At 38.9% G+C, this 144,179-nt stretch overlaps 6 protein-coding genes across 6 annotated transcripts in view; 3 read left to right on the top strand and 3 right to left on the bottom strand.

The window, feature by feature from the left end:
* The window catches only part of LOC139719498 (IQ motif and ankyrin repeat domain-containing protein 1-like), an 11,947-nt gene extending 4,723 nt beyond the window's left edge, over window positions 1-7,224 (top strand). Inside the window, exons 6-10 of the mRNA XM_071630916.1 lie at window positions 198-342; window positions 1,150-1,268; window positions 2,538-2,759; window positions 5,258-5,386; window positions 7,062-7,224. Of these exons, the coding sequence (XP_071487017.1) occupies window positions 198-342; window positions 1,150-1,268; window positions 2,538-2,759; window positions 5,258-5,386; window positions 7,062-7,224 (778 nt within the window). The remainder of the gene's footprint in view (window positions 1-197; window positions 343-1,149; window positions 1,269-2,537; window positions 2,760-5,257; window positions 5,387-7,061) is intronic.
* A 5,080-nt stretch (window positions 7,225-12,304) lies between these two features.
* LOC139719497 (IQ motif and ankyrin repeat domain-containing protein 1-like) lies at window positions 12,305-17,807 on the top strand. The gene is made up of 4 exons (XM_071630915.1): window positions 12,305-12,449; window positions 13,039-13,300; window positions 16,846-16,968; window positions 17,651-17,807. The coding sequence occupies exons 1-4, from the start codon at window positions 12,305-12,307 to the stop codon at window positions 17,805-17,807; spliced, it is 687 nt and encodes a 228-aa protein (XP_071487016.1).
* Window positions 17,808-31,513: 13,706 nt separating this feature from the next.
* LOC139719496 (E3 ubiquitin-protein ligase TRIM56-like) lies at window positions 31,514-32,641 on the bottom strand. Its single transcript, XM_071630914.1, has one exon. The coding sequence runs from the start codon at window positions 32,639-32,641 to the stop codon at window positions 31,514-31,516; it is 1,128 nt and encodes a 375-aa protein (XP_071487015.1).
* A 37,405-nt stretch (window positions 32,642-70,046) lies between these two features.
* Window positions 70,047-95,361, bottom strand: LOC139719495 (uncharacterized). The gene is made up of 13 exons (XM_071630912.1): window positions 95,281-95,361; window positions 91,687-92,319; window positions 90,383-90,482; window positions 88,806-89,138; window positions 88,394-88,484; window positions 86,675-86,776; window positions 81,360-81,440; window positions 79,872-79,945; window positions 78,051-78,204; window positions 76,560-77,084; window positions 74,862-75,233; window positions 74,200-74,516; window positions 70,047-73,040 (listed from the first exon to the last, which is right to left on the bottom strand). Exons 1-13 carry the CDS (start codon window positions 95,301-95,303, stop codon window positions 72,714-72,716), a joined length of 3,132 nt encoding a protein of 1,043 aa, XP_071487013.1. The 5' UTR covers window positions 95,304-95,361; the 3' UTR covers window positions 70,047-72,713.
* Window positions 95,362-109,593: 14,232 nt separating this feature from the next.
* On the bottom strand, window positions 109,594-122,294 carry LOC139719494 (uncharacterized). The gene is made up of 6 exons (XM_071630911.1): window positions 122,105-122,294; window positions 118,113-118,296; window positions 117,184-117,374; window positions 116,044-116,253; window positions 114,537-114,818; window positions 109,594-112,509 (listed from the first exon to the last, which is right to left on the bottom strand). Exons 1-6 carry the CDS (start codon window positions 122,292-122,294, stop codon window positions 109,706-109,708), a joined length of 3,861 nt encoding a protein of 1,286 aa, XP_071487012.1. The 3' UTR covers window positions 109,594-109,705.
* A 635-nt stretch (window positions 122,295-122,929) lies between these two features.
* Window positions 122,930-143,765, top strand: LOC139719493 (protein FAM91A1-like; the record flags this gene model as incomplete). The annotated part of the gene is made up of 9 exons (XM_071630910.1): window positions 122,930-123,088; window positions 124,733-124,817; window positions 125,962-126,171; window positions 126,420-126,487; window positions 127,533-127,562; window positions 135,815-135,931; window positions 137,806-137,896; window positions 143,137-143,199; window positions 143,659-143,765. Coding segments are annotated over exons 1-9 (849 nt in total), but the record flags the coding sequence as incomplete, so codon positions are not given.
* Between the last annotated feature and the right edge of the window lie 414 nt (window positions 143,766-144,179).

The following is a 144,179-nucleotide window of genomic DNA, read 5'->3' as shown; positions in this document are numbered from 1 at the left end:
TTACTCTAAGAGCTGTTATTTTAGCGTACAGATATTTTCGCATACAGTATGAGGAGGTCACAGACATTTTTACAAGATGTTGCTTTTGTGATTTGACACCCTGATTTGACAATTGCTGCTGCTAACGCATCTGCTTCTTGTATTAAAGACTTGTGTTTCATATTCCCCACCTCCCCCCCCCCCCCCCCCCCCACTAGACTCGAAAACCAGCTGGCTGAAGTTCAGAAGATGTATGACGCAACACAGAAACAGCTCAACAAGGCATATTGCGAACTGAACAAGAGAATAGAGGAGCACGACAAGTGCATGCTGACAGGATTCAAGACTGACATCACTCTGCAGGTAAGAAGTATTGATAGGTAGACAAAAGAAGGGAGTGTTTCACTTAGAATTTAATTGATCTTAAAAGTTAAGAACTTAGAATTATGGTATCCCACTTGTTTCCTTGTTCAGTTTTGATTAATGTTTTCAGGATCAACTGCGATTTGTTTTGAAAATTTAAAAACAAATTCCTTTGTCACTTGTTTTAGCTATCTTAGTGGCTATGTGAAAAAGTCCTCAAACTTACCATTTTCATTAGGAAGTTACCATTGACGACACGCACAGCATACCATAATTTTTATTTGATTGTAACTTTTAAGATCAACTTGAATTCATTGTGAATCACCCCACGGAATAATTTACATAATATGGAAGAGATCATAATCATTTAGTCGTGCTGCAAGACTTCAAAGTAAAGTCAAAACACACCCACACTCGTACATGGGAAGGATGTGTAAATGTGTTGACAGCAGACACTAAGGCCCGAATTCATGAAGGTGGTACAATTAAAACCATGGTTCGAACCATGGACAATTTGTATGGAGCGCCAAGTGTCACATGGCCTACTTGTATTTTGTTACGAAATCAGTCATTTCGTTACGAAATGATCATAGCAACACAATGATTTTGCCGAACAAACATTGTATGCACACTGAGATATTGAACCCCTTGAGGGAATAAAGAGAAAAAGGAAATTATTTATAAATGCCTGCTGATTTCTGTGATGATATAAAATGCCAATCTGAGGGGTAATTAGTATCAGTATTTTTCTAATTTCTGTAAAACTTCATTTTTGTTTAAATCTTATACTGTACTGCACCTCTCTAGTGTGTGCATGATGCAGAGAAGGACCTTGAAGTGGCCAAGATCAATGCAGAAGAAGCTCGGCAGAAAGTCACAAAGCTGAAGCTGCAGATGAGGGAACAAGAGAGGGCAGCAACAGGTATGTGGGTTTTCTTTCTCTACACTATGCATGTTTTACTTTTTTACCTCCACCAAGGAAGGAGGTTATGTTTTCATTGGCGTAGGTTTGTTGGTTTGTTTGTATGTTTATTTGTTTGTTTGTTTGTTTGTTTGTCTGTGTGCAAAATAACTCAAAATGCAACGAGGGCGCTGGGGGAGGGGGGCATGTACAACAGCACATTCAGCAATATCATTGTGGAAAGCGTACTTAAAAGGACAAGTTCACCTTCATAAACATAAGGATTGAGAGAATGCAGCAATATTAGTAGAATACATTAGTGAAAGTTTGAGGAAAATTGGACAATCGATGCAAAAGTTATGAATTTTTAAAATTTTTGTGTTGGAACACTGGATGAGGAGACTACTAAGGCTCGTGATGTCATATGAGTACTGGGTACAACAGTATAAAGAAAATATAAAGAAAATTCAACATATTTTCACTTTTTTCGCATAATAAAAGAGAACTTGACTTGCCTCTTTCTAAAGGCAATGGGAATAATATTACCCATAACATATGTCAGTAATGAGTCAAGGGAATGTGTACTTTTTTCAAAAGATGAAATTTTGTGAAATTCTCTTTATATTTTCCTTATATTGTTGAACGCATGTGACATCATACACTGCAGTAGTCTTCTCATCTAGCGGTGACTGCACAAAAACTTCAACAATTCATAACTTTTGAACAGATTGTCCGATTTTCCTCAAACTTTCAATGATGTGTTCTACAAATATAGCTACATTTTTTTCAATCCTTATGTTAATGAAGGTGAACTTGTCCTTTGAAAAACATCAAGTCAAATGGACAGTACACTTTTCTTACCAATTTAGACCAGGAATTACAGTGTATTCTTTGATTATATACCCTGATAGAAATTTAACCATAAAGTAACATATATGTTCCCACGTCAATCTGTATATCTTTATCAATGTTATCAATATTATAATTATCATTATCGTTGTAAAAATAGTAATAACACGATTATTATAGCAACACATTCAACGATAAGATTATATGAAGTGTACCTACGTATGAAAATCAAATTGACACACGTTTTCCCCACAAATTTAGACAAATTATAGTTTATTCTTCGAATATATATCTTGATTATTCATTGTGTAACCCTAAAGTAACTGATATAGTCTCCTGTCAATTTTATATCACAATTATTATCATCATAATAGTATTATTATTATTTTCACCATCATTATCATCATCATTAACTTCGCCTTTTCTGTCCCCTTGCAGGAGATAGTGCTGACATTGGTGTCAAGGTGAACTTCAAGGAGCTTAGTGACGTGCTGCTTAGAGACGTGGGTGGGAAGATTAAGGCTGATGGGCGATGGCCTCTCCTCTTTGACGAGTCGGGGCGGGCGTCGACCTTCCTCCGCTACCAGGATACCAACTTCATCAACGCTCTCAATCCAAACCACATGCAACCGGAGGTCATCCGGAAGGCGATCCTAGGGGCCATAAGGTTAGACTGTGAACATTTCTTGTCTCCCTATTTCTCTCTCTAGCTTTTCTAGGAAAGGTATATGATCAGGGTCCCGTTTCATAAAACTTGTTGTCAGTGACAACTGCCACATTTCTATAACAAATTTGGTCTTAGCCAATCAGATGCAAGGATTTCAGTAGCTTATAACAATGATAGCAACTTGTCACTGATAACAAATTTTATGAAAAGGGGCCCTAGTTCCATGATATGTACTCCTACGACAATTATTCCCATGAAATATCTGCACACTAATCCAAATATAAATTTTACCCACAAACAGAACCCTTACCCTAATCCTAATCCTCACATCAAACTAAGCCTACAACCCTATCACAACCCTAACCCTAAGTGTAAGTCCTTAAAGAAAAGACGACCGGGGCAATTGTGACGGGAGCAAATGTTGTGTCACCATGATGATGGCAGAGACACACAGTAAGTTGACCTGGGGCCCGTTTCATAAAACTTGTCATTAGTGACAAGTTGTCATAGATGTCACAAGCTACTGAAATCCTTGCATCTGATTGGCTGAGAGCAAATTTGTCATAGAAATGTGTCAGTTGTCACTGATGACAAGTTTTATGAAACGGGCCCCCGATGTTGACAAAATCCCTCTTGTAGTTATTGTTTCAGAATAGCCAGTCTTCGAAGGTAAAATTACCTCATTTCAAACAATTAGCATGCTTAAGGTTAGGACTTGTAGATATCTTCAAAGGAGAAAAAAGAAATATAGTGAGAGATGGACAAACGGACATGGGGAAATGCTATTTTTATGCCTCCGCAACGAAGTGGCCGGAGGCATTATGTTTTCGGGTCGTCCGTCCGTCCGTCCGTCCGTCCGTACGTCCGTCTGTCCATGCTAACGAGAGTATGCTTGTGTGGCTAGGAGAACAATAGTGCACAATAGATGGCCTTTATTCCGTCAGGCTTGTGTGGCTAAAATTTTTGCTTGTGTGTCTATTTTAACAAAAGGGAGAACAAAGGGGTAGACACACAAGTATATCACTGTAAGGTCGTGCGTCCGTACGTCCGTACGTCCGTCCGTACGTCCGTCCGTCCCGTTTTGTTTTTGTTGATATCTCAAGAAGCGTGTGGTGGTTTTACATCAAACTTGGTATGAGGGTATATCCTTGGGGGATAATACTTTGTGTGGATTTTAGGGTCACAGGGTCAAAGGTCAAAGGTCATGGGTTATTTTGTGAATTTTTTTTTTAAATTTCATGTTTTTCTCCATATCTCGCAAATGGTTCAAGATATCTTCATGGAACTTATGCTTGTACCGATGGGCAGTGATTATCTAGGGAAGTTGGGGGTCATGGGTCAAAGGTCAGGGGGTCAAAGGTCAAGGTCAACTCCTCAAAATATCACTACTTTCCTTAAAATGCAATATGCCTGAAGGTTTTTTTTTAGAACTTGATGTATGGCATGTATTACCCAATATATATTTTTAGGGAAGTTTCTTGCCAAAAGGTCAAAGGTCAAAAGGTAAAAGGTCAAGTGAAAGCGCTAAATTGCACTTTTTCCTCCATATCTCGAAAGTAACTCAAGGTATCATCATGAAACTTACATATTTATGCATGTTCAACCTAACAGTGATTCTCTTTGGAACTGTGAGGTCAAAGGTCAAAGGCCACGTTTAGATAATGCTATTTTCCCATTTGATACTGAAATTATACTTTTTCTCAATACCTTTAAAATTACTCAATGCATAAACTTATAAAAGGGTCAAAAGTCAAGTAAAAATCATCAGTTCCCCAAATACCTGCACTCTGACATTTTAATCATTCATCCAATTGAACCTAGTTCTAGGAAAGTGAACATTCAGCACATTTGTGTCAAACCTGTCATTTTAATATTTTGCCAATTGTGTGAAACTGTCATCACACATTGTCAAGACATTGTACTATAGACCTATTAGGAGAACCATGCATTATGGCGGAGGCATATCAGTAGCCGTAGCGATATATCTAGTTTGTTTAGATTTCAACGTGTGACTGCAATACGTAGATCATTTATTACCTCTGTCAAGGAAGAAGGAAGTTATGTGATCATCGGCGTTGGTTTGTCTGTTTGCAAAATAACTCAAAAAGTTGAGAACAGATTTGAATGAAACTTGCAGGAAAAGTTGATAATGCCACAAGGAACAGATAGATAAATTTTGGTAATGATCCGGGAATATGTATGGATCTTTAAAGTATTTTTTATCTATTGGCATATAAGGCCAATGAACTCTGAAGTTTACCGGTAATCACTTTTGTCATTGAAATCCGTTTTAAACACCTCCTACAATTGCAGACTTTGTCATACTCCTTTGTCTTTGATTTCTAGCATTAGTTAACGTATGGAAAGCTCTCTGTAAGATATTTGTCTCAAACTTCTGTAAATTTTAGTGATTCTTTATACATGTATGTTTGTATTTCCTAAATTTCAATGGCTTTCTTATGTGATTGTCCTGTCCTTGTCTCTTTCCATTGTGTTAGGTATGGAAAGCCATTTGTGCTTGACTTTCTGGAGGTTGACATGTTTGAGACGTGTGTCTCAATATTTGATGAAGTTCACCAAGGCCTTCTGGAGGATATTCTCAACAAAAGCATTTTGGAAAAGGAAAAGTAAGTATTGTTGTACATAGTGCCTGACCTGTGATAATATTCATTCAGTAAAATGTAGAAATGGGATGTATGAAAGAGCAAAATAAAAAACAAAATGTGACCATGCATCACAAAACAAACAAAAAGGTGCACCCCTTGATTTTACATGAGGACTCATAAAAGTTGAAAGGGGTCAACTGAGTCAATATTGAGTTTTTCATATTTTCTGAAAGAGCTATCCTTCTACATTATTCTTTATTCAGATCATAACATTGATGAAAAAGTGTATTTTCAGCAATTTTTCTACAACCCTTTTATGGGGGAGAATAGAAAGATCCGGTTTGTCTTAGAGTCCCCTTTTCATTTCTTGAAATGCTTTATACACTGTTCACTTTCAAGTCTAATAACTTTTGAAAGGATAACTGTACTGCTTTGAAAGTTGGCATTAATCATGGACAGCATGTGTTGATAGAACAAGCTTAGTTTCAGCTTAAGCTGATAATCCCTTCATTGTTGTTGTTGGGGTGGTTTACATCCTGTGTTTTGTCCCTTTCATTGCACAGCTAGCACGGCTTGGTAAAGATTAAGTGCTTGAATAGACCCTGAACTTCAGAGCCTCTTTTCTCAGTTCACACTTCTCCAGAGTGTGTGCTTTCTTTCCAATATTTAGATAGGTTAGGGGAGTCCATTTGAATTGAGTTATACATCATTTTAAAGTTTAGAGTCTGCTCTTTAAGAATCTGCCCTTCACTAAAAATCCATGGCTGGCGATTTTATGTTGGTTTTGTGATGCATGGTCACAAATATAAACCATGAATGAATGAGTGGAAGAATGAATAAATGATGGGAGGGGACGAAGACACTATTTAATAATGAATAAGCAAATACATGATATATGGAATTATAACTAACAGAGTGAGTAATCTCTGAATTAATGATGCATAATAGGTGTTTGAAGAACTGCTGAATAAATGAATATATGACTGACTTGTTTTGATAGATCAGTGATTTGTGGCTGTCATGATTAGTATTGAAAATTAGAAACCTTCTTGCTTCTGGTAATTGGTATTAAAGGAATATGCACAAATAGTGGACAGCAGAAAAAAAGAGAAAAGAAATTCATGTTTCCTTTCCACACATGTTTGATATCAGGAACGCATTGGCAGGTGTAATCAAGAACATGAAATTGTTGGTACTTGTAATAGATTGCAATTTTTAAGCAGTGTAAAAGGGGAAAAAAATTGTGAATAAACTTACAAGCAGAAAAGAGCTCCAACCTGTGATGCTAGCTGTATTGCATGTATCAACATTTGTGTTGATATTAGATGCTCAAACTGTTTCATATGTTCTCTTTTCAGTGTATTTCATTTGTAGAAAACCTAAATATTGGAATACAGTGGAGCCTTGTTATGTAGAGGTCAGATGATTAAACATAACCCTCGTATAACAGGGTGTTTTTGCTGGTCCAAACTGTTTCCATGACACATATTTTGTTTTCTTTGTTTGTGTACTCTAATACACCAAGAAGCGTGATACAACAAGGTATAAACTGTCATCGTATATAGGCCTTTGTTATGACGAGGTTCCGCTGTAAATCGCCATGCTTAGTCTGTCACTGAATAGATGAATGTTGCCAAATCATGTCTTCCTTGTCAAAAATGAATTTTCTCACTGTATTTTAATTTTTTCCCCTCAGATACATGTATCTTGTGAAGGACAGTGATGGTGAAGACTACAACAGAAATAAATTCATGCAGCATCGGGTGCAGAACTTTGTCATGTACCTCGTAACCAAAATCGAACTTGACGAGAATATCATGGAGAAGTTCTATGTCCTGCAGGTGGTTCTCAGCCAGTAGTCTCTAGGGCGCCATCTATGGTTACTTACGAAATAATGGATAGAGCACTCATGAACACTGATCTCCGTGCATGTGATTGCTGCAGAGACTCCAACTCTTCCGTTTTCGACGGGAGATCTCCCGCCGAAAGCCCATTTTTGCAAATCTCCCGTCCTCCCGCTTGAGAGTTAATTTCCCCCGCCCTGGCTCCGTGTCTCCCGCTGGAAAGGATTTCTTACTTATTGCCGTAGTATGTTGAAAAATAAGACCTAGATAGCACGAGAGAGCATCTAGAAACCTAGAGCTGGACCCCAGCCGCAAGGAACTTCGCGCTCGCGCACATCAACTTGGAATCTCCCGGTTTCTAGGGGTTTCAGGCGGGAGAATCTCCAGATCAGAAGGTGCTTGGGGTTGGAGTCTCTGTTGCTGTGTACATGAAAGATTTCCCAGAGAGGGGGATGAACTTAATTAAATGCTCTGCAAATCAAGCTCTCATTGGCTTGAATAAAGGGAGCAAAGTCAAATATATTTGACTATTGAATGTTTCATGAAATTGGGGCAAGATTGTAAAGGATAATAATGAGATTCAAAAGTTTTACATGTTTTCACTGTAGATTGATGCTAATTGGTTGAGGTGATGATGTCATTATGAGACAGGTTTCCCAATTACTTGAACATTTTAGTCTTTACTAAATTTCCTCTTGAAATGAAACATTGAGAAAGAAAAAATTGTAACCTTAGCACAAAATGTTGTGATTGTTTTTAATGATTATTAAGCACCCACTACAAACTCCCCTATAAAAAATGTTAACTGAGTGGTCACCTTTGCCAGGTTTGAGGGTGTCACACCTGTACATGAATCTGTTTATTATAGGAAGGAAACGGGGACAATAATACACCTTTGACTGACCTCAATTTGACTCTTGGGCACACATTTTCTGAAAGCAGGGAACAAAAGCGTGACTCCATGGCCAGTAGCAAGCAGTGATGAAGTGATTTGACCATCAAAGCTCTCTAATAAACAGATATCTTCATCTGCAATTGCACTTTAAGATGTATTACAAGCTAATTAAGATACTCGTACATGTTCATGTACATGCATTTTGGTTGTAGCCAAGTGTACTGTTATCCTTAAAGCTGTTTGGTCATCATGCTTTTGTGTTGAAATGAGCCGACCCAGCACATAAACTAAAGAGGCAACATGACGCAAATCTCTCGTTTGAAGAGGCTACACCCCCATAAATAATGCCAATGTATATCTTGGCAATCAATGACTTAAAAACCAAAGATATAAAACACCTGTTTCTTGACCCTAGCCTAATCTAAGCATCAGACAGCGCCACAGGGGGGGGGGGGGGGGGGGGGGGGGGGGGGGGCACCGCGAGAGGAGGAGATTGTTTTGGTTTTGGCATGGGCTATGTAGCTCCATGGTGCGTGTGTGTGTACATGTGTGTACGTTTGCATTACACATTGTCAGCACCGGCAAACTGGCAATGCTCTCCTTCTTATTCCTGTATTTTCGTTATTTACGGGTCAATTTTTTTCGTTCGAAATGTAAAATGGATGACCATAGAATTTCTCAATAGAATATAAAATTGAAAACTTTAGAAAGGATAGAGAAAATTGAGTTCACTTTGAATGGTCTGCCACAGGCAGATATCCTTATCATGCTCTTACGTAATACGACTGCTGCTGGAGTCATTAAACCCTGGCTTGGCCTCCAGGTTCGTCACGCCTGAGCAGAAAGTTAATTTGCAATGGACAAATACTTCGACTCCCAACTCCCAAACGAAAAATCTTTAGCGAGGTATAGCACCCCATCAGCTTCGTGGAAGTGGGGTCTCGCCTCAAACGAGGGATTGACGGCATGAGTTGTCTCTGAAAGAGAGTTGTTTGTAAGTGAAATCACGGGTACGAAAAAATTGTAAGCCCCAGATTACTGTGAAGGAAATAGTTTGCCTATGCAGGGTATCAGACTTTGAATGTCTCTGAATCATTTGGTGTCGCATACAGTGGAACTTCATTGTAAGGAGGTCAGACACAGTGTACTCCTGTTATAACGAACATGATTATAACAGAAATCTTATTCTGATTTTATTTATTTTTTGATGAATTCTAAGCGAAGAAAAAATCAGCAACGAAAGAAAAGCAGACGAAAATTAGATTGAATTGCATGGGAACCAAGACACAAGCAAGACAACAGGAAGCGACAATGGCACCGAGGAATCCCACAGTGCATCTGTGACAGGGCTTTATTCACGTGCACGGAAGTTTTGGGCGCATTGGTGATACCGAGAATATTGTCAAGGGTTTTAGGTCCGTATCAAAGCAAGTTTACTCCATACGAGAAATTCTTCAGCTGATTTGTATTAATAAGCATGATCAATTACTTGCGTTGCAGACCTATGTGGATTTACAAAGAAAGAAAGAAAGATTTGGTACGTTTTAACTCTTTTGAATGACCTGCCTTCCGCTTTCCTCTGTTTTTCTCTTTAATGACACATCTGTTGAATCAATTCTACTTTTATGCGGTAGTCTATGACCATAACTTTTTCTAACAATTTTCCGTCCATTTGACCAAAAAGTACTTTCCGTCCATTCGAACAAAATATACTTTCCACGTATTCTGGTATTGAATTACAATTTATGTACATTATTTTGACGCTGAATCATTCTGTACATTACGATTTCTATGGAATTGTATAAATGAATTTCTTTTCTATTTTACAACAGCTTATTCGATGTGAGATGGGTCTTGTTATAACGACTACTAGTATTTGTGATTGAGGTGCATAGACATACATACTCATGAAAGTGTGTGATCATACCATGATGAATGAATGTATCCGTTGATATACATTGTATGCGTTGTGTGCATATGTGTGTGTGTGTGTGTGATTGTACATTAGACCTTCTTTAGTTAGGCAATTCCTGTTATTGCACTTTTAACCCTATCTTAACTTGGTGTGGGGGAGGGGGGTGGCATCAATTGCCCCCCCCCCCCACACACACACACGCACACACACACACATTTAGCGCCATGATTCTGCAACACATAAAGATGGGGCCGCATCATTTCATGACTTTTTTTAGTGAAGTCTCCCGCCCACATATTTTGAGACCAAATTTGCGACATCCGGGTGCACCGTTCTAAAGTTACGTAATGATTTGCATATGCATGTCAACCCAAAAAAGCTCAAATTCACAATATCGTGTGCAAATCCAATGAAAATTGTGTGTTGTTATTTTGTTAAATTGATATAAATTAGATTATTTCCAGTTTTAATCATTGAAATTATTCGATTCTAATGTAGATAAGCTTGAAAAAGTGCCTGCAACAAAATTTGGTCAGAAAAAAATAGAAAACAAAAGGTCGAAAAACAGTAAAATACATGAGAAATAACAAAACGAATAAACAAATAAAACAATAAAACAAATAAAAACTGATTTTCATTGTGCTATTATTTACAAGAAATTGTTTGATGTGTTTTAAGGAATTCTGACACAAAAGTCTAGCAACCTTTCAGTCTTTTTAATGGAGTTACAGGTAAAAATACAAACTTCATGCATGAATTTACATAATTAATTTACTAAGAATAGAAAATCAATACTTTTCTATTGTATGACCATGTAATCTTGTAGTTGACATCCAGCTCTATGTTCAGGTAAAATTTTGCGGCGATCGCGCCATCGGCGGCCGAGATCTGAAGGGGTGTCAAATTGATCCCCCCCCCCCTCGTAAAAACATAATGGTCTGAAATAGCCCAGTTAGAATAGGGTTAGATTGTGTTAGTGTGCTATTCATAATCCTGTCATAATTTTTCGACTAAATATTTTTATATGTTTATTCATGTTTCGCAGAAAGTGCTCTTATCGGTAGCATTTAGAACAGTGCAGGTAGAATTCGTGTGTGTTTAATGTGTGTTTGTGCAAACATGTTTACACCCTCATAGTGTACGAGAGAGAGGGAGAGAGAGAGAGAAATGAAGAGAGAGAGAGAGAGAGAGAGAGAAAGAGAGAGAGAGAGAGAGAGAGAGAGAGAAAGAGGGAGAGAGAGAGAGAGAGAGAGAGAGGGAGAGAGGGAGAGAGAGGCGGCCGGGAGGAGAGATGAAGAGTGGACCTAACAAAACTTGGTTGAGCGAAATATGACAACATACAACGTATACCTATTCAGAGACTCCAACTCTCCCGTTTTCGACGGGAGATCTCCCGCCGAAAACCCATTTTTTCAAAATCTCCCGTTCTCCCGCTTGAGATTTAATTTCTCCCGCCCGTAGTGGCTCTTTGTCTCCCGTTGGAAAGGATTTCTTACTTATTTCTATCGTATGTTGAAAAAATAAGCCTTAGATAGCACCAGAGAGCATCTAGAACCCTAGGAACTTCGTGCTTCGCACACATCAACTTTGAGTCTCCCGTTTGCTAGGGGTTTCAGGCAGGAGAATCTCCAGATCAGAAGGTGCTTTGGGTTGGAGTCTCTGCCTATTGGAGACTGATATTTGCATTCTAGTAGCTGTTTAAGATATACGATGTAAAGCATAATGTATCATTTACACACACAAAAGAAAAAAAAATGATAAAGAACGGGAGAGTGAGGGAAAAAAGTCATAAGACAATATCAAAATCAACGAAAGATGAGAAAACTCACAAAAATATGTACATTGACGTCAAGAAAAGAAAAATCATGACTTTCATGCTGTCTATCCGACTGCCTGAACATAACTCACATGTGAATTAAGGCTTGTTCTCCTCTCACAAGAAATGTTATTGATTTGACACTAGAAAACAAACACCCCAGAACGAGGGACGTATAACACAATGCCAGCGCACCTGTGTAACAATGCTTTTTAGTGTTACGTAACAATGGGCTTTTGTGTACCGAGCAAGCAGTGCAGCTTGAGGCCGTAGAACTGGTAGTCCAAATGAGCGTCAGTCGTAGCTATTGACAACTCGCGTCTCGCTTCGCCATAATGCACAGTTAGATTGTGTAACGTTTCTCTCAAAATTAATTTGATACGCCTATTTTCGGTGCAACCGATAGTAGAGTTGCCGTTCACATAAATCAGCTCTTCTTATTTAGTGTCCCCCTCCCCCTTTTCCCACTATGCCTCCGAAAGCCGCAGGAGCAAAGAAACCAGCGGTAGCAGCAAAAACTACGAAGACAGCTCCCGCGAAGGCGAAGGCAGCGGCTGGTAAAGCATCGGCAAGCAAAGCTGCTCCAGGGGCCGCCAAGAAGACAGATGCGAAAGGTGAGAAGCATTATGATTATATCAGATCAGGGAGGTGGAAGGACACATATTTTTGTCTGTCAGTGTGTGTGTGCGGGGGGGGGGGGTGAGGGGCTGCGGCCTACCTATCCTCTTGATAGGCAGCCAATTACATTGTATGAGATTATGATATACATGACAATTATAGATTTATAGATATTATATACACGTGTACAATATATAAAAATGCACTCAGCATGGGGATCGTGATGAAGACCTAAGCTCGGAATTAGAGGTTGTTATCAGAAAGACTACACTGCCGGATCCAAAGGGGGCGCACCGGGCGCGTACCCCCTCTGTATTTTATTTATTTTTATTAAAACAAAAGAAATAAAAAGAAAAAATGGGGGGGGGGGGCGCACTTGCACCTCTCTTTTTAATTTTGTCATGTTTGTAAAGGCTCTTCCCCTTTACGGAATTCCTGGATCCGCCCTTGGACTATGAGTCCCGGTGGCATAAATAATATTATTTTTTATTACGCCTTGGGGCTACACATGTTATCATAAGATTAAAAGGCTAATTTACTTTCAAGCCTGACTGCGAAAGTTATACTCTTGTCTTGTCCTTACAGACGTGACTTCGAAGCTCGCGAACCTGTCCACGGAAGACTCTCCAAAACCCGCCGTCGTTGAAATCGAGCTGAAAGACCTGGCCACCGTCCTGAAGGACGACGACGGGACTATGAAATCTTCGAAGAAGTGGCCGCTGGTGGTCGACCCGTCGGGGAGGGCGTCGGTCTTCTTACGCTACCAGGGAGGGAACTACGTCGACACTCACAGCCCAGATAGCATGCAGCCTTCATCTCTGCGTCGGGTACTCCTGGGAGCGCTCAGGTCTGATCTCCTAATGCTATGGTTATTTTACATTTCTATGCTCTCCAAACTCTCTGTTAGTCCCAAGCCGATCATCGTGCGAGTTTTGATCAATTAGACCTATACGTCTTCAATGAAATCTTCAGTTTTGGAAACGTCTCTTATTATTGTGATATATTGTGTAGACTTTTTTACTTTTAGATATAATATATGCAGGGTTTCATGACATAATACTCTTGCGACAGTTGCTCCCATGAGATATCTGCACTCTATAGAGCCAGACATAAATTCTACCGACAAATTACCCGTACCCTAGTCCTAGTCAATGGCCGGCAGAACAGCCCCCCCCCCCCCCCCCACACACACACACACTTTTTTGTTCCCATACATAGGAATACATAGGGTGTCACCACTTTGGGCCCCTCACTTTTTTACCCAGGAAGTGAAGTATCGGTAGAAAAAAATGGAATGAAACCGTAAGCTTTGAGCCCGCTGAAGACTTTTTTTTTTTTTTTTTTTTTTTTGCTTGTTAGCTCATGAAACCCGGAAGTGCCCCCCCCCCCTTTTGAAAACGTGGCGCCGGCGGTGTAGTCCACACATCAAACTAAACCTAAAAACCCTATCACAACCCTAACCCTAACCCAAAGTCCTTGCTGGAAAAAGTCGGACTGGGGCAATTGTCGCAGGAGCAAGTAATATTGTCGTGACACTCATGTACATACCTGGCCCTCGAAATCAGCGCTGTTGATATTAAGAGCCCCTATCTTATGTTTATGATCAACAGTAATACAGATACACGTGTGTAAATTCAGTATTTGGCAGTAACTCTTGACAGTGGAAGGTAATTTAACTCTCTGTGTGCCACGTTAATTTCTTGTTCTTAAGCACGAGTGTGAAATTTGTGCATATTGATTGACCCATTGGCGCCAGAAGGGTTAAAGGCGAATAGATACTCACTTTTGACTGTTGACCGTCTTTCCGATTAGACCTTGACAACCATCGACGATCATGCATGCAGATTTTCAAGATAATGTTATGTATTTGAAGCATAATTAGTATAGCGATGTCATCACTCTCATCATCATCTTCACTATCATAATCATTATCAATCATTACTATCATTATTATCGCAACGATTATATCATAACATCAGTAGTACATGTATTATCAAAACTATATCATCATATCCCATTCTCGACATCATCGTCATCACGTGTTCATCACCATCACGACGGTCACCATTGCAAATTTAAACATCATAAACTTCACTTATGTACTTAGTACGCCGTGTCAAACGTTCATGTGAATTCAAGGTCAAGCAACATTTTCAGTGTCGGTTTGTTTATTCCTCCACTGCCCTTGTCCAAATGGAATAATGTACTGTATAAATGAAACATTCCCATGAAATGAAGACTAGTATAATGTACGTAATACGCATAGGGCCTATAAAGTTATCATTTCATCGTATCTTAAGGTATACAGGTGGAGGAGACCTTCATCGATAAGCAATTTGCTTGATTGGGATAACGGCCTCCAGACGATGTGTTTTTATGCCTCCGCCACGAAGTGGTGCCGGAGGCATTATGTTTTCGGGTTGTCCGTCCGTCCGTCCTTCCGTCCGTCCGTCCGTCCGTCCTTCCGTCCGTCCGTCCGTCCGTCCGTCCGTCCGTCCGTCCGTCCGTCCTTCCGTCCGTCCGTAATGAATTTTGTGGACAAGGTAACTATCAAAACCTTTTGAGGTATCCTAATGAAACTTGGCATGTATGTGTATTAGGGGGTGAAGTTGTGCCTATCAACTTTTGGGTGCACATGCTCAAGGTCAAAGGTCAAAAGTTCAAGGTCAAATACATAAAATTTCACTATTTCCATCATATCTATGCAATGCCTGAAGATATTTTCTTGAAACTTGGTGTATACATGTATTACCCAATTAAGATGCTCTGGTGAAAGTTTGGGTCATGAGGTCAAAGGTCAAAGGTCAAACGGTCAAGTAAAAATATCAAAACTTTACCTTTTTTCTCTGTACCTTGGAAATTGTTCAAGGTCTCTTCATGGAACATAGTATATATGTATATATACATGTACTGACTGGCAGTGATTATCTAGAGAATTTAGGGTTCATGGGGTCAAAGGTCAGGGGTCAAAGGTGAAGGGCAACACTTCAAAATTTTACTATTTCCCTCATGTTTATGCAATGCCAGCAGGATTATTATTTTTATTTTACACTAGGTGCATGCATGTTTAACCTAATAGAGATTCTCTGGAAAGTTTTTTTTTTCTTTTGTTTTTGCCTCAAAGGTCAAAAGGTCAAAGATCAAGTGAAAGTGTCGAACTAAGTTTTTCCTCCATATCTCGGAAGTGGCTCAAGTTATCTTGAAACGTACTACATATTTATGCATCTTCTGCCTGACAGTGATTATCTTATGAATCTTAGGGTCAAAGGCCAAATGAAAATGGTAACAATTTACTATTTAATACAAAAATTGCACTTTTTCTCCATACCTTGAAAATTACTCAATGCATAAACGTATGAATGGGTCTAAGTCAAGTTAAAGTCCATAAATCCCAAATACATGCTCTCCTATTCATCCAATTTAACCTAGGTCAAGGAAGGTGAGCATTCAACACATTTTGACAAACTTGTCATTTTAACATTTTGCCAATTTTGTGAAATTGTAATCACACATTGTCCACATGTACTATTTAGACCTATTAGGAGAATCATGCATTATGGCGGAGGCATACCAGTCGCCATAGCGACATTTCTAGTTTGTCTTGTTTCTTTTCTTGTTTCTTTTCTTTTTTTAACAATTTTCCCTTATTTCTAACTAAAAGAACAAAACGCATACACACATGATAAACAACTTGACTTTCCGAGTATTTTTAATATCATTCCGCCGATTAGAGTAATACAATGAGAATATAACGAGACAGGAAAAGAATGTAATTGATAAAGAAGGGGATCAGATGCACTCACCACAGTGAAAATATGGATTTACATTTTTATTCGATACAAATAAGCAAAACCTTTGCTGTTTATTTACATGCCTACAGATAACGCGTTTACATGGTATTGCTTTATTTCAGTAATTTTTTTTTTCAAACAGGAATGTCAGTGTGAACGTTATAATGTCACACGTTAATGGAAAAATCTAGACATTGTAGGTATAATAATGATCAGGTAACCGGATGATATAAATTTGTTCTATAATCAGATCTAATTTGCAAGGAGAATATGGACATTGATAAAACTCGAAATTTTAACTAATACACATATTTTACGCATTCGTCAAATCAAATGTACCTATCACAAAATGCGAAGAGTGAGACCTATGAGCGAGTATTAAATTTACATAATGTAAGAAGCACTGTTTTGAAGATTATAGCCATTATATTGTTTACTATCATAATGAATATTTCATAATCACTTGTTATCTCATTGCTGAGAAACCCTATATCAACTCAGTTGTCTAAAGACACGAACACATAACGCAAAGCAATTCATAATCATGATAATGAACATCGACATGTTTTCGTCTTTCGTTCTTGTGTATCATCGGCTGTAGATACGGAACACAATGCATTCTCGACTTTGGAGATACGGACATGCTGAACATAATAAAGGACAGGCTGGAGGAAATCCACAAAGGCCTCGCCGCTGCTATTCTGGACAAATCAATCATCGAAAAGTAAGCTCACGCTCCACGGCAGAACGACTGGGCAAGATTTGCTTGTAAATTGATGTTACATTCATCAGCACGACTGCGTCCGTTGGTGATTATTGAAGTATTATCGATGAGAGAACTTATCTCCTTTCCACAAGACTTGCTTCACTTAGGCCTATAGATGCTTGCGGTCATTTTACTTTGGAAATACTACAGTTACCATGGCAGCGGTTGAGTAACAACCAATCAACTACAAACATTTTGCACGTCGTGACCATTCGCTGATACATAATTGCAATTAAAATGATTTCAAAATGAATACCTCATACTAATACATTCAGGTCCTGATCCTTGGATATGCCGCTTCGTCATAATATCATTTCTACTATACCTATATTTTCAAAAATCGATGAGCCAGTATAATAACATCCTCAAATTATGTAATTTATTCATTATCATATAATATGCATGAATATGACTCATTCCGCATGATAAAATAACACGATAAAGTACAGACATTTGAGATATACAAACAACTCTTTTATCGTGAAATAGTATCGTAATTAGTTTCATCACAGGAGAAGAGATGAAGTCGAACATCACTGAACATTGAGCCAACGACGCTTCTATTGTACGTCATCTGATTACGTCACTAACCTTGCCTTCCTCTTTGTCCCTATGTATTTTCCCCACCACCCAATCTTAGATTTGCCTATCTGATCCACGAGACCGACGGGCCGGACTACGAGGAGTCGAAGTTTGGACCTCTTATCACAGCCGCCTTCGAATTCATCATCCTCTCCAAACTCGAGGCCAGCCCTGAACAACTCCAACAGTTTTACGTCATAAAAATCAAGGAATAGAACAACCAACTTATAGAATGACTATTGAATGGACGATTAGGAGGGGGGGGGGGCGCAGGAAAATGTGGAGGGGACAACAGTTCCTTCCAATTTCGAATGAACCTACATGTTGTATACATGCACATTGCTGGCATTGCTTTGTATAAGATACATTTAGAGATCGAAGTCGGAATCATATCAACGTCTGTGCTGCTAGGTGTCTATTTGGGAGGCGCTCCTGATTGACTTATCATGTCGTACACAAATAGAGTGTCATGGACATCTAAAAGACACCATGAACGCCGAGATGACGAAACAAATAAGCTTGCAGCTACTCGTACGGTGTACCTGTACACAGTCAAACTATTAAAACAATTCTGTCATCAAATAACAGCAGAAAGGGACGGAAATGACACTAAAGCAAAGTATAATATTTATATCCCTGTCACTAAATTTCAGCCGAAGAATATTCGTTTAAAAGACCAGGTTTTTTCTGATTTGGACAGGTTCACCACATCCCGTATGTCTGTCTTTCTCTGCCTTTTAAATCCCTCAGAAGATTTTCTTGTTGTGTTCTAGTGATAATAATGTCTTATAGTAATAGTCTTGTGCTCGCATTATGTTTCGTCAGATTGACATCGAGGTAAATAGAGGATCGTTTTGTATTGATATCAAATTATATCTTAGATATAATCTTATTGACCATTTCGCTACTCCTGTAATTTTCTGTTTGTGTGTGTGTGTGTGTGTGTGTGAGTGATATCAAACCTCAGTTAGCTGATGGCATAGTATAGTTTTGTTGACATGAGGATTCAGATTCTACCTGTTTGCGAGATAATGAGAAACCACTTGTATGAAATATTAGAGCACATACAATTCTAAGAGGAAATAGAGATTTATTTGATGGAAATTAGCTTTGAGATGGCTGAGATATCCGCAAGCAAAGTGGTGAATGAATAATTGTGTTACCCATCTTTTATTAGGACCACTTTGTTTTACGTTGCTTCTTGATATCTCAGAAATGTCAAAATCGATTTTCACGAAATAAACTTGTAATTCCTCTTATAGAATTGTATGCTCAGTAATATTTCATATAAGTGACTTCTGATTATCACACAAAAAGTTAAAACCTGAGCCCCATCTTAACCACATCTATAAAATCCCTAATTTTTATTCTTTTATTCTATTCTTTATTCTTCCTTTTTTTTTTACTTTTGCAGCTCATCTTTTTTCAATGTTCAGTAAGCTAATTCAGTCAGTCAGTGAATGAAATAAAAAACTCTTCAAGACAACTTAATTGCTGATAAATACTATGCCCATATAAATTGCGATTGCCAATAATGTGGACGATAAACGAGATGGGTTCTTAATCGCTTGCATCAATATGGTCTCAAAATCTTAATGCTTTTTCAAAAAACAAAACAAAACAAAACAGATAAAAAAGTTTACTCCTCGGCTGAAATAATCGTTGGCCAGGGCACACTTTATAGAATCATCGAATACTTGACAAAGTGAAAAGAAATTTACTGATGACCTCTTATACGTTAATATGATTTGAATAAGGTCGACTGGAGAAGGGAAAAGATAAAACAAACAATTCCCCGGTGAGCATACTAGAATATATTATAAGATTATATCATTATTATGTAACATTGCATCACAGAACCAACAAAAAGTCGCCATATATATATATGGAATTTTCGTTAAGGGCTGATTCGGAAAGAACAGACTTTAAGTTTTAAAACGACACATAGCTCGATTCAAATGGAATAAGCTAACTTATCTATATTGGAAAGAAAGCCCACACTCTGGAATATGTGTACTGAGAAAAACGACTCCGAAGTACAGGATCTATTCAAGCGCTATCTTAGAAGCCGCGCTCTGTGCACTGAATGAGACAAAAAGCAGGGTGTAAAACTTCATTAGCAACAACAATGAAGGGATCATCAGATTGAGCTTAAATAGAGCATGCTCTATTAAAACATTCTATCCATGACTAATACCAACTTTCAAAGCAGTAGCATCATCCTTTCAAATGCTATTAGACTTGAAAGTGAAGAGAGTGTAAATGATTTTTAACAAATGAGAATGACATTCCAAGGCACACCTAATCATACTACACGTATTCCACAAAATGTGTTCTAGAAAAACTGCAAAGACACAATTTGTTGGATTTATGATCCCAAACTTTAGGATAGTGTGGAAAAAGAATATTGTTCTTTCAGAATGCATGAAAAAGTCCAGTTGACTATAAAGTACGTTGACCCGTTTCACATATCTTGAGTCCTCACACAAAATCAGTGCGTGCGACTTTTTGTTGGTTTTGTGATGTATGCACTCCCTCTCTCTCTCTCTCTCTCTCTCTCTCTCACACACACACACACACACACACACACACACACACAAATATATAATACTTCTGTCCCTAAGCCATACACAACTCATGAAAATTATAGCAGTATGATGCACTTACAAATAATCAATCGTTTATGAGACTCATGAGCAATTCCGTTGTAATCTGGCCTCCGGCAATACTCTAAGTACATGTACTCTTAATTGGCTCTATAACACGTGCCTAACCCCCTCCCCCTTCTTTTTAAATCACCACACACAGATATAAGTGACGTCTTTTGCTCATTTTTCAAGACAAATTGGTAAGTCTACTTCTAGACTGTAAATCGTGTGACCAAAGTGACCAGGTTATTCTAATCATACCTGCTTGTAGACTATTTTTCCTCACCGAATACGTATAGCCTGTCTGTGGTACAAAGGGCCAGTTCACCCGTACAGAACTCGCGCAGATAATGTTTCTTGAAACGCGGTTTGGACTCCTTGATCTTGAAATCCTCGAGCAAAGTGTACATGTACTCCAGTTCGCTCGTGTAACGTTCGATGGTAAGCAGGTTTTTACTGTCATAACTCGGGACGACCCAGGCTATAGCAATAGATCCATCTTTGCATTCAGCTGGGTAAGGACGTGCATTCCTCCTTGTCACGTGATTAATCTCTACGGAGGTCTCCTTGTCAAGAAGCAAAATGCTATTCAAAGCCTTAACTATCACTGCGCCTTGAGATCTCAGGGCGACAATCTGGCTAGGATTGTGCTCACCACAGTCAATCGTATGGTCTTGAGCCCCATCCTCTAGACTGTGTACGTCAATCACTCCGAATTTCCTGTAACAAATGTAGATGAGATCATCACCATCAATGCTAACACCACCAGATCGAACGTTCTCAATTTCTTCGGTATCGACAAATGTATCACTTCCCTCATCCAGCTCAAACGTCTGTGTGTACACAGAAACGTCGTTATCCCTATCACGTACGACACAACGTCCGTCCGAAAGAAAGTCCAATCCTCTGACCTCCTCATCTTCCAGCTTTGTCTGCAACCGCTTGGCATCACGCGTGAAGAAGTCAATGCCACCTTCCCGATACCCAACGGCCATTGTGCCATCAGCTCTTGCCGCCATGCAGTTCATGACGTCATACAGTTTCTTCTTTGCCTTTAGGACCCATTCGGAGTGCCTATCTTGCAGCACACCAAAACTTGGCTTGTTCCGCTGCACTCCAACCTCAAAGAACTTAATCCCTCGCGCTCGGTGCATAGTATCCTCCAACGCGGTGTCGTCTGGGACGTCCCGCTGTAGGATGTCCTCCAGGATCTCGCGGAGGGTTTCGTGTGCTGAGACGGCGTCTCGCTCAAGGGGAGCCTTGATGGCCTTCCCAACGAATTGGTCTACATTCTCCATGTCCCGAAGAGCATGCTGATTTTTTTTTCGCAACATCTCGTAGGTCTTTCTCAAATTCTTCAAAGAGTCTACTAACACGATCCTTTACGATCGTCTTATGTGCTTCGAGTCGTTGGACGTGGGAACTGTAGGCCTTGTCAACATCAGCCTTTACCTTTCCTTCAGCTTCCTTCAATACCACGTGTTGCTTCTCGATTGATTTTATGTTATTGAGCAGAACTTCTTTCCTCTTTTCTTTTTCATTTTGTAACTCATCAATGCTCTTCTTCAAACTCTTCTCATGTTCATTCGCAGGTACAATTCGGCGCCCTTTGTGCGCATGATCCGTTGCACATTTGAAACAGATGTAAATTCGGCACACGCGGCAGAAATAATCTGCTGTCTCCGTGTGATGCTTTCCACACAGATGTCTCCCTTTCAGGGAAATATCTCCTTGATCTAACCCGTCCACTTTCAGTACGGTGTGTTTGGAAAAGAGTTTCCACTTTGCGTGGATGTTTTCACACGGCACGCACATAAGTGTGCTGCAATCCTGACAATATACTGCAGCTGAGGATTCCTCAGAAGGGGCACAGTTCGTACACTTTGAGACTTTCGCGGCCTTTACAAGAGATTCCAAATGCATGTTTGTTTGCAATTTGGTCACACCTCCACGAGGGACCCGAGTCTTCTTTCTGCACACAGGACATGACAAGGCGTCTGGCAGATTTTTTGCCACATGTAGTTGTTCGAGACATTCGAAGCAAAATATGTGGGTACATGACAGGGACCTTGGGTCGCTGAACATCTCCAGACAAATACAGCAGCGGAGATCCTGGGTCACAATCCGATTAAAAGACGCCATTCTTTTACCTGTTTTGTTTAGTGTGTGCTTTTTTTTTTTGTTTTACACACAAGAGAAAGAAAAAATTGGGTGCGCAAGATTAACAAGGGTGCAATTGACAAACTAGAATTAATGCTAATCAAAATCGTCGCACACGTGTACAGGTATACATGCACACACAATCCGAACAATGATATAAATTATATGTATATGTATATAATATATATATATATATATATATATATATATATATATATATATCTGTATATGCTAACAAGAGACCCGCAGGTCTAGCGTTCACCTGAGTATCGCAAGTTCACCTTTCACGCAGTCATTAATCAATTAATTACACACAGCTCTACCAAAATTTGACTAGGCATTCTCAAGTACAAGACGAACATGTACAATTAGGGCCCAAATTCGGACCCCACCCCCACTCATAGTATCAATGTATTGTATAGCTCTGTCACTTCTGGTTCTAGAGAATAACACTTTTTAAAGATTCCTTAATTTGGTGGCATGGGGGGGGGGGGTAGGAGCATGGTGCCCATTTCAACAAATTGAGATCCTAACCCCCTGTAGGGATGCTACCTGCCAAGTGTGTTGAACATCCATCATGAGGTTTTCAAGAAGATGATGAAAATGAACAATTTAGGACCCATTTGGACCTCCCCAACCAACCCCCACCCCGCCCCAAGGGGGGCACCCCTGGATCTGTCACGAACAAACTTGGAACTACACTCATTAATGTACTAACTCATAGTATTAACTTAGCTCTATCACTTCTGGTTCTAGAGAAGAAGATTTTTTAAAGATTCCTTATCTTTTTTTTGGGGGGGGGGGGGGGTGGCGCCCCTGCCCCCTGGGTGGGGCATGGTGCCTTTTCTAACAAATTGAGATATTAACCCCCTAGGAATGCTACCCGCCAAGTTTGGTGAAAATCCATCATGAGGTTTTCAAGAAGACGATGAAAATGTACAATTTAGGACCCATTTGGACCTCCCCAGCCCACCCCCCGCCCCACCCCGCCCCAAGGGGGGCACTCCTGGATTTGCCATGAACAAACTTGGAACTACAGTTATTAATGTAAATAATGTAATAAAACTCATAGTGTTAACTTAGCTCTATCAATTCTGGTTCTAGAGAAGAAAATTTTTAAAGATTCCTCATTTTTTTCAATTCAATTCAATTCAAAGTTTATTTCATTTTTCGACAAAACATATAAGTTACACTTCTTTTGACAACAGAGAATAAGGTAAACAGAACATTATGTATCGAAAAGAATGTGAAACAATTGAGGAGGACCTTATAGTAATTATACATTGTAGTAAAAAAAAAACAGAAGTGATCGAAATAAAGTACATATATAACTTTGCTTAAAGTGCGAAAAATGGAGAGACCCACTAAAAAGACAGATCTTGTAGGATGTGGGCCCCTCTGGAATAATAACATCAATAGAAAGATTAATTGAAGCATCATAAATACAAAAGGAGAGAGAAAAAAAGAGGAAGAAGTCTGGAAGCCCACTGAGAATTAGATTCATTCTTTTTTTTTTTTGGGGGGGGGGGGTTGCCCCCTGCCCCCTGGGTGGGGCATGGTGCCTTTTCTAACAAATTGAGATATTAACCCCCTAGCGATGCTACCTGCCAAGTTTGGTGAAAATCGGTCTTGGGGTTTTCAAGAAGAAGATGAAAATGTAAAAAGTTTACGCACGACGCACGACGCACGACGCAAGACGAACGACGGACGCCGGACGAAGAGCGATCGCAATAGCTCACTTGAGCCTTCGGCTCAGGTGAACTAAAAAAAACCTAAAATGGCATTAAAAGGTTTTTATCACAAATAATATATATCATTGTGTGGGTGTTTAATAATATGTATGATATATATATATATATATATATATATATATATATATATAAATATACGGATGTATTATATGTATGAAATATGATTATATACATATCACTCGGCCGTCTACTGTTAGATGCTTCTGTGGGACTTGTCTGGTCTCTTTTCCTGCCTATTCTTATGGTCGGACATCCGGGTATTTAGCGGAGTGAAAACAAGCCCACGAACAGTGCACGATGTGCGTGTTTTAAAGACGAAAATATCTACTTTGCTTCCATAATTGAATTTGAAATTTCATGAAACTGTCAGATATAGTCCACATTAATTTTTTAAGAAGTGTTAACAATGAATTACGTAAAATAAAAGATTAAAGATTTTGAACGCCGACACAAAATGTAACGGTTACAAGACCATTATTGATGATATAGTTTAATTACTTAACCGATGATAATCGCATGTTCACGCAAGCACATTGTTACGTATTTGTTGCTTGTTCTGGTATACATAGCTTTGATATGTTTATCAAAAATCGAAGTGTTTCATTTGATTGCTGTGTAATTCAACAGACGCAAATAATCAGTCGTGAGATTTGTTTCTCTCTGGTGCTATAATAATTCATCGAATCTTTCAATGTGCTACTATCGTAAAATCATAACGATTGTTGGTTTATCAGATAGGCCTATCACAATCAGGTGACTTACACGCAAGAAGAAACAGCTAGATGTTTCATTTTTCATTTGACGCAAGTTTCTTCATCAGTTATAATGTATTGTCGTAATTCTAATACAGATATGGTCACAGCATTCTGAGCACTCCCCATATCGTCAAAAGTTTGATCATATCCCTAACCCCACGCATCATCTGTGTTATCATACACTGCAAAAAGTCCGGTGTTAAATAGTGAACACCGATCTGGTGTTAAATTTTTGGTGCTCATTTATGGTGTTAAATTAACACCTACGGGTGTCATTTCCAAATTTTAAACTGTTTTTCTGAAGAGTTTCTTAGTAACTGCACTTCTTGTTGATTTTTAATTTAAACAAGACGATCAAGAATTTTACATTAGAATACTAGATTTTTGAAAAAATGTGAAAATAAATTTACACCAAAGTAACACCAGCTGGTGTGGTCCCTTATTGAAGCTGGACGGGTGTTAAACCATTGATATTAACACCAGCAAATATCAAATCAACACCATGTGGTGTCATTTTTGAATTAACACCAGTACAGTGTCAAAATAACACCAGGTACAGTGTCAAATTAACACCACGAAGTGTCAGGTGAACACTTTTCAACACCATCACAGTGCATTTTTAACACCTGTGGGTGTGGTCCTTTATTGAAGTTTGATCGGTGTTAGATTTAACACCCGTGGTGTTAAATCTAACACCGATGTTTTTACAGTGTAGCAGTATTTTCAGCTGGTCCCTTTTAAAGATTATGAAGAGCACAGCTCTGATTTATATTGAATCTTACGTCATATACGCCTACTATTCAAGCATTGCATCCTTTCATAACCTTTGACCTCATTTTAATATTGTATGGCAATTGCGTGTCATGCCGGTAACATGTGGCTTCCCCTATTAAAAATGTATAGATAGCCAAGTTGTGACCAAGCTTAAACTCACCTGAATCAGTGCTCAAGGAAGTTCGTACCAATGCTCGAAGTGTAGGCCTATTCAATTACAATTCCTGAATCTGTCAGTGGTTGCCGTACCAGAAAAAAAAAATAGAATTTTCAAGCTAGAATGAAGTTAGAAAACACAGTAGACAAACGAGAGTCAGCTTATCGAGAAAAGAGGATCGGCCTCCGCGGATCTGGAGTGCTTGATGTGAAGACAAGGTTTGATTGTGAAAGCAGGGGAATTCCATGTTTTATACGTTATGATGTACACAGCGGCTGTATGTTATACAGGTACCACGATTTCAGACAGGATATTGCAACATTTTAAAGTTCGCCAGTTGTGTTCTTGCGCAATGTGGTGGTGTTTTTGTTTCTTTTTCATATCAAGTAAGGCTAATCTAGTCGACACAGGAAGAACATTATCAGTGAAAGCTAGCAGGATTATTCAAGTATTCTGTCGCCGTGTCTCTCGGAGGACATCGTCGCGTGTTTATGATGCTTACGCAACTCGTGCAACCCAATTATGAATCTACCCATTGCGCTTATTTTTCTCCTTTGTCCTTCCCGTAATCATGGTAATTTGAGTTCTGTGCAAGATTTTGTTTCTTTTCATCAACCATCACCTCCCTGACTACAGCGATCCGTTTCAAACTCAACACATGACTCCTTCCTACCCCCCTCCCCATCCCTTACTGCGAGGGGACGATCTTGTATAGGGCTTTGTTAGGGTTTCGGATATTTGTTGTCACTGTCACTGTAGGCCTAAATACGTTTCTCTGTAGCCGACATTTTTATCTGTCAGTCTATATATCTTATTAACAATTGCTTTGAGGGAAATGTATATTAAAAAATCTGCTTTCAGCTTCCCCTCCATGTTCAACATTATTTACTAAACATCTGAATCTTTGTTTCACACCTTGTCGTATATTGTGTGATTGTATACTGCATTTTGACATATATTGAATATTTATTTTTGAGCATAAGTTTTGTTCATATTCATATTTTGTTGAAAGTGAAAATGAATAAATGAAATCAAACGAAATGATGCTTCGATTGTTCTTTGTATATATATATATATATATATATTCATATATATATGTGTGTGTAAATATATATAACATATATAAATATTATATATATATATATATATATATATATATATATACATATATGCTTTTCTATGATGCTCTTCTTCTCGCACTGAATAAACAATGAAGGACCTAACTAACACTGGTGCTGTACACGGTCGGGACCCCTTCTAGCACACACTCTCTCTCTATCTATATATATCTATATATCTATATATATTTATATATATATATATATATATATATATATATATATATATATAAATAAGTGTGTGTGTTTATCAGCATAATTTGTGTGTATGTGCATGAGCTTTCAAATGTTTAGCTAATAATCGTACGTCCATGTATACGTAAATTTTGCTTCTTCAGCATTCCTCCCCATCTCCTACATTTTCTTAACTTCAGAATGTTTCTTGTGCTTTTTCTTTTTCACCTTATCATTTGTATATCCATAAATTCCATTTATCATATTTTGTTATGACGACATATAATTGTATCTATATTTTATGTGGAAGGAAAAAATGTATTTACAAGTTCTTTTGGAGATGGAAAAATAATTGAAATGAAAAAAAAAAAAATTTCTTGCACACAGACACACTGTATTTCTTGTTTTCCTATCCTTCTATCATACCTATACCTTTTCCCCCACAGCTCACACTGAAATCTGCCGCATAGAATGAATGCTGAATAATGAGAGGTTGTTTTCAGTTGAGAAAATGGACAGCTAGAAGGACACTAATTAAGAATGCAGGTCAAAGTCAACAGCTCTCTGACCAAAACTAAACAAGCACACGACGACAAAGTAGCAAGTTACCAATAACGATGCATTTGAAGACCTGAATAAAAGAACGACCCAAGTCCAATTTTTGGCCAAATTGAGTTTGACATGGGAAAGTGTAGTTTATGCATGGACTCATCTTGTGTGTAAATGATAAATCCTAATTACCTCCGGAAGTGCCTGAAATGAATGAGTTAAATTTTATATGTATGTAAATATGAAGGACTTGGGTCATTCTTACATTCATATTATAGCGCCCTCTCTCATCCTTCTCTCATTTCTATAGCAGAATATCATGTATGTGATTCAAAGAACGACCCAAGTCCATCGCACAAAATGACTTTTCCACAATTAGTGTAAATGTTAATTGTCATAATAATAATAGAACATATAATTAGAACATATATTATATGTTCTAATTTGTACATACAATGTTGCCTTTGGACAAATAAAAAAAGATATGAAGTTCTTTTAAGTTTACTCGAAATGGTCTTCCATGGACTTGGGTCGTTCTTATATTCAGATACTCATTTACTATAGGCTTAAAAGGCACAAAGTAAACAAAAAATGAAATAGCAGTCACAAGTATTTGACCTAAAAAGAAATTATGATGATGATATGACAAATACAAAGTGCATTAAAGTATAACTCCTTCAAAATTGAGTTACAAGGGCGTTTCTATAGCAGTAAGTAACCTAGTAACCAGCTGGTAACTATGACTGAATAACAGCAAAAACTTCTTAGCAAAACATTGTCATATCTGTCATGACACTACATCAATTCATTACAGCATTCCTAGGTCTACGCATACAGCATGAAGGTATATGATAAATCATAATGTGCATTTAATTGCTCACAATAATCGCATATTTGAAAGTATGTTTGTTTGTTTTTTTTTGGTTTTTTTGCGTAGTTGATCATTGCCGAATCAGTCAATAGTGTTTTATAACCATGTATCCCTACGTAGGCCTACTATACATACCATATAAATGTATCATATTTCATTTAAACAATTAGCTCAATCTCAGCCAGATTTGAAAAAAAAAACAATCTTTTTAAGAGGTGCTATATAGTTCTTACTAGGAAAATGAATCTTTGTGTTGCTTAACAACAATAAATCAACAACATCCTCTCTGCATCAACCAATACTGTATGTCCCCCTAAAAAAAAATAATAAAAAAAAAATCATCGGGACCCTCCGCAATGGTAACTTTAGAAATAGTGAATCAATCCAAATAAAATTTCAGGGTCTGAAACTAGAACTTATTAAGCACATTTTACTGAAAACCCCATCCGATTTGCTTCAGTGGTCAAAGAGAAACGAGGAGTTTTGTAGAGCATGTCAGGAATCCGTTCCCTCCAAGTTCTGTCCATCGTGTTCACACATTATGCACTACCAAGAGCATCCATGAGTGCTAATTTGGAAGAATCAGACCCATGACATGCTTTGCAAAGATCAACTTTTCTCTGTGACAACTTAAGCAAATTGAATGGGGTTTTCTGCAAAATATAACTCAGATGTTATAGTTTAAGACCCTGAAGTAGCATTTAGACAGTCTAATCATACTGGAAGCTCTTAATGCAAAAATCCGATTGTATTTTTTTTTTTTTTTTGGGGGGGGGGACCTACTGTATGTGATCATATTGTTCGCAATAAATACCCGGATGATAGTCTCATTCGAAATCGTCTGCTATTGATATGGAACTCTTGCGAGGAGAAACTCGAAGAAATTCAGGTCTCATACATAATATTCTGTACATTTCAGTCATCGACAAGTAAGTTCATTCTCACACTAGAACAAAGAATAAGATTAGATCATAAACTGATTGCATTCATCAGCTTGTCTGTGTGCGGTGACGATTACAAGAACGTATTTTAAATTCAACTGACCTGTTCGTACCTATATACACGTTTGTACTTTACAGTGATGCAGTTTCTATGGCAGCGGCAGAGTAATATAATGGCCAATCAGTTAAGTAATGTATACATTATTGATGTGGATATACATGTTTTATGATTGCTGGGTACAATAATTACAAACAAAATTATGTGTGAACATTAATGAAGCGGACCCTGTTATCCTCTGTGTTTTAGTCATATCCAGCCGAACCTTATTGTAGGTATAGTTTTCTTAGAAATAAAGACAAAACGCTCTGTTAAATGGAATAAAGTGTGCTTAAAAGACTTCTTTCTCTTTCAGCTTGCGCTCTTTTATACTGAGTGATCATTATTGTACACGTTTCTAAAAATTGATATAAAGAGTTTCATTGCAAAATTTTCTAAGCACCATTTTTTAACATTTTAAAGTATGCCCAACGTCAGATAGAGCAAAATAGAACCTTTCTGGTGATACCTCAGTTGTAACATAACAAGGAATATTCTAGAAGTTACGATTAAAGATATCCCGTAGCAGCTTTAATCTCAAATATCTCAAATTAACAAAAATGGAGTTAGCTCGTTTTGCGCTAAAACTCCTCATATTTAAATAGCATATTATGTAATTTGCTTAAATGACAACTCTCTCTCTCTCTCAAAAAAAAAAAAAAAGCAGCGCAGATGTGAGGAGTACGTTATGCCTGTCGCTTTGTAGTCAAATTGAATATTGGAATTCCGTCATCAGTAGTATCTAAATCATTATCATCAGAATCAGTAGTCTAAGCATCTTTGTTGCTTGAAAGTTTATGAAGTACCAAAGACTTAAGACTAAACAGTGACTAATGCCATAAAGCTGAGTGTCATAGCAAGAGATATGAGGGTTCAGGTCCTCCAATCCTTCTACATGTTTACATTAGATTTGGCTTTTTGTAATGTATGAAGAGTTTGTTTCCAAAAACCGATAAGTCCATATTTGCCAAATGGAGATATTTGCGATTAAAAGTCAAGAAAAATAAAGAGAATAATAAGAAAATTTTTGGTTCTTTTCACCATAACTTCAAAAATGTACGTTTATATGTAGTGACCAATATATAATTTAAAAGGTATTATTTTGTACTTTATGACAGAGACCGTGCTTCATAATCTTCAAAAATGGACTTATTGGTTTTTGCAAACAAACTCTTCGTATTATGGTATCCATTACATTGCATGTGGTTATTTCTGTGAGATAAGAATCTACTGCTGATCGCACTATCGAGACAGCAACTTAAGAAAGCACAGTCCAGAATTACGGAACAGAACTACAAAAATAAAATCTATATCAAAGGAATCAAATTTTGTTCAAACTCCCACCTCCAAACTTTTGACCTTCACGTCATCTCATATAGGCCTACTGTCTGCAGCAATGTACTAGCGACTACATTAGTACAGAAACAGATTCCGCCGTCGTGACCATACTAAGGCAGCAGCCATCGCCCAATCACATGCTGTTCTTTTGTTTGTTTGTTTGTTTAGGTTGGATTCTGTTTTTCGGTTGATTCACATTTGCCCTTCCGTTATTGTTTATATCAATACAATTTCTTCAAGTTGTACAAGAAATATATATTCAAGCTGAAATTACGAATTCCCTAAAGAGTGTGGCTGGTATGCGGTAATTCAGCAGTTGGCTACAGATGGTTTTGACCGCCATTGCAGGAATGGTGTGTGTGTGTGTGTGTGTGTGTGTGTGTGTGTGTGATATTGAGCGTTTTGAAATCCATGTTGCTTGTCAATTGCCATGTCTTATCTTCTTAATCCACTCTAGGTTAACCGGTGAGTCATTGATTCAGACACATAAACAAATATTACATTATCCGCCTGACAAGTCTGACGGCTGACCGTTTTCTTGATAATGTAAAAACATACTGCATGTGAACATACCACTTAAGATTGTAATCACGGTAACACTACGTCATTTGAAGATTTCAACCTCTGAATCCATTTGTGGCGCCAATCTCGAAGCACTCCAAAATTGGGCTTATTCTTTTCGCCACCCTCGTGGAACTTGATCCGGCTTGCTCGCTCCATCACACTCGTCAGCTTGGAGTCGTCAGGAGCGCTCCGCTGTAGGATGCTTTCTAAGATCTCCCGGAGAGTATTGTGGGCGGAGAGGGCGTCCTCCTCAAGCGGTGCATCAGTGGCCTTCCCAATGAACTGTTGTACAGTATCCATGGCAACCAGTGCCTTTCGGTTCTCTTCTGCCACTCCTCGCAAGTCTTTGTCAAGTTCTGCAAAGAGTTGACCGATGTGATCCATCAGCGTCTTCTTACGGTCCTCCAGAAGTTGTGAGTAATCTGCATAGGCCTTCTCGACATCTGCAATAACCTTCCTCGCAGCTTCCTGTAAAATTACGCTATTTGTCTCGATTGCTTTATTGTTCCTAAGAAGGGCTGTTTTCCTCTCCTCCTTCTTGCTTTCCAGCTCCTTAATGCTCTTCGTCAAGCTCTCCTCGTGTTTAATAGCAGCTATGATATTATTTCCTTTGTGCCCATGCTCCAATACTCCACATCTGAAACAGATGTACTTCCGGCACACTGGGCAGAAATGATCTTCTACTTCCGTGTGATGTTTACTACACGAACATCTCCCTTTAAGAGGGACATTTCCTCTCTGTATGTCGGTCACATCAACAACCGTGTGCTTGGAAAATGCTTTCCAGGCAGCGTGGCTCATCTCACACTGCACGCACATGAGTGCACTGCAATCCTGACAATATACGGCGGCTGCGGATTCTTCGGCGGGCGCGCAGTTCGTGCACGTCGGCATCGAGATTTTCACGTCGTCTACGACAGCCTTCAAGTGCATGCTCGTCTGCAGCTGGGACAATCCTTCACTGGGAACCCGAGTCTGCTTTCTGCACACAGGACATGACATTGTTTTTTGCTGGTCTTGTACCTTGTGTAGTTGTTCGAGACAATCGAGGCAGAATGTGTGGGCACAAGACAGGGACTTCGGTTCCTTGTGCATCGTCAGACAAATGGGGCAGCGGAGATCATTGGTCATGATTTGATGAAAAGACGCCATTTTCCGCCTGTTTTCCATAAGAAAATGACAATGTTTGACGTGGAAGAATTAGTAGGATAATCCTACTTGCAGACCTACTGCAAATCATAGGCCTATGATTACATAATATGGGGCCTACCCTGAACGCAACAGAATATACACGTGCTCATGAACTGTATTCATATCAGAGTATCTATAACAATATAATTATATGTATTGCTACTCAAACTAAGAGTGAGAGAGAGAGAGAGAGAGACAGACAGACAGACAGACAGACAGAGCATAAATGGTTATTAGAGGATTGGTATATTATCGGTGGAGATGAGGATTGGGCGTTTAACTTTTTGCGAGATACCAAGAAATCACTTATGAAATAGGACAGAGCATACCATTCTAAGATGAATGCAAACTTTATTTGATGAAAATTAGTTTTAGAATGGCTGAGACATCCAAAGACAAAGTAAAACAAAGTGATCGTTATAAAAGGTGGGTCCAACCTTTTATTGGGATCGCTCTGTTTTTCGATGATTCAGCCATCTCAAGACCAATTTTCATCAAATAAACATTGAATTCCTCTACAGGAATTACATTCTCTTTCATATTTCATAAGAGGTTTCTCATTAGCTCATCCAAAAATGTCAGAAACCTGAAGTTACATCTCAACCAAAACTATGCAATCCCTTTAAACTCTCCTTCTATTGATTCTCCATGCCCAAATAGGATCACGTGTAAGCCATCACAAGATATTAACAAATTTGGAAAGGATATCCGATGACAGACAAACAGATAGATGGCTAGAGGTTAGAAAACAAACAAACAAACAAAAAAAAACAAACATGATATATAGTTTATGTACCAATTATCATTGCGACGTGTACGGCCTTCGCAAATAGTGACATTTTTATAATGACGATTTGAGACCACAATCATGCTTATTTTTTTAAACGAGTTTGAAAGTTCCAGATCAAAGTTTTACTTTTCTGTTCTTCAAGGTGATTTGAACCTGCCTAACCTCATTTCATGTCATAACATAAGACATCATATCAGCGGCGGATCCAGAGGAGGGCGCACCGGGCACGCGCCCCCTCTGGGTTAAAACAATAGAAATATAAAGAAAAAATGGGGGGGGGGGTTGCGTTCGCCCTCCCTTTAATTTCGCAAAGGCGCCTCCCCTTTACGGAATTCCTGGATCCGCCCCTGTATATCATCGGCTGGCCGAGATTGAGGAGGACAGTAAATGGAAGGAGAATGAAACCTATGTGGATTGTGTTAATGCAGACAATGTCAGTAGAGCACATTATTGAAAGTTTGTGAAAAATCTGAAACTCCGTTGAAAAGTTATGGATTTTTAAAGAACAAGTCCACCTTCATTATACATGTGGACTGAGTGAATGCAGAAATACTGGTAGAACACATCAGTGAAAGTTTGGGGGAAATCGGACAATCCGATCAAAAGTAATGTGCACTTTAATGGCCCGTCACTGTACAAGCATGCTCACCTGGAAACATTAAACTGCACATTACTTGAATACGAGACCATTATGAAGCAAATAATTTTCATACAACAATAGATATATAATGTACTCTTAAATGAATCCCACAAGGATTGGAACAATCATCCCCCAGCATTCCTACTGATTCCCACTGATCAATTACTAGCCATCCCCTTTAAAATATGCTGCAACGAAGGGCTGTTACGTATATGTTTTACCTTGTCTTGTGAGTATTCCGATGTTGACTTGAAAACACTTGGCCCACCGTCAAGGTGGTCCGTTACGATACCAGTCAAGCACTCCTGTTGTTGCAGGACTTCCAAACACAAGTGTAGCACTTTATGAGGAAGTATTGCGTGTATACCGTATTAAAGAGAAATGAAGCTCTGCGGGTCACATGACGTGGACAAAGAAGTGCAAATGAGCTCGTTGAGGATGAGTCTAGAGTATACTCTTGCAAGTGTCTATGGGAAATGCGTGTTGTAGCAAAATTAGCCCGTCCTTAAAACGGAGAACAACGCAACACAGTATAGGCCTGCGTAACGTCTCGAACAGGGCATCGTATTTTACATCCTTAAGTATATTCCGGGTAGTTTTGTGCGACTTTGACTGTTTTTGTTTTGTATTGTCTTTTTAAAAGATTTGTGTGTGTGTGTGTGCGTATGTGTGTGTGTGCGTATGTGTGTGTGTGTGTGTGTGTGTGTGTGTGTGTGTGTGCATAATCTAAAATCACCAAAATGTCCGGAAGAGAAGGACTGTGGGATTTTTACCGGATGTGCACATCAAAAACATTCCTGCAGCCGGATACTGTCTTGGAGAGTATTCAAAATTCCCTACATAAAAACACAGACACAAACACACACAAAAACCACAAACAAACAAACAAACAAACAAAGAAAAAGACAAAAACAGTCCTTGGCTTAGGCGCAATGCAGAAACACAATCAGGGAGAAAAGCCGTACGCCCGTCATCCTACTTTACTAGTAAATATTTGACAGAGTTGACCAAAATAATGTTACTGATTGCAAAGATCACATGCATCTTCCCTGATACTCCCCTCCCCACCTCCTGCTTCTTTGCATCGTCGACTTTTTTCATGACTAACAGAAATGTTGCGTGCGTTTGATACCAAGGAGTCTTGTCGTCACCATGGCAACCTGCCAAAGAGGATGTCCGGAAGGGTACCAGGTTAGGTCCAGTTCGTCTCCTTTGAGATCCAACGTTTGATGTTTCAGTGTAATCATGGAAGTAGGTGGATGAACATGGTGACAGTCATATCGTTGTCGTTTGTGGGAGAAGGAGCGACAGGTGGTTTTAAGCCTATGATCAGATCCAGAATGCCTTGTTAACGCTTTTTAAGTATATAAAAAAGGATATGGCAATTTAACTCCGAGCCTCAAGTAAGGATGACGAGTAGATTGATGATGGAATACCATGTGCGACAATCTAAACATATTCATATTTTATGTGTGACTGATAGAATTGAGGTTATTGATACTTTGATTATCGAGAATTTATAAGTGGTAGACATGAATAGACTATAAAAGACGAATTCACAAGCACACACTGTATTTGATAATTATGTAATGATATTTTTAAAGGATGGTTTGATGATTTCTTATACAAGGAATGCTTAACATACGTGTATGAAAACAAGTATAATTATGTTTATATACTGCATGATAAGCGATCCGTGTGCTTATACACATAGGCATGTATGTGTGTGTCCGCTAGTTTTGAACAACATTTAGCGTCTTACTGTCGTCACAGGAAACAAAGAATAAGACCCCTATGTCATTTTTCGGGGGGGGGGGTGGGGCTGCTGAATATGCTACTTTTTAGATTCTGAATGAATGCAAATACTTGTAATAATGATTGACACTCAATTATGCAAGACCCTTTTGCTCTCTCCCCGAGGGCTATTATGAATAGCGGAACACGAGTGAATGAATATACCATTCTAAATAATTTTCCGTATAAAGGCAAACGAAAACAACTTGTAGATGAAATGTTTCATTTTTGCTATTAACCATTTTTACTACCGTTTCCTTTTCGTGAAGCAAAATTTATTAAACCGAAACCTCAATAAATTCATTCTAATGCTTTTTTTAAAAAGAAGCGTATCAAAGCTAAACAGAACAAGTTTTCAAGAGATGCCTACATGTTATTGTTGTTTTTTTATCCATCCACCATAAGCCCCTTCCCCTTCACTCCTCATCCCACCACACAAACATGAAGATACTCACAAATACTTAGATTGACATTCGAAAAAAAAATCTGCAGCTTTTATTTCTAATTTTTCAGTCCCATGCACAATTGATATTGATAATTACACTGAAAATCACAGTTAACAAACAATAGAATATCTCAAGGTTAATAGGTCTCTATCAAAAACTGAAAAAAAAAAGGCTGATGGAGTTACTCAATGCTGTAAACTAAATCATAACCGTGTAAGAGTTTACTTTGGAAATCTTGATGACATTGACATTTGTTCAAGAGCGTCAATATGCCCATAGTAATCTGAATAATTGTTATGTGCAAATGTTGATTAAAATACAAATGATTCCTTTGCTGCTTAAAGCCTCCAAGGAGCTTACAACCATCTTTCTTTCGCCGTATGATCCCAAGATCGCTCAGGCCTGAACTGCTACTTCCTAAGTAATCATTTCCCCCCCTCAACTCATTCTTTATGAGAAATGAAGTAAAATTTTGCGTCAAAGCTATGGAGCGAAATGCTCTGTCTGCATGAATATTATGAAACTGTGATCAACTTTCCATCTGTACTCATAAAAATCGCTAAATGTCTGAAATAAAAAAAAAATAGCAAGTATATACTTAGAAATATTGAAATTTAAACTATCCTACGGTCCTATTCACTACTAAGCGGTCAAAACAGATGACGTAAAAATAATAGCACACTGGTCTCCTATTTGTCCTTTTACTAGATCATTGTAGACAGACTTTCAAGACACGAAATGCAAAAACGCATTTCTACAGAAAACTTTGTAGAATGAGGGGTATACATAACAATTTAAGTTTGACTTGTATGCTGACTACCATTCCGATCAGGCCTTCAGGGCAATCATTTCGGGGCACTTTTGAGATTTTTTATTTTATTTTGCGGAGCATTGATATTTCATCCCCATCCTTATCTGAAGATTAATTTCAGTGTACCTTCCTTCCCATCCTCATTATACCAGCTTTAACCATTATATTCATTATATTATAGCTAGCATTATCATTATCGCCCTTAATAACATTGTCATCACTGCATATAGTCCAGTTAAAATATGTAATAACACAAAACAAATTGCAACAGAAAGCATTTCACTTGCATTTAACCTGGAAGAGCTATCAGTATAGTAAAAGTTCCTTAAAATTCGAGTGGTGTATCAATGTTTAATTCTTCATGAAATCAAAATGGCCGCCATGTTACCTATTTACGCTTATCATCTCGGGATATAAAACCAATAGAAAGTCATTTCTAGTTTGAACACAATTATGACATCAGTAGCAACTTCAACGTATTCTTTTGTACAAAATTTGCTCAAGTTTGAATTCAAATGCACTTAAAAAAGCCGCCATAAGGTCGGCGTGTTCACCGTTATTGGAATCACTGTCATTAATACCCAAACGGTTACCATGTCGTCAATATCGCAGTCATTTTACTATCTAGCAATAACATAAAGATACAGGTTATCTAGTTTCTTATCGATCGAGTCACTCACTTATTTTCCAAGTGCAAACATCATAATTGATAAATACTTGATCATAATTGACATGATGATGATAATGATAAATCTACAATGAGCATGAGAAATTCCTTCAAACAACTACCAAGGTTGACATTTCCTTCAGATCAGTAAGACTTGAAATTCTTCAGTGATATTATCATATTTGTCAAAACACTTCATCAATATCATGATGCGTATGAGCGTCACTGGATTTAAACATACAACACAAAGGCATAGTTGATCATGAGGCCTACGTAGGCCTAAATGCAATGCTAACATTGATGAATGTGTCAATTTTATTCAAAGAAGTCTAATCGCATTCATTTCAAGGACAACTTCATTCATATTGTATAGATTAAGCGGATTCATCAACATTAGTAGAACACATCAGTGAAAGTTTGACAAAAATCCGTTCAAAAGTTATGAATGATAAAAGTTTCTGTGCAGCCATTGATGAATGAGAAGACCACGACAATTTTGTAATGGTACGTATATATACGTACAGCAATATTAAAAAAAAAGGTATAAACCGAATCAACATATTTTCATATTTCTTACAAATTGAATGAGCGTTGGCCTTAGCTGTTTTAGAAAGCAAGGGGGAGTATATTTCCCTTAGTTATATGCGTCAGTAACAATCAAGGGAAAGTGTATTTTTAATTAAAAAAATTAATTTTGTGGATTTTTTTAAATATTTTCTGTATATCGTTCATACGAGACATCACAAATTGCAGTTAGTGTTTGGAACGGATTGTCCCATTTTCCTCAAACTTTCACTCATGTGCTCCACTAAAATTGTTGCATTCACTCAATTCGCACATGTACATTTGGGTAAACCATCCCTTTCATGTATTAAGGCGCTCTTCTGTTTTCATTTCTTCTTTTGGCTGTGAACATAAGCATTTACTCTACTAAACAACTTTTCAAACAAAGTTTTCTTCTAAATGTACCAATAACTTCATGCGTTTGCCTTGGCAACAAACACTGTATTCAGCAGATCTTTAATTTGAGTTACTTTGATTTGATTGATGTTTGATATGAGTTGCTTTGATTTGATTTATTGATTTTTGCATTATCATTGTACATGTACACACATTTTGACCATATATATTTACATATAATTTTGTTACCATTGAATATATTATGTATCACAAAAATGTATCCGCGGTACAATAACTGATACAGAAGGGCTACAGCTTAAATTTCATTTGCTTGCCGCCCTTAACAATTATTAATTTTGTTACCATTGAATATATTATGTATCACAAAAATGTATCCGCGGTACAATAACTGATACAGAAGGGCTACAGCTTAAATTTCATTTGCTTGCAGCCCTTAACATAGGCCTTGAGGCCTCCATCCATTTCAAGCTTAATCGCTTACAATGGTGGTCTCCTGCATTCAATGATCTCTGTTGTTTACTGAAAAAATACTGTATATTTTATTTTATGTTTCTGTGTATCTACATTGCTCAATGCAATCACCTATGTGTATCTGTTTGTGTACTGTTATCGATTTATTTCACTGCATTTGCTATTCTTTGTCTTTGTACTTTTTGAAATTTGTATTCAAATTGTATCTGATTGAATGCAGAAATAAAAGCAAACAAACAAACAAACATAATACATAATACATAATGCATACGAAGTGAAAAAATAGAATGGAAGAGTGACTTGCGTAGATATAGGAATAGGATAGAAGAAAGGGAAAATGGAAACGGAGGTTGGACTGCTTTCAGAAAAGGTTTACCTGTTTGTTCACACAAGGTATCACCTAGATTAATGTCCAGCATACCGTGACATGTTTCTCTTCTTCTTCTTCTTCTCCTCCTCCTCCTCCTCCTCCTCCTCCTTTTCACTCAGGCACAGATGGACAGTTTTGTATTAAAGCCAGGTCATGGGAGGTCATATGGCTACCTAAGAAATCATGTGTGGCAAAATTTACAAGGAAGTTTGTGCACAGCACATATACATCAACATATTATAGGATCATTGATGTAACGATATGTGATTTAGTATATATTCTCGACATGCTAACTATAAATACAAAGACAGGCTAGCAAAAGTTAACGTCAATAAGGCCTCGTCAATGATGTTCTGGGCAATTTGTTCATAGACAAGTAAGTTCACGTCCCACAGTAAAATGAACACGAAACATCATCACATTAAGAAATATCATTTATCAGTTTGTCTGAAACAAATGCTGTTTACAAGAATTTGTTGCACTTTGAAATTGCCCATTTCATAGTAAAACACGATTTTACTTGGTACATATGGTAGCGGCCAACAGTCAATCAGACATTGTGTGGGTTCAAACGATCAATGGCGATACTCAAATTATTTTTATCCTCATTTATCAAAAAAATATTCATAAAACGTGTTCATGACCTTAAATATTCAGCTATACAAAGTTTGCCTGCTGACTGAACCTTGTTATAGTACGAAATTAACAAAAATAAAGTTAAATGCCGCAGATTGTGCTGAACTATATGGAGGGTGGAGAGGACGGCCCGGGGTAATAGTGTTGGTGGGGAACAATAATTTTTTTTTTCCAAATAAGCACACCAAAACACACGCACGCACACACACAAACACATGTAGTGTTTTTCTGCAGATACTAGTAAAACCACACCTTGCTAGAAAAACAAACAAACACGAAATCATACTTCCTCGCGCGCCTGGATATGCAATTTCAAACTCTTCCCTATAATTATGATAATTATCATCAATGATTACACTACATTTACAATCCCAACATTTGTTATTACTTTGACCATTTTTAATTCTAGACAAAAGGATTTTTATAGTGACCATTTGTTGGCTGTCTCCTTGACTTGGACAAAATATAAAGCTCTATACTAGACCATCTAACTGGACTACCTAAATCACCTAAGTTTACTTTACATTGTTAGATATATTTCAAGACAGCATAAATTCGTGGAGAAGTTGGCAGGGTCATTTTAATCATCTGTACATTGCAGCGTCCACTACTCAGACAAATATGTAGAGCTTGTCTGTTGTGCAAAAGGCGACTTCGCCGGTATCGAACTCGCGCAGGTAATACCAGTATCGGTTTGTCGGTTTCTTAAAGCTGAACTCCTTGACAAGAGTGTGCATGTACTCCAGCTTGCTCGTGTACCGTTCGATGGTCAGAAAGTTGTTCTTGAAAACCCAGGCTACGATGATAGATCCGTTCTGGCACTCAGCCGGGAAAGGAACTGTTTTCTCTCTTGTCACTTGAACTTTCTTTTCGGAGGTCACCGTTTCAAAGAGTAAAACGCTGGTAGAACTCCTCACTATCACAGAGCTGCAATGTTTCTGGGCAAGAATTTGGTGAGGCAGGTGCTTACTACACTCAGCAACCGTTTTAAGTGAATCATAACCTAAGTCATTAGATAGGTAGTGCACCTCGATCTTCTTGGAATTCCTGTAAGAGAGATAAATGTCATCAGACCCGTTAATGCTAACATTACCTAGTCCACCTTCCTCTCCGTTCCTGGGACGTATGAGAGAGTTACACCCATAATCCTCTGCAAACGTCTGCGTGTATACCTTGACTTTGTTCTCGCAATCACGAATTACACAACGTCCGTCCGAAAGGAAATCCAACCCTCTGACCTTCACATCTTGTAGCACTGTCTGCATCAGTTGACCACCACTGGAGTAGAGGTAGATTCCGCCGCTCTGACATCCAACGGCCATTGTGCCATCAGCTCTTGCCGCCATACAGCTCATGCTGTCTATCCTCGGTAGCTCCACATTTGCCTTAAGAACCCATTTGTAGCGCCAGTCTCGAAGAATTCCACATCTCAGTTCAACTCTCGATGGTAACCCACGGAACTCAACTTGACTTGCTCGCTCCATAACCCTTCTCAGCTGCAAATATCCAGGAGTATCCTGCCCAAGAATATCATCTAAAGTCTTCCGCAGCGTCTCGTGGGCCGAAAAGGCGTCTCGTTCAAGAGGTGCCTCTATGGCCTTTCCAACTAACTGTCCTAGAACATCTATGTCACCAAGCATTTTTTGGTTGTGCTTCGTCACGTCAAGCAGGTCTCTTTCAAGTTCTTCAAAGAGTCTTTTGACGCGACTCAACAGCGTCGTCTTACCTTTTTTGAGTCGCTGGATAGATGAAGTGTAGATTTTGCCAACATTGGCCCTAACCACTTTCTCACATTCTTTCAACACCAACTGCTTTTCCTCGGCTAATCGTATCTTGTTGAGCAGGACCGCTTTCCTCCCCTCTTTCTTATGTTCCAGCTCTTTAATACTCTTCGCCAAGCTCTTCTCGTGCTCAATCGCAGTTATGATCCCTTCATGCTCCAATATTCCACATCTAAAACATATGTACTTCTTACACTTGACGCAAAAATATTTTTCTACCTCCGTTTGATGTTCTTTGCACGAACGTCTCCAATTTAGAGGAATCTTTTGTTGCTGAATGTCTTCCACCTGAACAACCGTGTGCTTGGAAAATCGTTTCCAATTTGCGTGGCTCCTCTCACACGGCACGCACATGAGTGCGCAGCAATCCTGACAATAAACGGCGGCTGGGGATTGCTTGGAAGGCGCACAATTCGTGCACGTTGGCGTCGAGATTTTCACTTTGTCTACGAGAGATTTCAAATGTATGCTTGTTTGTAATTTGGTCACACCTCCACTGGGAATCGGAGTCTGTTTTCCGCACACAGGACATGACGTTGTCAATAGCTGACATTGTGCCTTGTGTAGTTGTCGGAGACAATCGAGGCAAAATGAGTGGGCACAAGACAGGGACTTCGGTTCGCTGAATATCGTCAGACAAATAGGGCAGCAAAGATCCTGCGCCATGATTTGGTGAAAAGACGCCATCTGGACACCTGTATGCACGATAAGATAATGAGACAGCTGTCAATGCACAGCACATTATGACGATTATTCGTGTTATGTCTATTCTCAACAGCCTTGATTACAAACCCAACACACCATCCAGCCTGCCAACAGGTGTTATGTCTATACGAAACTTAGATATCAGGGATTCTGTGTATGCTCTACTTTGTCTGCCTGTGGATGAACAATGAACTACGGTTAGACATCGAATATCTGCTCAGACAATGAAGGGACTGAAATAACGGAGAAAGGGATGGAGCTTGTATTGATAATAATCTTAACCAGCACCCCACTCCCCCCCCCCCCCCCCCAGCAAAAGGATGACAAGATCGAAAATCCATGATCCATGATTACGGTCCATTATTCCCAAGGCCCATTATCATGATTATTCCGAATTGTCATTTGTCCGAAAATGAAAAAGGTTCTTTATTCCGATGATGCGTTAATCCGTTAACGAAATAAAGTTCGTAATACCCAGGGTTTGTTAGTACGCAACTTCTATTGATTTTCATCACAAAAAGTCCAGATTAACCCCTTTTTCGGATTTAAGAACATCTATACAATTGTACTAAATAGTGGAATCTATGTGTCTTGGAATAACTAACCTTATTTCATTGTCGGATTAACGATACGTCGAAATAGTGAACATCACCCCTGATGTAATATGTTGCTTTGCATAAAAACATTAAAATTGGAGAAGCAGATCTATGAAGTTTGGAAAAGAAATCAGACACTTTAAAAAATATCCTTGAATTGATAAAGTTTAGAAAGGTATTGAGAAATTTGCAATCATGTCTGTGTGGCGTAGGTGTTAAGAAGCTGTCGATTTGGTTTGTAAACAGAAATACACTTTTTTTCATGTTTTACGTTTGAAGAATAATTTTCTTTCAACCTGTAATTCATATATGTGATGTATTTCTGCATGTCCTCGTCGGATAAGTTCTATCTGTGCCAGAGTCTTTGGAAAAATGAAGGAATTTAATGAACTCTTGTGTATAAAACAGATTGAGAGCTGCTCAGCTGCTGCAGCAAGATCACGCAAAAATTACTACTTTGTCTTACTTAATCTGTATGAAATTGTACAATGTATAACTTTAAAAGTGTTAGATGTATTTTTCTGATTGATTTTATTTTTCTGTTTTCATACAAGCAACATTATTATCAGGCTGGAATTTCCCTTAACCCTATAACAGTGTATAAAGCCCAAGCTATTTCGACCCCATCCAGGCCCAAGGGAGGGGGGGGGGGGCATTGTGCCCCCATAACTTCTTATGATGTATCACTGTCATATTGGGCACATGGGTATAGCAAATCATTATTCCATACATGACACAACATTTGAAATTTCTCAAGGTCACCCACTGAGGGCGCTATTTACCAAAATATATAGAAATAGGTAGGAAATATGCTAAAATCATATATTTTTTTAATATTTATTCATCCCAGTGCATATATCTTTATTTCACACCAACAATTTTTATATTTGCCACAAAGGAAAAGCAAGTCAACCTTCATTAATTGTTACGGTTGAAATTTCTCAAGGTCAACACATGGGGGTGCTATAATGATACTTAACAATGCCCCCAAAAAGCCAGCCATCTAAAGTACTACCACTATCATCATGAAGACCATCTATACACCGAGGAGAGGTAACGACGCTGGCATATCTCAATCCCTTCTTCTTCATACCTTTCACTGCCCTCAACGTGAAGAGTCTTATGTCAAAGGCCGATTAAACTTACCCGGTTGATTTTTCACTCCATCGTCAGACCCAGATGTCATCATGGATGTCCCAGGAGCAGTAGTGGAAGCTTTAGCCGATGGCTGCCTTCTTTTCCGGCCCACCGCTCTCTTTGACGGCGGTGGAGCGATGTCAACGGCGACTGCGATGCTGGCACTCCGGCCACGACGACGAGCTGTCTGTCTCGTGATCATTCCAACCCTGCGCACTGGTGCCCGCTTTTTAGCTTTAGCTCTTGCCATGGTGTCTGTTATAAAATGATGAATTAGATCCTAATAAGAGTTTTGGTTGAGAATGTACACTTTATAAGTTCACAAGGTATTCATTTGGCTTATAAAACATAAGTTTGTTTTTGACAGGTCATAATCCATTAATTATAGTGATTTATCACAGTAGGTCATTAATAGCAATCTTACGTTGTGATGGATATAATTTTGATTATAGGCAATATATTGATATCGGGGCTTTTGCTTTATCATGTTTTGCTTTACCTCGGGAAAATAGCTGCATTGGAATGGTACCAAACGAGTATAGGTCTCGACAGATTATAAAACAAATAATACACATTATGGTTCGGGGAATTACCCACTCTTGATGCTTGATACGTTCGAAACAATCCAAATATCCTCGTCTATCCCGTATGGCGGGTTAGACTTTTCCAAAGGTACACTTGTGTGGATAATAAGCAAATAATCAACGTTTGTGAAGGTGATGGGACAAACTATCACTTCCGAGGCGATCTGGATGTAGCTATCTTTCCGAAGCGCAGCTGAGGAAAGATAGCGTACACATTCAGATCGCCGAGGAAGTGATAGTTTGTCTCATTGCCTGAAAATAAAGTTGATTATTTGCTTTATATTTCACATCTAGGGTAATAGAAATTCCTAATCTATTCCACATCTGAACCCGCTTTAGCTGTCTTTAAATGGTATCCAACAATGAATTTGCTGCGCGCACCGCGCGGCACCGAAGTGAAAGTGCGTTGCACTGTGTACTATCAAGTGACCTAGGTCACAATCATGATAGTCCACAGTGCAACGCACTTTTATTTCGCGCGTACTCATCTTGCGTTAGGACTGTGTGGACTGTGTGGAGATCAGCGAAACAAAAGGGACTGTCAACATAGAGTAAACTTTTCTTATCAGGTGATGTGATGGGCAAAACTACGTTTCATCATGTGGTCAGCTCTGGACCAATCCTATTGCAACATTGTTAGTATGTGGAATATAATAAGAATTATAGTCCACATATTGCTGGAAATATATCTCCCAGAGGTTTACCAAATTATCTAAAAGAAACAACAACAACTCACAAAACACCTTTCGCAAATCATAAGGAAGATATCACTTTGATATCGAATTTTACTTTTGATGATTTTATTCTAACACATCGTCTTTCTTTTTTCATCAAAACTTTCCAAATACGCCACCGAAAGTGTACACCACATCGTTGAATGTCAGTTCTAAGTTCTAAGATCATACACGTGTACGTGTGAGAGAACTCCTACCCACACAAACCTCTTTTATGTCGCCATGCTAACACATTACATTTTTCAAATAATTATGAGAAAGGTCGCACAATAATAAAATGATTCATTTCGGGCTTTCATTTCTTTCCTCGACTTATCTTGTACCTTTTCATTGAAATATTTCCAATATTTCATCCAAAATGAGCACGAAATCGCTCATGTGAATTCCAAAATTGCAGAAACTCAATGGTGTGCCGAAAGGGGGTATATAATCTTAACACCCCCTCTCATTTCGCACTCTCCCCCACCCGCCCTTCCTAACCTGCTCTTATTTTGTTAGATTGTCCAATAATGTGGGCAGTAAATAAGAGAATTAAGATACAATGAAAGAATTATAAGTCTGTTTGCATTTTCTTTTTTGCTTTGCAAATGAAAGAAATAACCAACATACATGTACCTATCGTCTTACTTTCTCCATTGGCATGACTGGAAATTTTCCAAATATATCACTCAAAGTTTACACCAGATTGTTAAATTCCAAATCTAGAACTTCAACACCTCTCTGTACAACTGTCGTAGGGGAAGGAAACTACCCCCCCCCCCCGGGGGGGGGGGGGGGGGGGGATCATTGCGTTCGGCCATATTCCGGGGCCTACCCTCCATACCCTGCTTGAGCGCTTTACCCGTATATAGTGTCAGAAGGGTCCATTATTTCAAAGTTTGCACTTCCTCCATAAATATTTCCATTAAAAAAAAATGAAATTTTAGGAAGAGCAAGAAGTCTTTCCTATAAACAGCAATGTCAATACTGGATTGTCTTGGCTACGCAGCACATTTCACGCCTCAATCCGTTTGTAGAGGCGTGTCTCCATGCATAGCTAATGTGCAATAGAATACGTCACAAATGATAACTTATATATCAACCGTACTTACCTATCTTTTGCACTTTTCAAAGAGGTCTGATGCAATGACTCTGTAGATTAATCCAATAATTTTGCTCTTAGCTGCTCCAAGCAAACATCATCTTTCAAAACAAACGCATACATACACAGCAGACATGGCAGAAAAGAGGAGATGCCTCTGATTTCTCGATGTGAAGACAAGGTTTGACAAAAACAGCGCGAGCAGGGGACTATGTTATCACACACTGTTCGTCATCCCATCACTCAGACAGGATATTGCAACATTTTCCTGCTCACCAATGTGTTCCTGCGCAATGTGGTGCTCTTTTGTATTTTTGTTATTGCAATTGGCAAGAAAAGGTCCCCACAGGAAAGACAGCGTTAGCGTAAGTTCATGACTATGTCTCACATAAAAATACTCTCGGATATCGCTATTATACCTTGGTTCTTCTGTGACAAAGACAGCCAAGATCCACTCATGTTTAAAGGGATTGTATGGTTTTGGTTCAGACCTAACTTCAGGTTTCAACATTGTTTTGTTGAGTTAATGAGAAACGTAAAAGAGGATGTAATTTCAAGAGGAATTCAACATCAATTTGATGAAAATTGGTTTTGAAATGCCCGAGATATCCAAAAAAGAGCAATCCTGATAACAGGTGGGACCCACCTTTTATTGAGATCGCTTTGTTTTACTTTGTTTTTGGATGTCTCAGCCAATCCAAAACCAATTTTCATCTAATAAACTTTGAATTCCTCTTAGAATGGTATATGCTCTGTACTATTTCGTAAAGAGTTTCTTGGTATCTCTCAAAAAGTTTATATCTCGATCCTCATCTCCACCAATATTATACCATAAATGTAGTTCAAAAATGTTTAATCAGGGAGGTGAGCTGGTTAAATCCATCTTTTCATGTCCTTTTTATACATACACACATACACACACATAATAGTGCCAGAGATTTTTCCTTTCCCAAACGTACGTGGTGCCTCATTGTGTGTAGCATAGTGAAAGAAATTAGACTTGAGGCGGACGTCCGCTTGATGTCTAACTTCTTTCACTCTTTATATTATATATATATATATATATATATATATATATATATATGTTTATTTATATGTATATATATACAGATAAAGATGTAGATTTATATATATGTATATATAATATAATATAAATATATATATATTTTTTTCACACAGACACTTTTTATTTTCTTTTTTTCCTTTCCTTCTTTTCGTCGGAAAGTCCGATGCAAGCATGAATGACGACTCATGAAGATGACTAAAAAATATTGTTTATGTTAGGAAAACTGGGGTAAAACTGACAGACCTCAGTATTTCCTTCATTTTGGTTCCACCATGCCCCTCCCCCTGTCATACTCCCATGACCTAGCCATCAGAAGCGGAGACATCAGAAAGAATGGAGAGTCAACCAGACGACATACCTAGACGTGACTGATGTACTCTATAAACCTTTTTTTTTTAAAAATCTATTGTCAATTTTCATTTCCAGACATCGGTGGTCAAATCAAAGTTACAAGTCACACATAACAGACATGAAAAATTGATCAAAGTTAACTGCTCTCTGATGACCACTTAACATACATGCGGAGACAATTAAGCAAGTTACCAAAAATTTGATTTACCAGATGTGAAAGGTTAAAACGTTAATAAAAAGTAAAATATCAAGCTTCGGGATTGGATGTACATGTAAAATGACAGGATGATGATGACAAATTCAAAATGTTAAATGAGGAACTTGTTCAAAGTTGAGTTATCAACGGTGAAGTTGTTATATATATGATTACAATCTCTCTCTCTCTCTCTCTCTCTCTATATATATATATACATATATATATATATAATATATATATAAATATATATAGCGAAAACTTTGAGCAAAGAAAATGGGTTTTCATCGGTTTTCTTTGCTCAAAGTTTTCGCCATTTATTATTTGTTTCTGGTCAGTTTTCCCTTTCTTGTTTCAATCTATAAATATATATATATATATATATATATATATATATATATATATATATATATATAATGAAACTTTATAGCCGTCAGTATGCATTTTACATAATGCTATTGTACCTAATAATACTACATTGTGGCATTACTAGATTGAAGCATACATCAGGAAGGTATAGTCTTTGCTAAAATGTGTGTTTGTATACTATATATAGTACATTTATCACATATCAACTGAACATTATTATTATGAGTCGTGCACGGATTTTAATAAACAGAACAATTTACAGTGTTTCGCATGTGTATTACACGTACGTATGCATGATATAAGATTAACGTATTGCAATATTCCATTTCAAAGAGCCTGATCGCATTCAGATGAAAAAAATCATTTCTCCACGAGCTATAGAGTATATACACAAGTCTTCGTTGTGCTTAACAAGACTGAATTAACGCAATATAATTCTGTCTATGCACCTGCATGTTAATTACTGTTCATAACAAATACTTGAATGATCTTCTGTTTCATGTCGTCTGATTTAGATACGGGACGCAGTATGTTCTCGACATTGGCAACGTTTGGAAACAAGAAAATCATAACACTTGCAACGAGAGGCTCCAATATCTTCACAAAGGACTCGCCGACGATATTATGGGCAATTCAGTCATTGGCAAAACCTATTCATTCTTTCATTCTTTCATTAATGAATTAAATGATTATTTAATTAATTCATTCATTCATTTTTCCATTCTCAGCCGAACCATATATATTTTACAGAAGTTGTACAAAAAGTATAGTAAGTTCACACTCCACACTTACCCCCCCCCCCCGAAAAGAAAACAAGAAAATGGAAGATTACCTTACAAACCAACTGCAAAATGATGGTTTTCATCAGCTTGTCCGAGTGAAATGGTGAATTTCATACGAGAATGTATTTCGAGTCTAAGTGGCCTGTTTCGTATGGATATTTGCCATCGCAGTGATGGCAGTTTCTATTGCAGCCGCCGTAACCATGGTAACAGAGAATCAGCTAGTGTATTCAAATTGTCTTTGTGGATACTCCAAATGCAGATACTCCGGAATGTGAATGTTTAAAAATGTTTATGCAACCGGCCCTTGAATTCTATCTTCGACTTTACATTATAATGACTGAATCTTCTTGTAATATGATATGAAAACAAATTAGAAAGAATAAACTGTGCTAAAATGACGACTAACCCCTCTTTTAGCGACCCTTTTACAACAATAAATATTAAGAGTGCCATTTTCAAACATTTAAATTAACTCCACCATCAGATATAGCAAAATAAAAGCCTTCCAGTGATACCTCACTCATGTCACTTGTAACATGAAAAGGACTAGTTTGAAATTATGGGTACGTTCAAACGACAAGTCCCACCCTCGAGGTTAGGAAACCTCGAGGTTAAGCTTGTAGTTAGGGACCGTGTAGACGCACTCGTATATAGTTAGCTAACCACGAGGTTAGCTCGATGTTAAGAGCCACGAGATATCTCGGGGTTAGCGCTCTAACCACGAGCCTTGGGGGTCCCACTTGTAGTTAAGCATCGTGTGGACACAAAAATCAACGAACTCAAACGGGGCAGGAGCTTAACCTCAATGTTTCCTATCCTCGAGGTTAAGCTTCGTCGTGTGGACGCACGTCGTGTTTAAAAAAATGGCGTATTTTCTTATTATTTTCTCTGTTTTTGCAGCTTTAATTGCAAATATCTCAAAATAATTATGGAGAATCAGATTCTCCATAACTATGCACTGTCCTAACTGAATCTTATCGCAAACTGTACCAATGAATATCAAGTGAAATTTAGATTATTTTGCTGATTTTGCCGATTTTTTTTTCCGACTGTCAGACGACGAGGTGTGATCATCCATAACAGCCTGCTTCGAATTCATTATTCCCTCCAAAAACTGTCAAAAAAGATCAGGAACTTTGAGATTTTTATACCAGAGTGAGAATGGAGAGACTACATGGGGGAGGGGCATTCTGGTAATTTCCACCCGTAATTGATTCTTCCTAAAATAACTCGTTGCTAGGAAGACAAAAAAAAAAAAAAAAAACATACTCCGTCGTGCCCCTCACTAAAGAACAAGTGGAAACCATCCCGAATAAAATACATGAAAATGAACATGCCCTGATATGCATCTGGAAATAGACCTATTCAAGCAGCCTAAAAGGAAAGAAAGAGAGAGAGAGAGAAGGGGTGGGGTGAAACAAGAGGTAATCACATGTACATATTTTGCGATTAACTTCTGACCTACTGACAATTACATCTACAAAATTAGCGTAACTTGCGTATGATTTGGTTTTAAAACAATAGTCGGAATCTGATTTTTCAATAGCGTTCGCGAAATACTCGGAAGCTAACCAAATTGTGGCGAAAATGCGATAGAGCACCTTTAAAATATGCGGCTCATGCCCTTAATTTCTGAACATGTGTAAAAATCCCATAGAGTTTGCCCCCGTGCATTTCCAATGGAGAAATTGTATAGAAGGTTTTGGAACACCCTATAGTTTTGTGATACACCCTGTACAGAAACCAAGGTTAATGATGTCCAAAGTAGGGAAAAAGGCCAGAAGCCCTAGGGAAAAAGGCCCAGATAATATTAAGCCATAGAAGCAGGGTTGTATAGTACTCCAATACATTTTGATACATGATGGGTTAATAAGACAGGATTGGTCACGTGACCCTGGCTAGAGAGGGTATAAATACCGCGAGCTCACTGCACAACTTTTCAGTTGGGTTGGGAAGTAAGTGCGGGTCCACAGCACTCTCTCTCTGTTTAGGAATAACTATAAAATTAATGGGGAACCACTAGGCCAGTGTAACAGAGCTTAGCAGAGAGAAAACCATCGGTTGTAACAGCAGGAACTACAATATAGCAATGCTGCACTGAACCGTATTTCGGCCTGTCGTTTCCACACCAGCCTCCTTCTTGCAACTGGTAGTCTGTAATACTAGACCCTGTGAAATGGGTTGCTGTATGGTTGATTGGGAGAATGATACTGATATGCCTGGTTTCTAATGCGCCTAGTGACGAATGCACGTATATATACGTGGTGTACGAGATAGGCTGCATATGAGAGCTATATGAATAAGGTGCTGATGTGCTGCTACACATAGTACACATTATACCTGTAGACACAAGAATTAAGGCTCTTGGACCGCTCCCCGGCTACGCTACAAAAAATTGGTGGCAGCGGTGGGATTTTGGGAAGATTTTGAAACAGGCAATTGTAGTATACAGGGATATACGTTGAGAAAAGCGTTTTGAAATCCCAAGATCCAGTGATACGAGCCCATACTATCACAATGGAGAATCTAGTTGGCAGTCCAGGCATGGGAAGCGATGAAATTATTTTTCAATCACAAGGCAGGCAAGATGAGGGTAATGAAGCCAGAGACTCATCGGAAACAGATGTATCTGACAGGGAGGAAAATGAGGATTTAGCAACAATGCTAGGCAGGCTTTTAAAGCAGAACAAAGCTCCCAAAACCAAACGCAGTAACACAGCTAAGGCTCCCACTTATGACGGATCGTCAGCTTGGGATGATTTTGCAGTCCAGTTTGATGTTATTGCAGAACTGAATGGATGGGGTTACAAGACAAAATCAATGCAGCTAGCAGCCAGTTTGAGGGGAGATGCTCGAGCCGTCTTGAGCGATCTCGAATCAGAGAAAAGACACGATTTCAGGTCATTGGAGGCTGCCCTAAAGGCTAGGTTTCAACCCGAAAACCAAACCGAGATGCATCGCGTAGAATTAAGAAACAGGAGGAGGGGGAAGGATGAATCCTTACCTGAGCTAGGGCAAGCGGTGCGGCGCCTTACTAGGAGGGCGTATCCCACAGCAAAGGCGGAGCTGCAAGATGTTCTAGCTAAAGACCATTTCATAGATGCGATTCAGGACCCCGATATCCGATTTGGAGTGTATAACGCTCATCCTACTTCACTTACGGAGGCTATTGGGGCGGCTGTAGAAGTTGAGGCTTTCCAAATAGCAGAGCGTAGGCGAAATTTCCCACAAAGGAAACAGGTCCGTAACGTTAACATTGGGAATAAGATGGGCAGTGTAAAAGATGATGGAGCAGTCATTTCTTCGGATGCAGTGGAGAAAATTGTAGCTGCAGTTATGGCAGAGCTGTCAAAGGCAGGGGTGACGAAAAAGACCGGCTTCCACAGAGATTCTGAGTCCACACAAATGGGCGGGCGTTCATCTGGTCCGCCGAGATGCTGGAAATGTGGAAGACTTGGGCATTTGCAGAAAGACTGTAAGAACCAGAGCCCCGGAGGTAGAATGTATGCACAACACGGTGGAACTGCAGAAAGTAGGCAGGGAAACTCAGCCCAGCCGAGTCCAGGGGTCGGGGACCGGCAGTAGATAGCTCACGGCCCCATACAGTGTTTACGCGCTTTTGCAGTGGAGAAACAGACGGCATCATTATACCTGTAGAATTCAATGGGCAAGAAATCCACTCTTTGGTAGATACGGGAGCAAATGCAACAATACTAAGTACAAGGGCGTTTGAGAAATTCGAACCAAATCAAAAGCCTGAATTACAGTGGACTGATGTAGACATGACCATGGCAGATGGTGAAACCAAACCAATACAAGGGAAGGGCAAAATGAGCATCAAAATTGGAAATGTCACCCTGCGTCATGACATTTGGATAGCTGACTTAGAGCCACAAGCAATAATCGGGATGGATCTGTTAAAGCTTTGCAAATGTACGATTGAACCCAGTCAGAATATGGTTCGGGTTGGAGATGAAATTATAGATGCAGAGCAGCATGACTACCCAACCGTCTACACAGTGCGTTTAACAGAGACAATATGCATTAAGGCAGGAGAAGAAATTCGTGGAGAAATACCCACTATTAGTAGCTAGAGTACTAATAGGCACAAGCAGAGACGCAGTCCCAATAAGGATAGCAAACGTCGCTGAAGAGACACAGACGATATACAAGAACACTAGGGTAGCAACATGTCAGGAAGTAGATGAGGTGCTAGCCAATGACGAGACTACAGAGGAGTCCATCAGAACAAGTATGGACAGCACAGGCGAGAATGTCCCTGAATATCTGAAGGAATTACTGGAAGCAAGAACAGGAACACTCAATGCTGGTCAACGGGATGCAGTGGCCTCATTACTACACAATTACCAAGACATCTTCTCCACTGGCAAAAACGATATAGGCAGAACTGGAATTGTGAAACACACAATAAACACGGAAAAATCCGAACCTATCCGACAACACGCAAGGCGCCTGCCCATTCACAAGAGGGAGGATGCAAAAGAACAAGTCTCCGCAATGCTGAAGGAAGAAATAATAGAGCCTTCCTCTAGCCCATGGTCGTCGCCAGTAGTGCTCGTCAAAAAGAAAGACGGATCAACTAGATTCTGTGTAGACTATCGCAAACTCAACGACATAACCAAGAAAGACAGCTACCCGCTTCCGCGAATAGATGACTCGCTCGATAGACTCGGAGGAACAAAATGGTTCTCGACTTTAGATCTGTCTAGTGGCTATTGGCAAATTGAAATGGATGAGCATGACAAGGAAAAGACCGCACTCGTAACTGAGGGAGGGCTATTCCAATTCAAAGTAATGCCTTTCGGACTCTGCAATGCACCGGCAACGTTCGAACGATTGATGGAGCAAGTACTACATGGTCTACAGTGGCAGACATGTTTGGTATACTTAGACGATATCATTGTGTTCGGAAAGACATTTGAACAACAGCTAGAGCGACTCACGGAGGTATTTCAACGACTGCGTGATGCTCATTTGAAACTATCCCCCTCGAAATGTGTTCTCTTCAGGCACCAAGTCCCATTCCTCGGGCATATCATTTCTGAACATGGCATAGCAACGGACCCAAGCAAGATTACTGCAGTGAATGAGTGGCCGAGACCAAAAACAGTGAAGGAAGTCAGAAGTTTGCTCGGTTTTTGTTCTTACTACCGGCGCTTTGTGAAAGACTTTGCACGCATTGCAAGACCCCTGCACAAGTTAACGGAGAAAGGCGCTCCGTTCAGATGGACGCAAGACTGCGAGCAAGCTTTCGAGACACTCAGGCGCGCCCTAACATCGTCACCTATCCTCGCATTCCCACGTGATGATGATCCATTCATCATTGACACAGACGCAAGCAATGACGGAATCGGCGCAGTACTCTCACAAGTACAAGATGGCCAGGAACGTGTTGTAGCTTACTTCAGCCGTGCCTTGAATAAAGCAGAAAGGCAGTATTGTGTGACTAGGAAGGAGTTGTTGGCACTCGTTCAGGGAGTGAAACACTTTCACCCTTACATCTATGGAGCAGAATTCCCGATACGTACTGATCATGGGGCACTGCGGTGGTTGATGGGGTTTAAAAACCCGGAGGGGCAAGTAGCACGATGGCTTGAACTCCTCGGTACTTATAACTTTCGGATCCAGCATAGAGCAGGAAATTCGCATGGGAACGCTGATGGGCTTTCACGTAGACCATGCGTGGACTGTAAGCATTGTGAGCAGAAAGAGGCAAAGGGTTTTGCTTCGGATGATGAGCAGGAAGCTCATGGGACTGATGTCCGGGTTCACAGTGTGGGGATACAGTCGGGTCAGCCTGGGGACGCTCAGGACAGACCGGATAATTGCTCTGGTATAGGGAGCTGGAGAGTTGGGCATGTGGCCGATGCTCAACGAGAAGACAGGTGTCTTCGGAAGGTTATGGCTTGGAAACAGGCAGATTATCGACCACCGTGGGAAGAAGTGTCACTGGAAGGACCAGAACTCAAAGCATATTGGATGCAATGGGACAGGTTGCATCTGAGGAATGGTCTTCTCTACCGTAGATGGGAGAGCGAAGATGGCAGTCAAATAATCTGGCAGCTTGTTGTACCTGAAAATCTAAAGGCAGAAGCATTAAAACAGCTCCACGATCACAGAATGACAGGTCATACTGGAATCACACGAACAGGGCAGAGAGTAAAAGAGAGATTCTACTGGTACGGTTACCGGAGAGATGTGGAGGAGTGGTGTAACTCATGCCAAATCTGCGGAGGAGCAAAGAAGGTATCTCAACGCAGACAAGCCAAAATGAGACAGTACAATGTCGGAAAGCCAATGGAGAGAATAGCTATCGACATCATGGGACCACTTCCTACGTCAAGGAACGGGAATAAATACATTATGGTAGTAGCTGACTACTTCACAAAGTGGACAGAAGCTTTCCCAATCCCCAATCAAACGGCAGAGACAGTAGCAAAAGTGCTGGTAGAAGAGTTCGTTTGTAGGTTTGGTATACCAGTGGAAATCCATACCGACCAGGGAAGAAATTTCGAGTCAAACCTCTTCAAAGAAGTTTGTCGACTACTGGATATAGACAAGACACGCACCACACCCTTTCACCCTCAATCAGATGGGATGGTCGAGCGATTTAACAGGACACTCCAGGCAATGCTCTCAAAAGTCGTAGCGCCTGACCAAAGAGACTGGGACGAATGGCTCCCATACGTGATGATGGCCTACCGGACATCAATTCATGACACTACTAAATTCTCACCATGTGAAATGATGCTGGGAAGAAGTGTGAAACTCCCAATTGATGTTCTACTACCCAATACAAGCACAGACACTGAAGAAGAAACCAACTATGCATACACGCTGGAAACGAAAATGAGGAAAGTACACGACCTGGCGAGAGAAAACATACGAGGGAGCAGCACTCGCCAGAAAGCAACGTACGACAGAAGGGCGGTATCCAATCCATTGAAAAGGGGTGATGCAGTTTGGCTAATCAACACAGCAACAAAGAAGGGGCTTTCCCCAAAACTGAGACAAAATTGGCTTGGTCCGTATAAAGTACTCGACAAGTTGAGCGATGTAACCTATCGAGTAAAGAAGGAACCAGCAGGGAAGCCAAAAATTGTACATCGAGACAGGCTGCGACTTTTCAGAGAGAGAATCCCGGCAAAACTGGCCAGGAAGCAAACACACGAGAAACAAACTCCTACAAGCGAAGACGAATGTCGATTATTCCTCCGCCCAAGAAGGAAACCAAAGCGGTACGGGTCTGATGGACTAGACTAATGTGCGAGTGGCAGTGATCGTCCTCCGTCGTTAATACGTAGTGGTATTATGTCCAAATTCGGATGAGGAGTGGTAGCACCTTTCACTGTGTGTGGTTTAACATACAGACACTGGTCCACACTCATCCAACCCCAAATTGTATCCTGATTTATTTTGGCAAATTTTGGTTAGAATAAGAATGAATAGAATTGAAAAAAAAAGACATTTTGGACTGATTTATAAAACGAAGCTAGCCCCACGTCCTGGCTAGCTGCTGAGAACCAACGACACAAACCTGGGAAATGCAGCAGAGGATGATCAACGACACACACACACTGGTTTTGTAGCTGAGGAAGATCAACGACACAAACCCCGGTGACTACCACGCCCCTTGGAGAAGAAGAATTAATGAAGAAATTTAGGATGTTAGATAATGCATGTAATGAGACATAGAAGAAATTGAAGCTCTCGAAGAAGATGAAGAATGGAAGAAGAGAAGAAGACGAAGAAAGTATAGACATAAGTCTAACTGTCGAATTGGATTGTTTTGAACCTGTAAGCCCGAATCATGGAGGTCCCAAATTATATTGTTTGGAAAAGTTTGATTTTGTTCCCGGTTTAGATCAATGAGAAATTGGTAGAAGAAACAAATTACAGGAAAACCCAACTATGTCCTAACATTTCGGCCTGGGAATGGGGAGAAATGCCCCACCAAAATTCAAACTCCATGATTCAGGATGTATATATGTACACGTTGTAAATACATTTCCAAGTTTGTAATCTGCAAGCTCTGTTGACACCCAAAAGCTCATAGGGGAAGTACGAGATAATAGTGGGAATATAATTTGATATGTTTGATTTTTAATACAGTTGATAATGGAGGGAGTAACGACAAAACATTCCACACAACCTCCAGGAGTAGGTTTCATTTTAAGGAGGGGGTAGTGTGGCGAAAATGCGATAGAGCACCTTTAAAATATGCGGCTCATGCCCTTAATTTCTGAACATGTGTAAAAATCCCATAGAGTTTGCCCCCGTGCATTTCCAATGGAGAAATTGTATAGAAGGTTTTGGAACACCCTATAGTTTTGTGATACACCCTGTACAGAAACCAAGGTTAATGATGTCCAAAGTAGGGAAAAAGGCCAGAAGCCCTAGGGAAAAAGGCCCAGATAATATTAAGCCATAGAAGCAGGGTTGTATAGTACTCCAATACATTTTGATACATGATGGGTTAATAAGACAGGATTGGTCACGTGACCCTGGCTAGAGAGGGTATAAATACCGCGAGCTCACTGCACCATTTTTCAGTTGGGTTGGGGGGTAAGTGCGGGTCCACAGCACTCTCTCTCTGTTTAGGAATAACTATAAAATTAATGGGGAACCACTAGGCCAGTGTAACAGAGCTTAGCAGAGAGAAAACCATCGGTTGTAACAGCAGGAACTACAATATAGCAATGCTGCACTGAACCGTATTTCGGCCTGTCGTTTCCACACCAGCCTCCTTCTTGCAACTGGTAGTCTGTAATACTAGACCCTGTGAAATGGGTTGCTGTATGGTTGATTGGGAGAATGATACTGATATGCCTGGTTTCTAATGCGCCTAGTGACGAATGCACGTATATATACGTGGTGTACGAGATAGGCTGCATATGAGAGCTATATGAATAAGGTGCTGATGTGCTGCTACACATAGTACACATTATACCTGTAGACACAAGAATTAAGGCTCTTGGACCGCTCCCCGGCTACGCTACAAAATCTTTAATGGGCTAATATTGTTGTTAGGCGCCTATTTCTCCCACAAATTCCTAGAAACATGACACTGATCTCATAAGTGCAGAAGACACCGTGAACACAAAGAAGAAGTAAAGTATCAGAGATACCACTTAACAGACAGAAATTTTCAGAATCAAGAAACAGCAGGAGGAAGAACATAAACTACAGTTATCTTATACGAAAAAGTAATGTTGACCCACATACCTATATTGGTGTAGCAACGTTCAGCTTGCATTGCCCTTCTGCACGTCTCCCCTGTAATAGTTTTATTAGTTGTTATTTCTTTTTTCAGTCCAATACATTCTTCACTTTTATTTTGTAGTCACTCAAAGAAGTCTCGGTCATAATTTCGCTGTGTCTCTCAGTTTCATAAGTATTGATACATCTTACATTACATCGCGGTTTTTTTTTTTGTGTGAGGGTGATAAGTTTGCGTCTCAGGTTAGTTTTCTTAACAAGTTTACACATTTTTTTACAAGTATCCTTCAATTATTGGATTTTTGTTAATCACGTCTCTTTCTAAAACGCTTGTCAGTGCCGTATGGGCATTCATAGTGGTTGTTGCTCGCATCTTAGGATTGATTTTATTCCATATTTCTCTAGTGCTGATTAAATTCAGTGATAGGGATGACATGAATGCTAACTTTCACACAGAGCAGATTGTAAACCAAATGCTTATGAATTGATAGAGATTGATCTTTGTGTCAGTAAGTGAGATAATATCCGCTATAGGTACCATAAATTAAATGCGTTTTACGAACGTCGTATTTCACCAAAAACAGACACAGGAAATTTGCACTTAGCATGGCTGACACTATAATCGCTTATCATGCAACACACCAAAAATGATTTCTTTTAATGACTTGAAATTCCCAAGGCTTTCACCTCTTTCATGACTTTACTGTAAACAATGCACTTAAGAAAAATCTTTGACTTCAAATGGCAGTGAATGGAGAAATCCTGAAAAGCCATCTAAAATCTTGTAACTTCACTTAAAGTTATTTTGTGTTATAAGAATATGTCTTGTACCCTGCAGCTTTATGATAGCTTCTAAAAAGAAAAGTAAAAGGAAAAATCCACTTTATTTTGTACCTCATACTTGATATCCGATATTTGTTTGTTTGTTTGTTTGCTTTTATTTCTGCATTCAATCAGATGCAATTTGAATGCAAACTTCAAAAAGTACAAAGACAAAGAATAACAAGTGCAGTGAAATAAATCGATAACAGTACATAAATAGATTCACATAGGTGATTGCATTGAGCAATGTAGATACACAGAAACATAAAATAAAATATACAGTATTTTTCAGTAAACAGCAGAGATAATTGAATGCAGGAGACCACCATCATAAGCGATTAAGCTTGAAATGGATGGAGGCCTCATAAAATGACTATCCAACGACATAACTCTCTTGGAGGAAGGTGATCAGGTGAGTGCAGTGCAGTTGCAGGTGAGAGTGCAAGATGCAGTTGTAGGAAGAAAATTGAGATTGACAATAAGATGACAATCTATACTATAAATATTTGTTAGCTCAATTGGTTTGGAGAATATAATTGTATCAAATATCGTTTAAGTGAAGCTTTCAAAGAATAAATACTTGAACAAGACTTTATATTATCCGGGAGATTATTCCAAATATCCGGACCCGAATGTCTTATAGATTTGTGTGTCACTAATAATTTGGGATTCAAAAGGTGGAAATTTCTACATATACGAGTAGGGTACGAATGGACAGAAGTATTGAACCTAAACATGTTATCAAACGATGATGGAAGTTGATGATGTATATATTTGAACATAATTACTGCTACTTGAATAATATTCAAATCAAAAACCTTCAATGTTTTAAGCTCATGAAATAAAGAATCAGTATGAGCCAGAAAATGCGATCCTGTACAAATACGTATAACTTTCTTTTGTAATTTAAATATAGAATTTATTTTGGTAGAGCCGCAAGTGCCCCATACAACATTGCAATAACTTATATATGGGAGAATTAAGGAATTATATAATAGAAATAAAGTTGAACGAGGAAGAAAGAACTTCAGCTTGGAAATTATCCCTATATTTCTAGAAATACACGTTGTAACATAATGTAAATGCTCATTCCAAGTCAAACTTTCATCTATATATACTCCTAGAAATTTTGAATTCATTTTCTTTTCTAATGGGATATCATCAATGTTAATATGTATCAACGTATCTTCATTATGAGAATGAAGTTTGAAATGAATAAAATGAGTCTTTTTTATATTCAAAGAAAGTTTATTAGACTTAAACCAATTTGATACTTTACTAATTTCAATATTTAAAGTGTCATTTAAAATCTTAAGATCTTTATGAGAATAAAATATATTCGTATCATCAGCAAATAGAACAAAAGAGAGAAGAGAGGATGTATTTATGATATCATTAACATAAAGAAGGAATAATAATGGGCCTAAAATTGAGCCTTGAGGAACACCACATTTAATTAAAAGGGGGTCAGATTCACAACCATTAAAAATAACATATTGTCTTCTATTAGTTAGATAATCTTTAAGCCATAAAAGTGCTTGTCCTCGAATACCGTAATGACTAAGTTTGGTGAGTAAAATAGAATGATCAAGAGTATCGAATGCTTTACTCAAATCGCAAAATATACCTGCAACATGTTCTTTGTTTGCAAAAGCACTCGTGATTTTGTCATAAATTTGTATTAGTGCTAAATCAGTTGAATAATTTTTTCTGAAACCATATTGATTGGGAATAAGTAAATCATACTTATTAATAAATTTAAGAAGTCTATTATAAACAATTTTTTCTAAGATTTTGGATATACTAGGCAATAAAGAAATAGGACGATAATTGCTAATTTCATGAGGATCATCTTTTTTATGTACAGGATTAACTTTCGCTATTTTCAGCAGGTCAGGGAAAATACCTTGTGATAAAGAAAGATTAAATATATAACTTAACGGTTCTGCGAGTGGATAAACTATTTCTTTCAATAACATCATACTTATTTTATCAAAACCACAAGATTTAGAGCTATTTAAAGATTTAGTGATACTAATGATTTCACTGGGACTTGTTGGGTTAAAATAAATAGACTCTTGATTTTGGTCAAAAAGATAATCTGTAAAATGAGCAGAAGTATTGCTAATTTTAGTAGCAAGTTCCGGACCGATATTAACGAAAAATGAGTTAAATGAATTAGCATACATATTAGGATCATTTATTTTAATACCGTTTAATGTGATATCATCCGTTGGCGGAGAATCAGGCTTTTTACCTAGGACCTCTTTAATAATTTTCCATGTTGCATTAATATTCGAAGAAACCTTTTTCATTCTATCAGAAAAATATAATCTGCGGGATAAACGAATCAATTTTGTCAATTTATTTCGATAAACTTTATACATATTCAAATTAGATTCAGTTGGGTTACGAATATGTAACTTATACAAAAAATTACGAGTGTTTATGGATTTCAAAATACCTTTTGTAATCCAAGGATTTCTTGGTTTATTTCGGTTACTTTTTATTCTGCATAAAGGAATATTATTTTCATAATAATACAACAATTTATCATTAAAACATTTATATACCAAATTAACATTGTTAATACTATAAATATCTGTCCATTCCTCTAAAAATAAATTCTGTTTCAATAATTATTATATTCAATAATATTAAATATTATTGTAATTCCCCAAATTTGGATTATGTGGAACAATAATCTTTATCCATTAAAAGCAGAATGTTTTCAGTGAACACTAAATTTGCAGGCCCCTTTTCGACTAGGGCAAGTGATTGATAGCCCACCTGAATGGAATATCTTAATCATCCGAGTCTACAGATAGATCCCTTCCCCAGACTCGACAGGACAGTGTATCCCCTGCCCAGACTCGACAGGACCGCGCAGGCTCTAAATTCTTGGGCAGGTTGTTCAGGTCATTGCAATCGTTCGTATTTGCAGCGTCCACTACTCCGCCGAATATGTAGAGCCTGTCTGTTGTGCAAAAGGCGAGTTCTCCTGTACGGAACTCGCGAAGGTAATACCATTTGCGCTTTTTCGGTTTCTGAAAACTAAACTCCTTGACAAGAGTGTGCATGTACCTTAGCTTGCTCGTGTACCGTTCGATGGTCAGAAGGTTGTTCTTGACAACCCAGGCTACGATGATAGATCCATCCTGGCATTCAGCAGGGGCAGGAAACGATTTCTCTTTTTTCACTTCACCTTCCTTTTCGGAGGTTAGCGTTTCAAAAAGCAGAACGCTTGTAGAACTCTTCACTATCATAAACATGTTACTTTTCTGAGCAACAATTTGGTCAGGCTGGTGCTCACCACAGTCAATAGTTGTTACCAAGGATGGATATTCACTTCGGAGTTCCTGCACCTCAATCGTTTTGATATTCTTGTAAGAGAGATAGATAGTGTCTGACCCATTAATGCCGACACCACCCAGTCCACCGTCCTCTTTTGCGATGGTGGAGATTTTAGCGTCATCCCTCGTATCCTCCTCAAACGTCTGCGTGTAGACACCGACTTCGTTCTCGCAGTTACGAATTATGCAACGTCCGTCCGATAGGAAATCCATCCCTCTGACCTTCACATCTTCTATCGACGTCTGTAGCAGTCTACCGTCATTGGAATAGAGGTAGATTCCACCATCTTGACAGCCAACGGCCATTGTACCATCAGCTCTTGTTGCCATGCAGCTCATGCTGTCTTTTCTCGGTAGCTCCACATCTGCCTTAAGAACCCATTTGTAGCGCCAGTCTCGAAGCACTCCAAATTTCGGCTCATTTCTGGATGGCAAACCATGAAACTCAATCTGGCTTGCTCGCTCCATCGTATTCGTCGGACTGGTATTGGCAGGGACGTCTCGCCCTATGATACCATGTAGAGTCTTCCAGAGCGTTTCATGGGCAGAGAGAGCGTCCTGCTCAAGCGGTACCTCCACGGCTTTCCCAAGTAACTGCTCAACATCATCCATGTCACCTAGCACTTTTCGGTTCTGCTCCGCCACCGTTACCAGGTCTTTCTCAAGTTCTTCAAAGAGTTGACTAACTTGGGCCAATATCGTCGCTTTCACTTTTTCGAGTTGTTGGACATAGGAAGTGTAAATTTTGTCGACATCGGCCTTAACCTTTTTCTCGGTCCCTTTGATTATTAAGTGCTCTTTTTCGATTAATGTGATATTGTGGAGCAGGGTCATTTTCCTTTTCTCTTTCTTACGTTTCAGTTCCTTAATACTCTCCATCAAACTCTTCTCATGCTCACTCGCAGTAATAATCTGCTGCCCCTTGTGCGCATGCTCCAACACTCCACATCTGAAACAGATATACTTCTCGCACTCGGGGCAGAAATGATCTTCTACCTCCATGCGATACTTCTTACACAAACGCCTCCCTTTAAGAGCAATCTTTCCCTGCTGAATCTCTTCAACCTGGACCAACGTGTGCTCGGAAAATGCTTTCCATGTTGCGTGGTTCCTCTCACATAGCGTGCACATCAGTGCACTGCAATCTTGACAATATACGGCAGCTGCGGATTCCTTGGCAGGCTCGCAGTTCGTGCACGATGGCGTTGACATTTTCACGTCATCTACGAGAGATTTCAAATGTACACTCGTCTGCAGATTGGTCACTTCTTTACTGGGAACTCTAGTCTGCTTTCTGCACACAGGGCATGACATTGATTTCGGCTTTCCTTGTGCCTTGTGTAGTTGTTGAAGACAATCGAGGCAAAATGTGTGGGCACAAGACAGGGACTTCGGTTCGCTGAACATCTTCAGACAAATAGGGCAGCAGAGATTCTGTGTCACGATTTGGTGCAAAGATGCCATTTTGATATCTGTGTGTCGGACAAAACAATGAGACAGCGCTAAATATGAAGTGGATACACTTAAATGTACATAGATTATATTTATAATCTATCGTATATCGTATATATATTATCTACAGTGTTGATGCTGTGATAGCCTTAATTGAAATCCAACCGACCTCTTGTTAAAGGGGAAATCTAGTCCAAAAGAAAACTATTACGAGTTCAATAATAACACTTCGATTGAAATCGGGTGAAAAATAAGGAAGTTATGGCATTTTAAAGTTTCACTAACATTGGAGGAAACATTAAATTCTTGAACGGTCAATATGAGTATTCAAATGGCAAAGTGAGCATGCCATTACCTCACAACTTGCCATATAATTTGTACATAAAGTTTGAAATTTCCTGATTTTCATTCAAACACAATTATGCCTGTGGCTCAAATCCTGATTTATCTTTACTGATCAATATTCCAAAGTTATTCAACCAGGAATAACATCATGTTTCACACCTCAATGAAAGAAACATTGAATTTCCGTCATTTTTTTTTGTTGTCCATGATCAATGGAAAATTGTGGGGTTATGACATGGTCAGCTCAGTGATTTGCATATTCATGTCACTGTACACGAAGTGCTTTGTAGAAATTAGCACAACTTCAAAATTTCATAACTTGATCCTTATTTTCATCCGGTTTCACTCAAAATTTTACTGTTGAACTCGTAAGATTTTATTTTTACACATCAGAGTAACCTATTTCTGGACTGGATTTTCCCCTTCAGTCCTCACGAAACTCGTCTCTACCTCATGCATATTCAAGTTCAAGTTCAAGTTCAAGTTCATATTTATTCGTTTTTTCCACAATATATAACACAAACATAAATCTCACTTTCTTAAGTGACAAAATCAATGCATACAATTGTACAGAGAAAACAACAATAATAGCAAAAAAAAAATAACAGTAGCGATACATTGCAATAGTTGCTAAGATAACGAAAGTGAAATAGTTTTCAATATATGCACTGTGTGAAAAAAAAACCGGAGGGACCCACTAAAAAGACAGAGCTTTCAGAGTGTGGGCCCCTCTTTTATTAGAAGTCCGATGTAAAAATTGAATTGAAAACAGCAAAAAATCCGCACAAAAAGTTCGTCACAAATATAGGTCTATATAGCCTCAATCCCTCTTCAGTGTCTGGTGGGCCGGCGGAACGGAATCATCTAAATATTGTAATTTCCTGATACATACTAACAATCACTCCTGATGGTATGTGACAGTTCCTTGCCTGTCTCTACAGTAAATTCTGTCCAATGCCGGGTGTTTCCTATTAAAAGTTTTAATCTCTGTTATCCAGGTCATAGCCACCGCACCTCCCAAACCAACTGGATTCTCCCCACAGCGTAGTACGTCTATCTGTCAGTAGTAATCCCCTCCCGTTGCCGTCGTTCTGTCCTGCTTTATTAAAAGAGTTTTCCTCAGAAAAATCTACGGCTAAAACCTATTGTAAATCATATCAGAGTAATGACCAAATCAAGAATGATCAAAATGATTTAGCGCCTTCAGGGAAGAGAATTAAGTCGACCCGTCTGTCTCGACATTATCTACTTTTGATGAAACTAAAAAAACAAACAAACAAAAAACAAACAAAACAAAAAAAAATCACCCCAAACACAACAAAAACGACTGATCTTGAGACTATTACATCTCCCTGAATACGGGTAGATCAAGTACAGTATAAACAATATAGGCGGCTCCCATTATAACGAAATCCCCAGGACCAGCAGCTGGCTTTCGTCATAATCGAACACATGCAATGTATAGAGAACATCATAAAGATAAAAATTTCGGGAACTGAATTTTAGGTCCGTTATAACGAAATTTCGTTATAACAAAGTTCGGTATGATGTGTAGTATAATTGTTAGGAGGCGCTTGCAGTTTCGCGGCATAGAAGACAAATCGCAGAATTTATTGTGGGCACTTACCTTCCGCACAGCTCAAAGACTTCTGATCCAACGGCGGTAAAGAGTAATATATTGTCCTCTTAGCAGCTCGAAGTAAACATTATCTTTCAAATTACACATAAACACACACGGTAGACATAGACGAGACACACAAGTAGATGATGCTGGGACCTCTGGTGATTATGCTTGATGTGAAGACAAGGTTTGACTATCATACAGCGCACACAGGGGACTATGTTACTACAAATGTACGTCATACTAACGGTTCAGGCAGGATATTGCAGCATTTCAGAGCTCACCACAGTGTTCTTGCTCAATGTTGCTTGCTGTTTTTTCCTTTTATTTCTTCTTCCTCTGTTTTTAGTGCACATACCACAGGCTTGTATGTTTTTGCCTATATGTAGTCGACGGAACAAGAGTTTAATTCAGGAAGTCCGCAGGATATATTATTGTGTGAGAGATCATGTTTACACTATAGCTGTGCCTTTCTCATCTTGGCTGTTGTTATGCGTCTGTAAAATTCAGAAAGAGGAAAGCAAATAAACAGAGGAACATCCATAATATAATATAAATAGGTCATAGATAGTTCATATGATATGATATGATATGATATGATATGATATGATATGATATGATGTGATATGATATATATGATATGATATGATATTAGTATCTATTGTCTGTCCAATGGTGAAAAGCAGAAATTTGTTTTTCACTTGTTGACTTGATATGATGATATGATATGATATGATATGATATGATGTGATATGATATGATATGATATGAGTATGTATTGTTTGTGCAATCATGAAAAGCAGAAATCTGTTTTCACTGGTACACAACGGAAAATACATTATTCGAATGCAATCACGGAAACTTTACGTAAAGCAGTACACATACGTGCATACATACATCATAGACTTAAATTGCCACTGTCATTGTGGTCATAATAAATGGTATTACCATTACAGAACATAATTCATCTGTCGTGTAATCTGTCATCTGTAACCTGAATTGGAAGATTAATGTTGCCTGAAGATCTCCCTTTGTCTTTCTCGATATAAAATCATGAAATTATGTACACAAGCAATATGCCTTACAGAGGCGGATCCAGGAATTCTGTAAAGGGGGGGGGGGGGGGGGGCGTGACTGATATTTCTGGTGCCACTTCCGGGTTTCATTTCATTTTTTCTCTTTATTTTTTTGTTTTTAGCGAAAAATAAAGAGAGGGGGGGGGGGCGTGCGCCGGTTGCGCCCCCTCTGGATCCGCCACTGCCTTATGTGTATTTTCCTATACAAGACTGCACAAAATCCACCAGGATTCCATACACAGACAATAGATAAATATCATATCCGCAGAGGTGATATCTCATGTGCGAAAAGACACGACAATGATTTTCTCTCTTACTCGTGGAGTCCTATACTCTCTTTTTCCCCTCGTGTAATTTTCTGTTATTGTCATTGCTGGTTACTTCCCTGTCATCATAAGTTTTTTTTTTTCTGAATCCAAAACACTAAACCGTCCTTAAAGCATATTTTCATGTAATGAGTATAGAAATACTGGGTTTGGTCTGATATATTATAGACAATCTTATAAGGCTAAAAAATTTCCCTTTATTTCACTGTTGGAAATGTCATGATGGATTGTAATGCATAAATGTCATATGAAGTGAAAACTCGTAAACGGCCAGAACTGTGCTATAATAAAGAGCACAAATGATAATAATAATAATAAAACAATTATAATGATAATAACAATAATAAATAATAATAATAATAATAATAATAATAATAATAATAATAATAATAATGAAATAACACAAAAACGTTTCCTCGAGTAGGATACATGTCTCTATCATCAGCTAATCATTTAAGCAAACATCGTGAATCCAAATGAGAACTTGTGTGTGTGTGTATGTGTGTGTGTGTGTGTTATACTTTCGCATTCGCCGATGCCGAAAGTGGAAGAGAAAATCAAAACCAATGAATAAATCGTCAAACTGTGAAAATTATAGGTCATCTGGCAACAGAGCGAAATAAGTACTGCAGTCTACGTTCTAAAAATTGTAAGTTACTCCCATTGTGGGGGCAAATTGTCTGTCATGTTGATGAATCAGACAGTGATGGATTTTTATGATTACGCGAAAATGTTTCTATCGGACTGAAGCAATCCAAGCAGTTTCTCCTCCGTTAGTTTGATTGTTTTTGTTTGCCCCCCCCCCCCCAAAAAAAAAAAAAGAGAAAAAGATGATAAGCTGTCTTATATCTAATGTGCCTGCGTGATTCACATGATTCTAAACGGGAAATTTATTGCGTTTCATTTCATTTCATTTCATTTCATTTCATTTCACTTCATTTCATTTCATTTCATTTCATTTCATTTTATCTCATTTCATTTCATTTCATTTCAATCCATTTCATGTGTCTCTCAGGTCTTCATGTCTTCGTCACTTGCTCTTACATTATTTTGAATTCAATCGTGTTTCCACAAATTTTTCATTTCCAATTCAATTTGCAATGATTTTATCTGCAAATGTTGCTTGCACAGGATTCTAAACGTGAACTTTCATTTCATTTTATCTCATTTCATTTTATTTCATATCATATCATACCACTTCATTTCATCTCATCTCTTACCATTTCATTTCATTTCATTTCATTTCATGTGTCTCTCAGGTCTTCATGTCTTCGTCACTTGCTCTTACATTATTTTGAATTCAATCGTGTTTCCACAAATTTTTCATTTCCAATTCACTTTGCAATGATTTTATCTGCAAATGTTGCTTGCACAGGATTCTAAATGTGAACTTTCATTTCATTTTATCTCATTTCATTTTATTTCATATCATAATATCATACCACTTCATTTCATCTCATCTCTTACCATTTCATTTCATTTCATTTCATTTCATTTCATGTGTCTCTCAGGTCTTCATGTCTTCGTCACTTGCTCTTACATCATTTTGAATTCAATCGTGTTTTCGCAAAATTTTCATTTCCAATCTGCGTGCGTGATCTTATCTACAAATGTTGCTTACACAGGATTCTAAAAGTGAAATTTCATTTCATTTCATCTCATCTCATATCATATATCATATCACTTCGTCTCATCTCATCTAATTTCATTTCATTTCAATTCATTTCATTTTATTTCATGTGTCTCTCAGACCGTTATGTCTTTGTCAATTGCTCTTACATTACAGTGCATATTGAATTAACTCGTTTTTCCGCAAAGCCATAAATAATTATGTCCTTTCCGTTATCAATTCTATTCATATCGGTGCGCAAGCACAGACAAACACTAGTCAGACATGGGTTCTTAAATTCGGATCTGCAAGATGGAGGAACAGAGTGGACGATGAGGATAGAGAGGAGAAAAGAAGAGGAGGAACAAAAGGAGGAAAGAGAGGAAAGAGAAATGATTGGAGCAAGGAAGTGGCATTAGTAATGGCGGTAATATAGTAATAGTATGAATAGAAATAACTTGTAGGCATTATAGCAATATATTGATAGTCATTCTAGCAAAGAATTTTAAACGAAGGACGCCAAAGAAATCAGATGAACTACCGTATGCCTTTTTTTTGCAAGTTTTAATTGAAATAAATTCAGACCAACCCCGAACAAAATGTGTGTTTAGATAGTTCCTTGAACATATTCACATTAGATGTATTGTCTGATTGTTGAAAAAAGCTACGCACACATTATGCGCACTACTACATGTACGGTGTTTAGATAATCATACGAAACACATACCCTTCAGATACTTAGACCAAAGACCGCAGGTAAAGAAGACAATGGTAAAGAAAACGCAACCTCTTGTGCTAACCTTTCCAGTACTAGACAGAATCATTGCAGTGATTGCACAATGGATGTAATTATGTGTTCTAAGGGACAGAGAAACCAACTCAGTGCTCTGATTCTTAGTGAAAAATCACCAAATTACAATTATTGTAATTGCATATTTTCATGTCAAAGTGTGCCGAGTGCCGATTCATCTTATGAAGCACAATCAAAGTTAATAAAAGTGAGTCTTTTCGTAGTATAATAATGATATACTGTACAGCTGACGGGAGCAGACTTGAAAAGTTTAAAGACAGAACTTTGACGATTACATTTACACAAGGCAAGAATCGAAGGAAACAAGTGCAAGAAGTGTCATTATATCACTCTTAAGAAATAAAGACAATGGAAAGAGTTATGAGAACGCTTATGCCTTATGATCATCATTATCAAGACAATTGATATCATAAATACAATTTTCTTTCAAAATCTGAAGTTGCTTATCCTCGACTTGACATGAAATCAGCTGCACAAAATCCTGACATGCAGATTTTATTTCATTCTACCAGTGTACCGTTAACTAATGTTATTGATAGATTATTAAATTTAGCCACTACGTTAACATCATTCACACTCACACTCATCATTGCTACAGTATTAAGACGGAACATACATAATATGAATAGAAGGACGTTTTTTAATTGCTATTGATAACAAGAATAGGAAAGTGATGATTTGTGTCCTGGTGAACCTGAGACTTTTGAGGCAATTAAATCATCACGTCATCTAATTTGGATATGTGATCGTGATCAGTATCAGTGTAAATATGAGACAAATGTGAAACTTTAATTTTCCATTATTTTCTTACCTTTTATCCAATTCTGACGAAATCATATATAGTAGAAACATTTACTGGATTTAGCAAGTTGGATGCAAAATAATGTGTCACTTTGATATCAACAGTATTTATCATTGCAAGTGCGATGTAAACCACCACTTATTCTCTGTTCTGTGAAGACCTGGTAGCCATGGAAGAAATATTTGCATAATATGATTATACTCTGGTGAGGTTTTTTTTTTTCTTCCATGGGTATTACTCAATCACTGAATAAACGGTCTGTATTTACACCGATGAAAGACAATTATCGATTACTAGTACTTGCAATTAAAAGAAAAAAGTTACTCGATACAAAAATTATGAATTTGAATGAATATGCAGTACCTGCTGCAGTTGACATATGAACCATCACTGGGTATCGGGTGGAAGCTCGGTAGCCTATAGCGGATATACGACGTCTTTCTAGCGATCAGGAGTCGGTTTAGTTGAAATCCAACCTGAGCATATATGCCCATGATTTTTATCATCAGGGCTCTCACTGCAAATGCTGAATAATCGGTGCGCATTTACGTTGATGAAGGGCAATTGTCAAACAGGGTTGTAATGAAAACAACTCGACGCAAGAATGACCAATTTGAATCTTTAATAGTGGTCGTAAAGGTACGCATGTCCAAGATGTTGTGACTGGGTTTGTAGTGCTGAAAACTAAAATACCCTTGGAAAAAAAACGTCGATGTGGTCTCCCGAATAATATTCATTCAAAAATATTTCAAGCATTAAAACCTTTGAATATTTCTGAATTTGCCGGTGCACTTCAGAGACGTGATTAAGATTTATCTTCAATCTCGACGTTTCAAGATGTTTTTAAAAAGCAGTATATTAGACCTGATATCAGCAAGAAGTTGATGTATTGTGAATCTGTTTTAAAGGAAATTACGACATGGCGTGGATAACGAATGTGGCGTGATGACAACTTGCTAGCATAATATTTAGCTTTTTGGGACTGCGTTTCGAAGGCTGTGTTTCTGTATTTGTCTTTCCCCAACAGTAGTATACACACAGGTCGCCGAAATGAGATGTTTCAAGATGGAAAACAAAATGGCACGTAAAGGCTTCGGTGTGGAAAATGTAGAATCTTAAACAGCTACCACGATTTGATAAATAGGTTGCTACAGGAGTTCATCCACAGCAATAATGATTCCATACACTCCAACTTTCACAAAATGTCAGCATACTGGGGATTATCACTAGATACAGTGCGGAAACACGAAAGTTCGATAGTCCTTTAGACCAAGTTTAGAATGTGCAGGTCTAATACTTGCGGTGCTCTCCCTTCGAGCTAAATTGCGATATTCTCTTACCAAAGTAGGACATAGAGGGTAAAACATCTTGTCCATAGCAGTTCGTGCTCGACAGGATTCAAATCATGATCTTCTCGTATTAAATAGGATCCAGAGCCTTTGTAATTTTTACCCCTGTGCTCCTACACAAAAGTGTTATGTGCTACAAAGATCCTGCAAAATTCCCTCGAATCAGGAGAACTGAGTACTGACTCCAGGTAGTAGGCCTAAGCATCGTACGCAAGGCGTGTTACATGTGTCACAGTCTTATATCCAAAGTTGGAGGAATCTCGTGCTCATCACGCAGCTATTCTGCAGAACCAAGCACATCATGGACGCCAGCCGTTCACAAATTTGATCACCTTGATAGCGTGAAACGGCGACATATGAAACGTGTTCTCCAAGATGTCTTGCGGCATGGACTGTAGGAGGGCGCCGTTCATCTGGTTCTCCAGGAAGGCTTCTATGACGCGATCCTGAACCTTGAGCAAGGCCAGCGCCTGCGCGACTTGCTCGCACGTTAGACACGAAATGTCCCTCGGAATGTCCCGGATGGAAGTAATGTGTACACACTCCGTGTCGTCGGATTTACTCACCTCATTGACAATCGTGTTAACGTTAACGCTTTCCAACGCGGGTATCGGTGGAGGGGGAACCTGGTTAAAGAAATGAATTAAGAAGATGTCTCTACTTCACCCGAAATCCTTGCATCTGATTGGCGGGGAGCAAATTTGACAGCGAAATTCTTTTAATGAAATGCCCTCCCCCCCCCCCCCCCAAGAATGTTAACACGCAGCTTGAGATCTACGACGCTAAAACTTTGACGCGCCTCCTCCCAGGTTGGACAAAGTGATCTCTATCGGGGACAGCCGTCTTTGCCTATGTTTTTGAGGGAGCATTTAGCGTCTCACATCCATGACATCCAAAGCAAAAGCTGCACATTGTGTAACGGACTAGGCACTTTAGAAGTCTCCACAATCATTCATGATAATGATTTGTTTGAGCCACGAAGAAAATAATGAGAGATGGTATAAAGGGGGCACAGATTTGAGTTTTGTCAACTAGACTCGCTTGCAGATCACATCTTACAAAATAAATCGCATGACTCGTTCTGATTTCCAGAGTTGAATTTATCTATTTTAGTAGGGAATTTGCAAAAAGAATGATAAACTTGTATGACTTTGTCAATATTGTGTTACCATTAAAAAAGGTAAAAATTTAAATCAATTCATCTGGACGTACTGTTTCAATTTTCAGAACGGTTTCACGTCCGATCCTGGACGCTTCATCTCGTCTGATCTGATGGCGGGAAGGCGTCGTTGCCAATCGGTGCAGACGCACTACCAACGTTATTGTTCGATAGACTGACTCCGTTTAGAACATCGGTAGGGGTCTGCACTGATTGGCAACAACGCCTTCCCGCCACCAGATCAGAGCTGATGAAGCGTCCAGGATCAGACGTGAAACCGTTCTGAGAATCAAACAGTTAGTCCAGGCCCCCATTTCATAAAAGATGTTAAGATAGCAACTCTTGCTGGAATGGCAACTTCCCATAGCAATAGCCAATCATGAAGCTGGATTCTAGTCATTACAATGACAATTGTTATTCCATCAAGGGTTGCTACGTGTATCACATCAACTTTCTATAAAATGGGACCCAGATGAATTGATTTTACTTTGTACTTTCTTTGACCGTTACCTGAATTAATCAGAACCTACAGATTGTGTTGCCATTGTAATATCGGCACCAACAGCGTATGAATAATTGTCATGAGCTCAGTCTACTTTTACGAGAATCACTAGGGAAATACTTACCGGTCTGGGGTTCTTGACTACCGGAGCCAGGTACTCATCCTCTGACTCATGCTCTACCGCTTCCGTTTCCGGGTCACCAGCGTTAGTACAAGCGCCCTCTACTGGTCCGAATGGGTTGCTCTTCCGGCCTTTTCGGACAGATGGGTGAGAGGGGCGAGGAATTATAGTCGCAACTGGTGTATGCAGGTGGTTATATCTCAGTTTTGGACGCGGTGTATCCGGGACCGGAGGCGCCGACTGCTCATTGATCGTTTGGTTGGAGCTGAATGTGATCCTCGCGTTAGCGTCCCCAGCGTGTTTCTCATACCTTGAATTACCTTTAGCAATTCATAAGGGAAAACAGAAACGGAAAGAAATCGGTCGAGAATATGTAGATAACGATGACATTCATACATTAATCACGTATCCTTTGCAATGTAGATTCACAAATAACATAATATTACATCTCCAAGAGACATAGGAATGAAATTACAAAAAAAGACCTAAACCATGTTTGAATTTCATTTTGGTAGGAGGTTATGACCCTCCCCCCCCCATAGCAGTCTCCATTGTACGCCACTAGTATCATACTTCTTAATGGACACACATATTCATATAGATATTGTGTATGCATGCGTTTAGGTGTTTGTGTGTATGTGCGTTTTTTAGTTTCGTCTGTTTACCTCCACTCACTGCCAGCAGATTGTCACAGGAGGAAGATCGTGGGCCTATACAAGGGGGTAGGGGCGGAGGTGGTCGGATTTCGTCAAGCAGGTCGCCACTGTACGGACGAGATCCATTCTCGCGAATCCTGAGGGTGAATGACCCCGGAAGCGGAAACTCCAGCGTCGATGACTTGCTGTCGGGCCTACTAAGTGGCAGCTTTGGAAGCTGCCGATAAGGTGTGGAGTGTAGGGGAAGACCAGGGGTGAATGACTTTGATCGATCAAGTGTGACGCTGCCATGGCCGGTGGGCCGCTGGTGTTGAGTGATACGTTTATCAACACCTTCAAAGACCGACCGTAGGTCGACAGAGCTGTGGCTTGAATTCAGACCTAGAATTCAAAAAGAAGAAAAATAGAACGGATGATGTACGGTAAGTAAAAGATATGAAATTATACTTCATTATTTATGAGTGTTCTTCATTTCACTACAAACGCGCAAAATGCTTGAATTAAAACTAAGTCCGGGCGGGGTCCGGCACCGTAAAAGGACAAAATTGCGGGGCCAAGTACCGTAACTGAGGCCGGGCTCGGCAGGGCCGGGCCCGGCCCTGCACCGTAAACGGGATCTTGGACCCCGTTTACAGTAAGACTTCGTTTACAGTGAGTAAAGGGCAAAATGCGGTACCAAAAATCGGCAGCGCATTTGGCCAAACTCTATGGAGGTAGTCTCGGCCGCGGCTCAGCCCGGCCTTTTCTCACTGTAAACGCAGACTGGGCCAAATGCGATACCGTATAGCACTGGTTTGTTTACAAGCAGAGCGTCACTATACGACAAAATATTGAAAGGTTTGAATTAAAAGCCCGGGCCGAGCCCTCCACTGTAAACGGACAAAATTGCGCGGCCGAGTACCAACATTGAGGCCGGGCTCAGCCTTGACTCAGTCCGGGTTCGGCCCAGCCCTGCACTGCAATCGGGGTCTAATGCAATACGATCGCAGTGCAAACGGCCGTTGCAAACGATTCGATTACGCATCAGTATTCATATAGCGTGTAACAACTACTGTCATGAGCGCAGCAAATTATTAACCAAAAAATTGTCGGTGTGATAATTTCGTTTTGAAACTAATATTACAAAGGAATACCAGACTATGAGAACAGCAAAAAACCCAATTTGGATATCATCTTTGGAGACCCCTTGCAAAATAGGGTCCATCCCACGAGACCGTCACACAAGAGTCATACAGCTCACGAGTTCGACATTGAAAAAAGGTTCTTGAGTCATACAGCCTACGAGTCATAAAGCCTATGAGTTTGGCACTACCCATGAGTTCGACGCTACAGTACTGGACTTATATAATTATGTCGGTCTTTTGGGCCTTGTTTGCTTAGTATCGAACTCGTGGGTCGTATGAATCTTGGGCTATATGACTCTAGGACTGTATAATTCGTGGGTGTCGAACTCGTGACGTGCACCGGCGAAATATTGCAGTAGTTAATCACATGTCACACAATGTAATGCAATGTAATAGAATGTAATGTTATGTATTGTAAAGTGATGTTATGTAACGTATTGTTATGCAACGTATTGTAATGTTATATAATATTATGTAATGTAATGTATTATAATGTAATGTGATGTTATGTAACATATACGATGTAATATAATGTAATGGAATGTAAAATGTATAAAATTTTGCTGACCGTACTGGCACTTACTTTCACTGCTAGTCGATAAATTAGCGATACTTTCTTCAGATGGCCACCGAGGGGGCAGCGGTGGAGGATAGTCTGCCATCGGTATATCAGCCATGTTGATCGCATCACCATCACACGGGGGCGGTGGAAGGCAGTCAAGTGGTGGCGGAGACATCGGCCACACATTCTCGAAGGGCCCCGGTGGGGGAGGTATCGATGGTCTTATTTTGAAAACCGCTTGGTTTTGACTTCGACCGCACTGAAAGTCGGCCGGTCGGCGATTGGTTTCGATCAACGGAGTAGCCGAGCAGCTTTCGGGATCTATGTTTGTCGTCGGTCTTTTTTTCAGGTCAGCAAAGCAGTTCGATAAATCTTTGAGGTGCGGATTTGTCTTGAAAGGTAGGGTCTTCAGTCTCATGAGGGGAGGTCGTATTGGGGGCGATGTACCAGCTGGACACGAATCGGCCACGGCGGCGGGGCGGCCCGGTAATGGTGGCGGTATCGGCATGTTTTCTGCGCATGTCATCGTACTTATGCGGACATCGTCTGCCATTATGAAAAATATCAAGAATGAATGAGTGTAATATAATCTTTTGAGCTTTGTGATACCATACTTTGCGTCGCTGATTATCGCTAATGTGTCTTTCTAAAACTCTTATTTGTTTTTTTTTTTTTTTTTTGGTGATGTTGATGGCCATGCAGTAGACGTAATACAAGTACGACAGTTTAGTCTGTTAACTGGCTTCTAATCAAATTACTTTAGGTAGACATTAATTTTCATCGTGCCTTGGAAATAGAAAAGTTATTTCAATTCAGAAAAGCAGCTTCTAGGACCTCTCACTTCTCTCTCTCTCTCTCTCTGTGTCTACATGATATATTTATATGTATAATGTACATGTAATGACATTGTGTGTGATTAAAAAATACATACACACACATACATGTATATAACTTGAAGAGATTACTTCCGAAAGGCGCTAAATTCATTGAAAATGATGGATATAGCGCTTTTTGGGTATATATTATAATGTCACAATGGAGGAATGCATGAAATGCCAATTGCCTTGATTTAATTCAAAATCCGAATTTTCGGGGGCCTCCCCTTCGTCAGGGATGACAGTGCGAATGAATTTTCACAGTGATATTAACAGTGAGGTGTTAATATCCTACTACCGCGTGCAATCTCAGTGTAACCAAAAAAAAAAAGAAAGAAAGAAAGAAAGAATAATACACGGTAGATAATAACAACAAACGCACTGTCATCCCTGACGAAGGGGAAGGACCCCGAAAATTCGGATTTTGAATTAAAATCAAGGCAATTGGCATTTAATGCATTCCTCTATTGTGACATTATCATTGCTATTTCTAGTACTATATATATATATATATATATATATATATATATACATACATATATATATATATATATATATATATATATTAATTATAACACACGAGTGTGTGTTACTATGCCTCTATGCCAAATCATTCTAAAAAGAATAGAATGTCTACCTCCTCTAACTTCTGGTAAGTCCTGACATGACGCACTGCGATGGACTGGCTTTGGTACCTGGTAGTGAGACCTATCACCTGTCGCACGGTGTGCCCGATGATGTTGTTCCATTTCCTGAGAATGCCAGCCGCTGCTACTGCCTCGGAGAGAATACTGTTTTTACCCCCGAAAAGAGGTACAAAACAGAAAAAAAAAAGAATCTCAAAGATGTGTAAACATAATTGATTTAAGCCATGGCTTTCGTATGACTTAGTCAAAAACGCGACGGATACCTGACAATTCTATTCCGAGGCCGACTGAACTGTTTCTGGGTTTCGTACTGCAAGGTTATGTTATACACATTACATACAAGCCTGCTGGAAAAGAACACAGTGTCCTGGGCCCTGTTTCATAAAGCTGTTCGTAAAGTTACGAACAGCTTACGAGCGACTGGTGATCAGTTCTGATGTGCTATTCACTATTGTACTTATCAGAATTTCCATAATTCAGCACAAGAACTGATCACCAGTCGCTCGTAAGTTGTTCGTAACCTTACGAGCAGCTTTATGAAACATCCCCTCGCAAACAGTGTGTTCACACTGTGTTCACGTAGCCGACAGTGTGAAAATGCTCGTAGTGTGAGGAAGATTATTTCACACTGTGGTATGGTTTTCCACAGGGTACTCACAGAGTACTGTCCTGTTTCACATCGTGAATTGAAGATTCACAATGGATGCAAGATTTCAAGTTCGGTGCTAGTGCAAGTGCTATATCTTAGGGCTAGTGCTAGTGCTAGTGCTAGTGCTAGTGCTAGTGCAAGTGCTAGTGCTATCTCAGCACCAGCACTTGCGATAAACACCGAACTTGAAATTAATCCGTCTTCCTCGTTATATGCGTTTGTCAAAAACTAAGCAGTCATGACTATACCTTTTGATATTTGACTTTACCTATAGGTGGCAACCCCCTTTTTTTTTTTCTTCGTCAATTCTCGCGGACTTCACGGTAGTTTGATGCCAACACGGCAACACCTAGTGTTGGGATCGATAATTGTGATCAGTGTTGTTGTGTTAGTCTGACCGCCGGTGTTGGAACTTTAAGGCAGGTTTAAGGCAGATAGCACTAGCACCAGCACCGAACTTGAAATTACCCATATGTGTTCATACTGCCAAAACGTTTGAACAGTGTAAAGAGATTTCACACTCTGTTCACACTGTGTTCACAATCTCTCCACACTGTGTTCATAAACTATTCACAATCTGCTCACGCTGTATTCACAAATTGTTCACACTGTTTCACATTGTGCGACACTGTATTCTTTCCAGCAGGGGGTGCTCGACATTAGCGGGGACCCAGCGGCCCAGAGCCACAAAAAGATTGATGTCGGGGCGCCAAATTTCCACGAAGGTTTTCTGCTGCTGGTCCGATTGGACACTCCATTCAAAATAGATTATTATCGTTCGTTTTATTTCGGGCTAGCAAAAATACAAATCACTTGATAAACTTCAGAAAATATCAGGACGCACGCAAAACGAAAATTGACTATAAAAATCGATGGAGGAGAGAAAAAACAAAACCATCGCTATAATAATTATTATTACATCTGCGGGAAAAATTGTATGCCAAATTCCCGTCAAAGTTAGAGCAATATCTGGCCAAAGTCAGTAGAAGTCAAAGTTTTTCCTGGACGCCATGAGCAACGATTTCCATGCGAATTATACAGTCATGTCAGTTTACGCTCGTTTGATTTCTTCGATAGCGACTGTGAAGTATTGAAGAAGAAACACTGAGCGATACGCTGTCGTGGAGTAAATAAGTATAAAGCGAAGTCCATAGGAACTTACACCCATCGCTGTGTAGTTTGGTGAAGCTTCGCCAGGCCCAGGTAAGGGGTCAGTTTCGCCTTTTTCTTGATCACCTGCCATATATATAAACAGAACTGGTTAAATTTCGTAATATTTCTTGCACACATAATAATCATATAATACGAAATACGGTTCAATTCATTTATCTTTCTATAATTACAACATTTTATCTATCTATCTCTATCAACTACATGTCTGTCTCTCTTACCTGTCTTTCTTTCTGTCTTTCTATTTAGCGGCCTGTCTTTATAGACATATATATATATATATATATATATACAGTCAAACCTGTCTATAGCGGCCACCCAAGGGAGACGGAAAAAGTGGCCGTTATAGACAGGTGGCCGCTATAGACAGGTAATCCAACTTTGTGTGCATTGCTTACATGTACATGTTTCATCATTGTATCCTTACATGTACATGTACAGTGTATGTGTGTACGTATGCATACACCGTTCGTTTCATGCATTTAACCATGGCGGTGTATATGAAATTGTTGCACAGTAGCATGTTTATTCTCGTGAAGAATCGTGCATTATTAGGACTGAATGAGGGATGAATGCAGCGGTGGCGATCACTGAACGTTGCTCGCACGGCTAAACAGAAAAATACGCTGAATTATCGGCTTGGCTACGGCTCCATTGGGTTTTTGGCCGCTATAGACAGGTTAATATCTCCCGCGGGAAACAAAATTTGTGGCCGCTGGCCGCGTTAGAGAGGTGGCCGCTATACACAGGGTCTTTAACAGGGCTCTTCTCTCGGGGGGATTTTGCAGTGGCCGCTATAGACAGGTGGCCGCTATAGACAGGTGGCCGCTAAGGCAGGTTTGACTGTATATATTATGATATATATAATTTATCAGGAATTGTTCGAAAAACAAACTCATATTCATGCTGACTTCTGGCAAGCAGTTCTTACGATGGCCTTTATCGCAGCTTGTAGTTAATATTGATTTCGAATAATAATACATAATTACAAGATCTTTAATCCCATATGGTCTCTTCCCCAACTTTCGATTAGAAAACAGACTACATTTTAAACATAACAAAAAGTGATCGTTTCAGAATGTCGTTACATCACCATTTCTAATCCGACTTTGATAATATTTTTCACTCCCTGTTCTTCAGGGATTTTTTCCCCTCTTTCTTATGAAATGTATACAATTTTTTGAGTGGATTTCTTCTTTAACCGAAAGATTATAATTTGCAAATATTGTATCTTTCTTTTGTTTCATTGGCTTGTGCGTTTCCGTTTCTCGTGTACGATCTATCGGACTTATACAATCTTGTGTTTATGTTTCCTCTTTGCTACCGTGTTTGTAAGTTTGTGTTTTTTACTCAAATTGTATTTTGTATGTGATGCAGGGCCTCTTGGCAGAGCAGTTCCTAGTGAGCTAAAATGGCTTCCCTGCTAAAAGAAAACGGAATAAATGAATAAATAAATAAAAGGAACGATCAAAGATCTCACTGTGATTCGAAAGTATGGATGCAAGACTCTCGTAGTCATCTTCATCATCATTGTTGACGTCAGAGGAAGCGTGATTCCAACCTAAGGAGGGGAAACAAAACGAAGTACATGAGAGATGACGTCAGTAATAATGATACTAATGGAATTATGGCAAGTTAAATGACTGAAATGATAATAATCCAGCTGCTGGAAAGAACACAGCGTCCCGCAGTGTGAACAATGTGAAACACAGTGTGAAATCTCTTCATACTGTTAAATTCGAGCGTTTTAACATTGTGAACACATTGTGAATCATCAATCCAGAGTGTGAAACAGAACCTTACTATGTGAACTCTCTGTGAAAAAAAAAAATCACGTCACAGTGTGAAATCATCTTCACACTGCTCAGCACTGTTAAATTCGAGTGTTTTCTCACAGTCGACTATGCGAACACATTGTGAACACACTGTGAGACATAATTATGTGTTCTTTCCAGTAGGAATGATACTGGTAATACGATAATAATATATTGGTAATAATATATATGCAATAGCCTTAGCGCTCTTTGAGGGAGGAGCAGCTTTGGGAGCTCTCTCTCTACTTCTCTCTTTGAGGTATACCCATAGTTTTGGGAGTGTGCAAAACATAACCAGTATTTTGGTTATGTATCCTGGAATCTGCTAGACAAAATATGGAGTCTGTCTCGCTGTAGTAGAGTGGGATTGCCCTTCAACTTGTTTTTCACTTGCTGGCTTGGACTGTCAACCTGAAGCAGCCATACTAGCTGTTGGTCAGTCATGCACACAAACTCTATTCATCGTCGGTACATTGTCCTATGAAGCTGGACCTTCACCAGTGAAAGTAGTGCTTTGATTGTCTTCTGTGGTGCTGTGATTATCGTCTGTTCATTCACTGCATTTGACAATGGGATTCCTAAGCTGGTTGCTGGCACTACTCCTGTTGTGTAGCCTGTCCACTGAGGCGGATCCCTACAAAACAACCTTAACCTCTTCACATGGCAATTCTGTGAACAATAGATCAAAGCCGGTCATAAAGTACAACGGAAAGAGAATCTGCTACTACAGTAATGCTACTGCAACTTTCAATGTATCATTACTGGTTGCCGGAGATATTGAGGCAAACCCTGGCCCAGATCGAATAGACAGAAAGGAGTGTGAAAACGGCAACAATGAGTCAGACACATTGCACAGGAGACAGTGCAGCAGAGCAGCTCTTCTTGATCTCAACCATAATGGCTATGTCTCCTCTGATGTTTGGGCTACTGTGAAGTCACTCGGTATCAGTGCCAAGAAGCCTACAATTAGAGGCACCAGAGGCGGTGTCAAAAGGAAGAAGAAAGTGAATACTCTACCAAGCCATCCTTGCTTCTCAACAACGTGTAAAAGACCCATCGGTAAAGATGACCAGAAGAGAAACTACACACTGTGCCTCATTAACGCACAGTCTGTCAGTAACAAGGCTGATCTTCTGGCTGACTACTTCACTGAACATGATTTTGATATTGTGTGTTTGACAGAGACTTGGTTGTCCAATGAAGAAAAACACAGGAAAATCATAGCTGATCTGACACTTCCGGGGTTCAAATTCCGACATGCTCCTCGTCTGCATCGTACTGGAGGAGGAGTAGCTGTTATCCATCGAGAGTCAGTAGACTTGGTAACTTTGTCAACTCACGCTTTCCCCAGCTTTGAGAGTATGTGTTGCGACTTTACACCTCACCACAATTCTTCAGTCTCCATTAAGCTGATTGTGATTTATAAGCCACCATACAGTCGAAAAAATAAAACAACATCATCAATGTTTCTTCAGGACTTTGCTGATTACTTGTCTGTCTTATCTGCATCCCCTTCCAAGCTTGTGATTGTCGGCGACTTCAACATTCACTGGGACAATCAATCCAATGCAGATACCAAGAAATTTGCAGACATCATTAAATCTCATGATCTTCTTCAACATGTTTGTGAGTCCACACACATCAACGGACATATTTTAGACTATGTCTTATCCAGAAGAGATGAAGATGCTATCAGGTCAGTAGAGGTCTCTTCTTTTCTCAGTGATCATGCAGCCGTGCACTGTGATCTTCATATGTCCAAACCTGCAGTTGGGCGTAAGGAGATAGTATATCGCAAATTGAAGACAATAAACCATGAGGCCCTTGCTGAAGACTTGGAGTCATCTGACCTTATTTGTAAACCCGAGACTGACATCGACAAGCTGGCTGATCAGTATGACAGAACACTATCAACTATTCTGGATAAACACGCACCCATTAAACGATGTGTTGTTGCCACACGTCCACCAAACCCATGGTATTCAGAAGAGATCACAGAAGCAAAGAAGCTGAGGAGGAGACTAGAAAGGAAATGGAGAAAGACAAGACTTGAAGTAGATAGACAGTGTTTCAGAGATCAACGTCTGATTGTCTTGGACATGATAAAGAAGGCAAAAGCATCATTCTACGAGAAGCAGATCTCTGACTGTGTCAGTCAGAGAGATGTCTATAAAGTAATAGACAAGATGCTTCATTATCGCAATAAATCTGTTCTTCCAACACATCGTAGTGACCAAGAGCTGGCAGAGAAGTTTATCAGGTATTTTTCAATAAAGATACAAGACATTCGAGCAACACTTGATGCTGAAGTGCTGACTGGGGGAAATCTTACTACAGCTCATTCTACTGAGAAAGACCACACGCTCAACAGCTTTGACTTGGCATCAGAGGAAGAAGTGAGAAAGATTATAGCTGGTTCCCCGCCTTCGTCTAGCTCACAAGATCCAGTTCCTACATGGATTTTGAAAAGACACTTACATCTTCTTCTCCCAAGCATTACACTGATGGTGAATAGATCGCTTGAAACAGGCATCTTCCCCAGCTCATTCAAACAAGCTGTCGTTCGACCTCTGCTAAAGAAGCCCAGTTTAGACCCTGACACCCTCAATAGCTACAGACCAGTGTGCAATCTCAAGTTTATTTCAAAAGTTTTGGAAAGAGTCGTAGCCCAGCGTCTTCAAGAATATTTGGAAATGAATGATTTAAGTGAACCACTTCAATCTGCTTATAAGAGGCATCATAGCACCGAGTCTGCCCTGATTAAAGTCCATAATGATATACATCAAGCACTTGACAAGAAGCAAGCTGTTTTCTTGGTGCTCCTTGATCTGTCAGCAGCTTTCGACACCATTGACAAGGATATTCTTATCACAAGGTTTCGTTCAATAGGTGTGAAAGGATCTGCTCTTGCATGGATATCTTCCTATTTGTGTAACCGTTCGCAGGCAGTCAGGATCAATGAGTGCATGTCATCCTTCGCTGAACTTCTGTATGGTGTCCCCCAAGGATCTGTTTTGGGCCCGTCATTCTTCAGCATTTATGCAAGTCCTCTCGCAGAGATCGCAAGGACCCATGGCATCCATATACATCTTTACGCTGATGACACCCAGCTGTACAGCTCATTCGATCCATCTGATCCTTTAAGTGAGGCCTCTACTAGACATAGACTTGAAGCATGTATTGATGATATGAGGGCTTGGATGATACGGAACAAACTCAAACTGAATGATGACAAAAGTGAATTTATGATAATTGCATCAAAACATCTGGCAGCAAAGGTCCGTAGTCAGTCATTACGAATCGGATGTGTCAATGTACAATCTGTGTCAAATTGTAGGAATCTTGGAGTTTATTTTGACCCTGAAATGTCAATGGCGACACACATTACAAACACATGTCGATCTGTAGTTGCAGCCTCTGTTATTCATTCGTATGTTTTGTCTCGTATTGATTATGGAAATGCATTATTGTTCAAGGCTTCATCTTTTAACCAACTGGCCAAACTACAGCGTGCTCAGAACTCTGCTGCTCGGGTCCTCAGTGGAACATCTCGCTTCTCCAGCATTACCCCAGTTCTAAAAAATCTTCACTGGCTACCAGTATCCAAGAGGATAGAGTTTAAAATTCTTATTCATACATGGAAAGCAGTACATTCTTCAGCTCCAAAATATTTGCAAAACCTTGTTTCAGAATACGTCCCTGGCAGAAATCTCCGTTCATGTAATAGTAAACAATTAACAGTTAAAAGAACAATCTCGACTCTCGGAGAAAAAGCCTTTGTTTCTGCAGCCCCATCTCTCTGGAACGCTCTTCCACTGAGGATCCGATCAGCAGAGACCATTGAAACATTTAAAAAGCTTTTGAAATCACATATGTTCGCATCTTGTTTCGATTGAATTTTCAACGAATTGTCCATTGGTGTGTATATCTCTACCTATCTCTTTCTTCTTTTTCAACCTTCTTATGTACAATTATGACTATGATGTATGCTATTCTTTTCATAATTACGTCCCTCTGCGCCTCAGAATAGGATACTAGATCGAAGGCGCATTACAAATGCTGTACTTATTATAATAATAAGAATAATAATGATTACAACAATTATGAGAATATAATGATGATAATAATGATAAAATATGAATGGTAATAGCAATGATGATAGATCAGAAAACTTGTTACATCAGTTTGCCTGGACTAAGAAAGCTGAAGAAACAACTCGGATTTTTGGACTTGAAACCGCTCGATCTCTGCTGTATAACCAGCAAGTCCACTCTACCATGTGATTCAACAAGAGTGTGTTTTTCAACTAAGCATGAGTTACAATAGAAAAAAAACCCCGAGAAACACATACACAAACGGGAAATTCGCGGCATGAAACTTTCGCGAATTGGAGCCAACACATTTTTTTTTTTCACGGCGTGAAAGTAAGCCCTACTAGAGAGTACGAGTCAGCGCATAATATACCATTATCATTATTATGATAAGCTGGAAATGCAGTCGCAATCACAACGCGGGCTAGGCGTAGCAACTGAAGAGTTTGTTCGCAAAAAACCGATAAGTCCATATTTGCCAAATGGAGATTAAAGGTCAAGAAAAATAGAGAGAATAATAAGAAAATTTTTGCTACTTTTTACCATAACTTCAAAAATGTACCTTTATATGTAGTGACCAATATATCATTTAAAAGGTATTATTTTGTACTTTATGACAGTGACGGTATACTTCAAAATCTTCAAAAATGGACTTATCGGTTTTTGCGAACAAACTCTTCAACTGCTTTAGCAGCGGTGCAAGTCAACTTTATAATGTTCGCGGTGTCCAACATTGTATGGGTACCAATGCATTGTGTACAGGTGTAGACAAAAATTAACTGTGCATTTTGCTTCCCCCAAATCCTGGCTCCTTGCGAAATTCGCAAAAATTTGTGGTTTATAGTAAATATATATATATATATATATATATATATATATATATACAGTACCTTCAGACGAGTTGACGTCTATTGCGATATAGTCACATGACTTCCTCTTTTGCGCAGACGCAGATGTCTCGTCACACTCCTCGGGTTTATCCAGAGATGAAGCTGTGCCAACGAGCAAAAAATAATGAAATGAATAAATAAATGAATAAAAAATAAAGACAAAAAATGTAAATATGAATAAAATTAGATAATAATAATAATAATAATAATGATAATAATAATAATAATAATAATAATAATAATAATAATAATGATAATAATGTTTAGATACACGCAAATTTACTTTGTCCGACCGACCCTGGTTATAACGAAGTCCTCGGGACCGGCAGTGTTCTCTCATTATATCGAAATTTTATTATAACCAAAGAAATAGACAGTGACAAATATGAAGAGCTCATTTGCAAAAAGGGTTAGATCCATTTTTGATGAAAATTGAGTTATTAGCATTATTGCACAGAATTCCATTTGAGTTAGTTACAGTGAAAATTTCAAATCCAGACAAACATTTGAGTAGAAATTATAGCAAAATTAGATTTTGATTTTCCATACACTTGTGTACAAATTCTCACAAACAACCCAGTTTTTCTCTAAAGTACTAAAAGTGGATCTAGCCCTTTTTGCAAATAAACTCCTCATATAGAGAGAATAATGTTTAGGCCTGAAGTTTTACATTGTTGTACTAGAATTTCGTTTTAACCGTGTTCGTTATAACGGGAGTGTACATCCAACCACTAAAATATCATCGCACAAGAATAATGACAAATTGCACTTTTTTCCAAGTTTGAGTGTTACATGAAGGAACGATGAAGTCTCACTGAATGGATGAGATCCGTCAACATAAGTGACCAAATAAACCGGCCAGCTTGTACGAATGCAGGAAGCTTGTGTTTAGGGCTTGTGGTTAGGATTTCTTCTAACATTTTATGGTCCATATATTACAACCTTTAACATAAGCACCAGTGTCCGATAACGTGGTAACTCCCACTAAGTCTAACCCACGCAGTCATTTTTTTTTCTCTGTTCATATTCAACACATAGCTTGCAGCGACAAACTACGTCTTGAATATGAAAAGAGAAAATGAATAATGGGTTAGCCTTTGTGGGAGTGACCAAGTTATCAACAACGGTGCCATGTTGCAGGTTAATAATGGACCATAAAAGGTTAGAAGAAACCTTTAACACGAACCTGAAGTCAAGCAGGGCACTGGTCTGTTACTTTGACCACTTTCAATGACAGATACCATCCACTCAGTGATACATTCATTGTTGCTTCATGTGACATTCAAACTTGGAAAAAGTGCGATTTGTCAATGTTGTCTTTAAAGTTCATGTGCTGAGCCATGCATGACATTTGTCAACATCATTACATATAAATGGAAAAAGGAAGAGTTCTTCTTTCCTCACATCTAACATTGAACTCTCCATAGCTGACAAGTATGAATGGTAGCCCTCCAAAGTTTGATTACCTTTTTTTTTGACACGCTCTGTATAATACCGTGCTTCAGATAAATTGTAAAGTTTATTTCGTTTTAAACTTGTAGAATAACCATAGAGGATCTTAAATCTACAATTATTTCACAATAAACTTTCGTTATCATCATTTCCTCTCATTTTACCTTAATTTTTAACCTTTTTTTGAGTGATGGTTACCACGATGCATTTCACAATTTAGCCGTACAACAAACTTCATGTCTGAGCTGTCTAGCCGTCTATATTCACCTTGTGGTTTCAAAAGGAGTGACCTCGGCTTCAACTTTGACACTGGGACAGTTGTCATGAGGAATGACCCGTACTCACTGGCGTATATGTCCTGTAAGTTGGGAGTAATAAATAAGAGAAAAGTAAAAAGAATGAGCCGTTTTCCAAGGCCCTCTAGCTCGCTGTATGGTGGTGAGCGCATGGGGCGAACGAAGCGAGCTCAATTGAGTTGGACTGTGCGCGCTCGGCTGGGTTCGCTTCGCTCGCCCTTTCTAGCCATCATACAGCGAGAAGGTCTTGACAAAATTCTAAACAAGAATAAGCTCGTTGATGATATTTCATAGTTTGTTCACACAAGGCATGGATAGCATTTCGGATTGCATTGATCGTTAAGATTTGCCTGCTTTTGTATATCTGATCAGTTCTGGCTTACCTTTGAGATGGAATTAACGTGAGGATCACCAATGATGCCAAGATTCTCCATGTAGTGATGGTACTTTTTAGGGTTCATTGTCATATCCGATGACGTCACAAAGTCGACCTTGACATTTTTAGACATCACCATGACATTCAGAGTTGAAGGGGAGTTGTTGCCGTCTCTGATGCCCAGGACGTACTCAGCGGTGACCTCCCGGTCAAGGGTCAAGTTGAGGTCGAGGGTTCTGCAAGCTTTCAGCTGTGACATCGTCACCTGCGGCATCCAATCGGTGGGGGTAAAGTCGCGCACGCGCACAACCACCGGTAAACGGTACATGCGCAGAAGGTCCTAAAACGACAATCGACGAATAGTAAGCCTGTTAAAACAGCTTTGGATAACCCTTGTTATTTTTTCGTTATGCAAAATTAACTAGATACACGATTGCAGCCACTTTGTAAAATGAGACGAGAGGAATTTGTTACAAATTCCGGTTATGCAAATGCCGCCTCAATAACCAACGTTTTGCACCATATTGATAGGACTTTCACCGTGTTACCCATCTGTCTGCCAACACTGAAATATTGTCGAAAACATATCAGAGAGCGAAATGGACTGTTTCCTTACTTCAAATCGAGATGATATAGTTTGGAAAATCATCTTGACATCAATCATCAAAACAAAATATCGCAGCAAAATATTTCAAAGAAACTGATCTTTTAAGTGATATATATAACTAAATGTCTTTGTTCTTAAATTCATGAGAGTCATAACATTTTCAACGGTTGAAAAGCGTTGAACATTTGTGACCGTGCACCTCAAAACGAACATAAAGTCGCACACACTGATTTTGCGTGAGGACTGAAAATAAGTGAAATGGGTCAACCTAGCCGAACTTGACTTTTTCATATTTTCTGCAAGAGCGGGTCTTCTTTTATACATTATGCTAAAATTTGGTATCATAAAACGGGGAGGGAAGTGTGTTTTTTTAGCAGTTTATCTCGAACATTTTTGGTAGAATAGTGTGATTAGGTGTGTCTTTAGAATCCCTTTTTCATTTCTGAAAAACCTTGTCCACACTCTTCACTTTCAACTCTAATAACTTTTGAAAGGATAGAGCTACTGCTTTGAAAGTTGGCATTAATTATGGACAGGTGCAGGGTCACATTTGTGATACCTAATATTTTTACCATGCAATGTCGTTTATGGTTATAAGCCCAAACTGTAAATGATACATTTTTTTCTTGCCAATGTCGTTAGTGTCATTGTATCAAATACACAGTGTACAAATTTGACACACTGCGTCACTACTTACATATTCACTGCCTGAAAAAAACAATTTCACATGTCAATCAACAGGGTAATCATGCACAAAACACATCAACCTGATAGAAGAATTAGCAGGGAGAATAATAATAGGCCTACTTCCTTGCATGAGAACAGTTGGTTGGATTCGAACTCATAAACTCTTGTCTCTGAGTCCAGGGCACTTTTCACTATACCATAGTCACATACTTCCAGCATGCCCTTGCTAAAACAGCTACAAACAATCAAACAATTAAAACAAACAAACAAAACCAATAGCATGAACTCACCTGGATGAGATAGTGTTTAGTATCGGGTAGCGCATCGAAAATACCTTTCCACCTCAAGTCAAGCTTGCACACTTGCCCATCAGGTTCGTCGATTCGACAGCTAAGAAGGGTGTTAAGGGCAAGTATAACTTAGTTTAAAGGGATAGTTACGGTTGAGATGGGGATTCAGGTTTCCACCATTTTTCACAAGGGTTTTCGGAGATAATGAGAAACCTCTTATCAATTATTAAATAGCATGGTGTATAATTCTAAAAAGAATTCAAGGTTAATTTGATATAAATTGGTTTTGAAATGGCTAAGATATCCAAAACAAAGTGATCCCAATAAAGGTGGAACCGTGTTCATTGGGCCACGACAGTGCTTGCTCGATTTCGTTACCAGCATCGCGACCCAATCTGTACCTTTCATATCATTGTGCCTGCACTCAGCTGATAAACAAAGTTATTTACCTTGCAGGGACAAAAGTGTCTTTGCAAGGCATAGCAATGTGGAAAAGAAAAAAAAAAGGAAAACTTCTCCAACCACTTGCCAATTGATTATAATATTTTCATTTTGACTAGGATGAACAAATTCATATTAACGGCACTATTTACCATTTGCTGATGAAGCAAAAACCCAGCCGTAGGGTTTCAAAGTATTTCTAAAATGTGAGTTAGGGATAGAAACAACCAATGTAATATATTGAATACGTATAATCAATGCTAAATATGAAGAGTTTGTTCGCAAAAACCGATAAGTCATTATTTGCCGAATGGAGATATTTGCGATTAAAGGTCAAGAAAAATAAAGAGAATAATAAGAAAATCTTTGCTTCTTTTGACCATAACTTCAAAAATGTACCTTTATAGTGACCAATATATCATTTAAAAGGCATTATTTTGTACTTTATGACAGAGACCGTACTTCAAAATCTTCAAAAATGGACTTATCGGTTTTTGCGAACAAACTCTTCATATTGTTGAATATACAAAATGTAAAATGAAAATTAAAAATAAAAATGTTTCAGACTAAACCGTCTACAGTTATGGTTTAGTGGGGGAAAATAACAATACATATGTAATTATCTCAATTCGATTCAATTCAATTCAATTCAATTCAATCTCCTTATATCTTAGGCTTTATTACGAAATCTTTATGTGATAGGATGTTTTGTGATATAACAGCTTACTGACATACACATATGCATCAAATGTGATACACTGTATCTTGAACATTTTCCAAATCACTGCTCCCAATGGTAAACAGGGGCCTACGTTTAAAAGTTTTTTGTTTTGTTTTTGTTTTTTGTTTTGTAAGTGACATACCTTAGATACTTATTCTTGGTGGTCCAGGGGGTATGAACTCCCATGACTTCGAGAACGTGGCCCTCAATAACCTTCGTGTTCTGTCTGATGGCCTTATAAGTTTTAATCACCTTCACAAACCTCGGCAGATGTTTGGAGATTTGTTCAACGCTGTTAAATCGCATGCACTGTTTCGACTTCGACGTTAGTTTGGACGGGTTCAGATCGTTGAGGTCGTTGAATGCGTAGCGCACGCTGCCGCGAACCACTTCGAATGAGATCGTGCTCAACGACTTCGGCATGGCGAGCACGGACGGGAGAGGCACGCCGTTGTACTCGTGCATGCCTCTCAGCTCGCGCTCCTGGCTACTCTTGAACTCGACTCTCGCCTGCACGATGTCGACGGGCTGAAGACGGGCGATCTTTACCACGTCTCCCTCGGCGATCTTTTCCGCCAGGCGAGGGTCGCTCGGAGTCGACGCGCATCGCAGGAGTATGGGCATGATGGGAGGACTTCGGCTGACGATCTCGGCAATCGTCGTGGTCGTGTCCCCCCACGTGAGCCCGTTACCGTCCCCAGCCGCTGTCTCGAACATTTGCTCTCTCGTCTTGTACGTGTTAGGCACCATCGTCACATGGGAACCGCCTTCCGGACTGAAAAGATAAATATTTACATAACGAGAGAAAGAACATGAACTTGGTTGATCCAGAATTATATCAATAATAATATTATAATTACAAGAATATTGATAATAATCAGGATCCTACATAATTAATCAGTCACTGCAGAGTAAACGCCATGCCTTGTACTAGTTCTCGTATATTGACAACTAATTTTTGCCCACAAATAGTCTGTTTTACACGCAGTGGATAGTAGATACATTCATTGCTCAGGAACAAAATTATTATCGTGCTTGATAAGACTTATCAAGTTATGACGATACTACGTATGGGGACGTTCCTGCTCAATATAATTTACCTACTCTAAGCAAAAGATTATTGAGCAGAGGGGTGAAGGTTGCTGTGTGAGTTTCCTTCAATTCGTCTCCTTCTACAAATGAAATTCGTTAAGATCGCAACTGCTGATTTATAATTATTACAAACATGTCGGATAAAGGAACCACGCGACTCGAAACTGTCAGCTACTGCTCTTCGGGCACATGTAGGCCTATCTATCTCCATGGCATGACTGATTGTTGGCACATGATGACAGAAGTAGACAATCATATCTTTTGACAGACATAATCCAGTAATGAGTATGAGGTAAAGCTTTGGGGGAATCGTGACTATCAAACTGTTGGGAAACTGTGAAGTTTGTTTCATTCTTAACCGCAAGAAGCAGGAAAAAGGAGTATACATGCACATGTACAATAACGGAGGTGACTGAGCTAGAATGTCACCGTCATGTGAGTATGAGTGTTACCTACTACGTGTAAATGACTTTCCGAAATGGTCATAAAATGTGACTTATTTTCCTTCGTTTTCCCTCGAATTTTGGCTTTGGCCTACCGCTATTGTGATTCAGCACAATGTATACTTCCAGACTTTCCTTGAGTTACAGATTGCAAGCTAAAGCTGAAACATCTGATTTACAAGCGAGGAGAAGAATCGGGCCAGCTCGACGGAGTAAAAACTTTAAAAACATCTTAGCATAAAGTGATTTAAAGCCCAAGTCCACGACATAATTTTGATTATATTCTAGTTGGCATTGATTAAAAAATGTCAAATAAGACAGGGCACAACTTTCATCAAACAGAGCTATGATGAGAAAGTTATAACATCCTAAAGTTTGATACGTGTTCAAGAAAGTATTAACAGACAATCACAAAGTAACGCAAATTTTAGAAAGTGATTGTACGTCATGTGTGCCACCCCAAAGTTCCTATATGTATATGGTATTGGCACAAACCCCAACGAACGTACATGTATTTTCCATTTTAATATTGAAATGAAATCAAGCTTGTACATTCTTCGAATCAAATCAGTGTAGACTTTTGATCACCTATAATAGCAACAATGACTTTAAAGTGGAAAGGAGTTGTAAATTTTCGACCAAAAGTGTAAGGTTATCATACAACAGTTACATGTACTGTGTACATGATTGTATTATGTTTAAATATACAATCCATTACGATAACATCACATGAAATATGAATGTCAGCAACTCTCTTTTCTACCAACATATGATATGCTTTGATATGCTATGATATGAAATATTAAAGAACATCAATTTTACACGGAACTGAAAGCTAATTTGATGAAAATTGGTTTTAAAATGGCTGAAATAAAAAAACAGCAAAAGTAAAATAAAGTGGTCCTTATTAAAGGTGAGGCCAACCTTTTATAAGGACATCTTTGTTTTGTTTTGTTTTTTGATATCTCAGCCTTTTCAAAATTGATTATAACAAAATAAAAATTCTAATTCTTCCCATAATAGCTTGATCTTTAATATTTAAGTAATTTTGGATTATCTGGAAAAAAAAATCAAAACCTGAATTCTCATCTGAACCAAAACGAATAATGCCTTTAACACAGAGCAGTGTGCGCACATCAATCAATCAGCGCAGATAGGCTCTCGGTTGAGATATGTGTTCACAACGTGATGCAGTTAAAATTAGAATAGCACTGCTTGTTAGTGAACCTCCTGCAAGCCAATTTGAATTGAAAGAATTATTATTGCGAAGGAAAGTTAGCTGGTTCCTCCATGGATCAATTCAATTCCTTGTCAGTCAGAAGAATTGCTTGTCCAATATGAATTAAAATTTTACTACTCTGCTCGACAGATATGCGTAATTTACCATTTGCAGATGAAACAAAAACCCAGTTTTAGTGGTTCAAAATAGTTCTAAAATGTGTTAGGGATAGAAACAAGCCACTTAAAATTTCGAATCAATATAATTAAGGCTAAGTATTGTTAAATATACAAGATGTGAACAATCGTTATAATGAAATTGTTCATAGACAAAGCCGTGTACAGTTATGGTTTAATGAGAAACACAATGATATCTCCCTATATTTTAGGTTTTATTCCAAATTTTTTATGATAGGATGTTTTGTGATATACCTGACCTATACACATAATTATGCATCAAATGTGATTACTCGAAAATTCTTAAAATCACCGCTCCCTATAAAAGGTAAACTGTATGTTTAACTAGCTGAGCAGGATTATCTAAAATAGTGTGTAATTGCACTCCAACCAATTAGTGAGATTACCAATTTTATTGCTTGACCGACTGTCGTCAGATATTCTAGTTCACACGGAGTTTATAAAGCAATTTTTCTTTGTGGTTCTTGGTGTGCAGTTTAGATTGCTTAGTTCTGCTCGAGCTTCTCTGCTGCCCATGTACACTGCTAACGGCAAACATTTGATAATGTGCATGACCGAATATTTTCTTTAAACGCATTATTTGTTTTACAGATCAATTTTGCATGTTTTTTTCTATTTCTGTTGTACTTTATGTAACTGTGACTGTGATTCTTCTACACTTTTTTTTTTTAAATCTGGGCACCGCATCTAAAAGGATGCCCACTATATACTGCGGTGTTATAGGACCATACTGTGCTAAAAATAAGAATTACGGGCTTCATAAGTTGCATCAAAAAATACTTTACCTTGTAGCACACGTACTCATCATACTGAACGTGAAGAGATTCCAAGCCGAAGAAAAGTTAACGATATTCCTGATGCTGAAAAAGAGGTCTCGATTCTGTGTATAATACGTCGCGATCCAATGTCACCAGCTATTACCGTGTATAGGAGCACACTTAGCAGAGAAAATCACAGACGGCTTCAAGTACAGATTTTCATGATGAACATAATCGCCGAAGCTGGATCATTCATTTTCCTGCCCCCCTTAGTGCAGGGCACTCCTGGCCAGGGACCAGGGAGCGGGGATGATAGGGCTCACAACTCGTTTAGAGCCCGCATCCAGAAAGAATACGCACACAAAAACAGAGAACAGAAGACAAATAGAATCCTTTCTCCATCGTCATTGCTTCAGCATCATCAATAAGAAAACCTGACCCAACAAGTCTCACAAAAACAGTAGTTACGGCGACATTTTGTTTTTCTTTCGCTTTATAAATATATACTTATTATCAGATAAACTGGTATGGCATTATTGATGCTTGCGGTGTTACGCTCTGTGACGTTGGCGAAGAAGTGAGGAAGAAAATGGTGTAAGACAGTAGGGTTGATACAAATAAATACCGGTCCGATATAGGGATATAGGGAGGAGACTTGAAGAAATGATGCGTACGGCGTCGAGGTCTGAAAGCTTTTGAGGAAACGATTGTGATGAACAGAAGATAACGCGCGAAAGCGAAAGTAGCTTCAGCAAAAATGGCGCGCCGTCAAGGGGAATCACATGGCTTGTATGAGCAACTTTCGAAACTTTTCCCTCGGCAAAACAATGTACAGAGAGTGTGACTGTCATCGCATACTCATCTGTCCATTCCTATACCACACGCTTTAGCTGCGGAAATGATTGGGTATGCTATAGGTAGAAGTATAACGGTGAATAGAAGAGCTGTCGTGATGTGGAGTTGGATTATCCTCACGATCGCACAAGATGAATCATTGGCAATAATATAGTTCAGACCTTTGCATGTTATGTAAACATGTGGTAAACTGAGCAATCTTGCCTTATCCGCGAAAAGAAAGTAAAAAAGGAAAAACGGTGGCATTTCTCTATAATCATTTACCTACCAACGATATAAAACACACACACTCTCATACACACACACACATACACACACACACACACACACACACACCTACACACACACACACACACACACACACACCTACACACACACACACACACACACACACGCACACATACATTGAAAAAAAAACCCTTAACGACCACAGTGCGAAATGATTCATTCACGTTATATCCGTCAAAAGACAGTCAGACACGACAAATACTGTATAATATGGTTTGTTGCGACCAGCAGTCAAAATTCTCAAATAAGATTTCCATCTTCCGTCGAGTTGTTTTTATTAGAAATGGTTGACAAAGTGTCCTTCACTGACGTGTCACTGTCTTCCTTCTTACTTTCTTTTCGCGGAAAGGCCAGATTGGCTCAGTGTACCACATTTTTACATAACATGCAAAAGTATGAACTGTACGATTGTCAAGGATTTACGTCGATGTAGGCCTACATAAAAAAAGGCATTTTGTTAATCAGTTGCAATAAGATATCCATCATCTCTACAGTTTGCAATCTGCACCGAGCTGCCCATCTCTTACTATCATAAGGCCTACAGAAATAATATCTTGCTTGTCGGCCTAATTTGGCATCTTGATTGGGTTAGAGTTTTGATAAGCCGTAAAGTTGGATCGATCCATATACGGTACTGGTCAGGGTTTTTATTCAGCCAAGGTGTTTTCCATCGGTCTACGATTATGTGACGTCTGCGGTGACGGTGCTGTTCGATGGGTTTGGCTTCATCAAATCGGCGGGGAAAGGCCCAGCGAGTCAGGGTCAGCACTGGCGAAAACTCATCATAATATTATTGATTTTTATTTTCACCAGACAATTTTGCGGAAGTAGGGAAAAGTCAGTGCCTTAAAGGACAAGTTCACCTTCAAAAACATGTGGATTCAGATATAACTCTCTCTAAAAAAAATCGAGTGAAAATTTTCACTCTAAAAAGAGTGAATACAAAAAAGAGTGAATTTCGAGTGAAATTGGAGTGAATTTTGAGTGAAAATGCTCATTTTCACTCATTTTGGAGTGACGTCAGGGATCACTCCAAAATCTTCGAGTGATCCCTGACGTCACTCCAAAATGAGTGAAAATGAGCATTTTCACTCAAAATTCACTCCAATTTCACTCGAAATTCACTCTTTTTTGTATTCACTCTTTTTAGAGTGAAAATTTTCACTCGATTTTTTTAGAGAGATAATGCAGCAATGTTAGTAGAATACATCAGTGAACGTTTGAGGAAAATCGGACAATCCATAAAACAAAGGTTATGAATTTTTATAGTTTTTGCGCAGTCGCTGCTGCATGAGAAGACTATTACAGTTGATGACGTCGCTTGCGTAGAACTAGTATGGAATATATAAAGAGAATTTTGCATTTTTTTGTGTGTTTTTGGTCAAAAGTACACATTCCCTCAACTTGCAGCAGACATAAAGTGTAATATTATCCCCTCTGTCTTCTGAAAGAGGTAAGTAATGTGTTCTTTTCTTGCACAAGAAAAATGAAAATATGCTAAATTTGCTTTATATTTGTATTTGCTATATCCAGTCGTTCTACAAATATTACAAATATGACATCACAAGTTGCAGTAGTCTTCACATCCAGCGAACGCGGAACTGAAAATTAAAAAAATTCACAACTTTTGAACGAATTGTCCGATTTTTCTCAAAACCACTAATATTGCTGCATTCTCTCAGTCCATAAATGTTTATGAAGGTGAATTTGTCCTTTAATCATTTGAAGCACTTTTTGTTTTCAAATGGATTTTACATTTGCCCCCGATTAGAATATCCAGATAGGTAGATACGGATAAAGAAAATGAAAGACGAAGCAAATGGATGAAAGTGTGACAATGACAATAATCTTGCCATCGTCATCCTCATCTCTGACATATTCATTATCGTGTCAGCAATAAGCCAGTTCGTAGTTCCACTTTGTGCATTAATTTTGATACAGCACGCATGTTGGTTTTCAAATTCTCCGCTTACGCTTCTGTGAGATAATTATTACGGAAATTTATCTAATCTGTATTCCTGTAAAAGAATGGTATTTGCGAGCATATATACCTGTGGGTAATCCTTGTATTTAGCAGTAATCTATGGAAAAGGTTTAATAATGCATTCAACATATTAACGCAAAATAATGAAATGGATGTTTCACCAAGCAATCGCCAAGTGTATAGACTGCTGGTCATCACTGGTCTACACGCGGATTCATTCTTTGTTCGACCAGGAATTCCACAAAATATTATACATTGTGTAGGCCTAATTGTCACGTCGGGCAAGGATATCCATCATCGCTTTGACAACGAGGTGCCTATAACCAAAGGGGAAAAAGGTCAAAATGTGCACATGAACTAATTGCGAACTGGATTATTGCATGATGGGTTGTTATGGGACTTGGACGGAATACAAGCATGTACTATAATGAGACAAGAATATATGCATGTATACTGAGAAGAGGTACGCTCGCTTCTTGTAAACAAGTCTTTGGAAGTGCTTCATATTATTATTATTATTATTATTATTATTATTATTATTATTATTATTATTATTATCATTATTATCATTAAGGAGGAAAAATGACGGGTTCCGCTGGCCTTGAATGGACAGAGGTGAACGACTACTACAATAAGGAATGAAAAGCCCGAATAGTTTAGACGCTGTGGTTGTTGCGGAGAATAGGAATGTTTACGTAGACGTATTTTCCCCTTTCCTTTTTATTGTGGTTGCCGCGAAGAAGCATTATGAGCTTCCGATAACGACTGTAGCTACCTGCGGAAGGATGGAGGTTGAGGCGGTGTGGTTATGCCTATACTATGATAATATTTAGTTTTCAGTGAAAAGTTTCAGACTGCCACCCACGTGCACGTGTGACAACAGCGTTTAACTCCGTCTAATCCTGTCCTACCTTTGCCGGGATTGATAAACAATGATCACAATGCCCCAGGATATTTATAGTCAATATAATAGTCTACGCCCATTCCCCCTCCTCCTTTTTAAAATCATCATCGCTGATGATCCCGCGATCCTTTCAGTGTAGATAATACATGAAGTCAATGCCAGGGGCGGATCCAGGAATTCTGTAAAGGGGGTGGGGCAACTAATATTTATGGTGCCACTTCCGGGTTTTACTTTTTTTTTCTTTTTTTTTTAAACGAAAAATAAGCGGGGGGGGGGGGGGGGGGGACGCACCCGGCGCACGCCCCCCCTCTGGATCCGCCACTGAATGCTTTCAAAAGTCACTTTCGAATAATACAAAGATAAATACACAGTGAAAGTACAGTACTGTAACTTAAACAAACAGATCGCAGATGGATAATCGGAAAGGAGACATCTATAACGAACTTGACACTCATGTGATTGCCGATCTTACCTTTTATGCCCGTGCATGTATCGTACAGTACTGAACACTTACGAATTCAGACAAACATGAAATTTCTAATGCAGCCAAAAATCTTCCGCTTGATTATCAACATGAAAACCGTATTCTTTAGCTTGAATAAACTGGGGAAATCATTGTTAGCAACCCTCTATTTACTGTGTTTCATTCTGTTTTTTTTTTTAAATATATACATTGTAATGTAGGCCTATACAATTGTACTTATTTCCTTTTACATTTAACACTTCTGCTCATAGCCAAAGACGTATATAGCATGCATAACGACTGAAATGCTTCGGTATTTTTCTTTGGTGTGTGAAGTGTGCACGTATAATTACATCTGATTTAAATTTAGGAACTACATAGTGCAATAATCAATTTCTAGCAAACATGCAATACACAACTGTATGCTTGTTCTACGAAGGTGAATTCCAATGTCTCGTATTAATCACATTGTATATACCTGTCAAGCGTATAGTGAATTAATTGTATTCATTACGAGCTTTATGAATGAGAATTATTGTGATTCTTATTATTCTTATTATCATTGTTATTATCTATCTATTATAATTATTACTCTTATTATCATTACTATTATTATAATACTTATTATTATTATCATTATTATTATCATCATTATCATTATTACTATATTTACTATTATTATTGACAGATGATTTATAGATCGTGTACCGTTGGCAGAATCTTGGTTTAAACATTTAGTAAATCAGCGCAATTTCATATCAAATGTAATGTCTTATTAGCATTATTTAACTGGAACTGAGTCCAATTTACGGACAAAATTCATCTATACCTTTTGGTAGTGTACAGCAGTATGCAATATTTTATAGAGGTAGGAATGAACACCCGTTATCAATAGATCACACATAACATAGAGTTAAACATGAACAAGTGAATATTGCCTTCAATAGAGACTCTTAAGTCCCGATGGCGTATATAGGCTCAAAAACATTTAAGTCTAAAAAAAATTAATTAATTTTTCGTGAAAATTACACATCCCATCAACTTGATACTGACACAATTATGTTAAAGGTAGCAATTATTCCCCCTGCTTTGTGAAAGCGGTCAGTCAAGTGCGCTTTCATTTAATATGCTAGAAAAGTGAATTATTTTTGTGGAATTCCCTTTATGTTTTCTTTACATTGTTGTCCACACATGACATCATAACCTCCAGTAGTCTCCTCATCCAGCGGTTCCAACACCAAAACTTCAAAAATTCATAACTTTTGCATCGATTGTCCGATTTTCCTCACAATTTCACTGATGTGTTCTATTTGTACTAATGTATCTCATTTCTCTGGGTTTTGGTTTCCTTATTCCATTCACTGTACGTGTGTAGATGGAATTATTGTGTGTGTCTCATAATTCCCAATAATTCCATTGAAGGACAAGTTCACCTTCCTAGACATGTGGATTGAGTGAATGAAGCAATATTAATAGAACACATCAGAAAGAGTTTGAGGAAAATCGAACAATCCGTTTAAAAAATTGAATTTTTGAAGTTTCTGTTTAGTCACTGCTGAATGAGAAGACTACTACAGCATGTGATGCCACTATGTACAACGGTAAAAAAAGAGGAAAGTATAAGGTAAATTCAAGATATTTTCATTTTTCTCACATAATAAACAAACACTTGACTTCCCTCTTTCAGAAGGCATTACCCTTAACATACGTCAGTGACGAGTTGAGGAAATATGCACTTTTTTTTTTTCAAAAAGTAAGATTAATTGCTGCATTCACTCAACCCACACGTATATGATGGTGGACTTGTCCTTTCAATTCCTCGGACTTTTCCAATATTTTCACTGGATGATAAAAAAAAAAAGTTTTGAATTCTTCTTTTTTTGGTGAATAACGTTTCCTTTTTTTTTTTTCCATTGCAAATCTTCCCTTCATGCTCATAAACAATTGTCCAAAGCAAAAAACTCTCACTTGCTGTGTTTTGTTGTTTTAGATGGATATACATGTACACTGTACGTATAATTTCATGTACAGTCTGTGAATTGTAAATACATTACAATGTAGCTCATTAATTGTTCGATATTACAATTTTATGTTTTCATTGTAAGCTGAATGTATTTCAGCCTCTTGGCTGCTATTTTTAGTCAATAAACCACACCTAATTCCTAGAGATATGAGAAGATTTTTGCTGTAAAAAGGAAAGATTGTTGATGTTTCAAAGTAAAAAGCAAGTCAGATCAAGACACAATGTCAAACAAGTGTGCAAAAAACACAACAAATGTATTTATTCAGCATGTTTGTACATGCAGCATGACTTTCAACCTGATGGTCCATATAAACAGAAAAGAAAACAATTTTTGTATGACGGTGGCTTTCTCGTCTCCTATTTTGCAGGAAGCAAATGTCCGCTTCCAAGGTGATGTGTGAAAAGTAGGACAAGAAAATTAACTACCCAGACAACCTTTCTATATGAGAAGATTAATGAAACGCCTTTCCTTCCTTTGACACACAAGAGTAAAAGGGTATTATACGCAGATTTTCCTTGTCAATATTACGTCAGACCAAGTCTGAATCAAGAAATCGGCTACATCCAAAATCTCGTCTACGTTTACACAGAGGTACCTTGTACAGTGTAATTTCCCTCACGAGACTTCTATATAAAATAAAATGAAATAAAATACATGTAATATAATAATTATATAAAAAAAACATGGACTACGACTATGAAAATCGGAAGACACAATTACGTTGATAAAAAAAGTTAAAGAATGCTTAAAGTAAATCCTGGGGTAAACACGCACAGGACCAGAGAAAACGTGTCGATTTGTCAATAGAATAAATAAGAAAATAAGAATTCAGAACTTCTACGAAGCCATGATTTTAACGCGATTTGTTGCTTTAGGCGATGTCGACATACGTGAGGTTTTACAAAGTAGTGCAAGTATGTTACATTATATACATACACACATACAATACATGTACACATATTGGAATACACAGATACATGTACAATGCATAGATACAATGCATAGAAGCAAACATACTGTACAGTGTATTTCATTGGAATAACTCTCATTACAGGACTTCTACATCATTTATATCTATAGGCATCTAAACGTTTTAGCTGATACACAGCAATGTTGATCCTCTCTTTAAGTTCCTTGAAAAAGTCGAAGGTTGCTATTTAAATACAGCTATATTGAGGACAATGTTTTATTTTGTTTTCATGGTTTTGCTTTTTTTCCGAGGACAGCATGACACACACACAAACACCTTTCTGTCACGTTCCAGCCTACAAAAGAATGGCATTGCCTCAATTCATATTGAACATGCTCGCACAAGACATCTGCTTAAAAAAAACCAAAAACAAAACCAAAAACAAAACAAAAACAGTACAAAAACAGAACCACCTGATAGAACCTGTTTACGACATCCCTCAACAGCAAGTTATGTCCCTAAGGCTGCGTTCACATAGAAGTACAACTGTATTCGCTATTCGCTATTCGGGCACCGAGTACACCATCACCCGCACCGTCAACTCACCATCCCATGCAGTGAGGATTTCTTCCTCCTACATCCCAGCAAATCTTATTAACTATTTCTAAACTGCATCAGAATGTCAGTCTACATGCTTATTTTTGCTAAAGGGCAAATCCAGACCAAAAGTGTCATTATTTCATAAACGAGAGACGGTATACGCTGCAAGAAAATCGAACAAGCTCGATTCCCACTTTGCTATACTTTTCGCAGCTATTCGGTACTTTCGAATAGTGCCCTCCTATGTGAACCGGTGTGAGGAAATCCTATCGTTCGATTCAAGCTATTCGCGTGCCCTCGAAAAACGAGCCCGAATACCCGAATAGTATACTTCTATGTGAATGCAGCCTTATGGGAGACAGTGAGTACAAGTGTTAAAGATTAATCTTGTTGTGCAACCTTGTGCATTTGTTGTCATGGATATCCATAAGACAAAGAAGAAACCACGCCACACCCTTATTCTCCAATGATTATAATTGATCTTTCTATATTTATTCTATTGCAACATTACTTATCAAGCTTGTCAAATCCTCTGATAACAAATAAAATATTTGCCTCTTCACATTTAAAATGTATGCCGTATACAAGTGACTGCCACGAGTAAACCAGTAAATTACACTTTATCCAGCACGAACTTCATTCAATTGATGCTATAAGCAGAAAGGAGCTCATTTAGCAGTCACCTAGACCAGAGGCGAACTCTGTTATGAAGAAATACCAATACAGCAAGATTTCATCAAAACGAAGGAATATATCTGGTAAAACTGACACCGTTTCCTAATTTCTCCCTTGTAGCGAGATTTTGTTAAAACGAGAAAAATTAATTCTTGCGGTCATACATGACTATTCCGCAATAAAATTTGGTTCGCATGTACAAGGGGAAATCATTATAACGAGCTGCTTGGAAACACTGGAATTTCCTCGATATATCGGCTATTTCGGTGTATCACGATTAAAAAAACACAAACAGATATAAAAGGAATGAGGATTGCAAAATTACGCTGTTATCATATCTCGCTATATCCGATACCGTTATAACGAGGTTCTATACTACATACAATGTACATGTACAACTACAAACCAAGCACGCAATGGCTGTCGTGCGTACAGTTGTACATTGTCAGCGATATAGATGAGTACTAGTAATGAATTACATACATCTGCATGTATTGAATTTATGTACATCATGTACATGAATTATGACGCAGTAGCAGTAGCATTCTATACGGAGAACAGTTTTTTTACGATCAGAATACAGATAATTGAATACCCATGTATACATACTTGGTAGCAATCAAACATGCAGCCATCACCGTGACTAGGATTAGTAGAATAACCAATATATCATCGTATATTTCATAAATTTCATATACTCAAGAGAGCATTTTTCCATATGTGATTAAAATTCACACTTGTCAAAATCAACGCCCTGCTTGTGGTGTAAACACCACCTCCCTGATTTTTACCTCTCACCCGGCAGTAATATAATGTACACATTGTATCTTGAATAAAAACACGTACATGTCTGTATTTCAAACGGTGAATGATTAACAACCTTACAGGCAAAATACATTTGACTACTTCATATCATTAACTTACAAAAACCTAATCATACACACAAGTACTGTATAAACATGAACAGTGAAGTTTGATAAAAAGTATATGTAAACTAGATACAACATAAAACAATGGCCCTTTATCACCACTGATAGGTAAAAAGAAAACATACCGGGTTGAATGAAAAGAGAAATCCCCAACAGGGGGGGGGGGGGGGGGGGGGGGGGGGAGACACATATTATACACACATGCATATTCCAGCTACAGTACGTATCAAGAACTGTACACGCAAAATATTTAAACAAAGACCCCAAATTATCATTTAAGAGGTATGCTAATAAGAATACATTTTAAAATGTTATTATATTCAGCCTCTGATGTATTCAGACATTTCTCTTTTGTATAGGCAGTAAATATACTATAATAATCTTGGGTACTTCATTCAATGCCAACATTAACCAAAGGCATAATTGTCACAAGAGTGATTACTATGTGTCCCATCGGTATGAACTACTGTAGTACAATGCTGTACTTGTACTTCCCATTGATAAATATGATACATATATAAAGTATATGCAGAAACAGCTGTACACTGTTAACACACAAACACACATACATACACACACACACACACACACACACGCACACTTTAACCTGATCTTATAAGGACGAAATAAACATAAAAGCAATTCACTTCAAGAAGTGAAAGCGGAGGAGTGAAATCCTGACGGCCCATCCGTCTACTATCACAAAGGCATCCATATTTATAGCACGAATGAAAAGTACTCAAGTGGACATTAAAACGCAACAAAGACGTATCATAAAGCAGGATTAGCACGCAAGGATGCATAAGTGTATAGGCGGATTGTTTGCTAACATTAAGCTTTTTCAGTTGCGCTGTAAATCACATAAATGATCTTGCCATCTTGGAAATCACTGGTGATGTCGAAGAGGAATAGTACATGTAATATGTGACTATCGCTGGAGACAAAGAATTCAGACATCACAACTAAAGGGTCGTCAGAAGTTTGTGGACAACTCAGATAAGTGTCCTCAAGTACTGTTGAGTACCTAGAAACTGCCGAGTCCCGTCACCAACCAATATATTGTGTACACTGTGCATAGTGCAACATGATCACACACATGATCACATGGTTACATATCTGTACAATTTCTCCGCTTGTCTGTCCCGAAATCTTACATTTCAAAAGCGTCCACAATCTGAACTAACTTTCGTGTATGAGAGAAGAAAGAGGAAGAACATCGACAAAATATTGTCTATTGTAAAAGAAGATTACATATCGGTATATATGTATACGCAAAAAAAGATGATTGTCGAAACGTGTCTAACACCTCTTTGTTATATCCTTCCACCCACATGTAATATACATTTATATGTTGATTACAAATTCTATCTAAAATATATAGTATTCACGCCACAGCAACAATGCAGTCATTTCATAGAGCAAGAGCAAATTTCTTTTTTACCTCCACGACTAAAGATTAAAGTCATATTGTGCACGACTGACAGTATCCAACTGGTTGTATGCAAGCCCAGTGGTGAAAAGATTGGCTAGCTTCATACAAACAAAGTGGTCCAACTTTGCAGGCAGCTTTATTGGCTGACTGAAATTAATATCCCCTCTATACATATATTTGTGATAGAGGTCATAGGTTGAGTTCACTGTCCGAGAAAATTGGAGACTTCATGTAAAAACTCACCCATCATAGTGTGGTTGATATCAATGAGGGAATTTTTTTTTTTTTTTTTGGTTTTCGACCAATTTGATCTTTCTTTTCTAAGCCAACTCTCATTTGAGACGGAAATCTTGGCATTAACATTCGAGGGATTTTACCATGACCAATGGGGCAAACTATCACTACAAACTTGTTCTTCACCTCCTCCCAGAGTTTGACAACAAAAGGTCAAAGGTCAAATCAATGCAAAAGTGCATCTGCCCTTCCTCACTTCCCTTTTAAAATGGGAAAGAGGAAGGTTTGTCTGGGCGTGGCTGTGACTCACCCACCACCACTGGGCATACATGCTACGCTACACGGGGAAAACCAGATCCCACAACCCGTCTGACAAGCTCAAGGAGTTGGGGTAAGTTTCACTCTCGGGGTGATAAATACAGATGAGGAGAAAACTTTCAAAAGTAGCCCGAACACAAAAGCATGTCTTTTGATGGTGCTTCCCTCTACCATTTACTGAACAGTCAACATTGCTAAGTTTTCAAAGTGTATATACAAATTGTAGCACCAAATACAATTGACCCATAGAAATATTGACTTGTAGGCCGACACCTATAAAATTTCTACTTTCAAAATTGAAGGACAAAAAACAAAGCACATAAACAATGTGACATCAAAGTCTGTATCTCTTTTCTCTATCTTTGTTGTCTCCTGTTTACACAAGAATGTATTCATCTATTCGAGAGTAGCAGGTACTCTTAATGGATAACACACTCCTTCAAGAGGGTATTGTAGCTTAATGGTCAGACATTAAATACTGGGGTATTTCTCTTTCTTCCTTCAAACTCGAGTCACATTAAATGACGCATTGAATGGCACAATAGGAAAGTTTGTATATCTTCAAACTTTTTCTTCTCTTGAACTTTCAAGACTATACAATTTGTGTGTAATCTACATAAGTGGTCTGTTATCTAACAATGTTTCATTTTCAGTGGTTTTCAAACATCATCATATACATGATTGAGTCATGTGTGAAAGAACTCATTGCAAGATTCTTCCCACACTATGCACTTGTAGTATTCTACCATGACACTTCTTTCAGCAAAGGATACATTTCTATTCTGCCAGAAAATAACAAAAACGTGAAGTGCTTGTGGCATCCAAAAACCACCAAATGAAATGGTTGCATCATCACTGCCAAAACCTGTGTCTAGTTTTCTTTCTTACTCCTCATCGTTCCCACGCCAACACGCATTGCACTGTCTAACCGCCACCTTGCCCAACGAACTCACACAAAACATCGTTGACCACTTTCCTGTATAAATAACCATAACACTTTCCCTCCTTATTCTAATACAACTGAATCATTATTTGTACATATATCAGAATAGTTACAATTATTAATTACATGAATACAAACACTTATCCTTCCAACTATAAATGCAGGTACAACGTACTCCTAAGTTAAATTGTCTCTTTAAGCTGTGTTTTTCACTGAGATACCAAAACATTAGTGCTATGTCAATTTGCATTCTGGGCAATTCCGCGGTCAGTAACGTTACATTTGAACAAATTTAGATATTTGTTTTTACTACTAAATTACCATTTATTCATTTCAAGCCAAAATTATGTCAAAAACATGTTCATCATTCCCAGGTTTATGATACAGAAAAGAATGAATACAATCCAAGAAATAATAGCATTGCTATGGCAACTTAAAGGGCTGGTTAGTAACGTTACGAAAAAAGGACATGACAAAAAAATCAATGTCTTGTAACAAAAAGTGTGCAAAAATTCAAGTTACTTCAAACAAAGCGTTGCATTAATTTCAATTATTGCATCATGACAAATGTTCACACAATGTTTTTTAGCAGTTTGACCAATAATTTCTTAGCTAGACCCCCAAAAGCATGGTTAGTAACGTTACGGTTAGTAACGTTACATTTGTCCGGAGTAATTCCGCAGGTCATTTCACCCTTTTGTAATTGACAAAATGTCACATGACTTCTGGAGTATTTAAATGTATTTATCTTTTACCCTTTAGCAAAACTTTGAGGAAACAATTTCAAAGGAACCCACTGTAATGTGCATTTAAGTGAATTTCAGCATCCCCAGTCCCACATGTACATTTTAAATGATGGTTTTAGATCTCGCGAAATCAATCAATACGAAAGATAAAATCTACTGAATTTGAAAGACCTTAATGATTGGTGAACATCCATGGCATTAGTTGATACCTAGATTAAAGAGTAAGATAAAGAGGCACATTTCTTTTATCCATGTCATGTCCACCTAACTGCGGAATTGCCCTTCTAAGATCAAACCATTTAAAGTCCTGTCCGTTGTCAAGAAAGGCAAATCAAAGCAAACTTATTCAAAAGTTAGCTCTTCACTTCTGCAACTTTCTACCCTTGACTCATACCTTTACCTTGGTATACAATGTGTCTAATACACGTAGATAAAAATACAGGTACTGTCCATGGACTAGTCTCGTTCAATGACGTGTCGAACTGATTAACTACTGCTATAATCGCTAAAGCGCTCGGTCAGAATTGTCCTTTCTTGAAAAGTGATTTGTTTCAGACTACATCACCGATTCAGTGTGATGCCCTAGAACTTTGAAATTCTTTGCACAGTTAATGATTCTGATTGAATCTCCACGATGCAGGTAGGCTGAGATATCAGGGTTCCCTCCAGCATGTGTCTAGGATGACTTCATTTGCTCTGACAATATTTCTGACAAATTCACTGTTCTAAAGATAAGTTGCTTGTTTGAGCTTCCCAGGCAAATAATCTTCCTCATAGATGCATTTTAGAAATGGAAGTACATTACTGTTCCATAATGGGGCACCGTGGCATAGTGGATAAGACTCCCGCCTCCCAATCGGAGGACCCAAGTTCGATTCCCGCCCTGTGCTTTGGTCTTTGGACAAGATGTTTTTACTCACCATGTCCCTCTCGACCCAGGTGTATAACTGGGTACCTGACAACACTAGGGTAATAATCATGGCAGGGCTCTCTGGTAGAGCAGTGACAACACTGAAAAGGCTTACCCTGGGTTAATAAGACTTTATTATTATTATAGATCAATGGAAATACAACTGTACAACTACCCGTCACCTTATCCAACTGAGAACTGTTGTTCAAACAAAATTCCCTCGCAGATGGTCTGTATCTAGGCATTACTGTCATTGCTATTACTGAATGCGGCTACTTTTTCTGCTACTAAGTTGTTTGGGATCCTACCAAGGGATCTCCGAGGCTGCTTCTTTTCCTTGAGGGGACTCCCCACTTTACCTTTAAGCTTTGCTGTTACACCCATCACTGTGCCCGGTGACACTCCCTTGTTTTCCTTTCCTGGGGCATAAGTCCTACCGCTATGAAGCACCAAAGTCCGGTTATCACCAGTCTTAGGCGACGAAGGATTTCCCTTGTGTTCGGAGCTCTGGGTATTTGATGTGATGAGGGGATTATAGCACTGCTCATTCTGATTGTTTACAGTGAGTATGCCTACTTTAGGGCTGGGGGACTTTTTGCTTTCGATTTTGACATCTAAGCTGGGATTCTTTGGATATGTTTGGACTGATTGATCATCAGCATTCAACTCCTCATGACTCCCCATAAGTGTTGTATGCTCAACAGAACTAATCTTTTTCTCAGACGAAGCACTGCCCTTGATACTTAGAACCCGCTTAATGCTTCCCTTTAAGGCCATTCGTGGGCTACTTCTTGCCTTGACCTGAACTTGCCTATCATTTACTTCATCGGAATAGACATTCATCTTTTGATGTGAATTGCCAACACTGCCCGGAGACTTTGATGCGACTGGCTGAGGAGAGGCAGGAGCGCTCCCCTTCAAACTCCGCACCCTCTTGAGGCTGGCCCCACCCTGAGCCTTGAACCCCCTCTGGTGCGGTCTGGCCAGGGGACTGGCTTGACCATCGACCTTCTTGTGGGACTGACCAAAGATGGCAGAGTGTGGTGACAGGGAGGCAAGGCCACGGGGCACCCTTCTCATGTGAGGACTCGCATCTCTGCCTACAGGAGGGGTAGAGATGGGATTAGAAGGAGCATAGGCGGAGTTTACTCCCTCGCCTTTTGATGCATGCCTATCATCTCTGCATGTGAATCTATCACCATTTGTTAAGTTCTCAGATGCTGCCATGGCATCAAAGGCTTCCAAGCTCTCTGCCTTCTTTATACCAGGACCTATCTTAACCTCACACTTCTCGCTTCCCAGACTGGATGCAGACTGCACCTTGCTTTGATTTGCATCAAAGCAGTCAGATTTGCAGGATTTTATACCCGGAGGGCTTTTTCGATCAAGGACATATTTCATCTCCTTCTTTTCTTGCAAAAATACTTCCTTTTCACCAACATCTACAAACCCTTCATCAGTTTCGCCTAAGAGAGGCTGGCAGGTCACCCCTTTCAATTCATCAACTGACTCTAGATCCCCATCTAGAGCCTCACAGGGTACAGGTGTGGCAATTTCTGTTTTGGCTTCACCATTTAGCTCTACTATACCTGACACAGATACAGAGTATGCTACTTGCGTGTCCTTAGGGTTTTGAGGCTGTTTGTTTTGGTACATCAATTCTCGTCTATCTGATGGCTGGGTATTATTAGCAGTGCAAGGCTTAAGAGGCAACAACGAAGCACTGTGAATGCTTCCTTTGAGTGATGGGTTTATGACACTTTCAGTTTCACAACCTTCATGATGTTTGCTAATAAGTCTTGCACTGTCATTCATTACACTATCTGTCATGTTACCAGTCATGTGACCACTTCCTTCTGGACCTTCCCCTGTCAGGTGGTCTGTGGCTAGATAATGGGTATGATTTTCAGTGATACACATCTTTTCAGGGACATAAAGTTTCTTAACTCTTGGGCTTCTAGACTTTGGTGCATGCTTACTTTCTTCTGTTTTAGGGACAGGAGTGATATCTGATATTTCCTTGTTGCTGGAAAGAGATTGTTCCGGGTGTTGTTCAGTGGTTAGTGTTTTCTTATCTTTCCAAGATGAGTTTAGGTTTTCTTCTATCTTCCTTCCAGCAGTGGAAGTCCGCGCAGGTTTTGGGCCTCCGTCAAACTTTAGTTGTCTCTTGGAATTCCTTCTTGGCTTTTCTATTCCGAGGATGTCCTCATAGATCTTCTGGGCATCGTATGCTGTCATGATGCGGTTTGGTGAATCTACAATCTCTGGCATCCGGGGCAACGCTGGGGAAGAATGCATTGGAGGGTCTCCCATTGGAAGTCTTGTCAGCCCCTCATCAGCAGAGATGGTTTTCTGCTTCACTGATTGGCGAGTTGGAGAGTCTGTGGCATGGACTGGAGTCTGGTTGTAGAGGCTTCTGTGGGACCTCGACAAGTCACCGGGTCCGCAGATGGCGCTGTGGATGGACTCATCACCTATCATGAAGCGAGCCTGCCGGTCGTCAAACTTCTGCACCAGTTCAGATCCAAAGCCAGAGATGTTGCACCTAATTGAGCGCATGAGGGAAGTGTCACTCAAAAAGGTGGCATTCTGGGCAGCGGCCAACTCCTGTTGTTCCACAGTTACACAGATGTCACTCTCGGTTTGTCTATCTTGAGGGTTTCCCTTGTCAACCTCTTGACCCTGTGACCTCTTACCTCTTTGACCATGACCTCTCCATGAACCCTGCTTGTGGGAATTCCCCACACCCACCTCGCAATCAAGGTCCCCTTCCACATGAATGCTTGTTGCCGATAAGGGTCGAGCAAGGGGACTGTCTGCCTCGTTGTGGTTGATGTCCGGGCGACGCGGTTGCCGTGGAGACGGGCTGCGACCGTGAGGGTAGAGCTCGGGGGAGAAAAGATCAGACAGACTGGATTGTCTGGATGCTGGAGGAATGGCTTCAAGAGATCCTGGGATATCCTTCTCTCCAGACAGTCCACAGAAGCTGGTATCCTTACTCGGGTGGAGGAAGCGATAGTACAAGATCATGCTCACCACACCTGGGGGAAAAAAATCATTTTTCAGAAGAAACACTCTTCTCAGTCAAAATACACAAAAATGACCTCACAGCAGCTCTTTGCAACAATTTTACAGTCTAATCATACAGTGTTACTTCTAGCTTTGCAATAAGGAAGATTAAAAACATTGAAGTGCAATGTGTGTACGCATGTGTGCATCTATCACAGGCTACACCGTATCTATACACTGTATATGTGACCGTGCACTACAAAACGAACAAAAAGTCGCACACACTGATTTTGCGTGAGGACTGAAAATAAGTGAAATGGGTCAACCTAGTCGATTTTGACTTTTTCATATTTTCTGAAAGAGCAAGTCTCTTTTTACATTATGCTAACATTTTGGATCATAAAACGGGCAAGAAAGTGTGTTTTTTAGCAGTTTATCTCGTACATTTCTGGTAGAATAGTGTGATTACAGTAGGTGTGTCTTTAGAGTCCCCTTTTCATTTCTGAAAAACCTTGTACACACTCTTCACTTTCAACTCTAATAACTTTTGAAAGGATAATGCTACTGCTTTGAAAGTTGGCATTAATTATGGACAGAATGTGTTTATGAGGCATACTCAATTTCAGTTTAATCTGATAATCCTTTCATTGTTGTTACTCCCATGGTTTACTTCCTGTTTTTTGTCCCATTCATCGCACAGCCAGCACGGCTTCATAAAGATTAAGCGCTTGAAAGGACACTGTACTTCAGAGCCTCTTTTCTCAGTTCACACTTTTCCTGAGTTTGTGCTTTCTTTCCAATATTTAGATAGGTTAGGAGAGTCGATTTGATTTGAGTTATACATCATCTTAAAGCTTAAAGTCTGTTCTTTCAGAATATGGTGTCAACTAAAAATTCATGTCTGGCGACTTTTTGTTTGTTTTGTGGTGCAGGGTCACATATGTCTTTTAAACCACGTTGTTTCACATAAAAAGGTATTTAAGGCACAAGTTACGTAAGAAAGAAAAGAAAGTGAAATTTGCTATCAATTGATTTACCATGTATTGGATGTAAAGGTTTCATTTGAAGACTTTTTCTTTCATGATCAATTCACAATATCTCTATAGGATATTCAACTGAGTGCAATTATTCATGATCAGGATACAGTCACACATGCTCATATAACAGCAAGTCAAGGGAAACAGTGGTCTTTATAAACAGGGGACTACTACAGACAGCATGGCAGCCAATCTGACTTTATAATGAAGTATGTATGTTCTTGGTACTATAATCACGCATGAGCGAAAAAAGAACCAGACACCCAAGTTGTCTTTCACTCAAGGTTAACCCGTTGAGGACGGACTGACTTTGCTACAACACGCATTTCCCACAGACACCTGCACTAGTATACTCGAGACTCATCCTCAACTGATTAACGACCTGGATATCCTAAAATGAGAGCGTTTTGATATGTTGAAAAATGAATACAAAGTACATAGACAGACATGGCACACTCAAGAGTCTGGTGTCTGCTATATACAGAGATGCCAAGTTCAAAAAACTTTTATGAGTGAGATTTTTATGACTCGGCGTCTCGGCGCTCGCGCGCATGCGCACGCGAACGAGGAGGGTGTCCCCCTCCCATGGTAGGGAGCTTTTTTAAATTATTAGCTCTTAATGATGCGATCTGGTGCATACTTAAGTGACTATTTTTTACTAATTTTGAAAGGCAAAAGGGAAATATACCTTCAATTGCAACTATCACTCTAATCCTTTGAGCTATGCTTCTTATTTTTGGCCCAAATTGCAGACTTCACCAGATGCGTGAGAAAAATGGGTGCCATGCGTGACATCGTGAGACAGACCCTAAATGCTTGAGTCTCACGCAGAATGCGTGAGACTTGGTAGCTCTGCTATATATAGCAAACAATGTGATCGAAGAGTTTGGAGGGCCACGTGAAACAGGTGACTGCTATAGACAGGTGGCCACTTGTACAGGTTTGACCATCATGGGACATGCCATACACATGACTGAACTGTAAAGATAGAGTCCCCCCCCCCCCCCAACCGCGGTACTTACCCACGGCAAATCCACCAAAGACGACAGAGAAACCCACGGTGACATACCACTGGCCAATGGTGCGAAAGTTATACCACACAGCCAGAAGGGCGGAGTCCTCCACCAGGAGAACGGTGTAGAAGACCAGCACCCGGAGACGGGAGCGCCCCTCCTTCAGGTTGAAGAAGCAGAAGATGTAGATGATGCTGACCACAGCGTTGAAGAGGCGCTCCTCTGCCCACGTGGAGCAGAAGTCCGTCTGTTGGAGGTGTACCCAGGTCATCATACCAAGCCAGTGGAGAGCTGCAGTTAAGATTTAAACACTTATATTATGCATCTCTCACATAACAGTCAAATATCACTAATGATGCATTATTTCTCTACACAGGAAGGGCCACCACACAACCACATTCATCAAGCTTGTCATTACAAAGTTGTGGTCATTGAGTAAAAGTGATTTTCCAATATTCCAGATGTAATAGCATTCAAATTGATCACTAAAAGGGGGAAGAACAATAAAGTCTCTCACTTTCTGTAAGCCCTAATTTGATAAAACAGTGTACACACCCCTTTGTATCTTTCTTTCTGTTTCCCTGCTTCTGCTTCTTTCCAGATATTTAAGGAAATCAATATTCTAGTTCTGAAAGACTTGAATCACTCGTGCACCAGGCCACTTACATCTTTTTTTTTTCTTTTTCTTTTTTTAAATCAACACATGCTTACTGCATTGCAGTGCATGTTCATGTCATGAAATTCTCCTATTATCTGGTGAGTTCTTTTTTTGCAACAAATCAGGGGATCTTTTTTATTTGTGTGTGTGTGTTTTTTTTTAAATCAAAGTTTCACTAAACACAAATTCACGAATGCAACACTCAGGACTGTTGTCACCATTTTTAGCAAACAGAGCCCCATTATCCCTCTAAAAACAACAACAACGAACCAACTAAACAAACAAACACACAGAAAAATGACAAAACAAAACAAAAACAGGAAAAAAAAAACCCCAAAGTCTAAGGCATGACTTTGGAAAAGAGACATGAAAACATATCTTTAATTACCAGCAAGTGAGTAACCTGTTGAGGACAGGTAGATTTTGCTACAACACACATTTTCACAGACACCTACCCGAGTATATTCAGGACTAGTCTTCAACAGGTTACAGGGATGGTATAGTATTGGTTGAGGTGAGGTTTCAGCTTTTTGCGAGATATTGATAGAAACAATTTTATAAAATCGGTTTTGAAATGGCCGAGATATTCAAAAACATAGCAAAACAAAGCAATCCTAATAAAAGGTGAGTCCCAAGGATCACTTTGTTTTGGATATCTCAGCCATTTCAAAACCAATTTTCATCAAATAAACTTTGAATTCCTCATACAATTATATGCTATTTCATATTTCATGAGAGGTTTCTCATTATCTCCAATAATCACTAAAAAAAGTTGGAAACCTGAAGCCCCATCTCAACCAAAACTGTACCATCCCTCTAATAGATGGGCACATCAGCCTTTGATTATTCACCACTTACCAAGGACGAGAAAGATGTAGCCCTTGAAGACGGAGGCAAACAGGACCAGGGCCGCGACTCGAGACGAGATCATCCCGATTCTCCAGACGGTCTGAAGGACCAGTCCCGGCCAGGACACTATCTTCTTGTCCCTCCTCACCTTGCGGTGGGCCCTGCTGTAGGCCCCCAAAGCCCAGCATAGGGAGAACAGGGACACCATTGCTGATGTACCTAGAGTGTGCACAGACAGGAGAAAAGATTGTTAGAGTACAAGTATGCCAATCCAATAAAATACAACATATGTGATTATTATCTAGAAAGGTACTTTAGGGGCACATGAAAAATGTACATTTTTCTCCGCTTGAGTTGCATTATATCAACCCTATATAACTATGGCTACAAGGGCAATCCTGCCCATGAGTGGAGAATGAAAAAAAATTAAAAAAAGTGTAATGTCAAAGCATACATATGAGGCAACACATGGGCTAATGTATTCATTCCTCATAGGCTAATGTAGAAGAATGGCCCAAGACAGCTGGTTGACCCATACTAAGGTGCACCATCATAGTACTGCTGATCTTCCATGGAGACCTGGGGGGCGTTTCATTAACGAGTTCGTCGGAGGTTTTCACCGACAAATTTGCTATCAGCCAATCAGACGCAAAGATTTCAGTAGCTTTTAACATTTGTCAGTGTAAATCACTGACAAAAAGTTTCATGAAACGGTCCCCTGGGGGGGGCGTTTCATCAACGAGTTTGTCGGAGGTTTTCACTGACAAATTTGCTATCAGCCAATCAGACGCAACTAGGATTTCAGTAGCTTTTACCAGTTGTCGGTGTAAATCACTGACTAAAAGTTTCATGAAACGGTCCCCAGTTGTATGTACTGCGTGCATTTTGGGTGGACCACTTCACCAGGTCACGCATTTGCTCTTTGCAATAAATGCATGAAGTGAAATGTTTTACATGCATGGATTAAGACTCTCTCACACACAGGGCACCCATCTTAAAACGTCCTGTTCGAGGGAAAGAGTTTTTTGCCGAGCTATTACAGGGGATAGTTGTATGATTGCACACATTTCCCTTTCTATTTGGTCCAAGAATTTGTAACACTGTGGTAAGGAGGAATCAATGACTGATGCTGATTGCTCGTCCGCCCACCTGTCCAGAAATTCTCATCGTTGGTGGCCACCATGATGTATAGCTGCAGGACAACCTGAGGGGCAGATTCCAGGAAGGACTCGAAGAGACGCAGCATGCACACATCACTCTGCTGGTAGAAGAGACGCTCGAAATCGGCTGGATCCTTGGTCCGCCGGGCCTCCAGTCCTGTTCGGAAGGCATTGATGTACCTGCACCCAAAGATAGCATTGTAAGAAAGACTGCAATATATTTACATCTGTACCCTGGTTGTTCACCATCATGCATGGGACAATACAGTATGCATAATTTTATGATAAAGTGTCATAAAAATTTGGATTTTTTTTTTTTCAAAATTGCAGTGAGCAATGCAGAAAAGGAAGACCAAAACAAGCAGTGTGCTAAACAGTTGACACTACAAAGCTTCGTAAGGAAGCAACTGCTGCTATCTGATTCTACTTTGGATCCTTTTTAAATCAGTATCAGAGAATTGTCAGTCAGTTGCAATAAAAACAAGTTGACGCAAGAATTTCATCGATTTGAATAAACCTGTACAGTATCATGCTGATATTTGGGCGGAAATCATGGAAAATTCACAAAGTCCAGTTTCAAATAGACATAATGTCTATTTTAATAATTTACTTGTATTTTCAATCTTGAAAACAAATTTTTGTAATATTTTCTGATGAAAACAAATACTCAAAACCAGAAAAACCTGAAAATGATTGGCTGATGTATCTTGTACTGTAGTTATTCTACAATGCTTTGATCATTAAATGAGTTGTAGTTGGTTATGAAAATATATACACGTTGTATACAAAAATTATAAAAAATATAAACACGAGATCTATACCACCACTTATGCATGTATATCCATCAGAAAAAAAAACCCAACCATCAACAACAACAGCAGAAGAGATCTAATTTAGTCTCTCGTGGTTGAGATTTACCGATGCAGCGGTCCAACTTGGCAGACATGTACGATCCACTTGAAGGTGGACATGTCATCATCAGCTAGATACCACCTGATGCTGAAGATCTGCAGGATGACCGATGGGATGACCGTAAAGGTAAGGGTGAGGGAGCCCCAGGTAATGTCTCCACTGACAAAATACTTGCAGGTGACAATCGAGTCTGCACAAAGATAATTTGAGGAAGAAGACAACACTAAAAAAGAAGTGACGATGGTACTAAAGCGAAATACAATCTAATCTACACTTGTAATTAGATCAATCTAATCCACTCAGTGCCATCTCCAGCTAGTCTAAAGGTAGAAAACTGGTGTCCATTTCAAACGGGTTTAGTGAGTCTTAGCACAAGAGATGGTGCAGCTACCTTCAACAAGTTCTATTTTAGTCAATGTGATCTGGTGATGGAACCGTGATCCGTAATGTCTAAAACTTCTCTAGAAAAAAAAAAACAACAAACATTGATATCTCCATACCACACGCAAACACACACATACAGACACACAAGTGACATTGCATGTTTTACATTCTCATCTAAATCAAAATTTATACTTTTCACATTGTATTGCAATTATGTGAAAACATTCTGCCCTATGCAGTCTAGGACTCTATGTTGCGTTTCTCTTGCCTGTGGCCCTAGCTAGTAGTAGTACTACTACTAGTAGTACTAGACTAGTAGAATCAACAGTCTTAGCTCAGCACCACTTCACTTGGACGGCTGTCTTAGTACCTTGTACCTTGTACCTTGTACCTTGTAGTTGTTATCCCCGGAGACCTCCACTAGGAAGGGTAACTCAGGGCTGACGAGAGTGGTAACACAAGTTTCTTTTGTTTTATGAGAGCTTTGACTTTTTTAGTTTGGTTTTGAAGACTTCTGTGCTCTTGGATAATATTATTTCTTTTGGGAGGTTATTCCAAAGGGAAATTACATCTGGGAAGAATGAGTGTGCTAGCTGGCTTGTAGAAATGAAGGTCGATACGGGGTCATACTGCTTTTCGTGTGTCCGCCGTAGCCTGGTTACTTTCTTTGAGGCGTATTTGTGGAGATCTAGGTCAAGTTCACCATGGATGAGCTTGTAAAAGCTGATGAGGCGTAGATGTTGTCTTCTGTCTTCCAGGGGGATCCAGCCGAGTGTGGTCATCATGTTAGTGACACTAGACTCTCTGGAGTAGGTTCCGGTTATGAAACGGGCTGCACGCCTCTGTACCATTTCAAGTGATTTGGTGTTCTTGGCGGTGCCGGGGTGCCATGCTATGGATGCGTACTCAAGATGGGGTCTTACTAAGGTGTGATAAAGTCGTTTTTTAACTGCTTTGGAGCAGTGATGGAAATTCCTTCTTATGAAGTTTAAAGCCCTTGTACCCTTATTGACGGAGTGTTGGGTCTGTTTATCCCATTTCAGATTATTTTCTATGTAGATCCCTAGGTACTGGTGATTGTCGACTTCTTGGAGGTGTTCGCCAAGGAGAGTATACTTGGTATGCCCTGGGTTGCGTTTTCTGGAGATTCTCATGATGGAGCATTTCGTTGCATTGAATTTCATTCCCCATGTGTTTGCCCATGTGACTAAATTGTCGAGATCTTCTTGCAAGGATTTTTCGTCTGAGGGGTTAGATATTGTACGGTAGACTATGCAGTCATCTGCAAACAACCTCACTGTGCTGTTGGCTGCTTCTGGGAGGTCGTTGACATATAAGATGAACAAGTGGGGGCCGAGCACAGTGCCTTGTGGTATACCACTCAGTACTGGCTTCCAGTCAGATGATTTACCGTTGACGACTGTCCTTTGGTGACGGCATGTCAGGAAGGATTTCATCCAGGCAAGGTTCTTGTTGCGGATACCGTACATGTGAAGCTTCTGTAGTAGTTTCTGATGTGGAACGACGTCAAAAGCTTTACTGAAGTCAAGGACGGCAATGTCACATGTATCTTTATTGTTGTAGTTTGAGGCAAGATCATGGATAGTAGCTACCAGTTGGGTTTCACATGACCTACTTGATCTGTAGGCATGTTGGTAATCAGTGATGATTGAGTTTGTAGAAAGGTGTTTCATTAGTTGGCTGTCCAGTATATGTTCCATCAGTTTACAACATACACTAGTTAAAGATATAGGACGGTAGTTAACTGGTTCGTTCTTGTCACCCTTCTTGTAGATAGCAGCAATATTGGCTTTACGCCAGTCTTCGGGTAGTTGTCCTTGATCATAGGATTGTTTGAATATAAACTGGAGGACTGGGGCTACTTGTTCGGCTGTAAGTTTCAAAATACGATTTGGGATATTATCCGGGCCTGCTGCTTTTGAAACATCCAATTTATTCATCAACTTGATAATACCACTGACGGTAATATCAACTTCAGGCATCTCTGGTACATTACTTGGTGAAAGATTGGGTACTTCTTTACTGTCCTTAGTGAAGACACTTTGGAATTGTTCGGCCAGTATGTCTGCTTTCCCTTGATCATCAGTGACAGTGCGGTTTCCAGATCTAAGACTTCGGATTCCTATGTTATCCTTCCGTCTAGTTTTAATATACTTCCAAAACTGCTTACTACCTGCCTCAGAGAGCTTGGATATGTATGCCCGTTGTGCGTTTCTGAGTTTCTTATTGACTATCCTCTTCATCTGCTTGTATTTGTCCCATCTATCTTGCCCTCCAAATTTTTTTGCCTTTAAATAACGTTTCTCCTTTTTACGACACAGTCTCTTAAGCTTAAATGTAAGCCAAGGAACATGTGGTTTACCGGACGTGACTTTTGTAGGTACATGCTGGTTGATCAGGTCATGCATCTTATCTCTGAAGTTACACCAATTTTCTTCAACTGTTTTACTGATGGGGTTTGAACTCAGAAAATTTTCACAAAATATTTGTGCATCTGCTTTAAGCTTGTCTTCATCCATCTTATTCCACTGATGAATCTGTCTTGGGGGTCTGGCGGGTAAGGGTGCTCTAGTATTGATTTCCACCATAACAATGCTGTGGTCAGAGAAACCTGGGTGGGGATGGATGCTCTTCACTAAAGATGGGTGGGTAGTGAAGAACAGATCTAGTATGTTTTCAGTTCCACTTGAGTCACGACGGGTTGGGAAATTAACGAGTTGTTGTAGGCTGTGCTCGTCAGCAATTCCTAAAATTTCCCGTTGGGTTGGAGTGGTGGTTGTAGATGAAGACCATGACATATTTGGGATGTTGAAGTCCCCTCCCAATAAAATATAGAGCATAGGGCGTTTTAGTTTCCTGTTGAATTTTATTCAAACTTTCACTAAGGTTATCCAAATCTTTCCTATCAGTCGGTGGTCTGTAATAGGAGCCAATATATATAAAGCTCCCGTCATTCATGAGGAGTTGGCACCATGTTAATTCACTGTCTTTCTCGGTAAGATCCGGTCTCTCAACTATCGGTATTGTTTGGTCGACGGCGATGAAAACTCCTCCTCCCTTACTATTCTTACGGTCATTTCGAATAACCTGGAAATTGGTAGGGAAAACCTCCGTTGACGTTATGCTCCCGTCAAGCCAGGATTCAGAGCCAAGTAAGTATACTAGTTCTACTGTACATTCCTTATAAATACGTATACTTCACTGCTCGTCTTCAAATTTAAAGAAAAATAAAGTTAATATCTTTTCCATTTCTACAATTTCACTAAGTTGCTAGGGAGAGGGTTAGGGACAGCCCAAGCATGGACGATGGTCTCGGTCTAGGGACTCAGAATTACAGATGTCAGAAATCAGAGTAGCTTTCTTGAGATCTCTTTCTGTATTAATTCTGCCTGTCTATATTTCTACTAAATTCTAGTATGGAGCCAGAAGCCATATTGGCGTAGGATTGTTTAGACATGTTAGAGTCAATTATTAAACAGTGGCAGATCACTTAAATTTTGTAAAGGCCCCCCTCTAGCTCCTACTCCTCGCCCCCTTTAACGATGCCTTACGGAATATTCCTGGATCAGCCCCTGTTAGAAAAAGTTACCCACCTGTTATGAGATCAGCAACAAGCAATCCCATGGATACCAGCACGAAAATACCGTCAAAAACATTGAATGTGCTGTCTGCAAAAGGCGACGGGGATTCTGTATCATTCTCCTTCTCTTGAGAGTCTTTGATACTTTGCTCCTCCGTCTTCTCAAACGGTCCTTCCATTTGGGCATCTTTCTCAAGCTCCATTTCTGCAAGTATGGTCGATGCGTTTGATATGATATTCAATCATATTAAACGCGATTTCGAATTTGTAGTTTTCCCTGACCCTGCCCTGTCACTGTTTAGGAATGTGTTCCATGTGGATCTCGACCTATCAACTTCATCCAGCAAATGATAACTTTCCAGAAGAGATGTTCCAGTCAGTCCTAGCTCTTCTCTTACTCGACTCGCGCTCGCCGGGTAGAATCTATTACGTTATAGGGCCGGTGGCGGTCGCCTGTCCCGTAGGCGCGGGGATCAGGATCAGGACGGTGTGGGCACGGCTGGCTGTGTAATGTGCCATACACTGCGGTTATCGCGCTTCGAACAGACCGCTGCAGCAACTGCGCATGCACTCTCAACAAAAACAAACAGGTGAATGAACTATTTCACTAAAACTGAACTGCATCAAAAAGTTGATACAAACAAAAGAAATATGCCATAGAACCACTACAAATCTGAAAATACGTTCATGCTAAAAATGAAGCTAAGTTCTTTTACAATATGTATGTTATCATTTGTTTTCTTCCGTCATAAACATACTTTTGAACGATTAAAATAGTAGTCATTATAATTGGATATTGGGATTGGCAACGCCATCAATCCATCCTACCATCTGACGAATCGTCTTCTGAGGCAAATATGTTGTCATCAGCAGATAATTTAGTTTAACTGATTTTATGTACATGATGTAACAGCTTTATATGAGCATGAATTCAGAAGTGGAGTTCCATATCCGAAATAATTACCCCTGGGGAAAGCTTCCAGCAAATATAAAACAGGTATGACAACGTCGTCGATGCTTCAATTTAGTCCCACATATTAAAAAGAGCGTAGTGTTCCAATATCTCTACGTGGGGAGTAGCGTATTGCGTATAGAATGCGTTGTACCGGCAATTGCGATGGTGTTGGTGGTTCAGATGTGTTTGGTGTATCAGTCTGTTGTTGTCATATACATGTACCATCAATCCTTAGTCTATCAAGTTTTGATAGGAGTGCATCACTAGTGCAATTATAAGAGCACAACCTCTCCGTCCACACCCTGGCTGAGCTGAGCCTGAGGTTTGGCTTGTCCGCAACAAATTGGCGTAAACAACCAATGATTGGGCATGATGACCAGCCATGCCGTGCCATGTTGACTGTCCATGCATGAATGGGCCATGCATGGCATTGCAAACTGTTTAACGTTATTGTAAACTGGCACAAACTGGATGGTGTTTCACAAAGGACCAAGTAAAGAACGACTGGTGATCAGTTCTGATGTGCTATCCAGAATCTCAATAATTCAGCACAAGAACTGATCACCAGTCGTTAAAGTCCTTCGATGTTCGTAACTTAAGTTTAAGAACAGCTTTGTGAACCACCCACCTGGTCTGTATCACACTGTCACTGACTGTGTCTGCAGATGGTGTAGACTGAATAAATTTCAATTTTGTTTTTACCTAGACCTAGATCTATGGCCTAGAATCTAAACCATCACATCAACTCAACTCCAGAAATCTGTCAACCCATTCATTGAATATTACCAGTACTTTTTATATATACAGTGTAGTGTCATATGTTAGATCCTGTTTAAGTCTAATTCTACACTGCTCTTTAATTTATTGTGATTATGACATTTGTTATAGTCAACCTGGTCACAAGTCACAGTCACACTCTAGAAACTACATTACATATCGTCTGTGTTTAAACCTAAGGTTGTGTGCTTTGAATGCCGATTGGCAAAGAAACCCCATAGAGTTTTGCACACCACTCACACTATTCAACATCCCTAGCTTGGCAAACAAAGGCTTAATGATGAGGGACTTGGTGAAATTAAGAAAGAAAGAGTTACAAAACCAGCAGCAAGTTTTGACCTTCCAAGCCAAAATTTGACGGCTTGCAAAAGCATAGCTTTTACATTTATGTAGCTGTTGTTCGCATTCTGGACAGCGTTGTAATCAAATTATGGGTGGCGTGCTTTATTTTGGCCTTGCTAGATAACCTCTTTCTCCCCTCCCTCATACAATGTAATATGTTGAGAACCTAACCCTTACCCCAACTCCATACCCTAGGAAGAAGAGATAGAAGAGGGAGAGGAGGAAGAAGAAATAAATGCAGAAATAATGATGAAGGAAATGACGAAGAAAAAGAAGGAATTATGAGTAAATGAGGAAGATGAAGAAGAAGGAAGAAGAATACACGAGTAGACTGAGAAGGAGACAAAGAAGAAAAAAAAAATGAAATTCAAGTAGATTTCTAGATGGAGAAGAAGAGGCAAAGTGGATAAAGAAGAAGCTAATCCCAAGGATGCATTTCATGTTATACATGTAATTCAGTCTCAGGGTTTTCCAGTTTATACACTGAATGTTGAGGGTACAATTTTAGCATGGTTTTGTGACTGTATATTTATATTAGAATTGTGTTTTTGTCTGCTTTTTCAACAGCTGCTGGGACACTCGCCCAAGGAGTATGAAAAATGTGTCATCAGTTACAGCATCAAAAATCAGCTGCGGTACAAAGGGAATCTAAGTAAGGCTCTGACATCTCTTGTTTCTCATTCTAGTTTACCCTTTTCTGGCTCTTTCTCTTTCAACCTCCACACTTCTCACGTGCAAACTTCTGTTACCTCACTCATTCTCAATATTGTGCACTCCCTTCATCTTCTTTTCCAAAACTCTGTCATTCAGTGACCCTTTTCTACAAATGTTTTGATTTATCAAAAATCAAGGGATTTGTTTTTAATGAATTGAATTTTAGGGATGTTGTCATATAAGGTCCAGCTTTAAACCTACATGAAACAGATTTGGTAATGTACAATTACATATCAAAACTGATAGTCAAGTATGACCTGTGTTGACCCACTTCTCCTGCATTTTTTTTAAACCTTCAATGCCCCCACATGAGATTCTTTTTGCCCGTCGACAAAGAATGGACAGGTTGGTAGTCTGCCTGTGCAAAAACAGATGAGCACTACATCCCCTTTCCAAGTTCAGCTGCATGTGCCATCAAACAACTAACAATGCAAAATATCGATCAAACATGAGAGATGAATGCAAAGTGTAAAGCATGCACTGGACTCTTTTGTTATACTATAAAGGCCATCTGAATTGGGTCAAATTGGGAAAAGGCTGCTTTGGGTTTGCTTTAAACTCATCGGCCCGAATTCACGAAGGTGGTACAAATAAAACCATGGTTTAAACCATGGACAAAAACCACGGAGTGCCAAGTGTAGCACGGAATATTTCGTAACGAAATTGGTCATTTCGTCGACAAAATGACCGTTTAGTTAACGAAATTATCATTTTGTGGACGAAATGTTCATTTAGTAACAAAATGTTGTCATTTCGTTACAAAATAATCATTTCATCAACGAAATGACCTGATTTCGTAATGAAAATATTCCATGCGACACTTGGCGCTCCATGATATTTGTCCATGGTTTAAACTATGGTTTCATTTGTACCACGTTCGTGAATTCGGGCCATCATGTCTGAAAAAAAAAACGACACGAAAACAAAACAAAAAGAAAAACACTTTAGCATGGGTTTAAAGTCAAATTCAGTGAAAAGAAAGAACCTCTCTACCAGACCATGACAATGGAGCAAGGTTTATGAGTGCTTCCCTGCTGTGTCACAAATCATGTCTTCATGTTTCCTTCTTATTGAATCTTAAGTTCGTCAGGTGAAGAAGGATGACAGGAAGTACTATGAGGACCTGCTCAAGTACAGCCGAGAGCACCTGATGCTCTACCCCTACCACCTGTCGGATATCACCGTCAAGGGGCTCAGAATCACACCCTTTTCCTACTACCTGAGCATGATGCACGACATTATGTCCAGTGAGAAGAGCTACGACTCCCTTCCTAATTTTACAGCCGCAGACTGTGAGTATTTTATTATCATTATCATAATAATAATGAAAAGAGTGAGCTCCAAGGTTATAGATGTTTAAGTGCTTTTGTATGTTAGATTTTGTCTGAAAGTGGAATAGCATGCCCAGGCAAATATGTTTTATATTCATCTGATCAAAATATCTTGGCTCTAGCATGAGCATGAAGGTCGCTCTTTTGTTGCCTTGCACCAGGGATCAAGCAAATTCTGTTTCTTTCTCATTCACTCCGTTTTCTTCCAGGTCTGAGGTTACTTGGAATAGGAAGAAACCAGTACATTGACATTATGAATCAATGTCGGTCATCGAAGGTAGGTGGAACATAATATACCTGTCTTTTCTCTCCAACTTTGTCAGTCATACTTTGAATATTTCTTGTAATGTTATCAATCACCTTCTATGCTTAAATATTACACAAAAGTATTGTGTTTGCAACTGTATAAATTAAATATATTTGTGTTATATGGTGGACTACTGAATATTATGTGAGCAAATCCCTGACACTGTTTAAAACTCTCCAGTCAGTCTTACAGAACTTTGATGAAAGTTGATGACAAAACAGTGTTAATATGTGATATTTTTGTAGAGCATAAAAAAAATGACGCTATTGGAGACAAATCCTAATTGACCTGCTGCTTCCAAACAAGCTATGTACAAAATGAAATGGAATAAAGTAACAAGGAGGGCTGATCATTAGGTTTTTTTAAGTCTTAACTAAACATGAAACAACTCGTAGAATTTAGTAAGAATTTCCTTCATATTGCACCTTGCAACGGCATTTCCTTCTTTAAAAATACCCTGCTGAAGAAGAAAAGAGTAGAATTTATCAATATCAGTGTGGTGCGACAAGTGTAGCTATAAATCTGACGTTCCATTCCACAGCCTCACAGCAACTTTAAACAAATATATTATATATACATACATTTATATAGATATGTATTTAACTGCATTTTAGTCCTTTTTTTTCTGCTCCAGTTACTGACTGATTATGCCATTTAAAGGAATAGGAATATCACTGACCAGTAAGAGCTTGAAATTTATAAACTTGGTGAAGATTACCAGACCAGAAAGAAACAAATGCTGAACAGAGATTGGTTGTCTGTGGGACATTATTAGTTATCAACGATTGATGAATGGAATGGTTCAAGGAGTGATAAGATTTGTCTCCAGAAAGTCCACAGTAGTGGATGAAAGCTAACCAGTCAAACACAAAGGTTCATTCAAGCTTTAATTTTTTGTTGTGATTATATATCTTTCCCCAACCAATGAAAGTTTCTTGTATCAGATATGTCATTGTATGCTCCTAACATTTTTCCTCTCATGCATCCTGTTTGCTTTATCGCTGACAATGTGTAGCCTTCTCTAAATCGCTCTGGTAGCATCCAAGTAAGTTGTGACTCTGCCGATATTGCTAGCAATGATCAGACACTAGTATCCACTGTACCAACTGCCTAATCCCCTCATAGAAATGTCTAACTCATACAGTTTGTTCAAATATCTTTTGCAAAATATTTTCTCTCAAAGACTCTCCTGATGATCATTTTGAGTGATTTTGGTCACATCTAAAAGGTTATCTCTATTTCCAGAGTGTTCATTTTAATAAGAAAACCTTGACTTACTGCATCTGTTTTCATACAAGTTCAGTGTCTTTCACTGCTGAAAAGGCAAATATCTATACTGCTCGAATAAATTTATGCACTCGGGTGTTAGAGGCAAAACTGCAGTAGAAGAGCAGTATGCATGTCAAAATGGAGTTGGGCATTTCTGTGTGGCTATAAGTGTCACCTCTAATAATTTGTGTTAGGTAATAAATTATTACATGAGAATGCACCAAAAATGTGGACACAGTGAAAGCAGAAATACTAGTTGAACACATCAGTGCTGCTTTATGAAAATCTGATAGTCAGTTGAAAATGTATTGAATTCTAAAGTTTTGCTTTAATCCATGTTCCATCATTACCTTAGAAGATTACCACAGTTTTCAATGTTACGGTAGTGTAAGGATTTACACATAATAATATGTGACCGTGCATCACAAAACAAACAAAAATTTGCACACACTGATTTTGTGTGAGGACTGAAAATAGGTGAAATGGGTCAACCTAGCCGATCATGACTTTCTCATATTTTCTGAAAGAGCAAGTCTTCTTCTACATTATGCTAAAATTTGGGATCATAAAACGGGCAGGAAAGTGTGTTTTTTTAGTAGTTTATCTCGAACATTTTTTGGTATAATAGGGAGATTAGGTACATGTATGTCTTTAGAGTCCCCTTTTCATTTCTTGAAAAAACCATGTACACACAATATCTTTTGAAAGGATAATGCTACTGCTTTGAAAGTTGGCATTGATTAGGGACAGAATGTGTTAATAAGGCATGTTCAATTTCATTTTAATTTGATAATCCCTTCATTGCTGTTACCCCGGTGGTTTACATTCTCGTTTTTGTCCCATTCATCGCACAGTCAGCACGGCTTGTTGAAGATTTAGCACTTGAATAGACACTGTATTTCAGAGCCTCTTTTCTCAGTTCCCACTTATCCTGAGTGTGTGCTTTCTTTCCAATATTTAGATAGGTTAGGAGAGTCCTTTTGATTTGAGTTATACATCATTTTAAAGCTTAAAGTCTTCTCTTCTGTTTGAGAATATGCTCTTAACTAAAATTTCATGTCTGGCGACTTTCTGTTCGTTTTGTGATGCAGGATCACATATGAAAAAAGAGATCCACATTTTTTCATTTTTTGAAGCATTTTTGAAAGAACACTTGACTCACCTCCATCAAGATTCAAGAAAAATAACACCACCAATATATTTTAGTAGTAAATTGGGGGAAAACATATATTTCATAACAGTTGAAAAATTGTGGAAATCTCTTTATATTTTCTTCATAGTGGTGTACTCTTGTGACATTATATATGTTGCTGCTGCCTTCTCTTCCAGCATGATGGCACATGGATGTAACCAAAACTGCGCAGAATTGTAACTTTTGAATCGGTTGTCAGTTTTTCTGTAGACATCACCGATATGTTCAACTTACTATTCTGCTTTTCTGAAGTTACATGTACCAATGTATGTTAGCGGCGAATTGCCCTCTAACCCTCACTCCTGGGGACCGTTTCATGAAACTTTTCGTCGGTGATTTACACCGACAACTGTTAAAAGCTACAGAAATCCTTGCGTCTGATTAGCTGATAGCAAATTTGTCGGTGAAAACCTCCGACGAACTCATTGATGAAACGCCCCCCTGTACCAACACAATACCTCGCACACACCAACAACACTATTTACCCACTGACACACCTTCCATGATTGCATGCCTTAACGACCCTGCCCCGCCCTTTTCGTTTGCGACAGCTGCAGATCTTGATGCTTCATTCGAGGAGCTGTCATCTTAATGATTTTGTTGAATAGAGTACTGTAGATTGCTTCAGACATGATATCAAATTTCAAATTCTGCAGAAATAAAAAAGTAAGTGAGAGTTAGGCCAGCAGTAAGGTGGGAAGAAGGGGAATTTTTACAATACAATTTGCACCTCAGGGTAAAGCACTGTACAAAAATATGGATTTATATGGTCATGACATTTTAGGTATGTCCCCATATTTTTTTCCCCCTGTATTCAGTTTATTTTGTTTTCTTGATGTCAAACAAGATGAAACACTTCCTGAATTTAGATGTTTCAATTAAATGCAAAATATTAAGTATCTTTGAGAGAATAAGAATGCATTGATATTATTTAATAGGACTGAAGAGAAGCAACAAAAATTAAAAGGGATGAAAGATGAGCATTATAAAGATATCAAGCCATTTAGAGATTGAATGATTAGATGTAAAAAAACTTTTTTTTTTCAGTGTAATAGAATTGGCTAAATTTGCATAGTTTGGGCCCTCAACAGGATATAAAAATCATATTCTCCATCTTTCCCCATACCCAGGAACTTTGAGGAAGTTAACTGAAGTATGATACGTCTTTACCCTGCTTGTCATGATTGAGTTTTCCAGTGTTGTCAGCTCATTCAGGCTGAAGTCAAAGCAAAGAATATCTGCACATAGGTCCAACATCGTTAGGATGGTACTATGTACACAGTGAGCACATGGTTCAGGCAAAAGAGTCTTGTGATTTCAATGAAAGAGTCAGCGGATGAAGATCAATTCAATCAGACCACCCAAAATTTCTCCATGCTACCGGGTCTTTAACATAATATTATCTGTACAGACATATGCAGATCGTGAAGGGGGCGCCCCAGGTGCGCCTCATCTATTTTTGTTTGTAAAACAAAAGAAATAAAAAGAAAAAATGAAAGGGGCTCGCCCCCCCCTTAATTTTTGAAGAAACCATCTTTGTCAGCTGAGTATAGTGGCAGTAGAAAATTGCGCGAAAGCCTTTGTTTTCTCTTTTTTGCTTGTCAGCCGATGAAATAGTTTTGGCACCCCCCCTCTTTTCGGGAATCCTGGATCTGCCCCTGACAGATACCCATTGTAATTCCCAACAGGATTGATAAGTGGAACAGCCAGTACCCAGTAAGCAATGGCTTTAGCTGACAATATATTTCTATTACACTGTGCCTCTAAATCATATCTGCTATTCATAGAAGAAAAAGAACAACAATAATGACAAAACACATGATTCGGTGATATTCTAGCCAAGATTTGTCTGTGGTGCATGGCAGTGCAGTTTGTTGAATTAAAATATGCAGTCAATTTCATGTCTGTGCAACCTGTGTGGGTCAAAGCAGAAAACTTTTCTTTGTATCTCCTGGCCTACCTGCATGTGTGTTCCACGATTTGAATCTACAGTTGTATGGTCACTACTGAGCTGCATCAGTTTGATTTTGGAATTGATTTTGATTAGCTTTGAAGCAGCTCTATGTACCTTTACAATTTAAGCATGGTTTTGTTTGATATATGGATTTCTTGATTAACCCACTGAGCTATTACTCCTCTGCTTTTGGCCATAGTCATTCTTTTGCAAACTCTACTGTGTTTGAGGTATTCACATTTGACATTAATGCACTTTCTGCTCTATCACACCCCTGACTTTGGTAATACAAATGTATGTTTATTTGTAATCATCTTTTTCAAACTGAAATGACGTTGTAATATCTACTGCCTACTCTTACACTCTATTTGTGATAGTTTCATTGATATTTGACGATATGCATTTTTTTTTCATTTGTTTGTGTTGTCCATCAGCATTATATACACGATTGCAATTTAACAGTTTAGCTTGCTTTGAACCAGGCACCCTGTTCTGACTTTTGTTAGTCACATAGCACCAAATGACAAAGAGGTGACTACTACAGTACCTTGCTGAATGTATGCTGTCTAGATTTACTCCTATTTTGTGTGATCATTCGGTCACAAACAACTGGTAAAGTAAAATACTGTATACACCATTTATTTTATAGCGAGTCCCATTTTTAACAAATCCGGACTTCCGGACAATCTAACAGCAAGAGGCTAAAATTTGAGAGCATGGAGTACAGTATTGATGCATAGAGGAATGACTATATGCATGCACATTGCATTCGTGTTGAGATCAGATTTAATGATTTCATGAGGTTGCTAATTTTGCAAATAGCACCATACTTAAAAAATTCGCATTCAATAAAAACCTACTTGGAAATATAGATATGGCATATAAAAATAAGCTAAATAAATTACTCTGTAGTAGTCCAGGATGGGTGTGTCTCATTGGTTTTGTATTACTCAGTTTGACAGTTATGTCCCTCTGTGAGCATAACAAGGTTCAACTTCTTTTGAAGCCTTGTTAAAGGTAAAACATAGTTTTCAGAAGTGATGAAAATTCATCTTCCACCATTTGCAATTTGCTTGCAATACAGTGGAAGTGTCTACAAAAAAACCTGTCTGGCCAACATTGCTTGCCAGGATAATGTATTGTTTTGGAGTATTTAGAAATCAACAATTTTAGAATAATTAAGATTTGAGTACCTTACTTGACTATTCCTGAAGAGGCCTCCTCATTCAGCAGTGGGTTGGTAGAACGTAACATGATGATCGATCATGTCGTAGCAATCATATTTTCCCCAAGAAGCTGTGTGTGATTCAATCTCATGCAGAATATTGATGGATACTGCTTTGGCCTGATTGTCGATTAGTGATTATCTGTTATGAAATGTTATAGCAACCACGATCTGATCATATACGTACGTTCAAGATTGTGATACTGTCAGCGGACCTTTTTGGCTAATATTTCACATTTTCGTCATTACCCAAACTTTTATTTCACACAATTCATATGCATATGTGCGGCCATTTTAGAGCCAAATCAACAGATTCGGCAGACATATGGAAACTAGGTTTTTACCTTTAACTACATTGAGAGTTTAAGTTACAAGTGAGAGAGGATATGATGCTAATGAATAGGTTAAAGACTCATCAATGACCTTTGTGTAATTATCATGCAGTCACCACCACTCAAGATTGCAACATCAAAACTGAATCTAAATTGTAGAGCGGCAGCTGGAGAAAACCCTCGATCAATCTCAAGATTAAATTTGATAGTTGTAAGATAGAATAATAGTGAAAAATACCCATGCTCAAAAACGGGTTGTAAGCACGTAGACCACGGCATTGCACGCACTGTGCACAGTGTCTGTTACAGCTTGTTACTAATTTTCAATCTTTCGGTTTTTGTCACTAGTCATGAGTACTCAAAAGTGTGTTAGCTATTCATTGGGATTGTTAAAACTTCAGCACTTCAAATGTTGTTCAATCTGGAAAGTGCATATAATCAGCACATGTGTGAGAAATATAAAGCATTTGATAATTAGTCTGAAGGAGTTAAAAAACATATTGAAGTTGGATTCCCCCTCCTTTCATCTTTCTGTGTGGACTTGTACAGAGTAAAGAGTTTTGTATTCTATAAAATTTGACACACATTGTCTCTTTCATTTTTTTAAAGTAATTCCACCAGTGCATGCTGCATTTTATTTCTGTAACAATTGATTTTTGCTTAACATGCATTTGTGTGCTATGGAATATACATACCTTGATTTTATGTCACTCTGAGAGGTATGTTTAAATCTTATCATGATCAGTTATTATCGTACCCAGTTATCATGATTTGACACCCATATGACATGTTCAACCCCTACAAAATGCCTCATCCAGATATATGCAGAAACATCAGAAATGAAAGTAATGAAAGGTGATGAAAAACAAAAACAAAAACAAAACAAAACAAAAGAACCTTGAGTGCCGCAAGTAAACAATTTTTTTTAATTTATTTATTTATTTATTTATTTTTTTTTTTTTGGGGGGGGGGGGAGAGGGGGGTAAGGGGGGTGCCTGGAAAGTCCCTCCCCCTCAGGTATGTTCTCTTTCTTTCTTTCTTTCTTTTTATACCCCCGCCAAACGAAGTTTGAAGGGGGTATATAGGAATCAGCGGACGGTCGGTCGGGCGGTCGGTCGGGCGGTCGGTCGGGCGGTCGGGCGGTCGGGCGGTCGGTCGGACGGTCGGTCCGTTGCAAATCTTGCGTCGCGAACTACTTCCTCAGTTTTCAACCGATTCCCATAAAACTTGGCACAGATGTGTGCCTTGGGTTGTAGATGTGCAAGACGTATTTTTTGACAGTACCCAGAAGTACGTTGCCATGGTAACGGCATATTATGGGCAAAAATGGGTACAAATCTTGCGTCGCGAACTACTTCCTCAGTTTTCAACCGATTCCCATAAAACTTGGCACAGATGTGTGCCTTGGGTTGTAGATGTGCAAGACATATTTTTTGACAGTACCCAAAAGTACGTTGCCATGGTAACGGCATATTATGGGCAAAAATGGGTACAAATCTTGCGTCGCGAACTCCTCCCACAGTTTTTGATCAATTTTTATGAAATTAGGTACAGATGTTCATCTGAATATGTTAATGTGCAAGACACATATTTCCGCAGTGGCAAAAAGTGCGTTGCCATGGTAACGGCATGTTATTGGTAAAATATAGGGCAAAATGCTTCATGGCAAAACTGCTTCATCAGTGTTCTTCCAATTCTCATGGAATTCATATTGAATGTTTGTCTTAGGATATAGGTCAGCATGACACATTTCTTGACAGTGACAAAAAGTATGTTGCCATGGTAACAGCTCACATATTATGAGCCAAAATGATGGAAAATTTTGTGTTGCAAACTACTTCCTCAGTTTTTGCCCAATTTCCATGAAACTTGGTACAGATGTGTGCCTTTGGTTGTAGATGTGCAAGACGCATTTTTCGACAGTACCTGAAAGTACGTTGCCATGGTAACGGCATATTAATGGCAGAAGATCAAGGAAAGATCTTGCGGATTTAACTACTTCCTCAGTTTTTTGACCAAAGCTTATCAAATGTTGTTTTGACCAAAGCTTATGAAATGTTGTTTGACGGGGGTATAACCAGTCGCTGTAGCGACATTTCTAGTTTGATTTGGAAATGATTCAGATAGAGAAGGTAAATGAAAAAAGGAAAATGCAAGAAAGGACAAAAAACCAGGGAAGAATGGAAATTAACTAAAATTAACTAAATCAACTAAAATGTGAGAGTTTTGTAGTAAACACAGTGATGTCACACCATTGGTCAACCTATATAAAGTGTACAATGTCCAAGTGAGGCTAATAACAGAGATCTACTAACTTCCCTAGATGTAGTATTAATATTTCTTGCTTTTGATTTGGACCTTTGTATTTATCACTTTTTTATTTTCTGTGATTACCCTTTTCTTACTCTTAAATTTGTGATTTCAGCAAGCCACAGAATGTGTTGCGCAACCATTTATACGGCTGTCTATTACTTTAATGTGCAGATACAAGTTATGTAGTGTGTTGTGCCCGTAAGAAATCACGGCAATATGTATCACCTTGGCAACTTTCAGTTCACTGCTTCACTGTTCTCCAGATTTTTCCTGATTTAGAAAGTAAACAATATTAAAGCTGAATGAGCTGATTCTCCTGCAGAGTTGGAATGTTTCTGTATGCATAGTAATACACCATACCTCTTGGAACTGATAGACATGTATACGCAATAAAATATTGAATATGAGAGCATAAAATATGAAGTAAAATGTCTAAAATTTAATATTTTGTTCTTTTCTATCACTGACTTGTCTTCTGCTTTCTCTCATTTTCTGTCCCCCCAAAATGAAATATGTTTTTTTCTCTCTCTTTCCTGGTATGTGTATGTTGTGTGATCTTTTGCTGCATCCTTGTCTGTCCCTTTGTCTGTCTGTCTGTCTGTCTCCCATCTCTCTCTCTCACTCTCTATCTATCTCTCTGTTTGTCTGTCTCTCCGTCTGTCTGTCTGTCTTCATATCTGTATTTTTGTTTGTCTGCCTATCTGTCTTTCTGTTCATCTATCTGTCTGTCTTCCTGTTGTTATGAATTGTCTGTCTGCCTGTCTGTCCATTTGTCTATCTATCTATCTGTCTGTCTTTCTATTCATCTACCTATGTGTGTGTTGTTTGTCTACCTGCCTGTCTGTCCATCTGTCTGTCTATCTATCTATCTGTCTTTTTGTCTATTTATCCTTTGTCTATCTGCCTGTCTATCAATCTGTCTGTCTCTCTCTCTATCTATCTGTCTGTCTGCCTATCTGTCCATCTGTCTCTGCCTGTGTGCCATTGTGGCTGCCTCCTTTTGCGAGAGTAGAAATTCTTCCGGAGGAAACCCATCCGAGATCTCCTTCCTGGCAAGCCGATAGAGGATGTTTCGGTGGAGCCGTGGTGGATTGTTCAGGCTGGGTACATCACAGAGGATGATGTCAAGGTATAGCAAGAGATACTACCATGCAAAAAGAGCATCATTTCATTGTTCTCCCAGTTTAATATGAAACTTAAGGTTTAGGTTCACTTTTATGTCTTTTTATACCCCCGCCAAACGAAGTTTGAAGGGGGTATATAGGAATCAGCGGACGGTCGGTCGGGCGGTCGGTCGGGTGGTCGGGCGGTCGGGCGGTCGGTCCGTTGCAAATCTTGCGTCGCGAACTACTTCCTCAGTTTTCAACCGATTCCCATAAAACTTGCCACAGATGTGTGCCTTGGGTTGTAGATGTGCAAGACATATTTTTTGACAGTACCCAAAAGTACGTTGCCATGGTAACGGCATATCATGGACAAAAATGGGTACAAATCTTGCGTCGCGAACTCCTCCCACAGTTTTTGATCAGTTTTTATGAAATTAGGTACAGATGTTCATCTGAATATGTTAATGTGCAAGACACATATTTCCGCAGTGGCAAAAAGTGCGTTGCCATGGTAACGGCATGTTATTGGTAAAATATAGGGCAAAATGCTTCATGGCAAAACTGCTTCATCAGTGTTCTTCCAATTCTCATGGAATTCATATTGAATGTTTGTCTTAGGATATAGGTCAGCATGACACATTTCTTGACAGTGACAAAAAGTATGTTGCCATGGTAACAGCTCACATATTATGAGCCAAAATGATGGAAAATTTTGTGTTGCAAACTACTTCCTCAGTTTTTGCCCAGTTTCCATGAAACTTGGTACAGATGTGTGCCTTTGGTTGTAGATGTGCAAGACGCATTTTTCGACAGTACCCGAAAGTACGTTGCCATGGTAACGGCATATTAATGGCAGAAGATCAAGGAAAGATCTTGCGGATTTAACTACTTCCTCAGTTTTTTGACCAAAGCTTATGAAATGTTGTTTGGCGGGGGTATAACCAGTCGCTGTAGCGACATTTCTAGTTTTTTTTAAAGCCATTTTTTTTTTCTTCTCTCTCTCTCTTTGCTGACTGTATGGGATGCATATGAGATAAAAATAAAGGAGTTATTCCGTGATTGTTCAAGTATCACATTTGTTTTTTTTTGATTGTGCATGTATTTAACCTTTTAGACCCCCCAAAAAAATATTCTCAGTTGTAGTCCACGTTATGAAATACATCTTCAGAGGTAGGAAAATATATCATATGATTGCATCATAAATTATTGGAAAATATTATTGCCCGTTTCTCCTTATCGTTTTTATGGGGTTTTTTTATATGGTAAGAAAGTTTAGACCTTTCTGTTCTTATTTGTCTAAACTTAAAACCATCATGACACATATAAACTCAGATAATAGATGCGTAGATACTATGGCAAGGGTTTGTATAAAAGTCAAACATATAACTAAAACAAAAACCCACATGCTTTCCATGGCATGTACTGTATTTCTCCCTGCAGAATGTTAGAATATATATGTTAGTCTCACAGTTTGTTAATATCTAAGCATAGAGCTTTCCATTTCTAAGCGCAGTGAGATCTCGGGGATTATAGACTGGCGTGTGGCATATCTTCATTTCATAGCTTGTTATGATTGGGATAACATTGTGCATTTGTGTGTCTTCAATATCTACAGCCTATTTGGAGGTGCAACATGAACATGCAAGAATTTTAAAAAGAATTATGAAGTTTCACTTTCTCCCAAATTTTGAAATCCACTCAAACTTTCTGCAGAACCCCCTATACTCTCATAGGTAATGGATTAAAGTAACTTCTTGATGATGTGTTACATCAATGTTTGACTTTTTCCTCAGCTGCCCAACGTGGAGAAGATTCCATGAGCATATGTTGAAAAAGAATGAAAGTTTAAAGACAATCTTATATTGACAGTTTTCTGTTTGTACTCTTCATCTTCCAGGCTGTGTCTATCGCTGAGAAGAATGCCATCGACCGCATCATCGACACAGGCTCGCAGCCGGCTGGTGCTATGGATTACTATGTTGTTCACAGTAAGCTTGGTCCCTCTCATACACTTTTATGTGCATGTGCCCTCAGCTGTCCAGCTTGTCCATTTGTCCACTTGTCCAGCCATTTCATTGGTATTTTTGTATTAATATTCCTGCCATAACTTGCAGAAAGGGTTAGAGGGATGGTATAGTTTTGGTTGAGACCTGGCTTCAGGTTTCTAATCTTTTTTTTTTTTTTTGTGAGATAATGAGAAACCTCATATCAAATATGAAAGAGCAATTCAACTTTTCAGATGAAAATCCATTTTGAAATGGCTAAGATAACCAAACCAAAGCGATCCTTATAAAAGGTGGGACCCACCTTTTATGAGGATCACTTGGTTTTACTCTGTTTTTGGACATCTCAGCTGTGTCAAAACTGATTATCATCAAATAAACTTTGTATTAACCCGATTGAATAATCAATGATTTTCCAATTGTTTTTGTATGGTTATAATTCACCTATACAATATTTCATTATTGGTACATGATGACTGTATTTCTATTCATCTTGTGGTGGATAATATGTTATAGTACTGGAAATATATGTTGTATATGTGACCCTGCATCACAAAACGCACAGAAAGTCGCCAGACATGAAATTTTAGTTAAGAGCATATTCTAAAAGAGCAGACTTTAAGCTTTAAAATGATGTATAACTAAAATCAAACGGACTCTCCTAACCTATCTAAATATTGGAAAGAAAACACACACTCAGGAAAAATGTGAACTGAGAAAAGAGGCTCTGAAGTACAGTGTCTATTCAAGCGCTTAATCTGTACCAAGCCGTGCTGGCTGCGCAACAAATGGGACAGAAAACAGGATGTAAATCACCAGAGTAACAACAATGAAGGGATAATCAGATTAAACTGAAATTGAGAGTGCCGTATCAACACATTCTGTTCATAATTGATGCCAACTTTCAAAGCAGTAACATCATCCTTTCAAAAGTTATTTGAGTTTGAAGTGAAGAGTGTGTTCAAGGTTTTTAAGAAATAAAAAGGGGACTCTAAAAACACACTTAATCACACTATTCTACCAAAAAAAGTTCAAGATAAACTGCTAAAAAACACACTTTCCTGTCCATTTTATGATCCCAAATTGTAACATAATGTAGAAGAAGACTTACTCCTTCAGAAAATATGAAAAAGTCAAGATGGGTTAGGTTGACCCATTTCACCTATTTTCAGTCTCCACACAAAATCAGTGTGTGCGACTTTTTGTTCGTTTTGTAGTGCACGGTCACATATACTTGTGAAAAATGCAGAAATAAATGAAATCAAATCAAATATCTCATAGAATTGTATGCTCTGTAACTTTTCATAAGTGGTTTCTTTATAGTATATCACACAAAGTTATAAGCTCAATCCTCATCTCCACCATAAATATGCTATCCCATTAAAGGAATTGTATAGTTTTGGTTGAGACCTAATTTCATGTTTTTATTAATTTTTTGGTGAGATAATGACAAGCCTCCAATGAAACAGAGCATGTAATTGCAAGAGGAATTCAACATTTATTTGATGAAAATTGTTTTTGAAATGGCTAAGATAACCAAAACAAAGCGATCCTAACAAAAGGTGGGACCCACCTTTTATTAGGATCGCTTAATTTTACTTTGTTTTTGGACATCTCGGCCATTTCAAAACTGATTTTCATCATATAAGCTTTGCATCTCTTAGAATTGTATGCTCTGTAACATTTCATAAGTGGTTTCTTTGTATGTCAAAAAAAGTTATGAGCTCAATCATCATTTCCACCAATACAAACCGAATTTCAAAACCAATTTTCATCAAATAAACTTTGTAGATCTCCTAAAATTGTATGCTGTGTCAAATTTCTAGTTTCGTAGTATGTCACAAAAAGTTATAGCTCAATCCTCATATCCATTAATACTATACTGTCCCTTTAAGCTTAACAATGTCACAGTCTCGCATGAGGGCTGTTGTGATAAAACGACAACAACATAAAAAGGAGGATTATGCACTCATCATCAACATGCTATTCACTGATAATGAGCGTTAAAACAACTGAGCTAACCAGGGAACAAAACTTGCGGCCGGATGTTCTGATCTGAACACAAAGGATGTCGAAGGTGACGCGCACTATCCATAGTCTTTTTTGTTTTGATTTCACTTTCATATGCAACCATGCCGGCTTTCAATCACAAAAACAGCTAAACCAAGACTTTATCTCAAATGCCATGACTCAAATTCTATAGATACAATATGAAATAGAAAACTACTTGAGCAAGCTTGTATACAAATGGCTGAATTGTGCCAGAGTTGTTTAACCAAACCGAGGACAGACTGATTTTGCTAAAAGACGCATTTCCCATGTATAGATACCTGCTCGAGTATACTCAGGATTCATCGTCAGTGGGTTACAACCTTGATTTGTTTACGTGCATGCAATGAAAGCTGAAGCAGTGAGCGAAGTATCAAATCTTACTGCACCAGTTTTGTCTATGCTTATGGTTTACACAACATCTGTGCTTTCGCATAGTAAACAAAACTATGATTTGATGTCATACCCATGAAACTGGACATGGGTCAGGACACTAAAAATTTAATTCTGTCATTCATACATCTTCTATTAACTACAAGTAGGTTGAAGTCTCTTCTCCTCTCTCTGTCTGTCTTTCTGTCTCTCCCCATCACATGCACTCATACATACATACACACACAGAAACACACTAAACAATATTAGACTGTAAACGGAAACATCACAATGTAACCATTGAGTGTTATGAAGCACAGTTCTACAATAATAATAATAATAATAATGATAATAATGATAATGATAATAATAATAATAATAATAATAATACTACTAATAATAATAATGATAATAATAGTAATAATAATAATAATGATAATTATAATAATGATAATAATAATAATAATAATAATAGTAATTATAATAATACTACTACTACTACTAATAATAATAATGATAATAATGATAATGATAATAATAGTAATAGTAATGATAATAATGATAATAATGATAATAATGATAATAATAATGATAATAATGATGATATGATAATAATGATAATAATGATGATAATAATAATAATAATAGCAATAATAATAATAATAATAATAATAATAATGATAATGATAATGATAAGAATGATAATTGCATTTGTATGGTGCTTTACACAGGTGTTTCTAAGCGCACTATAAAATGGAAACTAGATAACACAATAACATTAAGACAATGCAAAACCCAATGAACAGTAACAAAAAAAAAGAAAAAAACAATACTTGTGATACAATGATACAATAATCAATAACTGACTGTGTGTGCCTCCAGAGGAATAAAATGCAGCTCAACTTGCATTTGATTTTCACAGTTGCGTTTAATTTTTAATTTGCTTATACGAAATGAAAAAAATAATGCAAGTCTTTTCAACAATAACGCACTTCCGTCATTTCCGTAGATGTATAGAGATTTATTTATACGCAGTTTCTAGTTTCGTACAAAAACCGCAAGTCTTCTCTGCAACGCTCTTGCGTTTAAAGACATCGTTGCGTGTGATTTGATGGACTTGCATTTGATTTTTAGAGTTGCGTTTAAACGCAATTGAGTTTCAGGTTCGTAACAATTATTTTCTAGTTTTATATGATTATCAAACGCAAGTCTTTTCAGCAACGCAATTGCGTTTAAATGCAAAAGTTGCGTGTGATTTGATATCACCTGCATTTGATTTTTTGAGTTGCATTGTAATAAATCTTTTTAGAAAGGGCCCTGGTTTTAATACCGCTTCGGAATAATCAACGTTAGAATATTCGGATTTACAAAAACAGGGGCAGGGGGCACATACCCCCCCCCCCCCTATACTTTTTGGGGCACCATCAAAATGTGCCCCTTTTCTGGAATATGCCCCTTTTTAGGAGAATGGGACCGATTTTGCACCAGGGCAACTGCAAGTACAAAAAGGGCCTGGAAGGAGCACAGGGGCAGCTCTCGGGGGGGGGGGGGGGGGGGGGGGGGGCAGGGGTACACATCTTGTGCCCTTTTTTCTTTGAAGGTGCCCCTTTTTTCTGTAAAGGGGGGCACACTTTTTCCTAAGGGGCAGTTTTAAGAACAAAAAGGGCACTTTGAGGAACAAAAAGGGCACTTTGAGGAACGAAAAGGGCACTTTGAGGAACAAAAAGGGCACTTTGAGGAACGAAAAGGGCACTTTGAGGAACAAAAAGGGCACTTTGAGGAACAAAAAGGGCACTTTGAGGAACAAAGAGGGCACTTTGAGGAACAAAAGGGCACTTTGAGGAACAAAAAGGGCACTTTGAGGAACAAAACTTTCAACTAACCAGCCAACTCGTGTTCACATACAGTGTTACGGGGGTGGGGGATCTGCACAATTTTTTTTACATTTTATTTCACTTTTTTTCGCATGCGTGCCCTCGATCACATTTACTTTGAGCATGCGGGCATGAATGCAGAGCGAGAGAGAAGGCAATTCTCGCAGCCGTCCGACATGCCTGGCAATTGGCTTGCGACCACTTGCTCCAGACGATTTAATAGCCGCATTCCCCACAGTAACACACGCATGCACATACTGCACCCACCCAACGCGCTCAACCGCTGATTGCGACACTCGACGTACAGACACCATCAACATACTTCCGTACGTACGCGCGGGCACACTACGAATACAGTCCAGGAAGACTACTACCTAGCTAGTACCCCGCTGCGCTGCGGAGGCAGTCGGAACGGTCAAAGCCGGTCGGCCGTACCGTACGTACTTAAGTACAAGTGTACGTACACATCGTCTCGTTGAGTTTGAATCAGATAAGAATAGTGGGACGCGAGTGAACTGAACAGAAGGTATGATATTTGAGATGAGGAAATTTGTTCAAGCTTATTGAAGTGTAGACTTTGAGAAAGGGCATATTATACGTCATATACAAGAACTTTCATTCTAAAAGGGCACCACGGCCACAAGAAAAAGGGCACATTTTTTTTGGCCGTAACTTTGATCACGGAAGAAAGGGCATTGCGGCCAACGAGAGGGGCACCGACGGCCATGGCCGTCGGTGGCCGTCGGTTAATTTGAGGCCTGCAGCTGATTAAACAGATGAGTTTTTAGAAGAATATTAAATGATTCAATAGATGAGGCATTCTGGATATAAAGAAGGAGTTTTAGGGTGCGGGCAATGGAGGAGAAGGCTCGGTCACCATAACAATTCACTACCATAACAATGCTAGTGTGTTTCTTTGTTTTATTCCAGAGCTGTACCTGAAAGGTCTTGTGTATGTAGATGTGCCTATCGAAGATGATGACTACATTTCAGGTGAGTTGAAAGCAAAGAGAAGTGGAGAAGAAATTATGGATCAATGTTTACTGTAATTCTGAAAAAGGAGGACAGTTTCAAATTAATTGTTTTTAATTAAAAGTTTTGCTCTATGCAACTCATGAACTAAGCATTGTCTACCAACGAATATTTGTTTAATCATCAACTAGTGTATAGTAAAACCATTTCTTGTCTTAAATTTGCTTGTGATGGAAATTTTGTGGTGATGAATAATGGTTGCGTGCAAAGTTTCGATGTGAAATTAGATTGAAGCAATTGATATCATGTTCTTCTTTTACACAAGAAAAGACAAAACAGCTTTAATCACTATGTTGTGGTGTGTCAAAACTTATTTATGTTTTTATGTGTCAAAGTGGAAGGGATAATGTCTTGTGAATGGTGATGCGCATACATTGTACCACAATATATTACAATACATTCTTCTTTCACCTTCCCCAGTTCCGCCACTAGAGGGCTTTGTCATGAATCGTCTCCAGGGCGACTACTTTGAGAAGCTCCTATACAAGATCTTTGTCTCCATCGATGAGCACACAACCGTGGCGGAGGTGAGAGGTCAAACATTCCTTGACGCAAATGGCCTTCAAAATGTTGAAAAATTGTCTTAACCCTATTCCCACCGGGGGAGGGGGCATTTTGGCACCCCCCCCCCTCGATGTTTCGCGTGATTATTCCACAACGTGTCATGCTCTTGCCGCGACATGTTATGACTTTTTTCTTTCAAGTATCGCGCATCTTTTTAGACCAAATTTGTTGCTCCCGGGTATACCGTTTTGAAGCTACGCCCCTTTGAAAAAAATTCGTCGACCCAAAAATTGCTCAAAAACATGATTTTGTGTACAAATCCAATTTAAATTGTGTTTTTGCAATTAATTCATCTAAAGATAAATATTTTTACTTTCAATGGCTGAGAATCATGTATTTTAGCCTAATTATGCTTTAAGAACTTTCTGTGACAAATT

This window comes from Diadema antillarum, unplaced genomic scaffold, assembly GCF_040938485.1.
Source record: "Diadema antillarum isolate AM-2024a unplaced genomic scaffold, OU_Dant_1.0 scf00000111, whole genome shotgun sequence".
Classification (NCBI taxonomy): domain Eukaryota; kingdom Metazoa; phylum Echinodermata; class Echinoidea; order Diadematoida; family Diadematidae; genus Diadema; species Diadema antillarum.
This window is presented reverse-complemented; position numbering and strand designations above follow the sequence as displayed.

What these genes read in the sequence shown, in the direction of transcription:
- LOC139719497 (XM_071630915.1), top strand. Translation starts at nt 12,305, where the DNA reads ATGCCTCCGAAAGCCGCAGGAGCAAAGAAACCAGCGGTAGCAGCAAAA. An exon ending in CAAGAAGACAGATGCGAAAG is followed by an intron (nt 12,450 to 13,038) that starts GTGAGAAGCATT and finishes TTGTCCTTACAG; the next exon opens with ACGTGACTTCGAAGCTCGCG. An exon ending in GTACTCCTGGGAGCGCTCAG is followed by an intron (nt 13,301 to 16,845) that starts GTCTGATCTCCT and finishes CATCGGCTGTAG; the next exon opens with ATACGGAACACAATGCATTC.
- LOC139719496 (XM_071630914.1), bottom strand. Translation starts at nt 32,641, where the DNA reads ATGGCGTCTTTTCATCAAATCATGACCAATGATCTCCGCTGCCCCATT.
- LOC139719495 (XM_071630912.1), bottom strand. Translation starts at nt 95,303, where the DNA reads ATGATGAGTACGTGTGCTACAAG. An exon ending in CTAAACACTATCTCATCCAG is followed by an intron (nt 89,139 to 90,382) that starts GTGAGTTCATGC and finishes TTGTCGTTTTAG; the next exon opens with GACCTTCTGCGCATGTACCG. An exon ending in CAAACTACACAGCGATGGGT is followed by an intron (nt 78,205 to 79,871) that starts GTAAGTTCCTAT and finishes GGGTAAAAACAG; the next exon opens with TATTCTCTCCGAGGCAGTAG.
- LOC139719494 (XM_071630911.1), bottom strand. Translation starts at nt 122,294, where the DNA reads ATGGAGCTTGAGAAAGATGCCCAAATGGAAGGACCGTTTGAGAAGACG. An exon ending in CAAGTTGGACCGCTGCATCG is followed by an intron (nt 117,375 to 118,112) that starts GTAAATCTCAAC and finishes CTTTGGGTGCAG; the next exon opens with GTACATCAATGCCTTCCGAA. An exon ending in CGATGAGAATTTCTGGACAG is followed by an intron (nt 116,254 to 117,183) that starts GTGGGCGGACGA and finishes TGCACACTCTAG; the next exon opens with GTACATCAGCAATGGTGTCC.